Genomic DNA, 144,179 nt, shown 5'->3' on the forward strand with positions numbered 1-144,179 from the left:
TCAATTCCTATTAAAATATATGATTAAACTAAATATTTTATTATAAAAATAGAAGGATAAAAATTGTGAATTTGAAATTATAGTGAGATTAAAATTACAATTTAATATAATATTTATTTTTCTTAATCCATGTCCTTTGTCAATTATGTATATGATAAATTAAGTATTGAAATTAAATTTTATAATTTACAATTGTCAAAGAAGGTGAACACACACAATATAAATCTTTTTATTTTAATATAATTTATTTAATACCCAAAATCAGGATTTGATCCCAGGATAACTTGATTAAAAAATATAAATTGGTATGATTTGTGTGAAGGTTGTTGGTACTTTATTATTTGTTTAAACTGCTTGAAAAATATGAAATGTGATTTTCGAGTACTTAAGATAAGTGTTCATATTATTCATCGTGTAACTTTTTATTTTTATATAACTCCTACTTGTCTTAGGTAGAGGAGTTAATTATGGCTTGTTCCCTACTCGTTTTTTATTTTATTTAAATTTCTTGGTCAGATTCCTTTTAGAGGTTGACATGTTGGTCAAGATCAGCGTGCATGATGGCGTGATCTTTCAAATAAATGATTAAGTGGGCACTATTAGCATATGTTCATGTTAATACAAGTGGTCAACCTAGCTTTTTATACTATCGAGTCTCAATCTACTGTGTGTGGAATATAAAGACAAGGGATCCAGGGATTCACAATTATTGGAGTTTTGGACGTAGGTTTTTGAGTCTTTATTTGTTTTTTTTTTTATTGGGTAAAACATGTTACATATACCCCTATTATGTTGAAAATCGGAATATTACATTAATAATAAAGATTTATAGGCACATTATTTTTTATTTAAAGGAAACATAATATTTTCTATTTATGCATAATTAATATAATTAACTTATATAAACACATATATAATGTATATTTTAACATGTGATTTTCACTCATTATTTATATATATATAAACAAAATACATGCGTTGTAAATGTTAATTTTCAATGTGAAGTAAAAGCTTAAAATTTATAAGTCAAGTACATCAACAATGGTGCCAATATACTTTTCTATACTGCAAATAAGTCAAGATTCAAATTGCCAGTACATAAGAAATATTTAATTTGGTAATTAGATTTACTGACAGGAGTATATAATAGAACAAACCCATTGCAAAAGAAATAAATAGAATCATATAAACTGGTTTCCTCATTTTTCCATTTTGAGTTTGTTTTTCTTTTTCAAAAAGAAATCCAATGTGCATAAAACTGCATAATAGACAAATTAACCTTGTCCATCTTTTAACTTTCTAATAACCAGGCATGACCAATGCACTGACAAGACAAGGTCTAATTAAATCCATCTGCACAATAACTAACCCATTATTCATGACAAGAGGGAGAAATCCAACCCAAGAAATCTAAATTAACATATTACAAAAAACATAAAGTGCATGAACCTATTTTGGGCCGACCCGTGCTAACTACTTTAATGCCTATAGAGACATATCAAAGCCTCATTATTCATCTTATATATTTGCTTACTTGAGTCTTACAGTGTCTATACAGGTCTTTGTTGATTTTGTTGCTGGCTAGAGATTGCTGAACAACCTCGCCTGTCCACTCCATTTGTAGCTAGGTACCAAAATTCTTCCACAAAAAGTCATCTATTTATGTTTACAGGTCATTCAAGAGACTTCACAAAAAAAAAGAAAATGGAAAGCAACAAAACCTTAAGTCTTCCTTATAAACAGTAACTCACCCACAAATGCTACTTGAGAACTAGCTACCATATCCACCAACACTAAAATAACAAAATTTCACTTTTACTTTTCATCAAACAAACGGTTTAAGGTTTGCTTGAATAAAAGTTACATTCAACGTAATTGACTTTCATTTTGATGAGACAAAATACTTGCTTTTTTTTTTTTTAATTTAGTAGTTAGAATGACGTTTTTCCGTTTGATAATCTTCGAACTGCAATTCAAACACACTAAGACACTTAGTGCATGTTTATATCATTACTGGGTTAGCCCTCACCTATATTTTCGAAAGCATCCCCTATCATTAACGTCCTTAAAAGGTCTTTTTAACCGTTCTTAAAAAGCCTTTTTGTAGTAGTGGATCTTCTTACTTATGAGTAGAAAGGGCATGGGAATTCCTGCAATTACAACAGCGATACAAACTAAACTTATGCACATGCGCTAGTACGAAGGCCTTCAAAATGAAACCGATGTTATATAATATAATTGGCTCAAATATAAGTTAAAAAATTAAAACAATGTTGTGGCTAATTAACGAAAATCGTGGATGAATATTTCGTAATAACCCGCATTTTCCTATTTACATACTTCTCAAAATGTCATTGAAACTGGTGATATAATTTTTTGGTTAGTGAAACCGGCTCTATATAGGATAACTTTAACTCACCTTATAACATTTTTAATGGTCATGTTTACATGAATTATTTAATTTTAAACAAAGTTCCTTAAGTTTTTTTTTCTACTGAAGCATATGACATAGAGTTGTTTATATAAACACTGTTGTTTAACAAAATTATATCATAAACAATATATTTTCAAGTATCAAAGATTCATAAAATTAATTTAAGCACTTACATTAACAATCTTAACATTAAAGTGAATTTTTGTTTAAACCACTTCAATATATATAAAATTGTAAGACCCATAAAATTATGATAAATAACTCATAAACAATTATGTATTAAAGATGCTCTTAATCATTCATTTTAATTAAACAATTTATATTGAAAATGATCATATTTGTGTAGTTACACAAAACTATCCAAGTCCATGTTATAAAATTGCCTAATTAAGAAGAGAAATGTTAATTACTTGTATAATATATTTGTGTAGTTTATACAAAAGATGGAAAAACCGAAATAAATAAATAAATAGATTTGATAAAATGAGCAATGTGATGGAGAAGAATAAATAAAAAAAAAAGATCATATTGTAAAATAATTTTCACTAGTAGGCAGAAATAGTTAAATGAAATAAAAAAAAAATCTTGGGAGGGGAATTATAGAATAATGCCAGAAGCGGGGTTACAAGTTGCGAAGATCTGAAAGGTGCTTTAATCATAGCAAGAAAACGTTGACAAGTTCCTTTCAAGGCAAAAAAGGGGAACAGGGAACACAGAGTTTTTAACCCTTTATCTTTTTCCCATGCATTTGTGTTGTATATTTTTACCTCCAGTGGTTAACAACATGAAGAACAGAAATACCCATACGGCAGGGTAACCCCACAAGTACTTCTTGATAACTACGTTTCATCACTTTACTAGCTTGCACACCGGTTGGTCAATAACCATAATACAAACCCCTTTTATCCAAGATAAGTTGCTATATATAATAGTGCTAGTTTTTTTTTTTTTTTGTTAAGTTTGTGTCCAAGTTTTGTGATATTCAATTGGTGCGAGAGATAATAAAGCTAGCTAGAGATATGGAAGCTAGACAAATTGGAGGAAATGGACCAGGGAGAAAGGGGGTTGAGGGAAGTGATCATGTAGAGATCAAAGAAAATGAAGAGGTTCTAAAGAAGATTATTGCAACTCATCCTTTGTATGAAGTTTTGATTCAATCCCACATCAGCTGCTTGAAGGTAATTAATTTCCCATTTTCTTTTCTTCTACCTTTTGCTATTTTTTCCCCACTTAAAACCATATATTAAAGATTAAGTAGTGTGGAATTATTCTGGTCAACAATTAATAGAAAAGGACACATGCCATTAAAACTCACTTTTAAATAAACATATATAGTAACCTAGCTAATAACCACTATAGGAATACCTACATGGCTACATTTTTCTCTAAAATAATTTATACAAAATACTTATGTGATAAATATGATTTAAAATTGGCTATAAAATTTCGGTGATGTAAGAGCTAGCGCAGTTTAAAACCTCAATAGTAAACATGACAATCGTGGAGTAGAATAGCTCATAGTTCAGAAAAATGCAATTTCTTACTTTGGTCTAGCTGTAAATTGTATGACTTTTGCAAGGAAAAAGTTTTTCCAATTTAAAAGTGGACCAACAGCAACTTTTGTTAGCTCTTTTAATTTTTTGGAAAGTATTTTTCAAATGCATGAGCATATTAAAAAGATAAATATAAATAATTATTAATTATATATATAGTAAACAAGGCTAGACATTTTGCGTAAATGCATGCATATATAAGAATTTTGTTAGATTAATGTCAACTATGGGTCTAGACTCTAGCTAGAGTCAGTGCTAGATGGGTCAATATTTGACTGTGGGTGCATTTTACTCTATTACTCGATCAGGTGGGATTAATTGAAGCTGGAGAGTTTGATGCAACAAGTGATGCATGGAAGAAGCTGGTTAACTCGAAGTCCAAAGCAACTCCAAGTCCAAACACTTCAGAGTTAGATCACTTCATGGTATCACAATTAGTAAATTAATATACACACACGTGTGACTCTGATTTTTGAAAGTCTTCATATATATAAAACGATTTACAAAAGAAATGAACTTCACAGAAAGTTGTCAGGTTGATGAGGTAAACTTGTTGGTAAAATAATAAGAGTAGAAACTAAAAGGTATATATATTAAGACCAAATTTGTAATTAAACCATTTTCAATAACAATGATAAGTTAATGACTAGTGGCATAACAACCAGAATCTCCACAACCCATACAAAATTTTACGTGCCTTTAGATAACTAAATAGATATAAATATGTATAGATATAATTAGATATAGATATAGAGATGGTAAAGACATTTTTATTTGAAATTTACCACACTAGTTGTATAAAGGAGAAATAGGAAGAAAAAAGAGGTAAGCGCGAGGTTATAACGTTATATATACGTACGAGTGGTTTAATAGAAAAATTTATATATAGAGTAAAAAATAAATTATAAAAAATGTCCTAAAAATTCTGATTCAAAATTAAATAACATGAATTATTTTAAAATGAATCATAACCTTATTATATACATGTTTGAATGGATAGGAAGCGTATTGCATGGCACTGAGCAAGCTGCAGGAAGCGATAGAGGAACCAACAAAAGAAACCAATGCTTTCATCAGAGCTACGTATCTTCAACTAAAGGAGCTCAATGAACTGAATTGACCCAATAAGCAGTTCGAATCTTGATGATGCTTTTGTCCCCTTAGTGCATCATCTTGGTCCTTTCTTTCTACTACTACTAAGTACAATTTGCTTATTATCTCTCATTTTGATGAGAAACTAACTCAAGCCAATCGCTTTCAATTCTGGCTAGACTCAGAATCACAAGTTTTTAATTACCTCGGGTACGTATAAACTTAGCTACTTTAATTAATAACTCGTTTTCTACTACATCTATAGCTACTGTATTTATATTATATTGGTGTTGACAATTATATGGTGTACATTAGAGTGGTGTTATATTTACAGGAAACGACTATGAATGAGACTAATTAATGCTTTTATCATGCATGAAATGAAATTATCTCAAAAGTAAGATAATGGCATGGAAAGAATATTAAGCATAAATAATACAGTTTATCTATCTTTCATTGAAATTCAACTTTTCATTATGAATCAATTATCTCCAAATTAAAGATGAAATGGTTAAGTAAAGATACATAAACAATTTTGTGTTACAATATGAATACTGTCCGACAGTTTTTGGCATATTCATCTTTATGTAATTTACGAATGCAACTCATGATAATGAAGCTCTACTTCTCTTACAGGATTCACACTGGTTAATTAATATACTTTTCCAATACAATTAATATTCAACTCAAGCCATTCGTAACACGGTTTTCGTAAAAGATCAATTCACTCTATATATCATTTTTTTGCATGTTCAAATTTGATTAATTCCTGCTGTTGTTTTCCAGGGATGTGCTCTTTTCAGTAGTGCCCCATTGAATGCAGGAACCATTTTGAACAATGGCCCTTAAATTGTTTTATATGCATTTTACTCTATCTAATTTCACGGGGGAGACTCTGATTACGTACCATCAATTGTGAAGTACCTTAATTAATCTCTTCAATTTTCATTAGCAAGGCACGAAGCTCTTCATGAATTTGTGGGTTATAATCGTCAACAGAGACAAATGAGTATATCAGTTTTTTTTTTCTTTCTATTTCACTTCAATCCAGCAGCTATAAACCCCGAAGCCTTTGCAGGCCATGATCACACTCTTTGCTTATCTCTACATCAATGCTTCTCACTCACAAATCAAACCTCTCTGGCTCACAATCGAGAAATTTTCCCCTTTAAATTTTGGGTTAAACATATTTTTAGTCTATTTAAATATAGAAAAGTTCGTTTTTAGTATATTTATACCAAATTGTTGCTTTTTAGTTTCTCATTTTATAAATGTAACAATTTATTCCACTTACTGACTCTATCAACTAGAGTTAAGGTAATTTAATTTTTGGCAATCAAAGAGCACCACAAAATGTATGTAATATTACAAAAATATAAATTATACGTACAGTACTTTTGTAACACTATAAATATACTTCTTGTGTTACAAAACTGAAATCGTTTATAACACAATTTCAATGTTAATTTTTGGAAATTTCTATTTACACCTCCCATGTTTACCAATATATGCTCTTTTTAAAATTATTTAAATGTACCCTCGACTAGAAATTAGGAGTTAGAAATTATTTGAGTGATATTCTACATTCAGAAGGTAAAAGTCAACGAGAGTTTAAAAACTACATTAAACATTGCATTTCTAAATCTAAAAGGTCAAAATCAACGAGATTTTAAATTTTCAAGTTATTTCAAATCACACATTGAACATTGTTTTTTTTTTTTTACAGTTTTCAAACCTTGTTTTTTGAGTGTCTAGTAAGCATATTGCTAGTGTCATATATATTATCTCTAATGAAATCCGTAGAACCTAATGTCTTTAGAAATTTGACGATAAATTAAGTATTTTACTAAATTTTATTAAACATATTTTAAAAGTATGAGAAGTTGATTTGAACAATTAAAAGCAGAAATACTAAAATAAACACCAGGACCAACAACACAATTAAGCATATATATATGATATTTTAAGTATTTTATAGGAAATTCCTTATAACATCATGTTGGCCTACATTAAGTAAATTTGACCCAAACAAGAATAACATTGAACCTATATTATTATTTTAATATTTAATAAAATAATATTGTACTGCAGTAAATACATTTTTTATTGAATATTATTAGTAATTAATTAAACTATTAATTGGACTGACCAAGCAGTTCTATTGCTTTTGGTTGACCATAATATGTCAAACATCAAAGATAAAAAAACTAAACATATATTAGCATAGTTAGTCAATTAAAATTAAAGTTTGGATAAAAAATTGAGAGGGGTAAGTTTTTTCTAATTTATAAATTTAATGATGACTTTTATGAATATGACTCCATGTGACATTTCTCATTTTATTGTAGGATTCTTCCTATTTGTAGGTAATTTTTGGCACGCATAAAACCTCCGGAAGTTGTCGCAGGATTTGAAAAATGAATTGATTCAGATTTTGAACTTGTTCTTTCCCTGATTTCTCTCATTTGAGACATGAAATCCTATGAGGAAGTAATAATCAATTTTATTTTATTATAAATATACTTTAAATATTAGGTTGAGGTGAACTAGTTGTGTTGAAATAATACTTCTTTTTTCCTTTCTTTTCTTAGTTTCTATATAAAAAAGATTCCCTGGAATAAAATTTGATACTTGTTATGCATTCTTGCCAATTCTAAACGAGTAAATTGTTGATACAACAAAGTTCAAATACATCAAATGTACAATTAATAAAGACACAATATTTATATTGTATTTAAAAGAAACATTTTTAACCAACAAGTCATTTCTTCGTTTTATAAAAGAAAAAAGTAATTAAAAAGAAAATTTTCCCTAAAAATGATAAACTAAATTTCTTAACAAAGATTAATTATTAATAAAATTAATAAATATTTCAGATTAATTTCATGACTTAAAAAAAAAAGAAGAAACAACTTCAAACTACACATTTTATCTCTCCATGAATACAAGTATAAATAGAGAAAATAAAACATCTAATGTTGGTTACTACTTTGAAACCGCATTTTCTACTCTAGCCATCATTATTTTTTTTGGGTCATATTTTAAGTGCATTTATTGCAGCAGTACAAAAAATATTGCTCAGGCATTACTGTTATTTAGTGCAACCATCTTTATTTTATTAGTTTTGTAAAAAGAAAATCTTTATTTTATTAATATAAATATATGAAGAAGATAGTTGTATTTTTTTTTCTTTATTTGAAAATGTGATGTATTTTTCTTTTTTTTATAGAAAAGTGCATGAGGAGGCTGAAAAAATCTAAATTAAAAAATACTTGAAAAAAACACCTGGGAAGTGAACATGGTGGTTATGCTTATCTTGCATGCGTTATTCTAATCAGTGAAAAACTTGGCAAAATGGTCATGAACTAGACATAAACATGTGTTCTGAAATAAATCAGGATACATCGGTTTGGGCTTTCACTTTTTCATCTCTTTGCTTATTTTTCCTAATCAAAACAAGTATAAATTGTAAAGTTTTCCTTTACACAATATATTTCGTTTAAACATTTTTTTTACTGTGGTACGTATCACTTCAACGATACCTACCCCTTTTCATAATCGTCCTACACCACAAATCTCTTTAAAAACCAAATGTTTACCCAAAATATATTTTTGTTTCAACAACTCAATTAATGAAACTAATCACAATTCACAGAACCTCTTGAAACCCTCGAAGCCATACACATCATTTCAATTTTCTGTGTCGCATTAATTGATCTCGAGCACAACAACCTTCTTCCACAATTCGGTTCTAGCTAGGTCTTGCAAATGCGCAAAGATCATTTACATTTCATAATTTGAGATTAATATCACAAATCCCAAATTATTTACTCTAAAATATTGTTAATTCCCAGTCAAAAAAATACTTGTAAATCCAAAATACTAGTATTTGTCAACTTAAATAATTAATTAATGAGTTTCCAAAAACAATTTTTACAATCAACAAGCGTGGACGTGGTGCACGGAAAACGCATTACGTGGGACCGCACCGTATAAATACCCCTCCAACCTCGTTTTTTCTTCCTTCCCTCAACTCCCGTAACCGTTCAAGCACACTTCCCACACACTCTCTCTTCATTCAATCATAACAACAACAACGATTTTCAATTTTCTCTCTGCGTTTCTTCGTTAACCGAACTCCAATGGCATCCAGATCGAGAAAATCGAAGCGCAAGCTCGAGCCGGAGCCACATCCGCTCGTCATCACCAAGAAGCTCCGGCAGAAGCTCCCTCGCCGGCGCCGTCAAAACATCTCGCCAGTGCTCCTCGTCGGCATCTCCGCCCAGAATCCTCGTTTCTCCGTCGATTCCAGCTCCGTCTCCGACTTCGCCGTAGGCGAAGCCTCGTGCAACTCCAGCAGAGCCTCCGTCGCCGGCAAGGGAAACATAAACTCGAGAAACGAATTCTCGACCGATTCAACGAGAAATCGGAGATTCGAGAAGCGGAACGAGAACGAAGTTGAGGTGTCGGAGTCTTCGTGCGTTGACTCTGCTTCGTTCGCGAGCGAACGTAACAGAAGCTTGATTCTGAAGTTTAAAAGAGAAGATAAGAATCTAAACGAAAACGACGACGTTTCGGAAGCGTGCACGAAATCTGAGATTACTACTGTTCTGAAGTTCAAAAGCGGAAGCGAGACTAAGAATGCAAAAGAAGACGACGACGTTTGGTGCGCGAAGTCAGAGATTACTTGTAGCGAGGAACAGTTCAATTCAAACTCAAAGTCCTCCGGTAACGGTAACGGAAACATAAAAGTCTCTTCGGATTCAAACGCAAACGACTTCGTGTCGTTTAGTTCCGGTGTTCGCGCGTCGTCGTTTCATGAGGAAGCGAACAGAAACAAGGAAAACACTAAAAACAGAGCATCGGAATCTGAATACTCTGAAGTTTCTAGAAGCCTCCACGTGGAAGAGAATTGCGCTGATTTAATAGCGCAATCGATGACGAAGGAGGATTCGGATGTATACGACGTCGTTGCGGATCTCGCTTGCTCTGAGGATCTGCGTTTCTCGTACTGCAACGACGACGACGACGACAACGAATCGGAGTACTGTTCGAGTCAGGGAACCGTGTTATCCGAATTTCATTCCGAGCTTTTCGGCGAATGCTCGCAGAATGAGCTTTCGGATTACTGTCCGTCGTCGCTGTTCGTGGATTCCGGAAGCCAGTTTTCGGAAGGATCCGTCGGAGAAACTCCTTCGCCGACGCATTTGTTGTTCCTTCAGTACAGCAAGGAGTTCGCAGAGCTAGTTTCTGCTCCTCCGTTGAAGAACGCTTCAAACGTTGAAGATGTTGTCAATGTAGGTTTTGCTTGCTTCGATTTCAGAATTCGAAGTTATTATATTTATATTATTATTACTTGTTCTGTTAGAAATTATTATCTGTTTAGCCTAGCTCTTATTATATGATAGTTTGTAATTATTAAATGTTAGTGTAATTTATTGTATGTGGATTTAAGTTTGTGAGATTTGAAGATTTGGATGACGAAGACAGCTACCAGATGCTGAGGAAGAGGGAGAGGAGGCAAGGCTATGTGTTGAATTATGGTGATGGATATTTCTCTACCACTGAATTCGGAGACACCGTGATTGAGCAACGTGCGCAAATGGTTCACTGGATCATTGAGGTAGGTTTGTCTAAAACAAAATCCAACTCATTATATTATTATATATGCTGTTACTCTTGTCGTTTGATTAATTTCACTTTTATATAGTTTTTGAGTAAATAAGTACGCCTTAAAAAAAAGAGTAAATAAGTACAGTATATGTTATGAATTGTACTAAAATTTAGTTACAATTTATCATATATAATTTATTTCTTCATGATTTTTGATTGATTAATGACCGAGTATAAAAATTAAACAAGTTGATTAAGGAGAGCTCGTGCTTTGATTATTAGTTAGTTGTTATTTTTATTTATTTATTGGTGTATAGATAGTCGCTCTTTATTGAGTCAGGTTTTGGATGGTGAGTGAGTGAGCGAGAGAGAACAACACGTTTGAAGAGTGAGTGAGAATCAAACTTGATTCGGTTAAAAAGGTAAACACTTTGTACAACAAGTTGTTGGGAGTAATATTGAATGGCGTCCAATTGTCTCGTGACACGTCAGAGTCATTTGGAAGACGAAAGCCTCTACGCTAGTATCGCGGCGGACTTGAGTAAATCCCTGTATCGTCATGCTTTTTGATGATGCAATCATGCAACGCACTTTTCTCGTATTCGTGCTCGTGCATGTGGGTAGTTACTTCACAAGGGATGATACATTTTGCTTTTCACTTAGAACCCAAAACATTGAGGAGCATTGGAGTAGGGAAAAATTATTTCCTTCTAGTTAGTCGTCCCCCAAAAATTACTTACATTCAATTTTTGCGAGTCTAGCTAATGTTACACAAGTATAGATGCTACTGCGGTACATACACATACACTCACACACACACACACACACACATATATATATATATATATATATATATATATATATATATATATATATATATATATATATATATATATATATATTACACCAGTTTCACCATTATTTTAACATTTCATATATAGGTAGGATGCATTCGACATTTTGTATTGGAATGGCAAGGACTAAAGGAGCTTGACAGAAGATTTAATTGAATGGCAGGCCACGGCCTAAAAAAATAAAATAAACGCTACTTCTAATGAATATGCAATTGTTATGTTTCTACAAAATAGGAGTATTTCTTTTTTAAAATTTTAATAAAATTATTTCATAAATTAAACAAATGAATATAATATTATTTATATTTTTTATTATTTGAGCATTGTACATAGTGCGAAAATATTTCGGAGCATCAATCAACAACTCATGCCGTTTCTCTTATTAATTATTAATTTATTATTATTATTAATGTGTTTTTTATTTGAAGAAATTATTAATGTGGTTATTTTATTGTTGTTATCATCTTTCATGATCGAATAACCATAAGAACATTCTTTCCTTTTGATGAAGGGAATCCATTTTCTTTTTCCACCTGTTTCAGACAGCGACACTAATCATGAATATGTCATTTTTTATTTTTTGTCCATATAAAGCTTATGTATTTTGCTAACATACCGTCACCTACCAATTTACATTAAAAAAACTATTGTATGCATGCGAACCTATTTAGATTTGGATAACAATGTTTTTAGATTCAGGTATTGAGTCTGTCATTTCTAATTGCTGCATTTGTGGACTTTGAATTGCCAGTTGAATATTTTTTAAAATGCTTTATGTTTGAAACTTAATTGGCAGCAATCTTGTCGAAGACAGCTTCGGCAAGAGACTCTGTTTCTTGGAGTCAACCTACTTGATCGTTTCCTAAGCAAAGGATACTTCAAAGCCAAAAGAAACCTTCTAATTGTTGGAATAGCTTGCCTCACGTTAGCGACCAGGATCGAAGAAAATCAGCAATACAACAGGTTCATCATTTAATCTTTACATTTCTTCCCCATCCTCCAAGTTATCTTGGGCAAAAATGTCGTTTTCAATCATCCCTCTCTTTACTTGTATTTGGTTGATCGATTGTGAAGTGATTGTTAGTGACGGTCTTGAATTAAGGAAAATGGAAATAGATTATGATTTAATTTTTCTAGAGTTTGAGTTTATATATCCTCATTAATCATGCATTGTGCCTTAATTAAAAGAATAACAAATTTTCCCTAATGGTTCAAACATTATCCAATTTTCACATAAATTTTATTTTCTTACACATGAACTTTCTTGAAGTTTAGGTAAAAAAAAAAAACCATAAAGTTTGTAAGTTTTAATATCCCATGTGTAAAGTTAGCCAAAGCTGCTTGTAAAAATTTTTACTTTCTTCGTTTACATATTCTTGATTTTCGTACAACTAGGGAAAGTGAAAATTAACAGAACTTATAATTTTTTCTTCCAATTAAACTCATGAAAGCCATATTCAATGAATAATTGAACTCTTTTGTGGGTACTACGTACAGAGTGGGGCAAAAAAATTTCTACATAGGAAGCAATGTGTACAGTAGAAGCGAGGTGGTAGCTATGGAATGGGTGGTGCAGGAGGTGCTCAAGTTTCAGTGCTTTCTGCCTACCATCTACAATTTCTTGTGGTATAACTTTTTATTCTTTCAGCACGAATATGACCTGAAATTCTGCAAAAATTAAAGGTTAGCTAATAATCGTTGTTCAAGGTCTCCATTCATCATTAAAAAAAAAATCTGTTTCTTACTGGGAAACAACTTGAATTTTAAAATGAACGGTTGAAGCAAAGACTTGCTATCATTTCTCTAATAAGGGATTTCTTTTTGCCTTAAAAACTCTGCATAATTTATAAAATTAAAACAAACTTTTGTAATTGTGACTTCACATAGCCTCAATAAGAAAACTCATAAGCCTTTTTGTTTATGAATTCAGCTAAATAACACTCCACTCTATAATTTTTCAGGTATTACCTAAAAGCAGCTAATGCTGATGCAGTCGTTGAGAAGAGGGTCAAGTATCTGGCAGTGCTGGCACTGTCAGGTCATGAGCAACTGTGCTACTGGCCTTCAACAGTTGCTGCAGCACTTGTAATCCTGGCTTGTCTTGAATTCAATCAAATTTCATCCCACAAAGTCATAGGGGTAATTACATTATTGCGATATAGAACTAACTCTTTATTTGAATCTTAAGTTAACAGAGTCAGGGAGGTTAATCAAATGACACGATTTGGCAAGAACAGATTTGCTTCATAGATATCAGTTTAATTTGGTCATTCCTTGATATTTTAATAAATCATTGTTATTTTAGTACACAAAATCAATCAAAATGGAATACAATAGTATTTTTATGGTCTAGATTGGCACTGGAGTTTCAAAAAGATTGGCACTGAATGCAGAGTTGTGCGTGCATTCCTTTTTCCTGAATGCTCAATGTTTCTATTTTATATCTTTATTTTCTTTAGATTGGATTATCCTGTAATGTCCATATTAGATTGTGAATAGAATGCCGTATAGATAATTAATCTTGTGATTTTGCAGATTCACGTTAGATCAAAAGATGAGAATTTGTACGAATGCATAGAGGTATGCTAGTCCTATATATTTATTGTAATTTGTCAGTGTACATTTTTTTGAGGTTTAAACTAACAAAAAGAATAGAGAAAAAAACTGAAATACCATAATGAAAAAGCGCCTCACACTACAAGTATTATGAAATTAATCAAATCATTTCATTTATTTTGCTGAGAAAAACCCCACACCACGATTAGGATCGATGAAATATATCATTTTCGTTAATTATCATTCAATTTCTCCTATTATCAGTATTGTTCATGTATTTAACATGAAACTTATATTCACTTCAACAGAGCCTGGAGTGGGTGTTACGCTTTCCTGGATAGCATACTAGTTGGCGTGGAGGCATTAGTTATACAATTCAGTTTGGTGACGATGGTTCCTAACCATCAGAAGACAGAATGGCTTTCTTATGCCTGGTTGATTCTTCATTAATACAGAATAAATTCCATTTGTTTCCCTACCTGAGAGGAAGGGAATTCTATTTTTTTTTTCCTATGTAACTATATTGATTTTTCAGTATATCGATATAGAAGAAAAACATATACACATTTTTTCAGAAGCCGTGAGAACCTTACAACAGACAGGAAACTCAGCTGTTAACTGTTAATGACCTACAAAGATATTACAGGGTTATACAAAAGTTATCTAGCATTATACTATGTAATTCTTTCTTTTGTCTTTTGTTGCCTCCATGCAACCTCTATCATATTTGGTCACTAGGAATTTTAATTACATAACATTAAAGCACTTTTGTTAAAAATGTCTAGATTTTCTATTAAAGTTATTTCTAAAGATATGCTTAGGAATTAGTTAAGAGAGAAATATGTTTGCCCGTGCAGGTTTATAACTTTTAACCACATTAATACAGAAAGTGGATGACTTTAGGTTAATTAGAGAATGACAATTATATATTTCACTGCACGCAAAAAGCATTTCAGGTTAATATCTGTTGCAGTTCGAGTTGTTACCATATCAAGATCCAAGAGACATGCATTTGTTAAAACTACTATGAAACAATTGTGATTTGTAAAACTTAAACAAATAGCACCAATGTATAGGCCTTGTATGTTTAAAACAGATGTGAAAATCATGAAGATCACCATCATCACCCCTTGAAAAAAAAAATGGGGAAAAAATTAGGGCTTGTTTGATTCTCTTCTCAATTTTTTGATTTAAAAACTGTTTTTTAAACAATTTCACCCTTCTTAGCAAATCAATTTCTCATTCCAAAATCTATGTAAGTTTTGAAATTTTTTCCAAAACTAAAAACAAGAAAACAGACAGCTGGGAGGTGTTTTCTCATCCTCTTTTAAATGCTCTAAATCTAATGTTCAAGGGATAAACTTTCAGAAAACAGAAATGTGCTCAGGAGACAAACACATTCAAATGTTCTAAAGATAAATGTTTCTGAAAACAGTAAACCAACAAGACACTAGTCTGAAACAACTGCATCAAGGATCATTAAAGCGAATTTCATTGCATCAAGAACATAGACTAAGCTGTCACCCGGTAGCTAAGAACTCAAGAATTCGCAAATGGAAAATCATCCAAGCCATTCAACACAGCAGGCAAATATAGATGTGAAAAAGCAAAGCTATATATTTATTCAATATTTTCATTGGAAAGGAAAACAAAAACAATGAACATGAACTTATCTGTCACGCTCTCCATGACATAATGTTCTGCAATATTAAATTATATTGATTGTCCTGTTTGTATTAAAATCCCTCCGTAAACGTATGACCTACAGGGAGAATTGAATGAAGAAAAAACTCAAAAAATAACAAATAACAAATAATTTTTTGAAATGAATGTTGACCATATTTAGGCACCACATCTGTCAGACAAACCTTTACATCACTATAACAATCAAGAAGACTTATCAATGTACAGCAAACTTGCAGGAACTGAAATCTGACAATAACTATGTTAACTAAATAAATCCAACTGTGTACGTGGGAATAAGGGATTCTGAATTAACTTGAGTTATAAAATTGTTGCCAGCTTTCTGTCATCATCTGAATTAACAGGAACTACTGCAGGGCCAATGTCTGAAGCCTCCTCTAAGTGCGTCTTTGCAAATTCATCAACAGTCCCTTTCCTTTCACCATAAATGATCTCGTTCCTTTCCACCACAGCCTGTTCAACCTTTTCCTTGGTCATCGTGCTGACATCCTCGGCTGCCTTTGCTATAGCAGTAAAGGCACTAGAAAACCATGAAGCTCCACTTTTTACGTAAGGATTGCTCATGATGGCAGATCCAGCACTACTTGCCTTTTGCTCTGCAGCAGCCATAGCAGACTTTGTCATTTCAGAAAGCTGATACCTTTCATCCATCTCTCTCACCTTTCCATTGAAAACAGCTGTTCCAAAACTTAGTTTATCACTTAAACCTATTTTACGATCAATGGAAGCAACTGTGGACGAAGCATTTGAGGTTAATTGATGATGTTCATCAAAGGCTTTTGCCTTGTTGATAGCATCCTTTCCTAAAATGAAACCCTTAGCAAGCATGGTGCTCATTACATCTTCAGCCTTCTTAACTGCATCAGGGCTTTGGTTTGTCTATTGAGAAGACCATTGTAAAATGCATATTAGAAGCTTCATAGATGCTTACAATTTAACAGTAAAAAAATTAAAATTTCCAAACTAGTTGGGAGGGAAGAATTTGTATTTTAGTCGCAGAGTTGCATAGATTTTGTATCTAGATCTAACTGAAGATCTAAGTCTCCTCTAGATCAGTGCAGCAGCAAAGTCTACAGTATATTTGACTTTAGCTCCAAATATAGCCATTTAAACTAAGTTATCAATCTAATGTCATAAGAAAATGTTTTAGTAGGGCATGGTTAGATCTGCAAAGATACAAGTGGTTAATTTGATTTTGCAGCATCATTTTAATACCAGAACTGTTTTTATTGCTGCAAGATAAATCATCAGCAGAACAAAAAAAAAAATCTAAAATTCTAGTTTACCCACACAACGATATTAAGCAGCATATAAAGTTGTCTGCAATATTGAAGCCAAAAATTTCAAACCCCCAAATTTAGGAGTCTATCAAGAATATCAACTTAATGAGACATATATAAAACATTAGTATTGACACAGATATTTGGGATACAACGCACCAACATTTTCAGCAAAAGTGTTCTTATCTCACATTTCACTACATATAAATGTACTAGTGGCAGCATGCGGTGCATGATGACCTCAGTTGCATGCCATAAAATAACACAAAATTAACAATTAAGTACTTACTGGACTTGAGGGAAGTGCTTCAGGGGGCAGCTGATACTTCTCCACAGGTGTGATGGTGACATATAGATCACCTATCTTGGAACCCTATATATAAAATTGAAGATTAAGCACATGATTTTTAAAACAAAATCATCTAAAAGTATCAATTTCTTTTTATGATGTTTTTATCAGTTTCAGGGATAGAATGGAAAGGATTAATAAGATACATTGGTGCAACCCATCTCATTATTATGAAATGTGATGTAACATTTTCAAAACTAAAAATTATTTGCATAAAAACATACCGTTAAGAGAACTGCCGTGTCTGCTCCCTGTGTATCCTTGAATGTAACATAAGCAACCTGAGTGTGACCACTTTCCCTGTAGAATTAAAAACAAAGATTAGGCAGACATCTAGTGTAAATGTTTAAACTTTAAACAATAACAATCATAAGAAATGAATAAAGCATTACAAGTGCTCTGACCTTTGCATCTCAATATATCGAATATCACCTGAGAATGAAAAGAATTCTTCAATGTCCTTCTTGAAAGTAACCAATGATATGTTGCTAACCTTAACTGTTTTTATCTGTAAGAAATCACAACGGAGTGAATGTGGAAATTTCTCCATGATGGGATTTGTCACTAATAAAATACCAACAAAGGACAGTGGGAAACAGATAAATTGGTTTGAAGGATTAACTAAATTAACCAAGATTGTAATAAACCAGAAAAGAAAAACAATTTTCCAAACAAAACAAAACTGAAATAGTTTTATATTCAAGTCATTTTAGGTCCCCAATTGTATGAGCTTGGAATTAGAATTTGAATCTCTATTATTGTGAGGGTGTATCCTAATTAAATGCTTTTGGAATTTTTTCAAGGCACTAAATGCTTCGACTTCTCATTAATTAATTTCTTTTTTCATTCCTTAACTACATCTATCAAGAGTTTTTAAATGTTGTTATTATTTCTGACACAGGTTTTACTGCTAAGGTGGCCAAATTCATATTGCTGTGACCAGGAATTCACCCTGGAAACATCATATTGATTGCTGGATCATGTATTCTACAATCCACAATCACAATGCTAACCAATGTTACTATGTAAAAATTTCTTCCTCACGTCTGACACATGAATAGTCCAATTTGGTGCAGCTGTGGATTGGGGAATAGCTTCAGCTCTTTGATCCGTATGTTCCACCATGGCCTGCACACAAGTTAATTTAAGGTATTTCTATGATGATATTTTGTATTTGTGTACAGTAGGGAGTGGAAGAAGCAATGACATGTACAAAAGGACAAAATGTAAACCCAGCTAGACAAACAGAAAAAATGATCCCTTTTATCAATTTGCTTCAAAAGAATTAAGAATATCCAATGATAAAATAGATGGTCATATTTTAATCACGAAAGCAACAATGGAATTAAGTGAAAGAAAGAACAACAAGATACAAAAGCCTAATGACTAATAAGTAGTACCCTCACAGCTCAGAAGGCAAGACACATGAACAAAGAGTCAATAAGCCAAGAGGAAAGGTTATACCAACAGACAGCATCAATGTGATAGTGTCGACTTCAAAAGAAGCAATTCAAATGGCATGAAGATTAGTCATGATAAATTCAAGCAATGAAACTTCATGACTTGACAACAACAACAACCATTCTTAGGCATGGAAGTGCATCTAACGTAAACTCTTATCATCGTAGAAAATAAGAATTATAAATCTGAGACATACAATCATACATGAATAGTCAAAATTAAAAGATAAATACAGGCCTTTTTGTAAGACCACTAACTTAATTTTGACCATCCATGTATAGTTGTATAGTCCAAATTTACAATTCTTATTTCTCACGCTAACCAAGATCGAGTTTTCACCCGGTACACTCTCCTTGGGCATTGGCCAAATAACAAACCATCCCCAAAACAATTTCCATTAGATCCAAAAGGGTCATTGGCAAACATTGCAGATCCAAAATTCCAAAGTAGTACTTCTTATATATATATTCATAACTACAACATCTAAACCACTAAAGGTTGCATATCACTTAATATAAATAAATATCAATCAAAGTAATAGTAATATAGTATAGTCCCCACTTCCCATTAAAGATATAAAAGGAAATGTGAGCATCAAGGCACAAAAACAACACAACGAGGCATTCATAAACAAAGAAGAAGAGAAGAAACCCAGATAGGATCTGAAACGAAAAGTGGATCTGAGGAAAAGGGTTTTGAGACTCACCGACATTTCGGATGGTACAATGTTTTTTTGTCAGAAGGAGGCAGCGTTCCAAAGAGGCGATTTTTTATTTTGATTTGAACGAAACGGATCAGAAGAATTATTGTTGAGGGAGGTCGTTCGTTGGTTAGGGTGTAATGAGTCATCATGTGACTGTTATTTGGCTGTCATTGTACATGTGATGATGTGAGTGGCTCTTGCGTAATTTTGCAACCGACGCCAGACTAAACTGGCTTATGCTTTCTATCAACATTGCAACCATCATTTTCTAATTTTTTTTAATAATTAATTTTCTTTTAGTAAATTAGTTTATTTTAAAATAAAGTAATACTTTCAATTATAATTTTATATTTAAACTAGAAATTAAATCACTGATCTTAATTAAGAGATCTAAGTGTCAAATTACAAAACACACCATAATTAAAAAAAAGATCACCTAATTTATTTGTCACATGCAAGAGATAACAAAACAAAGAGAGCCTTAAATATAAGAGGCTTCATTTCATAACATGACAACACATCAACTTTTTATCATTAGTCTCCTCTTCACCAAGGAAGAAAATAGTGGGCTTGTTCAGATTAGTGATCTCAACAGTCCCTTCCAACATCTTGGCCACCTTCCCTATAGTGGGTCTCAACTCAGGTCTATCTTGAAGACACCACATTGCAGTCTTCACCATCCTATTAACCGTCTCAAAATGTGCCCTACTATCATAAGCATCCCTAATCTGCCCATCCAAAATCTCCTCAACAGGCCCAACCAGGGAAGTACCACTCCTCACTCCTAACCACAGAGCCTTGTATCTCAAAGTTCCTAATCCCATTCACAAGCTCCAAAAGCACCATGCCAAAACTATACACATCAGCTTTTGAGGTAATTGGGTCTATAGTGATCCATTCAAGTGCCATGTACCTTGGTGTGCCCCTCCTCCTTGACATGGTCACTATGTCCTCTTTTTTCCTCAACTTATCAAGGCCAAGATCTGATATCTTGGGACAAAAATCATCACCTAGTAGAATGTTCTCAGGCTTTATGTCTCAATGCAAAACCCACTCCAAACACTCCTCGTGCTCCAATCCAATACAGGCCTTTGTTGTTCTAGTGGTGTGTTTGAATTTGGACTACTTGATTGGTTAATGGCTTTCAAGTGCAACCAGATGCCCATGTCGAACCCTTGTAAGTAAAGCAATTTAGGACTCAAACTCAGTTAGCCCCTTCTCACCCATCTTCCTAGATTCCATCCTTTTTACAACAGTTTTTGTTCCATCATGCAATTCTCCCTTGTATACAATGCCAAAACTACCTCTCCCCAGTATGTTTCCCTTATTGAAATTGTTTGTAACTTCCCTCAAAACTTGAATTGAAATCACCATATTACCAGCTTCTACATGTTGAACACTATTAGTTGAACTAAATACACCAGTTCCTCCAGCACCACCACCATCACTATCAACACCAGTACTTGCACCCGAACCTGCAGCTGCAACACTTATCTTTAAAGCATTTCCATCTTCGGAATTACAAGGATGTACCACTATTGCTCTTTGTTGGCTCGCTTATGTTTTCAACGCTACATAGCAAACACCACAACTGAAACTCCCCTATCCATAATCGAAAGCCACTACCAGTGTCAATTGGACAGAAATTATCAAGTTGATGTATTGATGGTCTTCTCGTACTCCTTGAGTTGCGGCGTCAAAGGCCCCATAAAAACCCAGATTTGAGGCACGAGATGCATATTTCTCTCCCTGTAAGTGCCATGAATATGCAACGTTGCCGGATCTAAAGCGGAGACTCAGATATGAGGATTAAGACTCTTTCATTTTTTTTTTTATCAGGGACTAAAAAAGTTGAGTGACAAAATACATGGTTAATCTTCTTTTTTTTTGTTTTTGGATTTCTTGTTAGCCTAAATAGTCATTTTTATTTTTGAATAGGTAAATTGTTGACAAATATGTCTATCTGATCGCTTAAATTTCATCCATTACTATTAATAAAATCGATTACGTGATACAGAGGAGGAGGAACAAATTTATTATGAAATTTATCTATAACGTGATTATGGTGAATAAATTAGACAAATTACTATTATTGAACCTACATATCAATAATTTTTTGTTGAACAAAAATATCAATAAATTACTATTATTGAATCAAAATGTCAATCAATTTCTATTGTATCAAAATATTAGTAATTTTTAATTAGACGTAAATGTCAGTAATTTTTTGTTGAATTCAAATATCATTATTTTTCTATTAGACTAATTTATTAGACCCCAATTGTTTATTAGTAAAACAAGTATACTAACGTGATTATATAAACCGTTCAAAAAATTAACACAAAATTGAAATATGATAAGATATTAAATATTAAATAAGAGACTTTTTCTAATAAAATTCCAATTAACGGCATCAAACACTTTTCTTTGGGTATTTCATATTATTGTAAATTTTGAAATAAATTAAATAATATAGACACAAATATTAAAACTACATATTTACAAAAAAAAAACCCTCTTTTTTTAATGAAAGTGTAACAGATGAAATCAATTCATAAAATAATTGTATATTAAATTCGTCTTTAAATTTTACAATTTTTAACTATCATCTTAATTTACTTGAAATAAATGAATATGTTTACATTCTAAATGATAATAAACATAAATTTGTTAAAACTATTTTGTTTTTTTTTCTATTTTTTTAGGCAATTTTTTTATGCACAAGTATATCTTATTTCTTAAAAAATAACCTTATAATTATGTTTTAAATATAATCACAATTAAGACTTTTCATTTATTTTCAAGTTTGTTTAGTGTATATCATATCACTTCCACAAATTCAAATGGAATGAGTCACACCTTTTGAGTTACCAATAAAAAATGATAAATAGTCATTTTTGTTCTTAAATGTGTAAATGGTTAAAAAATTCATCCTTGGAAGATTAAAATTCAAAATTTGGGAAAAATTTATTCTAAAATGATATTTTACCCTTAATTGAAAGGAAATTTAGGGTCTAACAAATTAGTGTAATAAAAACATATAAATATTTAGATCCAACAAAAAATCACTGACATTTAATCTAATAAAAAATTACTGACATTTTAATACAATTAAAAATTACTAACACTTTGGTCCAATAATGATAATTTATTGATATTTTTTTTTCAATGGAAACGTAATGACATTTTCATCTAAAAAAATTATTAACATTTTCGTCCAACAAACAATTATTGACATTTAGGTTCACTAATGATAATTTATTGACATTTTCATCCAATCTATTTAGTATAATCACGTTGACAATCAATTTTGTAACAAATTTATTTCTTTGTGTCACGTAAATTATTTGATTAACAATCATGAACGGAAGTTAATGATCGAATAAATTTATCGTATTTTTTATACGTTTAGTGACTAAATTTTAAATTTTAATCTTTCAGAAATAAATTTATTAACAATTTACACATTGAAAAACAAAAATAAGTATTTATCCATTTTACTTTAACACAAATTACACTCTTTAGGTTTTATTTTTGGGGTAAATTTGTCAGCCAATTTGTTCTCTTCTCTTTCTTATTTATTTGTCGCACAGTGCACTTTTTAGGTTTTAGTTTTGGGAATAATGTTGCGAGCAAGAGGAAGAAGAGCTTCCCTTCATTGGTTCCATCTTCTTGTTCGACACTTGGGTTCTTTTTCCAATCCAACAGACTTTCGTTCTTCTTCAACCTTCACAAACAGAGCCCAATTCCTCGATTCCATGAGAAGCCTCAAAAGTGAAGAGTCTGCTCTGAGTTTCTTCCACAAAATGGTTGCCATGAACCCTCTCCCTCCCGACAAGGATTTCGCCACACTGTTCGGAGTCATTGTGAAGATGAAACATTACGCAACCGCAATTTCCCTGATCAAACACACGTATTCATTAGGGGTGAAACCCGATGTGCACACTCTGACCATTGTCATCAATTGTTTGTGCCATCTGAAGCACACGGTGTTTGGGTTCTCTGTATTAGGAGCCATGTTTAAAATTGGTGTGGAGCCCACAGTGGTGACTTTTGCCACACTGATTAATGGGCTGTGTGCGGAAGGCAATGTGGGTGCAGCAGCGAGGTTTGCCGATAGTTTGGAAGACATGGGCTATGAATCTAACAGTTACACCCATGGCACCATAATTAATGGATTGTGTAAGGTCGGTGACACGGCTGGTGCAATCTCGTATCTTGAGAAGATCGAGGGAAGAAATCGCGGTTTCGATCTTCTTATAGCTTACAGCACAATCATGGACAGCCTTTGCAAGGATGGGATGCTATGCCTGGCTTTGAATTTCTTCTCGGGAATGACCTGTAAAGGTATTCAACCTGATCTCGTCGCTTATAATTCATTGATTCATGGCCTTTGCAGCTTTGGTAGATGGAATGAGGCTGCAGCTCTTTTCGGTAACATGATGACAAAGGGAATCGTACCAAATGTGCAAACTTTTAATGTTTTAGTTGACAATTTCTGCAAAGAGGGGAAGATTTCAAGGGCAAAAACTATAATGTGTTTCATGGTCCATGTGGGTGTGGAACCTGATGTTGTCACGTATAATTCAGTTATTAGTGGTCATTGTTTGCTAAGTCAAATGAATGATGCCGTGAAAGTATTTGAGTTGATGATTCACAAGGGCCTCTTGCCAAATGTTGTAACTTATAGTTCATTAATCCATGGATGGTGTAAAACTAGAAACATAAATAAGGCTATCTTTGTGTTGGATGAGATGGTTAATAATGGACTAAATCTGGATGTTGTCACTTGGAGCACTCTTATTGGGGGCTTTTGCAAAGCAGGGAGACCAGAAGCTGCCATAGAATTGTTTTGTACAATGCACGAGCATCACCAACTTCCCAATCTCCAAACATGTGCCATTATTTTGGATGGACTATTCAAGTGTCAATTTCATTCTGAGGCAATATCATTGTTTAGGAAGATGGAGAAGATGAATTTGGAACTTAATATCGTAACATACAACATTGTTCTGGATGGAATGTGTAGTTTTGGAAAATTCAATGATGCACGAGAACTCTTTTCGTGTTTGCCAAGTAAAGGCATACAAATTGATGTTGTTGCTTATACCACAATGATTAAAGGTCTATGTAAAGAAGGACTATTGGATGATGCTGAAGACTTATTGATGAAAATGGAAGAGAATGGCTGTCCCCCAAATGAGTTCACTTATAATGTCTTAGTCCGAGGATTGCTGCAAAGATATGATATTTCAAGATCAACAAAATACCTTATGCTAATGAAAGGCAAAGGTTTATCAGCAGATGCTACTACAACAGAATTGCTTATCAGCTACTTCTCTGCTAATAAAGAAAATAGTGCATTACAAGTGTTTTTGCAGAAGTTTGTTTGAGTATTTAATAGTGGTTGAAATACCAACATTTTCGTTAGGGCCAACTGGTTCTGAAATAGGTGCATGGAAAAGAAACAATCATATACATCTGATGACTCATGCATGTTAATTAACATGCTGCTTAACTATGGTCCCTTTCTGAAAGTGATTTAGAGCTGCGTCAGGGTCTTTAGCCAACCATCGGTGCCAATGAAGCTAGTACTTGCCATCTTACTAACGGTTGATGAATCCAAATTCTTTAACCAACTTACTCGCTTGGAAGTGTCAGAACCAGGTCCAGAATTCCCATACTCAGCGAATGTTATGTGATCCCTGTAAAAATTAATTAATGGATTAGTTATTATAGATGAAAACCCAAAGCAAGCAAAATAAACGAAATAATTAATTAATCAAATAAATGAAACACAAAAGGTTGTACAATGAGAATAATTTTTATTTTAAAAATATGAGAAATAAAATTAGAATCATATACCAAAAAGGTTTATCCTAGTTGATTTGGACATGATGATCTTTGATTTTTTAGAATAAAAAAAATATAATTGTACATGGATGTTGATTAAATTAAAAGATGGTTATAACTACACGCTTTCAAAAAATATATGTATTTTGTTTTTTCAATTTTGATGATTTAAATTAAAGCATTTCAATTATTTTTTTTAAAACAATCAACCACACTTCTCATCACACGACTCTATTTTTAAGTCATGAATTGAACCATGGTTCTTAGTTAAGAAATACAAATGTTGAATCACAATTTTTGATAAATTATACATTTTTTCAAATCTAGATTGCTTTTACAATTCAAGTATTTCAAGTGACATATTGTAGCAAGGCTTTTCGAAAAATTGTTTACGGCCTAAATTAGGGTTGCAACATGATAGTTTTTGTGGCTTTTTCAATCAAAATTGTGACCATTAGTGAATGTGGCCAGAATTTAAAACCTTAATTATAGGTTAGGTTCTATGGATCTAGCTAGCATTACTCTAAATTGATCATGCATATATAAGTGACGTGTGTTTGTTTATGTGGAGAAAATGGAGTCTAGAAGAAGGAGGATCTTACTCTTGGCCAGCGAAGCCCCATGGCTGCCAACCTAATGGTTGTATAATGTTGGACATTTTAGTATTATAGAAAATAACTCTAGCATAACCTCTCCATGGTCTTCCCAAGTAAGTTGTACCATTTCCAATGATATTGCATTGCTTAAAAACAAACCCATTTGAATCGTTTGGATCTGTTCTCCCTTGTGCGGTGATAAAACCAATAATGCCAGGACCAAGATTAGCATCAATAGCGGATATGGTACAGTCCTGAAAAAATAAATTATATAATCAAAATTATCTTTCCATTTATTATATTCAAAACAATTGTTCCACACTTTAATATTCACATTATATTGTTGTGCATTGTGGATTGGGATGCATCCTTTTATATCCAATATCTTAATATATCCACCAAAAAATAAAAATCATTGTTACCACCTCATATAAAGATTGGGCAGTGCCGAAGATAAAATCCACAGCACCTTGAATTGTACAAGACTTGAAGTAATGTCTTCCTTGTTCATCCCACAGAGTGTCTTGCAAACCAAAGAAGCCAACGTCATAGAAGTATGCACTATCTTATTGATTATTAATTAGCTACAGCTATTAGATTAGGATTTGCCATGTATTCTCAGCAAAATAGAGAACACATTAACAAGGGTTTTTAAAACTTTAGACGAAAGAACTTTTCATCATTTACATTTAACAGGATCAATCAGGATCTTCTTTGCAACAAATGGCATAAATTCATAGGTAGCAACGAGTTAGCATAAATAAATAACATAAAACTATTCATTACAGTTCAGTTCATGGAAAAATGAATGGGAGAGAAGAATATGAATGACCAAAGTATAAAGAAAAACGTTTTCATTAATGTTTTGAAATATATATAAAAAAAAAACTTCAAAAGAATGAAATAAATAAATAAAGCAATTTGTTTTCTCACCCTAAAGCTAATGGACTTGACGACAACATTGTCAGCCATGGTTGTGAACGTAGGACTCTCTGCACTTGAATCATGGTCATCCCACTCAACAAAAGTGTTCTTTTGTCCCTCGCCTTCTAGTACGATGAAAGGCTTGTCAAAACTGATCTTCACCTTTTCCCTTTCAACATGTAACACATATTATTCGTATTATTTGAGGATACAAATTAATATTGGAATCGAATTGGTAGACATTACATTACATTTCATAACGTAATTTCAGTCATTCAAGAGAATTTTTTTAATATTATATATGCACATACATAACAAATCGAACATGTATTGAAATATCATCGGTCACCAAACATGAGTCAAATCCTAAATTGCAGCTAATTAAACTATTTCATATCCTAGTCAAATTTTAATTATTTCCGTTAAATCTCGGACAATTTTAAAAGCTTGCAATTAAAAATAAAAAATAAGAAAATAAGATGTATACTGATAGCGTAAAGTTTTGTTTGAATATCAAACATAATTTTCTTAAAGCAAAACTATTTATTAATAGAGAGAATCAAACATAATTTCAAAATTGTTATAAATGGTTGAAAATACTAATGTAAAATCTTTTAAATTTGGTAATGACATTATCAAAATATGACATGTTGTATATATGTAACAAATATTAATTATAAATTAAATCCTGAATTTGATTGAACATAATGGAGGAAATTGCTTATTAATTTTTACCTGTAGGTGCCTGCCTTCACATAGATATAAACCCAATTCTTGTTGTCAGAAGAAATTGAATCAATAGCAGATTGTATCGTAGAGAAGTCTCCATTCCCCGATAAGTCCACAATAATTGTCCCGGAAGAAGAATGGGATGTTTTGTTTGCAATTTGTTTATTGTTTCTTTGTTCGTGATGATGATGGTGATGATGATTGTGATTAGCATGCACTAACACTATTTTAACACTCGTCAAAAAAAAGAAAAATGTCAAAAGATACCAACCAAGATACATGGTGATCGCGAGAGAAAACACAAGTTTTTTGAGAGCTGAGAAGTTCAACTCTTGTGTCAATGTAGATTTGTATTTGAAGAGGCAAATTATTTATGGAGTTAATAAGAAGAAAGGAAAGTGAAAGGTTTAGGGAAAGATTTCCACTCACCCAAAAATAAATATTATACTCATATTAAAAGAAATATTTTTTTTGTCTATGATATGGGGTCGTATAAGGAATTTTCTTCAATTAATGCTTTGCTTTTCTAGTCAGAGGAATCATAGTTTGAAGATCAAGAGAATCATTTATTATAAATAAAAATATGATTTAGTTTCTATGTACATCAAATTTTTGTATTGACTTTGGTATTTTTTAATTCTTCTCATTGAAGCTTCTTAATGCTATGAAACAGCTTCCTTTTTTTAAATATATTTTCCTTTTACTGCTTCTCAATTAGTTATTCTTAATTAATGACAAAAATTAGTTATTTTTAATTAATAAAGTAGAGCCCAGGTCTATTTTTTTTTATTACTAAGAATAAGAATTAAACACTAAGAAGATTTTACAACACTCACATTTTATTCAATTAATTGAGTTAGATATTTAGTATATCTTAATTTAAATAGTTTTCTTATCATGATTTCATTTTTCAAATCTTATTATATGTTACTTTCATGTTTCTAATTATCTATACTTTTTAATGATTTTAATATTCTTTCTTAAGTATATTTTTAATTTATATTTTCAAATTTTTTTCACTGTCATCAAATAATAAATACTAATTTTTATTTATTTAAAATATCAAGAGTATCATCGAATTAAGTCTCAATGTACAGAAGTCAATACAAAACTTTGATGAACACCGTTGAGACTTCTTTATGTTATGCAACGGCTTCCTTTTTTGTAAATATTTTTTTCCTTTTACGACTTTTCAATCAGTTACTTTTAAATAATGATAAAAAAATCCACCAATAAATTATTTTTTAAATTACTTTGTTACATAAAGTATGCAATATACACACAGAATTTGTGGAATAAGATCTGGATTAAATCACAAAATACATCATTAGAAAAAGACTAAAGTTTAAGTGTGAGTAAATTTTGGACTGGTGATTAAATTCATAGTCAATTCAAGAAATCAAAGCTTGCGAGAATATTTCAGAATGTCACTAAAAGCTAAGATTATAATTATGGTGGTTATTCCAAAAAAATATTAATATCAATTATTTTATTGAGTTGTTCTTAAATACTAAATTATTTAGCAATTGCAGCAAAAGGAAATGAGACTAGTTAATTAATTGCAGCAATTGAAGCATCATACCTTTCACCTACTTAATGGTCCAAAAAATGCACTCAAACTTCTGCAATTTCTAATGCCAAGAGTTGCAATTTATCTATCAAAGTTGTTCACACTTGATCGAGTTGAAAGTGAGGAGAAATTAACAAAGGATTTTCAAATATCACCTTCTAGAGATGGAGCTTCCAATCCACACTTGTTAGTTCAAAAATACTAGTAAGACTATATTTCGATCAGCTAATACTTTTTTCTATTATCAGCAAATAATAGAGAATATATATTAAGCCTTAGCACAAAGAGTGACCAAGATTAGGAAAGAAATTATACTACAAATAGAACTCGTAAACATAATCCCCCTTCTCTATCAGTGCATGAACTAAATCTAAGCACATATCAGTGCATATGCCTATAACAAAATTCACTAAAAATATATTTACGAGTTATACACACATCATATAAATACACGGCAACCATAGTGTATATATCTATCATAAGCATCATATTTCGGCTAATATTTACATATATAACACGTAACTAAATTATTTAATATATAAAAAGAGTTAATAATATATCATACGAAGATTCATCGTCAAAACCACATGATGGTAGTAAACTACTTGATCATGCAGTTGTTCCTCATACAGTTGAAGCTGCTGATGCTTTTTTATTATTATTTGTTTATTAAATTTTTGGGCCTGCAATTCCTTTTTCAGATCGATATCAGCCTTAGAACTGTTGGTTTTGAAGCCAACCTTCAGTGTCAATGAACTTGAGGCTTGCCATGTTCTCAATTGTTTTCAAATCCAACTTCTTGGTCCAACTCACTCGCTTAGAAGGGTCAGAACCTGGCCCAAAATTTCCATACTCTGCAAATGTTATGCGACCCCTGCAAATTTTGATACCCATATATGAAATTTATGTCTGTGAGAGAGATTCGAATCACTTCCTGAAATTCATGATCTCTCTCTCCTAGTTCCTTCAACCACTTAAATAATCTTATAACTCTTTTCAGAAAATTCATAGTATTTTTTAGTGTCACAAAATTTACAATAACTTACATATCACTTTTAATTAATTGAACTAGATCTCCATAATAAATGGAGTAACATGATTATAATTTATTAAGAATTACATTAATACTTCCAAATTTAAGTATTAAACTTATTAAAATAAGAGAAAATCACTTTAATAAATTTGGTAAAAACTCATTATTAAGTGGTTTGTTTGGATAAACTTTTCCTAAGAACTCTTAGAAGGGGAAAATAAAAAAATAAATCACGAAATTAAAATTAAATTTTTCATATGTTAATATGTAAAAGCTCTTTCATTTTTTTTAAGAAAACTATATCAGAAAACTTCTTCATATCATCTAAAAAAGAAATTCATTTTTTTTCTTCTAGAAGTCGTAACTCTTACATTACTTTATATTGAACATAAATTCCGTTATACCCATATGTATACAATTGAGGTAGGAAAGAGAGAATTGAACTTACTCATATCCAGCAAAATCCGATGAAGTCCAACCACTAGGTTGTACAACGTTGGTCATGGTGGTGTTGTAGAACAAAACCCTGGCATAACTTCTCCAAGGCCTCCCCAAGTAACTCGACCCACTTCCGAACACATGGCAGTCTTTGAAAACAAACCCATTTGCATCTTGTGAATTTTCTCTGCCTTGTGCTGTAATAAAACCCGAGAGGCCCGGAGCTAGGGCCCCACCAATAACAGATATGGAACACCTCTGCCAAAAAAGTTTACTATATAAACAAATGATAGTTATGAATTATGAGAATAGCGTGTGAAATGTTTATTTGAAACAAGTGAGTGAAAGTATTCCATTTTAAGTTGGATATTCTAATTTATTCTTACGATACATGATTTCACCTTTGTTTAACAACCACGATACTCCTCATCTTTCCATGGATGGTTGTTTTTGTTCGCCATATTTAAACATAATAATCATCACCGAGAAGAAGATAAACAATGCCACTAATTAATTATTATTACCTCAAATAAAGATTGGGCAGCACCAAAGATAAAATCAACAGCACCTTGCATGGTACAAAGCATGTAGTAATGTCTTCCTGCAACATCCCATAAAGTGTCTTGTACACCAAAGAAACCAACTCTGAAAAAATAAGCCTTGTCGCCACTTACCATCGCAGCCACAGCAGGCACATTCTCGTGTTTATTATTTATTGGATTGTTGTATGAGTTCTGTTCCACATACACAAATTCAAATGTAAGAAAAATACTATATCTCAATACCTCTATCCCATCTCATTATTTTGGTTGATGTAAAGGCTCACATATCTAAAGACAAATGTGTGCTATAAAGGAAAAACATAAACTCTATGTACAAGAGTCATGTGCATATACGAAAACTACCAAATTTAATTAATTACCACTTGTTACAGAGCAATAGGTATGAAAGTCTAAACAATAAGTATTAGATTTTTTGCCAAGGATTCTAAAGCTTCTTAATCCAAATTGTTCATAATCAGTTGGAGACCAATTCTTTGTAAAAAGCAAAATAACATTTTACACTTAAAAATATTCTAAGATAGTAATGAGTTCGTTAGAAATCAGCATCGGGTTTCGAACAAACTCCCGCCCCCAAACACTTAAGACCAAAACTGACCTTGGTCAAATAAATTGTAGTTTTTTGTCCAATTTTCAGTTCAGTTGCCATGATGGGAAAAACAAGGACCAAGGACACATAAATTCGTGGTAGGACATACCATTCATTAAAAATATTGTTGATAATTAGATTTGTTATCTTACATAAGATAAAAAAAATTATATAATTGATTTTTTTAGTAAATAAATGTTTTTAGTATATAATTTTATAATTAAAATTTATAACAAATAATTATTTTGAATATATAAATTTTATTTATTTCGTGTGGGCGGACGGATGGATGCCTGGGTGGGTGTGAGTGGGTGAATATTAAAATATTTAATTGAGAGGGTAAAAAAAGTGAGTGTTACTAATTTATAAAATAAGAGTATATTTGAAAGAAAAAGGATTATATACCATCTCCTTTTTATATTTTGTTTTTCTCAAGGAAGGAGTTTCAATTCAGAGCAACATTGACGGATCAAAAAAAAATTCAGAGCAATATTGTTTTATTGACTGAGGTGAAATAAGCAAATTTCAATCCTTGAATGATAGATGGATGACTATTATTTGAATTAACTTAAATATCACATAATTTAATATATAGACGATTCGGTTCCTAATATTTGTTTATCTATCAAATATCACATGATGAATTAAACAAATTCGTTGCCAAATATTTGCTTATCATGACTTAAATCAGGAAAAATATTCACAAATAATAAATAAATAAATTAAAAGGAAAAGGATTTGAAAGTAAGAATAAGAACCTCACTGAAAAAAAAAATAAGCAAATTCGATTAAGAAAAAAGAGGCAACAATACATATTAATTTGTCCATTGATGGCATACAGAAAGTTAAGGTTTTAAATGAAACAGTAGCTAGCTAGGTTTAACATTCTTACCCTAAAGCTCATGCATTTGACAACAAGATTGTCAGCCATGGCTGCAAACGTAGGGCTCTGAGAAATATCATTGTGATCATCCCACTCAACTAAAGTTCTCCTCTTTCCCTCCCCTTTTAGTATGATGAAAGGCTTATCGTAAGGAATCTTCACTTTTTCTCTGAAACAAACAAAATAACAACATTTATTTTTTCAGTCCATTGAGATTCAAGGAATTAATGTCACAATCAATTCAATTAAATTATTACATTATAATCATATATACCTCAACTACACTACAAAAGAAACGCATTTACCAATGCAAAACAATGATAGACATATATTTTAAAATCGTTTCCATTAGTATAGTTTTATTTTATATAACTTTCAAAATAATTATTACAAAACTCAATAATTTCTAATTGCATGACAATTTATATAGTTAGATAGCACTTTAGAATATTCTAATTCAATTCAAAATATGATGCATTATACCAACGATATATAACAAACCAAAACAATATGCATCAATTTCCCAATGCCTTAGGATATATGTCATCGTTTTTTGTTAATGGAGGAGAAGAATTTAGTTTTACCTGTATGTACCTGCCTTCACCTTGATAGAAACCCAATACCTGTTATTAGAAGGCACTGAATCAATGGCAGATTGTATGGTAGAGAAGTTTCCATGCCCTGATTGATCCACCACTATTGACCAGTAAGGTAAATGTTTATTTCCAACATTTCTATAAAACTGAGCATTAGCTACCTCTGCTCTCAATCCCACCAAGAGAAAGAGACACACAAAGCAACACCAATGAAGAGACATGATGATGGATCAAAAAGATAAAAAACAAGCAATTGATGGAATGCTGAGAAGATTAAGAAGTAAAAGTAAGAGCCCTCACACAAGAGGAGACAAGGTCCAACCTTGTTTGCAATAATCAATTGAAATCTACAAAAAATAATGTCTGTATTTAAAGACCATAAAAATTCTCTGTTCTGTGGATGGTAAGTTAAGAAAGTCAAAGGCCGGGAGGGTAATGCAATTACAAGGCTATTCAATCATGGGGATCTTATTTAATTCTTATAAATAAATAATAATACACATTTTGTGAATTTTAGGAATAATGTAAACATGTTTATTTCGATGTTATGAAATTTTACATTAATTGATTCACTTGCCTCTTTGGTTCCCCCATTGTGTGATCATATTTTATGTCAATGATATGTTGCTAATTAACCGAAATTAGGGCCGGCAAAAAGCAACTAATTAAAAGGTGATGTACATGTCCGAGTGTGGGAGAATCAATGTGATGTTAGGTAGTATTCATATATTTGATTCCCAACTTTGAGAGACATCAAAATATGCTTTTGGTGTGCCCCGTTTATTATCTAAAATAAAATAAAGGCTTTGAAATTAGAATGAAATTTTGACTTCAAATTTCATATGAAAAACATAGAGTTTTTTAAAGATTAAATAGCATCAGGCACTTGCATTTGGACCAGAAATGGTATAACTGAATATTGACTTTACTTTCTCTTTCTCTGTTTTCTTATTTTATGCTGTTACAAGAACGAATGCCAATGGATTTTGCGAACGAACTTTCTTGTATAAGTTTGTTTTGGTCGTCTTGTTCTTAAAATGGTTGTTTCATTTCCACCTTCTAACAAAGATGACAAAATAGAAAAAACCAGTCTTTCATTTCAGGAATTTTCAATTTTATTTTATTTTCTTTCTCAGTGTAAGTTTATTTTGTCAGTTCACAGTTGTGATTTTAATATAAATTAATGAGACAAACTATTTGACATTCAGAAAAAATTACATAAGTAGAAAGTAAATATCAAGTTATGCACAGAAGAAAAAAATTGGTACACGCACCAAAATGAATGAAATAAAATGAAAAGATTATGTTATACTTTTTTTCCCTATATAACACAAGAATATAACACTTCTTAACTTACTTAATTTCTTAAAGGACAATCAGAATTCAAACCATAGATTACTTAATTAAGGGCACAAACTATTGTCCAACCGTTGTTAATATACTTTTTAACCTACCAATGTCTATTTATTATATTTTTATAAATCACCAAACGAATATATTTCAATGCTATATTTTCTCTCATTTGAAATTCAATTTTCGTACTACTCACTAATACCTTGATAATTGTTTTGGTCAGGAACTCACCAAAACATGAATATTGAATACCTTCATAATTTGATTCGTAAGGAAGAAACGATCTTCATGTAATTTGGAAAATTAGGCAGATTTTTGGTTACATATTCTACATTTGACTTTGGCACCATCGCCCTCAATCAGGTGCATCTGGACCAGAATGTCTCCAATGGCTCAAATTGTTTGCCCAAAACGCACTAAAACATCCCAAAGAGAGGAGAAGCCTTAAATTAAACTCAAATTGATAATAACATGTTGCCACGTAACAACTGGAGTCGTTTTCCTAAAAGAAACTATTAACATCAAGCTTGCCTAAATGAACCTACCTCGCTGTTTCGTGCATATTCGTATTAGATAATGTGAATAAAACAACAATTGAATGTGCACTAAATTATAATTCAGTAGAGATAAAGAAAAAAAAGGACGTATTGGATCTCTTAAAATGTATTAGCCTAAACTAGTAGTTAATTCTATTAAGTTTGTGATTTTCTTAAACTTCCAAGTGTGTATATTGGATTGGTGGTGAGTTGAAGACCACAATTTTCAGAGACAACAAATAGTTGTTTTTTTCGGTAAGCTTACCATATTATGCATTCATCGTGATTTTTTACCACCAAACCAGACACCTTAAAAAGTAATGTTTACAAACATGTTAGATTACGAGGCTAAGTGAGCACTAATGTAAACCTATATAAAATCATTTCAGCTACATAAAATGTGTAACTATATGCAGATGAATGATTACTCATTTCATAACGGGGGAAGACGATTCTATCTGTCAGTAAGTACTGCCTTTTTCCATGCACCAAAGATATCCTACACTACACATAAACATGCATTTTTTAACATAGTGACCAAATCTATTACAATACAAGATCCCTTTACATAAAAAGCTATTGCTATAAAAATTAAAAACCTTCTCTGATGGGGAAGTAACGAGATGGGGAAAAACATTGAATTTACATAATTTCACTCATCCCTTACCCAGAATCTGTACACAATTGGGGGGTGTGGCGTGGTATACATTTTACTCTAATAATGCCAAACTGCAGCCGATTAGTAATAGTAATGATCCCTCAACGAACTCAACTCAAATATGTTGCAAAAACAAGTGTTACTCTATGCAAGAAAGCAAAAGTAACAAGTTACATGTGACATGAAAGTGCTAGCAGTGATCAAACTAAAATGTGTTGTCTCCAAATCCAATCATCTAGTTGGTTGCCAAGTAAGGAAGCACATTTGTCATGAATCTGACATGGTTTTTGATTTGAAAAACTTTGCAACTTCCTGATACAGATTCTCTTCCTCAAATGGCTTTGAGACATATCCATCCATGCCACATTTCATGCACTTGTCGTATGTAGCATGGATCACATCAGCTGTCATGGCCAGTATAGGCACATGCCACTCATTCCCATTATTCATCTCCTCATTTGCCTTGCTCTCCATCATCCGAATTCGGCTGGTTGCTTCAAATCTGCAAAATGTGTAGCCTCTATTTAGATGGTTTCCCCAAGTCCATGCAAGCATATCCCAATTTTCCTCACATGAACTAGCACCCTTTCTTCTCCTTAGCATTGAGGATTATTAACAAGTGTGCAAACCAACAACGAAAAACATTAATATAATATGTAGCAAACTTTTATGAATACATATGGATTAAAAGTATAAAATTCCATGTATTCAAACTTTCACATCTTGCCAGCTTGGTTCATCTTTTATGGTTGGAACTTCAGGAGAAGAACCATATAGAATGCTCTAAGATCAGTATCTTATTTTGCAAACCCACTTTTTCCTTCTACTCCATCCTTTTTTCATTGTAAATTAATTAAGGCATCTAATCTAAATTCTTAACAACCAAGATTAATTAAGAAGACAAAACTGTGTAGTACAAAAGGACAATTTATATTTGAGCTTATGTTAACATAATAGTCAATAATAGCCTCAATCCTAAGTTATATATGATGCTTCTTGACAAATAATAGTGTAGATAAGACTTGGTGGAGGCTATGTCCCAGGCTAATATTAACTGAGTGCAACTTCCTAGACACTACAATTAACTGGTGGACACTAATTGCATTTATCATGTGATACATGAATCTACAATTTCCTAAGTACATTAAGTATAAATATTTCAAACAAATAAAGCAGGAAAAGAACAAATAGTAATCAATATAAATATGCATACCCGTCCATTTCTGGCATTTGAATGTCCATGAAGCAAGCATCAAAATTGTGAGGCAATTGAAGCATTTCAAGTGCGGCTTTGCCACTTTCAGCACACTTCACATCAGCACCAAACTTTTTTAGTGCACCTGCTGCAACTCTCCGGTTTACCCCATTGTCATCGACCACCAAAATTTTCTTTCCATAGAGAAGGCTATGTAGAAAACCATTAGGCATGTCTTTCCCTAGCTGCCTCCTCTTCCCCATCCCCAAAACTTGCTGAAGACAAGCAGCCACCATACTAGCTCTCAGAGGCTTCATGATCACAGTATCAGTAAAACCTGTGGCCTTAGCTTTATCAAATTCGGCACTAATAATATTGGTTGCCAGAAGGATCATTTTAGGCATCTTAAACATACGACCATTCTGTTTCCATATATTGAAAATGCCATCCTCTCCAGATATCCATGTGTCCTTCTCAACCATGATAATATCGGGCTGGAACATTCTGCCACATCCAAGTATTTTCACTCAGTGAATAAACTGAACCAAGCAACTTAAACAAAAAATAAATAACTTAATAGCATATGTTCTTCCAATGTCATCCACTTATTTAAAACAAACCGCTTAGCATTTGATGTCTGAATAGACATGAAAATAATGAAACATATTATCTTCCATTTTCTTTTCTTTTCTTCCTCCCCCATGGAAAAAAAAATATAGTCAAAAGCAGTTTCCAAAATATAACTTAAAAGAATGATGCAAGCCTTAAAAAGGAAAAACTAGAACAACTAAAATATCAAAATCAACATTAAGCTCTGTAAAGTCACCCAAGAAATATGCCATGAATGGATTTCAAATTGAAGATAACTGAAACATAACCAAAATACATTTGAAACCTTGCCAGGATTGAAAAATAGCCATATCAAAACTTAGCAATTGAGACATGACTATGCCATTATGCCTTTTTATATATCGAACAAAAACCCTAAAATCTAGTAGTGGGGCAATAGCAAGGGATATACACCCTGATAAAACTGCAGAATATGTTTTCCAATAAACTTGCAAAATCAGTTTAAAGGGTTTTTTTTTATTAAAACCACAAGCATATGTTGCAACAATAGCAAAATGATGATACCACTTTGTTTATTATCACTTTCAGTTTCTTCATAATTAACACCAATTTTGTCCACAGGAAAAAAAATCAAAATAGAGAGGGAAAAATAGAACTTACCCTGATGTCAAAGAACCAGTTTTACCACATAAAGCAACAGCCTTACTGATGCTATTTGCAACTTTAACTAGTATCCCTAGTCTCTTCAAATGGTATCTAGTCACGGAAGCTCTAACAGGCTTCCCATCAACCACAATGACTTTCATCCCTCTAAAATTTGAAGGCAGATCTTCCAAATTTTCCTTCTTGTCAGTAACTGAACTTTTCTTAAATGCTCCACAAACTGCAGTAAAAGAAAAGGTGCTCCCAACCTGGGGTCGACTTATGAAGTTTATCTGACCACCCATTAGCTCAACCAGACATTTACTGATACTCAAGCCAATTCCAGTACCCCCATAATTTCGTGAGGTCGAGCTGTCAGCCTGCACAAATGGCATGAATATCCTATCCTGAGCTGAGAAAGGAATTCCAATTCCAGTGTCCTCCACGCATACCCTCAATGTGACTTGCTCGGAAGATTCACAAGCAGCCATTGTTTCTCTAGAAGAATCAAGGCCATATTCTTTGTCAGCTATTAGATGCTTAAAATTATCCCAACTGTTCCGTTCATCAGCTGCTTCACATCCACTTAAGGTTTTGAAATGATAATCACCAGATATATAGAAAACTTCATCTGATTCTCCATTTAGAAAAGTCTCGTGTTTTCCATTCATCATGGACTTTCGGTTGTCCGCTAGATGGACTTTAACAAATATATGCCCTTGTTCAGTAAACTTCAAGATGTGCAAATTAATTAGTAATGTTATCAACAAGGCAACAAGTACCTTGTGAATAAATTTAACGTATACAAGGGAAAGAATAAATATGAAGGATACAAGCATCAATATCAATTTTTTCTTCCACAACTGCCCACTGTGGGGGAAAGAAGAAAACAAAAGGCTAAATCTAAAAGTGAAGATAAGAAGATTGAAACAGTTAGAATGGCATTTCCAAATGCAAATAACATCTGACAGATGTGAAAATTCCACTTACTTTAACAGAGTTGCCAACAAGATTTGTTATTATTTGTCTGAATCTCCCAGGATCTCCCATGACAATATCTGGAACTTTGTCAGAAACAAACACAGCCAGCTTTACTTCCACAATTGACAATATGAGTTCAGGTTGAGGTTCAGTATGAGCATCAGGAACATGAACATCGAGTGGCATAAGACACCAAAAGGGTGAAAAAGAGATGAAAGAACAGTATAAGTTCATCAATTAAAAAAATAGAATGGTAAACTTGGACGAAGCAAAACAATGCGATGGCATTTGTAGTAAGTTAATAAAAAATGAAGCATACCTCTAAACCTTTGTGTCTAGATTTCTCAGAAAAAAGAGAAAGGACATCATCAATTATGGACCGAAGATCAAATGGAACAGCCTCCAGCTCTAACTTGCCAGCTTCAATTTTAGCACGGTCCAGCACCTCATTTATTAATGTTATCAGTGCCTTGCCGCATGCTTGAGCAGTCTGAGCATAATCTCGTTGGGTTGAACTCAATTCGGTATCCAGAAGCAGAGCAAGCATTCCTACAGTAATTTCCAGTTAAATGATATCAACATCAATGGAAATGTTCAAGTTATGGGAGTGTATGCCACATTTTTGTTAATGAGATAGAGAGGCAGACTGTTGAAGTTACCTAAAATACCATTCATGGGTGTTCTAATTTCATGAGAGACCGTAGCTAGAAACTGAAAATAAAAACAAAATTTAGCTAATTGTGATCAGCAAGTAATCCTGGAAATAATGAACTGTGATAACAACATGCCAGGAAAATTACCTGGGACTTGGCAACATCAGCTGCTTCTGCTCGGACTTTCAATTCCTGCATTTCATGGAAATCATCTTCGACTTTAACAATATGATTTCCAGCACTGTATAAAATGTAACCCACTAAAAAAAGTATCACAAAGAATAGGAATGCCGTGGTAAGAGCTATCCAATTTGTCGGTGCCTTCTGATGGTACCTATTCAAAATTTGATGATAACCATCATCAGTTGACAAGTGAAAACATTAAAGCTCCTTAAGGAAAAAGTACAGCAGCCAGAAGCACCTACCTACATATCATCTGATGTTTCCTGTATGGATCTCCAAAATCAAGCTTGCTTTCATGGGCAAGAGACATATCGCCTTCTTGATATTGGTTGCCATACATGATTAGGGGATTAGTATAGTTTGTAACATCATATACATTCACCAAAATTGCTTGGTTACCATCAAGTTGCCCAAGTAAATTCTTTACAAGGGACTCAACATCAAAGGATCCTCCAACATATCTGATGTCAATTAGAAATTTATTCAATACATTAGGACACTAAGAAGCTTACAGTAAACATAAAGCCACAAGATTGAACCAAGGTTAAGAGGCTTGTCGATGTAAGCAACTACAAAACTAAAAGTTAAAACTATATTTTAGACAAGATAGGATGCAAACCACACAACACAAGCAATTTTAAAGAAGAGGAATTATTGGTAAACTAGGTATAATAAACATTCAATTCGTTAACTATGTTCAATGTTAAATAAAAAGTTCATTAATAAACATTACCAGTTAAATGGTTGAGCCATTTGCATAGACCACAGTTGTCCAGAAACTCACTGATAGTGACCAGGGGAAATGGCAATGTCACCTAAGGTGGTATTGATGCAAATAAAACTGGTAGCACAAAGTGGAGGGGTATTGTGATACTGATACCATTAAAATGTGGTGGTCACACATTTAATAATTAGCAAGAGTTGTGATCTAATGGAAAAAGAAGCAGCAGCGGCTTTCAATAATTAGTAGAAAAAATGTGATATTTGACACACAAAGTGTTGTCATTATTATTTAGGGTATGAAAATAACAGACATGGATAACAACTAAAAACTATACACTACATGTCATACAACACAAAGAATCGCCATGTATATCCCAGAAGAAAACTTGAAAAACAAAGTAGAAGTGAAACTAAAACCGACCCTGCAGTTGCTTCAATGCGTTCTTCCACTGTTGGCTTCTGGGGGAGCTTAGATTTGTACACGGGGAATGTTAAAACCACACCAAGATGGTGAGAACCCAACAGCCTGAAAGGGCTAGTCAGAACCGCTTTCCCAGTGGCTCTAGCCCTTAAAATGTTTTCTCGATCCTCCTAAACATGCAAAGGCAAAAATTTAAGTGAAAATTTAACAATATATAAATAGAACAATGTTCTGCAGTGTTGTAATCTACCTCCCCAGACATCATATCAATAGACTCAAGATATGAGACAGTTTGTTGCGCGAAGATCACCGGCGCATACTCATCTCTAACCAGTGAAGACTTTCTTTCCATTGTCTTTATGACCCATCCATGTTCTTTCTCAAATCTCTCCCTCTCAGAGTTAACAACTCTTTGTGCATAGGCCACACCACTCAGCAATGGCCTTTCAAAGGCCGTCCTGGCTGTATACTCAGCAAAGGTTTCCTATTTTATTATGAACAATGACTAATAGTCAAGATACATGCAAATGGATGGAGATATTTAGTTATTTACACAATTTGAACAATAAGTAAAAGTGTGAAAAATCCCAAATAGCATTTCATTTCTTTCAAATCAAAACATAAATTATCATGCTTAGCTTAGCTTGTGTCAAATCAAGATTAGGGTGGAAGATCAAGCACTAACCTGGTCAATGGCAGAAGGGTAACTGTAGTAATGGAAGGTTGAAACAAGGATGGCAAGGGCATGGACATGGTTAACACTAACACTAAACTGGTCTTGCAACATTCTTGCCCTTTGATCACAGAGGCTACCCAAAACCTCTTTCCTTCTGACTTTAGTGTCATCATCCATTTTGCTATAGATGCACCAACTGATCAAAGCCATTAGCAGGATCCACAGCAGCAGAAACTTTGGAAGCCAAGCTCTATGAGCTTGAATGAAAGTGTACTTTCTCTTAGACCCCATTTGATCATGCAACCTCAAAGCCACAGGATGGTGGTTCTGCATCTTCAAGCTAAGACCCATCAGCAAGCAAATTCACACTCTCCCTAGTTTCCCTGGGCTGCTAAGTTCCCTTGCTCACCTTCTTCCCCCTTCATATCTATATTTAGAGAAGCCACGATGAGAGAAATTTATAGTTAGTGCTCACATAGTAGAGTTAACTTTCACTAAAGTTATGACAAAATTGCAGACACTTTTTTCTCTGATGGTGCTAGAAAAGAAAAAGGGTCACAGAACAAAACTCCATGTAAAAGCATCATCATAGCATTGTTTTGCGTGATTCAAAACATCAGAAAGGGCAGGCACAAACACTAAGCATGATGAAGGATTGACCAATTCCCTCTCTTTCTCTCTCCTAACAAGCAAAACCCACTTCAACAAAAATCCCAAGACAAAAAGAAATCATAGAGAGAGAGAAAGAGAGACAAGAAACCCAGAATTATAACAAAAAGAATGAAACTTTCCAAGCTCAACACACAAGCATGGGTCTCAAAAGATGGGAAAACAGCTCAAATTCCAAAGAGCCACATCCCTCACCACACCCCTCCAATACCTGGCCTGGTTTCACACTTTTGAGTACTGAGGATCACATTAAAAAATATAAGAGAACTCTAACCAATAATCATGCTATGTAGGCGTGAAATTAGTTCACACACCCTCTTGCATATAATATTCCAAACCAGAGACACTGACCCCAAAACACAAACACACACAACCCAATGAAAGAGAGAGAGTCATAGTATTAAATGAACGAGGTCTTTTTGTAGAAAGAAAGAAACAATAATGTTTATGTTTGTTTACCTGTAACAGGAAAGAAAGGGTGGATGCACAATGAACCAGAGGAACCAAGTTTTGTTTGGTCCAAATCTGTGTCACTCACTCTACACTACACACTGCTGCTTATTATTTTATATACTTTTTTATGCTACTTTTCTCTGTTGTCACTTTTTTTATTTAACAGATAAGAAAAAAAAATCGAATTTTTAGGATTTCCCTTGATACTGTCTTGTCTCCCATGAGCTTCACAATAATAAAGAAAAACACAAAAATAATTATCAATTAGTTAAATAATACATTAGTCTATTACTCTATACACCAGTAGTACTAGCCCTTCTTTTTCTCACCCTCTCTCTTGCAACTCTCATTTCTCTTTTCTGTTTATGGCACTAACACTAATGCATTTCACACCAACAGTATCTCCCCTTCCTCAGTTCTCATTGCTGAGATAAGAAGCTGAAAATAGCAACACCATGTTCCAAGGATGGTGGAAAAAAGCAACCTTTGTTGACCAGTGAGTGATGAACCAACAAAAAACTGAACCAAACACAAAAAACATTGTTTTTTTTTGTTATTTATTTTTTTCTATATTACTCACTTCACTACTACTCTAAACTGCAATTTTTTTCTGTGTGGTCCATTCTATAAGTGGTTTTCTGATTCTGAAAATGAATCATTCTTTTTCTCACCTGGGTCTCTTTCTCTCACTTTTTTTTTTCTCTTTACCTTTTTGTGTGTCCAATTTTGAGGGATTGGAAAAACACAGAAAAGAGTGAGAAAGAGAGTAAAATGGAAAAAAGAAAAAACTGGGAAATGCCATTCACAAATCTCTGTGATAATGACATGGCGGCCAGGCACGGATTTTATTCCCATGTGGATTACCGGAAATGCCCTTCTCTGTCTTGTAGATTCCGTAAATGCCCTTGGAAGATAATTGCGAATTATCAGGTGTCAACGTTGATTAATAATGTTTTGAGTGAAACCAACGTATCCTTTTTTATTATTATTATTATTATTATTATTATTATTATTATAGCGGGCTAAAAAGCCTAAAAGGAGATTATAGATAAATAAATATTAGGGTGGTAATTCCATTACATCAAAATTTAACAAATGACCTACAAAAGCAGGTGAATGCTCAAAACTCATGAACTTTATATCACAGTCAAAATTGGGTAAGGCATCAGAATGAACAAGTATGAGCAATCATGGTATTACTTCTTTGCATTAAACAACGAACACTGAGTTCAATAATCTCTATTCCAATTGCCTTGAAACTCTCAGTTAAATTTAGTTTTAAATTATAAATACTAACCGGTATCTAACGTCATCAATGTCACGTGTGTCCTGAGTACGGTTAAGCAAGTTAAAGTAGATAAGTTTTTATTAAAATGAAAAAATTATGTTATTCATAATATTTTTTGTGCTACTTATGATTTTTATAATAAATATTTTCTGTTTAGTTTTTTAATTGATATTCTATCATTGATTAGTAAGATACTTTTTAATTGATAAATTTAGTCTTTTAACTTTTAAAATATGTAAATTTAATTTATCTTTTAACTTCGTGGTAGTAAAAAAATGTCAATAACTATTTAGTTCAAGCTTAAAGATGGACTAAATTTAAATATTTTAAAAAAGTTAGAGAACTAAATTCAATTTGAAAGTGTAAGAAATAAAATTAAATTTTACCGAAGTTTAAGAAAAAAAACAGATTTTAATGTAAGGTATTTATAATAATTTTATTAATAATTAATTTCTATAAGAAAATCTGATTAATTCACTTATAATAAAATTTATCTTTTTGTATGTTTTTTTCCATCTACAAAATTTAAATTGAGACATTATTTAAAAAATCGAATTCAATTTAACTCAAACAATACCATGTTGATCAAACATATTTTAAACCACATGTTTAATAGACAAGTTTATATGTCAATCATACCAAATCATATTGATCATTGATTAATTAGTTAAACAATAAATAAATAGTTTATCTAATTACACTCTAATTTAATAAAATGAATGATAAATTTATTATCTTTTCATCATGATTACTTTAAAAATTACGTCCATAATTAATTCTAACTGGTTTACACTAACCATAAAAAAAGTAAGCAAGTCTTTGCATCTACCGTCACTTTGAAATAAATTAATCTTCCTTTCTTTGATGGCATTTGGATTATGGATGCTTTTGGTTTTGTAATGTACCAAAAAACAAATATGGATTATGGACGCTTTTGAAAATGTGTTGCCTTAAAGTGAAGAGTAAAGTGTACATCAGCCACTTTGACATTCTTTTATACTCCTATCATGAGTTTCATCTCATACAGTCATATTATGCATTATTAGCTTTTAAATGTTTATAACATTAGTAATTATATTAATTATCATGATTGTAACAAAAGCATATTAATTATCATGATAAAGTGATTTTTATTGAAATATTATTATTATGTTATAATATAATTATGAATTAACGAATGAATAAACAAATAATACATGAACGGAAAATTAAGACTCTTTAATATTATTATTTAATTTTAAATCATGATATACAATAAATTTATTAAATTTTATAATAATTATTTTAAAAATCATGTAATAGATAATTTCTAATTAACTAATGAGGTCAAAAAAATTTAAATTGTCAATACACATTAATTAAACTTTTAATTCATATATAAGTATGGTAATAAGAAATAAGAACAATATTTTCTACTAATAAATAAGAATTTTATTAAAATTAATAATTAATATTTTTAATATTCGGAGGTGTTTATAGGACATTATTGTGTACTGATGATAAATAAGACTTTTATTAAAAGTCAATTTTGTGTGTAGACTTTTATTTTTTATTCTTCAACACACGTGTTATTAAATCACTCGTTAAAGCACCTTATCTATATTTTATATGTCCGGCATTTTTTTAATTAAAGAAATCTAATTTAGTTGGTTGGACAAAATTATGAATTAATATAAAAAATTATATATATATTTTTTATTCCTATGGAAAAAAATCAAATTTTTAAATTCAATATTAATATTTAATAAATTTGTATATGTGATGTTGTATAATATATTTTTAAAAAATCGTGTCCTAATAATGATCATGGTAATGAGAAAATGCGAGCTTTCGAAGTCCCAATATAAACATAAAATCATATTGAAAAGGATCAAAATTCAAATAATTGAGTTCATGATCTAGAGCTCCCTTTGCTTTTCTGAGTGATCGAGTCAAGCCATAGCAACATATCTCCTAAGCCAACAAAAAGCAAGATATACCCACCTTTTTTAATATAATATTAAGTGGACTGAAGACCTAGGATTCTTCACTTTTCTAATTATTTAAAAATGTTTAATAGCAAAGGCCAATTTGATAGATAGCTGCACTACGAATAAGATTCGAGAGTCTTATGTATAGAATGGACTTTTAGAGAAGTAATTATGTTTACATCAGTGATTTTTACATCTAAAAATGATTTCTTAGCTATAAATTAAAGGATTTAATGATTATGTATTATCAATATAAAAAATTACTTTGCAAATTAATTATAAATTATTAAGATTATTTGATAAAAGTTAATAAATTTATTATATATAATAATTTATGATAAGATGATAATATAAAATTATTTTAAACCATGTATGAATTATTTTTTCTAAATTGACAGATATATATATTTGTCACTCACAGTGAATAATTAAACAATAATAAATAAAGGTGCTTCCTTAGTATGTGATTGACAATATTTCTTGCTTGAAAACAGGAAGAGGATGATCTTGAGTTATTACTTTTTTTTTCCAGCCTCGACTATTTATTATATTTTTAACTTAATAGGTATCTAGTATTATATTTGTAAGACGAATCAATTATCATCGATAGGATTCAGATTGTCTACAGTTGTTTTTCAAATCCTGTTATCCGTTAAAACACCTATTTTATTTATAAAAATATAAATACACAATACAGAAAGTTACAGTTGATGGATGATAGTTGAATATTCGACTACAAAGAATTAGCTTCCCGTCAAATACTCAAATATTAATGTACATAAAAAGTTTGAAGAAACTATGACTTTTGTGTCTGAACTGAAATTAAGAAAATTCTAGATAAGACATTGAAAGTGCAATGGGTTAGAAAGAGAACATATTAGCATTTATAATTAATCTTAACTTTAAAATATAATTTATTAACATACTTTTTTTATAAAATAAATAAGAGTATATTAGCAAATTTTCTTAAGCATTTGTAGCAAGTTATAAGAAGCAGGTATCGTGCCTTTTTTGTTAATCATGTTATTTAATGTAAAATATTCATTAATTTGACTAATAATTAAGTTTTGTTGAATAGTCTATATGATCATTTTCAATAGAACTTTTTTATTCAAAAGGCTCAAGTTGGATCTCTTATTTAAGAAGATGAAATCTAATTTCAGTTATCCAAAGATTTTTTTTGGAAAAAAAAATTAAATTATATTAAACCCAAAATGATACAATAATAAACGGGGTATACCCCGCAGTTAAAGAAAATCAAAAGTCTCCATAATACAAGAAGACCTATATGAAGATGTTAAAACAAATGCAACAGGTACGTTTGTCTAAACATAAGAAACTTAAACTTGCTAATAACCTCTATTACAGAAAATTGATAATCTTAAAAAATCAGCTTGTTTCTAGACAGCCAAATGCAGTAGACTGTAATTGCTATAGCCAGACAACGTAGTTTTCCTTTAACACCTGATGTGGATCTGCCCCTAATTAAAAAGTCAGTAATACGTTGTAAAGAAGTGAAACGCCTGCGGAAAGGAGCCAAATCACGAATGTGAGCTCAAACTTGGAGAGATTTCCTGCAAGAAAAGAACAAATGAGCATTTGACTCAGGCTCATTTGAACATAAAGGGCAGAGGGAACCCTTGTTCAAAAAAGCAACTTTGTCAAGAGTAAGCAGCCGATTCCTTTTAGCAAGTCACAAAATGAAAGACATCGTAGGGGGATTGCTGGGTTCCATATAACAGAACACCAACTAATAGTAGGCTTGACACCTCTAATGTATTCATAGACTTTGCCAACAAGCAATTGTTCATTGGTGCTCCAAGATTGAATCCTCTTTTTGGCCTCTTCCGTACTTAGCTCTTTAGAGATAATAAAGTCCCTTATTTGAATGATTTTCTTTATCAAAATTGAATCTGATGAAGAAGTATTGTAATTCCACATATCGCTCCCTCTGAAATAGTAATGGTGAACCCACCGAACCCATAGAGAATCTTTCTTACAATGAAAGTCCCACAGGATACGGGAAAGAAGCGCAAGGTTCCAGTCCTTGAGATTAAAAAGGCCTAAACCCCCTTCTTTTTTCGGAGAACAAACTCCTGACCAAGCAACCAAGGGCTTGTTTTTACCAATCAGTTATCCAAAGATTTGTTGGGATAAGAAGGTGTAACTAAACATAATACATATGTGAAACTTATTTTTATTGCAAGAAAAAGAGGAGCGTATTGTTCATCTTTAGTAGCTCAAGAAACTGTAGACTATAGTAAACTTGCATGTCATAGGTAAGGTTAAGGATTGTTCAGTTGTTTTTTCCTTTGTTTTCTTCTTATCCTTTACTGCACTTTATCATTACTTTAGTTAGCACTTCAAATATTTTACTGTTTAGGTTGTCAATTTTTATGGGTCAAATCCTTGCTATAGCAAAAGGTAGAAAAAGAATGCACTTGCAAATTGCAACGGGTAGTCAAGGCAGTATCAATGCCTTTGAGTGAAAAGGCAATGGGTCCCGGCTCAAAATTGACAAGTTTTGAGACAAATGTATGAATCTTGACTGAAAAAGGAAAGCATCTTGGGACGACAAAACCGGATTGTTTCTGCATGACTAACACCAACATATATTTTTTTTTATCTTTAAGAATTAAATTTAGGTCATAAGAGATTTTATAATAAGATGAATATTAGTAACACTCTCAACAATTCATGTACTATTCAAACAATCAAACCAGATCTTCTTATTATAAGAATTAGACTTTTTAAGGACTATGATATGTAGCACTTAAAGTGCGTGTATTTCAACATTTGTGGTGGCCTTGGTCATGTGTAGACTAGTGGTTAAAATAGCACATCTTAGAAAGCAAGCAAGTGTGTTTCTTTGTCCATGCCTAAGTAGCCTCCTTCACATGGGGCAGGTGTCTCTTTTGTGTGAGGATGTTCCCTCCCTAAAATTGGTGTGGTCCCCTGAACTTCTTGTTATTGAGCCACGTAAGCCTTTCAAGTCTACTAAATTGAATGAATGGCTAAATTATCATACTTATTATGACCCTTTTTTCTTAATGCCAAAATGTTTTTTTCTCATACGTAATTAGGAGATATATCCATGAAAAAATTTATACTTTAAATACTGTTTTGAGTTAATTACCAAATTTAAATGTAATTCTATTCTAAGATTAAATATATTGTTTAAATATTGATTAGAGTCACCAAATTATATAATTATTTTTTAAAATCAAATCATATTATATATATATATATATATATATATATATATATATATATATATATATATATATAATGAGCTCATTTTATTTTTTATTTATTCATCTTAGTTAAATATTAATCTGTTTAGAAATGCGAAAGGCGACGAATCAGTACTTGATGAAATAGGCGTGGATCTTTCAACTTCTACTTTCTACTAGGTGTAAAAAAATAATTTAATGGTTCCTCCAAGGAATCAACAGTGTGTTTTTTGAGGCATAGAATGAGACGGCCACTGTACCACCTGGTGGGATAAAACTTAGTTATTACTTTTACAATCATAATTGCTTTGTTTTTGTTTCCATGCATATTTACATTTATTTTCTTTTACAATTACATTTTTTTTATAATTCTTGCAGACATCTTTGATTAGATGGTCCCTGACTTAATTCTAACTTTTTAATTGTTTCTTATGCATAGGCAGTTAAATTACCATGAGCGAGGAAATTACCAAGACGATAGCATTAGAAGTTGTGCATGAAAGGTTATTGGACCATGTACATCAGGTAGTTGTTGAATCCAATGATTCTTCTAATATATAACTAAAACTTGTAAGAAATATATTTTTTGGCTAATAGTGTTACAATATTTTATATATTGACAAGCATATTTATCAATTTAGAAAATTCCATATGATGTTCAGCATCGATTGATTGACCGGAAAGAGTTACGAGATGATTCTCTTATGATTGAACAACACTTCATCACTAGCAAATTAAGTCAATGCAAGATTCTTGTGGGGAAGAATGGCTCAAAAATTGGATAACTTGTATTTTTAGCCTTTCCTTTATGTAGATAACCAGATTTTGTTATTGCTATTTTCTCAGTTTCTCCTGTTTTGAATATAATATGACAAGATTGGAATGCTGTGGTTTAAATTCAATCAAAGCATATGAGAAAAACTGGGGGTATCTCCATCTTCTTATGTGTTGTTATATATTTTGAGATTTAGTTGTCTGCTTTCTATCTGCTGAAGTTTTGAGTATTTAGATTAGATAGGTTCATCATGATTCTCTTCCAATAGAATCAATAAGCTTCTTATGCATGAAAATTTCCATTTTCTGTAGATTGTTCCTTTTCATCTTAGGACAGACCTCCTATTTTATTTCAGTTTATTGTTTGAATCTCCACCTGCATGCCCTTATCCATCTCGTGTGAGGCAGTGTATGCTTTGGATTCATTCTTCCTTTCCTGCTTCCTTCAGATGAATAGTTTATTTGGGTTTCATTATGATGAGGTTGCAAACTTTTGTGTTTATTGATGTTTCTTTAATACAGGAGAATAGGAATTGAAGCCAATGAAGAGCTAAGGTCCATTTTCAAAAAGCAAGTGCATCTAATTCTCCGAGTCAGGCATAAAAAATGAATCAGGCAAATAGATTTGATGTTGAAGTATACCTTCTTTGCCACACCATGTTATGCTGTATGTGAAATGCCAAAGCTGTGGCGTGTATTACCCTTACACTTGAAGTCTGCAAAGTAACAAAACCATGCTAGATGTCATGGTGATCATGGAGAAAATCATGGGTACAGTGACACAGGTTGAGTTCATTGGTAATCACACAAACAAACTTTTGTGCCATTTACCATTTGGTAGCCCTTGTTTAAAGAGTTGGACTCGTGAAGTTTATTGTGTGCATGAACTTCAGAAGGAAATTTCCATATTTTGTTTTTGTTTACTCAAATATAATTTGTTTTTTTTACATGTTTTTATCAAAATGGATAATTAGCACATGTGGTCTTTAGTTGTATGATTCTTACTTTGGGTGCTCTTAAAATTACCCATGGCCCCTCCCCACATGGTGAGATAAGAGACTTTGTTATTGTATAATCTTATGTACAGCAATTTTGATGATCAAACTTTGGTAAATTCCCATCTCTTAGGTAATCTAACATCCTGTCGTTGGTAAGTTATATGTGAAATTGGAAATTGGTTTCTCCTCTTCAACTTACTTGGAACTCTAACGAAGGATTATTTAAGAGAGAAGTTTGTTTTATTTTTTATTTTTTATTTTTTTTGTATTGGGTTGGGTATGGGAGCAATTAAATATATTTTGATCTATCGGCTCTAATCTTGTACACTACTTTTTTTTTTTAAATAAAAAAAACTTTTTAAAAAATAATCTTAATTGCTTTACTTTTATTACTCTTATAATAAAAATAATATTCATGTATAAATCTCTAACATATATGTATATACACACATATTACTTAAGTTATTTAGAATTAGTCTATTTTAATTTAGTCATCTAATTATATATTTGCTGATAAAAAAATAAAAATCTAATTATATATTTTTTTGACACACAATTATATTTTAAAAAAGTTATCTGTGTTTATATTTTAGTTTTTTTTATTAAAAAAATAAACATGATGAATTATATTCAATTCAATGCATAAAATAAAAATATATCGTTTAAGTTCGCTGATTATCGTGGTCGATTCTATTTTAGCACAAAATCATAGTTTTGAGTCTAGCTGAAAATAAGCTCAATTTGAGTCCTTATCATAAGAGAGAACAATATTTAAATGTACAGGCTTACAAATATTGCAACATATAATAATATCATGCAACAAAAAAATCTTAAACTGGAGGATTGATGCTATTCTCGTTATTTTGCAATACTTTCTACAAGAAGATAAACAAAAAGAGAGATAGGATTCATCCACAGAATCCATATTTTGCTTGACAGATTTCACTAGGAAACTGGGCAATATCTGCCAGCTATCACGGACCTAAGATTCAGAAATAATTTTTTTTGTGGAACTTTCCTTGATTTCAACAAAATTTTCATCTACCTTATTTTTATCTGCCATGCCTACCTCAGATAAAGAGTTATGCTCTCTGAACACATTTGAATTGGCATCATTGGCTTCCCTGATATATAGGTTTGGCCTTTAGTAAAGCTATGTTTCATGTGAAAAGTATAGTTGGTTCTGTAAAATAGAGGAAATCTAGGAACAGCAGGGGGAAGCACAGGCTCCACACGCATGCTTAACCAACTTCTGTATCATACATGCTTGTGAAGGAAACTGAATTTAAATGATGAGACATGGACAACATTCCTGGATTGAGGGGGGTTTGCTTTATCAGAAGCAAGGAAAACCTTCTCAAGTTCTGATGCAGAATTTTCTTGTTGAGGTTCAACGTCACTCTGCTTCATCATCCTGAGAATCTGTATCAATTTATGGAAGGTACCTCATTTATTGATGTCAAAGGTGAACTTTCGCATGTTTCATCTTCAGCATAAACCCTGTTTAAGAAGACACTGGGGTCTGTGTTATAATGCCAAAGTGGAACTGAGGATGGTATTTGCCGAGTACACAAGCTAACATTTGGAGATAAGCTTACTCCAGGCAAGAAGAGTGAAGTATAAAACAATAGGAGCCTATGTTCAAATCTGGCACTTTCACCTACAATATCAGATTCTTAGTAGTAAGATAGCAGGCATTATTTGAGTTCTCCATTCACCCCAATAGTTAGTAGCCTCATTCATTTTCCTCCATAGTCCATAAACATGGAACTTTGAGTATTCAGGGATTGTAGGCAAAGTTTATGGAATTGAATAGTTGCATGGTCTAAACAAAACATTTGAATTGTGAAACTTCCATATTGCATTTACAAGTTAAAAATTCATGATTCAAATTAAAAATCAATTGTGGATTACCTATCCCCCGTACCAAGACCAATTTTTCTCCGGAAAAGGGAAAGGGCCCTCACCTAACCTCTTGCCACTAGCCATCCACCTCAATGGCACTATATCCTGGCACCTTTTTGATTCCTAGATCTTTCATCTTACTTCTCACCTTTCTCACATCTTCCCATCTGTCAGCAGAAGCATAAATGCTAGCAAGAAGTGTATGAAGACTTGAATCGCTGGATTTAACTTTTGCTAGGGCTGTAGCAAGCCTTTCACCCATATCAATATTGCCATAAGTTCGGCAGGCGCTTAGCAAAGCTCCATAAAGTGGAACTATTATTTCGTTGTTTTGATCTGGTAACTTCTTCACCAACTCCTCTGCCTCTTGTAAAAGTCCGGCTCGACCAAGAAGGTCAATGAAACACCCGTAGTGCTCTAAATTTGGCTCAATGTGATATATACTTGACATGGAATGAAATAACTTGCGGCCCTCTTCGACCAATCCTGCATGACCACAAGCACTTAAAACAGCAACAAAAGTAATATCATCAGGTTTTAATCCACATGTTTGCATTGCTTCAAACAACTCAAGTGCTTCACTTGTTTTACCATTCATGGCCAGCCCACAAATAATTGAAGTCCATGAGGTCGTGTCCATATCCTTCAATCCATTAAAAATTTCCAAAGATTTTTCTATGCAACCACATTTAGCATACATTTCAATAAGGGCAGTACTAACCACAGCATCCATCTTAATTCTGTTTTCATCTATGTAATTATGAATCCACTTGCCCTGCTCCAGAGCTCCCAATTGAGCACAACCTGTAAGGAGAGTAACCACAATGAACTTATCTGGTTCCACACCTCTGATCTGCATCTCCCCAAATAATGCGATTGCATCTTCAAAATGATTAAACTGCACATACCCATTAATCATAGCTGTCCAAAGAACAACATCCCTACTTGGACTCCTCTCAAACAAATACCGAGCTTGATCCAACTGACCACAGATCACATACCCAGTTACCATACTGGTCCAACAATTCACATTCTTCACGATCATTGCATCGAAAATCTCCCTGGCCACGCTCACACACCCACACTTACAATACATGTCCAACAAAGCATTCCCCATTATAGGAGTAAGGTCCAGTTCATTTGCAATGTAATCATGGATTTCCTTGCCAAGCTCCAAATTTCTCAATACCGCACAAGCCGACAGAGTGCTCACAACCGTGGCTTCATTGGGCTTCTCATTGCTCTCCATCTGCATCCGCCGGTAAACATCAACAGCCTCCTCAAACCTCTTGCATCTGACATAACCCGAAATCATGATGTTCCAAGAAACCGCATCCCTCTCAGGCATTTCCTCAAACACCTGTGTGAACCCCTCAACCAGGCCCAACTCAGCATACATATCCATCAAGGAGTTACACACATAAGGGTCAAACTCAAGGCCAGTCTTAACCACAAAAGCATGAATCTTTTCCCCTTCCCTAACCTCCCCAATGCAACCAATACCCTTCAAAACATAAGGGTAGGTGTAGTTATCGGGCCACACCCCACGTTCCCTCAGCTGCTGAAAAAGAGAAATGGCACTCCTTAAACTACCCCTTTTCACAAAGGCCTTGATCATGAGGTTGTAGATAAACAAGGAGGGGTGATGAATGTGGTTGAAGATTCTGTTTGCATAGTTAAAATCCCCTAGGGATGAGTCCATGGAAAAGGCCATGAGCTTGTTGAGGATGTCTCTGTCTTGTTGAAGGCCAAAACAGAATATGTGGGCCTGAATTTGCTTCAATTGGGACATGGATTTGCAGCTTTTGAGAAGAGAAATGTATGTTCCCTTCAGTAGTTTTGAACACTGCATTGTGTTGGTAATTTCTGATTTGAAGTTACATATATTTATATGGAGATGTTTGAAAGGTGGCGCGTGTAGATTTTGGTGTACGGTGGCTGCAATTTCATTTCCTCCTTTTTCACGCTATTGATCCGTAAACTGTCATGGCTTCATTTAAAATTGAACTGCGTATAATTAATTAATTAAACTACAACACAAACACCTTGTTACCTAGGTTTAAACTTTGTAAAAGATTGTACATGAATGAATTGCTCACCCAACTGTACTGGACCAATCTGTCTACATCCATAACAAAAGCCTGACTTTAAATAACTTTAAACATTTTATCTATTTATTTTGAATTTTACTACTAACAACTAAGAAGGTGGAATCATAATACGAGACAACAACTTAGCAGAATCATATCAAATACTTTGATCGATAAAAAAAGCTTTAACAATTTATTTTTTCCCAACAAACAATTAATTTTATATATAATTGGATAATGAAAATGACAATTCAGGTACTATTTTGTATGTTTAGAAACATAGACGATTACTTGTGAACCTCATAAAACTAAAATGATCAAAAAGCAAGCAAACATTATCCCATAATTCCTCTATGTTTTAAATCATAGATAAGGAAGTGATGACAAGCAAAAGCACATGTTCTTTTACTACTTATTACATGTATCATAGTTCATTGCCATAATTATTAAATTGCACTTGAATCTCTTCCATTATCATTTCACGGTTGATCATGTTTGAAGAGAGCGGAAACATCAACATTGTTGAAAGCATCATTTGAACAACCGACACCAAATTCATCTAGGTAGATCTCATTGATGTCATTTGGGTCAAGTATTTCTAAATTTGTGTCAGGATCGATGGAAAAGTATGACTCAAAAGGATGAACTGATGGTGATAGTGGAGTCATCTCGAAAGTGGGCATATGGTTAGGCTCAAGCCCAAGACTAGGCCCATTGTTTTCAGTGTGAGGAATGAGCTCCCTATGGCTGGTGTCAATGGAAAAGTATGGCTTAGAAGAATGAACTGGCGGTGGTACTGGAGAGTGAAGTATCTCCAAAGTGGGCATAGGGTTAGGCCTAGGCTCATTGTTTTCAATGTGAGGAATGGGCTCCTTATGGCTAGTGAAGAGATCACTTCCTTCAATGTTACGATAGCGTTGGACAAAAGCAGTGAGAGGCTCAACATAGTCATTAAAGCCCAATTTCTTCATGGCCCATAATAGGTCCTCTGCATTCATAATCTTTCTATACTCACTTTGGCATTGCTCCTTGGCTTTTCTCGTTACAAAGTTTATGTACTTTGTAGCACCTTGTTGAATCATATCCATGGCATCATATGAAATTTTTGCATTATTTGGAAGAATCTGACCTGTGATTTTTGTCACATTTGTAATTGGCATCTTACTCTTATCTCGCAGAACCAAACTAGGAATTGGACCACCATTGTTTGAGTTGATTGGTGGTTGAATTGTTGTGTTTGCATAGGTGTCTGTTTGTTGAAAAGGGATAATTGAACCTGAACAAACCAAAGTAAGAGTTTCATTATTCAATACATTAAGAATTTATATAGAGAAGTATAACAATTTTGTATCAAACAAATGGGAAAAAAATTGTATCAAATAGTGGGAAAAAGGATTTGTCTTTTCGTTTTCTTCTTCTTCTTTTGTTTATGACTTACTTTTTTCGTTGATTAAGGGTATCTTAGTCTATAGGCAGAGACTAATCTCAAGGTAATTTATTTAAGGAGTTAACATCTTCCAATATATGTTTTACATACACATAGAATTTGTTGGAGATTACATATTGACCAGTGATATAATGAAAATAAAGTATACAAGTGAAGGATAATTCTTATATCTTAAAATAACTTTTGGGATCAAATTACGCCAAACCTAAATTCTAAAATGGTATCAAAACCCATCTTAGTGATTATTGTTGGACCTATCAAGACACCCATTATTGGAGAGTACACATGGGGTTGTAGGTTCTAACATCAATGAAATCATTGTATACGAAAAAAATATGTACAAATCAAAAGGGACATAAGTATAATAGTAAATATACATATATGACAACATGTAATAATATAATATGAAACATTCTACATGAGTCAAATATGACACTCATCCTATCACCCACCCTTTTCAAATAGTAAAAATTTGAAAAATAAAAAACTTTTTCTCTTACCCCTTTCTCGTTACCGTCCTCATCACCCTCTTCTTCCTCTTTATGTTCTTTTATTGACACTTCCCTTTATCACTCGCCCTATCCTTCTCCCCTTTGTGTTGATCCTTCCCATCATATTCTCCCTCTTTCACCTTTTCCTTTGTCATTGTCCACCTTTTGATTCATTTTCCCCTCATTTACCCTCTCTCATGATTAATCGACCAATCTTACTACTCCACCTCCCTCACTCGTAAAAAGATTCCGTCTTTCTTGAAAACAACCATCAAGCACGTTAGGCAATTTGTGTTGTGAAGGGATTTGAAAAGGGTGAGGCGACCAATGGAGAAAAGGGGGACATATAAGCTTGTCTTATAATGATTTGTGTGAAGATCAAGAATGTTGGTGAGGGGTGTTCAAGTTGGATTATCTCATTCTCTGATGGGTAAGGGGGATAATCTAGATGTCGATAAGGTAGATGAACAATAGCCACGAGATCTGGATAGAGAGGCGAAGCCAAAGGGTTCAAGAATGACAGAGGATGACACATTTTTAGGGTTTATTTTTTGTTGTCATTCATTTTTTGCCCTTGCATATTGCTACACAAAATATCAATGTGTATCAAATAGGCCACTAGTATGTAACTTATTTTTTATTTTCTCTTTTTATAAAATTGAACCAAATACATTTTTTAAGAAATAAAGAACCTTATGTTTTTATAAAATAAAAAAAATGACTTTTAAAAATAATTTCTCCTTTTGGCCAAATTGAACTTTTAGTCCCTCATGTATCGAATTGTGCCATTTGACCCCCTTAGATTTCAATTAGGTCCCCTAGGTATCCCAAATATGCAATTTTAGTTCTTATGTTCTAAGCCAATTGAGTCCTTAGGTATTGCAATTATGCAAATTTAAGCCCTTTCATATAATAGACCAACATGATTTTTGTTAATATATATGAAATAACATATACCTAAGGATTAAACTTGCACAATTGTGATACCTAGGAGACCCAATTGGCTTAATTAGAACTCGGGGGAGGGACTAAAATCACACATTTGCAATATTTGGAGGATCCAATTGGCATAATTGGAACTTGAGAAACCAAAACTGCACAATTACGATACACGAGGTTACGAGAATGGCGATTAAGCATTTTCTTTTCTCCTTCTCCAATCTTTATCTTTCAAACTTGCACAATTGTGATACCTAGGAGACCCAATTGGCTTAATTAGAACTCAGGGGAGGGACTAAAATCACTCATTTATAATATTTGGAGGATCCAATTGACACAATTGAAACCCGAGAGACTAAAACTATACAATTATGATACATGAAGTTACCAAAATGACGATTAAACATTTTCTTTTCTCCCTCTCTAATCTTTATCTTTCAAACTAAAAAAGTTAAGCTAAACACCTTAATAAACATTATTGCTAATATACACCTACTTATTTTTTACAGTTTTTTTTAACAAGTTATAATTTTTGGTGTATTTTACACAATTAAAGTTGTAACCTACATGCTTCTTTCAAAAAACAAGTAGAAGTACAATAACAAATACGTGTCTGTGATGTTTGTATATCAAAGTTATGCATATCAACGATAGAAAGCAAACTCAAAAAGAAATTAAGAAAAAGAATCCTAGTTGAGAATGACAGAAACTAATTAACATATAGTTATCAATCATGTAAGTTTGCAAAGATATATTTATACAAAAAAAACTCATATCTATGGGTGTATATATATTTTTTTGTGAGTGCTTACCCAAAGTTGATTTTGTAGGTTGACCATGACGGAAGAAGGAATCTCCATTCTCCATAGCCTTCGAAAACATAATTAGATTTTCTCAACTTTCGAATGTACAATAACCAAGTCTCATGGTTGAATTTATAATATTTGGAGACAGGCAAAGCCCAACTTTATAGTACCGAGATACAGAGAAGTCGGTTATCTTAAGAGACACTTATCTTAAGAGACACCATGTAGGTTTTGGTGATTAAAGAAACACATTTAATACTAAGTGAATTTAATTTTTATGCATTGTTAGTGTACAAAAATTTATACTATCAATTAATCATAAATCATGATGATTATACTATTTTTAAATTGTAAAAATTAATAAATTTATCTTACATGATAATTTTTTATTGAATGATACTGCAAAATTTCTTTATACTATTAGTGTATAGATTATTTTCTCATACTAAATTTACTTTTTCCTCTAATATTATTTTGATTAAATTTATTATTAAAGTAAACAACAAAATAATTTTTTTATTTGCTTGCTTTTTAAAGCTTTTATCATTATTAAATACAATTTATTGAGATATACTGTAATTATGTCACTTATAAATTAAATATTGTCATTAACTTATTTTTTGAACAAAGTAAACAATTAATGCCTAATAAAATTTCTAGATTGATATTGTTGAAGCAAAGATTAACTAATCAAGAATTATTTTTATCAAAGATCAAATTCATGTAGTAACCAAATGATTTCAATCTTAACTTCATCACATTAATCATTTGTTCTCAATCACTTGTTATTCTTAAATTTAATTTTATGTCAAATATATATATATATATATATATATATATATATAAGTATTTAATATTTATTTTAAAAAATTGACTCATTTAAAGTGTGAGAGTTCATTTTTGAAAGAAACAATAATGCAAGATTTTAACTATTGATAGAAAAGAAAGTAAATTAATAATTTTATGATTTATTATATATAATTATATTTTATTCTTATAAAATGAATGATAATTAAGGATAATGAATAACTCTCTTAAAATGTTTTTTTTAATAACTTCATCCTCTTTTATCCGTTATTGTTCTATTATGCTTCAAAATAACGATTTATTCATTTTTTTCTCAGATCATAGAATTTTTTTTCCCCCATTATCGGATAGAATGGTGAAATGCGCGTGGCTTGATTGCGTTTTGATTTTTATGGTTAGATTATATCTGTTTTTCTTTTTTGAAAGAACAAACTAATCAGCGAAGGAAACTCACTTTTATTTTATTTGTTTTACTTTTGGTAAATCTAATAAATTGGTATACTATTTGTATCTATTTTATATTATAAATTAATATTCATAATTAAGTTTTAAACAATTTCCTTATAATAATAATAATAATAAATGTAATTAATATAATTATTTACGTTTTTTTTAATAGTTTTGTCCCTTTTAACGAAGAAGAAGAAAAGAAAAGGTCAAAAAAAGTAAAAGAAGAATGGATTTGAAAAACAAATTGAAAAAAAAAATGAAATATACGATAAGGTGTTTGACTAACTGGATTTGACTTTTAAAAATATTTTCCTTATAATAATATTGATTAATTAATCAATCAATGTGATTAATATAATTAATTGAGTTTGATTGAAAAATTAAATTCCATTTAATTTAAAGAGATTTGAATTTGACTGGTTTTTGGTTTTCGTCTTATTTTTATTTTTCTTTGCAGAAAATATTAAATAAATAATAATATATATAATAAATATAGTATAAGATACTTTAAGATAATAAATATTTTCTTTATAAGTCAACAAACAATTAATAGTAATATAACTATTCAAATACGTACTATTAAAAGTAAATTTACATGACTAATTAATAACTATAATTATGTACCTTTAATCAAATACTTAATAAAAATGATCTTCAATCAAATAAATTTTCCACAAATAAATATAAGGCATGTGATAATTTAATAAATATATAAAAAGAAATAAATATATATGTATATATAACTTTGGTTTGGATTGGATTAGATTGAGTTTTAATATAAAATAAAAAATTAGACCCAGATCAATAATTGTCTTTTGGTTGTTTTAAACTTTGATTCATTTATTTTTGTTTTATTTGATTTTTGATCAATTTTGATGGGTTCATGAACACACCTACTCATGGAAAAACCTTAGAAAGAGAGTGATATTTTTCAAAATTATTAAATGGAAGTAAAATTTAAATTAATGGATAAGTCGTAAATTATCATACTGAATTAAAAATCATAAATTATATTACGACTTTTTTTCTCATTCAAATCATAAAAATTTATGATTCCATTTTTTCTAACAAAACTTTAAAGACGTATGAGAGTTTTTTTTTCCATTGAAGTTGTAAAATATTTTATGACTTTAATTATTTATTTATTTTAGTACGACTTTAAAGTTGTGGGAGTATTATTTTTTAATAGTTGTAAATTATTTACCACTTCAAAGTCATGGGAGTATTGTTTTTTAAAAGTTGTAAATTATTTACAACTCCAAAGTTGTAAATATTTTTTATTTTAATTATTTAACGACTTAATGTATGTTTTATTTTTTAGCTTTATTTAATATTTTTTATATTTTTTATTTAATATATTTTCTATATTTAATATTTTTATATATTTTTTTACTAATATTAAGGATTATTATTTGTTTTATAAATTAAAAAATAATACAAAAGACTTAAATTTAAATAAAAATATCAAAATGTACTTTATTTAAAAAAATATTAAAATGTTTTGTTACTAATATTAAAAAATAATATTAACTTATAATTTATCAAATAATATTATTTTTTTAAAAAATAATTAATTTTTGTAGTTATCATTAAGTAAATTAATAATTTTGTATGGCAGTATTAATTAATTTTTATTTTATAAATTATTTTAATATTAACAACAAAAAATAATTTAGTAATAAAAGTAGTTGTTAAAGTAAAAATAGAATAATACATTGATATAAAATGAATAACATAAATTAAACACAAGTATAAAACTAAATAGTAGAAATAATATTAGCCATCCACTTGCTTGTATATATAATTACTACAATCTTGTTTTTTAGTTTTACAATTATTTAGAAACAATACTAGCCGACAACTTACTTGTATGAAAATTTTAACATTTTCATTTAAATTTAAATCTTTTGTATTATTTTTAAATTTACAAAATGAATTATAATCCTTAAAATTAGTAAAAGTATTAAAATTATTAAATATAAAAATATGTTAAATAAAAAATATAAAACATTAAATGAAACCATATAAAAATATATAGAAAATATTAAATAAAGTTAAAAAAGAAAACATACATTCATTAAATAATTAAAATAAAAAACTATTTACGATTCTGAAGTTGTAAATAATTTATGACTTTAAAAAACTAAAAAATAGAAAAAATACTCCTACAACTTTAAAGTTGTATTAAAAAAAATAAAAAATTAATGTCATAAAATATTTTACGACTTTAATAAAAAATAATAACTCTCCTACGACTTCAAAGTCGTGTTAAAAAAAAATTAAAGTCATAAATTTTTTTATGACTTCAATAAAAATAAAAAAAGGAAGAAAAAAGTTGTATCACAGTTTACAACTTTCAATCCAGAAGTTTCAATAGGATTTACCCCTTTCTGGGTATTAATATAAATTTTACTCATATTTGATAATTTTGAAAAAAAAAAAATTATCCCATCTCTGTTGTTTTGCCCCTGCTTGCAGTGGAAGTTTTTCAGACATAAATTCTACAATCAAAAGTAAAACTACTAGAAGGAGAGATATTAGAAGCATGATGGGGATAACTTGAGCCAACGGAGAGATATTAGAAGCATGATGATGGGGATAACTTGAGCCAACACATGTTTAAGGATCATCACTGCAAATTAGAATGTGATGAGAGACGTGTCTCCCAATCCAAAAACATATACCATTCAGTTAAGACATGCATCATGCTTGAACAACACCGATTCTGAAGCTGTGAGTTCCTAATGATCCTTGATAACATCCAAGTCACAACTAGAAACTCTAGCAACTCAAGGAAGACAATTGTCCTAGTCAAATAACCAATAACCAAGAAGAAAGTAGGTCGTAGCACATTGCACTACAACACCATTGCATCTCCAGAAGACATATTGCAGAAACAATTTCTAGAAAACTTTCCATGATTCAAAATTCAAAATCATGAGGAAACCCAGACAACAACGTAGCTAGTACTCAACGGATCCTTCAACGAACACATTGTGCAATCTTTTTAACAATGAAACAAGAGTATAGATGAAGACACAACAAGTCATAAGAGTTGTATGACAGAGGTTGAATTGGTGCAAAACGACTGGCTACAAGAACATGGACAACACATGGAACAATTCGAAAGTTGAATTCAACCTCCAACAACTAACTCCTGATCAAGCCTATAAATTGATCAAATTCCAAGGAGCAACTCCCAAGGAAGGGTTGCCAAAGAAGAGGGTAAAACAAACCCCCTATTAGAAGGAACCTGGTTAGCCAAAACACTTTAGGTGGAATCAGTAGAACCAAATATGAAAGAGTATGTGTCCTATAACACTTAGGGGGCTGGTGCTTATGAAGTTTTCTGAGAACACAACAAGTAGTTGTGTGGGTCCTATAGCAGGTGCTACCGAGGTGAAATCTGAGAAGATTTTTTGAAAACATTTAATTACTGAAAAACGAAATCCTTTTCGGTTTTAGATTGATTGGTGAATTCTATCACGCACTTCTAGTTCTAGACAGCAGGATCATGATGATCCCCCAAGCTCACATTATATATTTTTTTTACCAATTTTATAACAGTATCCAGAATTTTTAAAATATGTTATATATATGGTCCCTGAAAGTTAGCACTTAACCCTAGAGACTGATCCATATGTAGCACTGAACCTGTCACAAAATCGGAGAGAAAAACATAAAGGGGAACACTTATAGTTGCCTGAAACCTGAGCCACACTTATGTTACACACTGATTTGAAAAATGTTTATTGATCCATTCATCGTTCCCACCAATATTTTTAGTTCATCTTTTGTTGCATTCGTCAGTCACCACTCACCAGCAGCATCATTTAGTACCACTGGGAATGACTAATTTCTTTTAGCAACAACAAAATGTTCTCTAATCGGTAATAAAAGAACATGTGACTATGTGAGGATAAATAAACCAAAGATAATTTTAAAAAATTAAATAAGATACGGCCATTGTTCTCGTTAATTTATACTTATAACACAAATATTGATGTTGCATTTTTTTTCTTATACATAAATTGCATGTATTTTTTTATTGAAAATAATTATGTTAATTTGAATCGGATAAAATCACCATAAATATTTAAGTTAAAATCTTGAACCCGAGACATATGATCAATTTGATCAATCTGGATGACGCCAACTAACCTCGATGGTTGTATAGGTTTCAGACATAATTTTATTATATCCTGATCGTTAAATTATATCTGACGGTTGCGAATCATCGGGACCATGATGGACCAAAATTTACCAAGTCCATATCTTGGACAGAGGCAACATTCACGTATGAGCATTGTCAATTATGAAACGCTTTTCTTTAAGTCTACAATAAGAGAGTTGCAGCGCAACTTTTGTCCAAAACGCAATCCAATAATAGCATCCAAAATATCCACAAGTTTAGTCACAATATCTTGCTTTTATTGACACGGAGTAAATATTCATTTTATACTACCATAAAAGGTGACTTTCGATTATATAAAGAACTTTAATCAAAATATTTAATTAATATAACTAGTGTTTTGAAAGCTAAAACATATACATTTATTTTATTATACATTTTAAACAAATTAAATTGATTTTTTTTCATAAATATTTTTCTTTGAAAATAATCCTATTCAAGACCTAAACCTTGTTAACAACTTACATATGCTTTTGGTTTCTATAAAAACAAGTGTCTCTATCTAAGATGTTAAATTCAGTTGATTGATTGTGTGAATAGTTATAAATCTTTTAGTATTGAAATTCTGCTCCTCCCATTAAAACAGAATAAAACAAGTCTCTATGCAAAAAATTAAAGAAAAAGTTAAAAAAAGGTAGCTCTTGTTGCTCTCCTTCCACAATTTCTGCCACCTTTTATATAAAGAGAAATAACCCCACAACTGTATATGTTTTTACTGTGCAAACCAAATTTGTACTTTAATTTATATATACACGGGATATCAAAACGACAAAACCTAAAAGTTGTTCACTGTGCAACAAGCCAACAATTTGTGTAACTCCTGTTGAGGGGAACACTCATATAGTCATATTGCATGTCTATCTTTTATTGTAGAGGCCAAATTGGTACTCCAAAAATATACATGCACCACATCAACACTACCTAAGGATGCTATTTATTACACTGTCAATAAAATTGGTTTTCCAAAATATACACAATAATAGAGTAATAGCTAAAATATTTTTAAATATAATATAAAAATATATTTATTACATATTTTTATAGACAAATATTAATTTTTTGCTAATGGCTCACAACCAAATCAGCCTTATAATTAATTCTTACATTATTATTTTGTGTTAGTTTAAACAATACTCACATCAAATATCCATGTCTAAGTAGAAATTAGTGCAATAGTAACTTCTGATGTTTGCATTTTTTACGCAGGTCCTCAGTTTGTAATTAGCGCAGAACCAAATGCCCACCATATATTAGGAAAAACTTTCAATTATTGATCCCTTTACCGGTCAGCATGATCCGATCATTCTTTTCTATTAGTAAATGTTAATTATAAATTATTAGTATTTTATTGATAGAAGAGTTAAACTCACGGTCTTTTTTTATTCTTCCTTTTCTTAATTTCTATCATTAAGTTAAATTTATAACTCCTAGTTAGTATCCAACCGGTTGTTTAACTAGTTCTTGTGTTTAACGGTAACTAGAAAATTACTCTCGTATGTGTAAGAGGTGCCGTCACAAGAAAACAGGAAAAAATAGTAACTGTTTGTGTCCATCACCGAGATGTACTTAATTTGCTTCTATATACACTGTTGTTGTGTTTTGAAGAACATAAAAGTGTGGTACTAGCTAGCTTAATTATAGCTTATTGGTGCAAAATTTTTTTTGAAAGGAAACAATTGTAGAACATGACAAATTGGAAAGGATAGGAGAAGTTATGGGGACCATATACAGACTAACAAAGCTCTTGTCCTCATTCCACAAATTTCAATTCCCCTCCCGGTGGGTCTTAAGCGACAACTTTTGTCACCTTTGATAAGAAGAGAAATAACCCCCCACCTAAAGGATTTTTTTCACTGTACAAGTCAAATTTGTACTTTATATTAGATGTTGGATATGATAATTATACATCTCATTATTTTCCAATTCACTTTCACTTTTCCAATTCTCTCTCTATCTTTTTTTTTTATTATATCACATGTTACATCAATCATTTTTTCCCTCTATCTCTTTCCTCCTTCCACCCTATTTCCATATGTACACAAGATAACAAAATCACAAAACCTAAAAGTTGTTTATTGTGCAACGATTTGTGTCACTCATGTGGAGGATAACACTCATGTCTATCTTTTATTGTGCATTTGTGAACACCAAATCAGTATTTCATAAGTACACAAATCATCACTTAAAGCTGCTATTTATAGTGTTAATCAAATTGGCCTTTAAATATACGTACCATATATTGAGTTGAGTTTACTAATACATACACACATATATATAGACACACACGTCTATTTCAATTTAGTTTTTAAATTGGTGCTTATTCTATATTATGAAGGACCATTTGGATATATTAAATTTTTTAAAGAACCAAATTGATGTCCTAAATATTTTTAGAAGATCAATTTAAAAATATTTCTATCATAAAAGTTGAAAAAAAGATATATCACTACGTCTAAAGGAGTGACAAGAAATGTCTTTAACAGCCTATTTGATTTTATGTTAGTTTAAATAATACTCACCTTAAAGGTAGAAGCTAGTCCATATAGTTTTTTTTCCAACAGTTTTTGTACATGTCTCTAACTTTTATCGCAGAATCAAACATCCATTATATCAGCGTATTTGAAAAATCATTTGTGAATGACAAACATAGGTTGAGTAACAAATTACAAAGATGTTACTTTTGTTCCAAACGTAATTTTGGAGACTGAGTCGGATTTTCAAACAAGCACTATATTGTTTAACCAGTTCTTATGTTAAATTGGACCTAAAAAATTGCACTTGTAAGTTTGAGAGGTATCATCATAGGGGGAAAAACAAAAATTATTTGCTCACAAAGATATACCTTGCTTCTATGCAAGATTATTGTGTTTTTAAAGAACTAAAAAGAAGTACTAGCTTATAGCTTATTGGCGCAAACACAATTTTAAAAAGAAATAAAAAAGCTTGGGAAATCAGAAAGGGTGGAAGGAGTTATGGGGGTCCATATGATATATCTGAGTACGACAAAGGGGGCTAGGTTAATGATAGGCATGGAGAAAGATCTTCCAATTATATAAACAACAGAAAATTTATTAATAACCCAAAGGAGTTGAAAATGTGGTGTTATTATTATTGAATGTTCCTTTTTCTTAGTAGAAGCCGCAGAAGCACTATAATATGATATATGGCCATGTCTTGCTGTGTTGGTTGGTTGTGTGGGGCTTCACACAAAACACCCCATTAATTTTCCTTGTCTTTCTGTTTGTCGTTATTTTTTATCCCCACAGACACTCCCTGATTATTAATTAAGTGCTAAAAAGCACAGGGAAAATGGAACTACCTATAGAAACTTCAAAATTGGACAAAAGAAGTGGTGCTGGTGTTTGTAGTTTGTACATGTTATCTGACACTTCTCTGACTTCTCTTTCGTCATTCCCCATTTCTCTTTCCTCAGCTTTCCCATTATTTATTTTCCCATCTCTCTCTCTCTGTAATCTTATCTCCTTTTAGCTTGTCTCTCATCACCACTTCATAGTGGTGAATTTTTTTTATGTAAGTACTAATAATAGTATATTAGTATAATACTACCCCCTCTTGTGTGTTGTTCCTATTCTTCAAAGTCCAAAGTCGCTTCTCACTGCTGATTCTTTCCCTTTTTTATAGTACAGTACTAGGTAAGTGCCTCTTTCTTTCCACTCATCTTTTATCTCACCTAAAGAACTTGCATTTCGTTTCACACTTTTCTTCTATAATTCGTACATGCATTTTTGAAGCTTTGTTGCTGCTTTTATTTTTGGGGTCTGTTTTTGCTTCTCTTGTGTTGTGGAGTTTAGTGGAGGCTCACTCTACCTTGTCCAAGTAAAAACTTTTGGTTGATGATTTGAGGAATTTGTGTTTGCTTCTATTTTGTTTTTTAATTATGGAAGCGGTTCTTGTAGTGACAAGATGCATTATGGTTGGTATTTTAGTGTAAAAATTAGATCTAAGGGGGAAAATATTAATGGGAGTTCTTTAATTTGATGTACTAGCATCATGTCTTTCCTTTTTATTTGCTTTACTAATTTTAGATGTGCTCTTGGTTCTAGCTGCTCTTCAAGTTTGTTTTCCTAGTCTGAACCATAAACTTAGTATTGGGGGAGGGGGGCGGGGGGGGTGGATGTTTATCTTCTTTCCTTTGAAGTTGTGCAATTTTTCAATTACCTGTTTGATATGAATGATTTGAACAAGCCTTGGGTGGTTGGTCCGTTGCAAGAGATTTTTTTGTGAGACAGTATGTCAAATGAACAGATGAGTAATGTAGGAATCTGTTAGTTAGCATATTCAGATAACTTTGGGAAATGTTTTCTGTTTTCACTTTTAATTGTAAGCCGTTTTAGTAATTTTGTTGTTTTCAACTGTGTTCTATATAATCTTTAAAAACATAAAACCAAATGAAAACAAGAATTGAAAGGAAAAACCGAAAATGGAAACAGAAAACATTTTCTCAAGCCAAGCAAGTCCTAAGTTTCTCAAACTTATGGTTATGGTTCTCTGAGTGTTATATTAAAACCCATCTGATTTTAAGATGAATAATTGTAAACTTGTAATTTTTTATTTCCTTAAAAGGTTACAAAAGTTTGAGGAATTATTTTGCCAGTAAATAAAGGTTGTAAGGCTGTACATCTGGGAGAATAATCTTCCTTGAGATTCATGGTTTGTGAAGGACAACTCCCCAATTTGTGATTGATGTCTAGGAGGTCCCAACAACAAATTAAAGAATCTAATGCTGTATATTCAAACTATTTAGTATGCATGAGAGGCTCTTTATGTGTTTTCTTTGGTATTATGAAAATATGAAGTGTAATTTCTATGTTGTTCAATGCAATGTAATGTTTGTAGTTGTCTATTTGTTACTAACTAGCCTGTGGGATTGTCATATAACATTCTCAAAGTGTAATTCAACCCCAATAGATAGGCCATGTTCTAGTCACCTACAAAAAAAGAAGAAAAGATAACATGATGTTGACCAGTGATGAAATTGAGACATGATGATTATTTAGGTCTTGTTATAAGCTACATATTCTCTAGTGCTTTTGGTAAATTTTACTCCATGTTATTGTTGAAAAGTGAATCCAAATTTGTTAAATGAACTTCTGTGCCAAAACCTTAACTTTGTAACTTTGATGCCTTGGAATGGTGTTGGAAACCTGGATTTTAGTTTTCTTTCTTCATTCTTTCTTTTTCTTGGTTTTGTGGATATTTTTGTTTAAATAATTTTGCATACACAAACTCTTCCACCAAACTGTGAAAACTAGTGATATGACTGCATATGAATATGATGCAAAAAAGTTTGAGAAGGAACACTTGAACATAGACACAGTCTCATTAACAGTTTGAGAAAAGAGATTGTCAGTAGCATTACTCTGTGATTTTGGTGGATACTATTTTCTGTTTCTTTGAGTGATTCTTATTTTGGGGTAAAATTGGAGTGGTCTATTTTCATTTGTTGTAAAAGTAGCAAATTAATACCCTTCAACAGCCCTAAAATGGAGTATGTGGAATGAAAGTTTAGCTCGAGCAACCTAGCAGTGGCTGGATTGAGTAGTTAAGCAAAAATAAATATGATTTGTGTGTAAGCTTAAAGGTACCTTTTTAAACCACTACAAAATTTTGGATAAACAAAAGTGTATTTTTCATAAAGTTGTCAAAAGAAAAAGAATTGCAGAGTTTGGTCTTTAAAATCCAAGCACTTTTATTTTTGACATGGCCTTTGCTATTTCTTCTATCAACAAGCATTTGATGAGGACATAATGGAAGGTAGGTGCTTGTTTGGAATAATTAACTTTCTGAATGCAAAATAAGTTGGTCCAAACATTTTTACAGGGCTTATATAAGTTTGTTTCCAATGGCACTGTTGATAGGATAAAGATTGAGTTTTTGTTAGTTGTTACCAGGTTAGTCATAAATGAAAAAATTGCTGACAATTTGTTTGGTCATCTCTGTCATTTGTAGTTTCTTACCCTAAGTAATTAGTAGCCACAGTAATATATAAATACAGTTTCCAGAATTTAATTTTGACTTGCGCCATGAATCCAGAGTTTAGGTTATGAATAGTATTATCTTGTTGATCACTGTAGACAACACTCCACATTTACTATCTATCACTCATTGAAGTCATTAATGTTGAAGTTTTATTTAAAGTCATTAGCCACTGTTTGTCAATGTCTTTTCAATTTTGAAAACTTAAAAGAGCTCTTCATAGTAATTGTATAAGAATGATAAAAAAAAATATGCTTCATATGATAGAATAAGAAACTACGTAGGGAATGATCGCGATCGCGACTCGATAGCACCTCAGCTTTGTTTCCTCTTCTTTTTTGTTCTTCTTTCTCTCTTTCTTCTTCTTCTTCTCTCAATTATCTCTATTCCCTCAAGTGTTGAACCTTCCAACCCCTTAAACCCCCCCCCCCCCAATCATGCTATTTATAGAGAAAAAGCCATTTTGGGGTGGTTGAAGCCCGCTTAGCCACGAAGCCATTTCATGGTCCAAGCGAGCCAGATGCTAGCCTGGGCGAGCTGGGGTCTACGAAAATCCATAAAAAGACCTTTTTGCCCCTTTCTATGGTATCCTTTTGATTCTTGATCAAAACACTGAGTGATCCCTTGCTTCGTGTTGTAACAGGTGTCGAACATCGTAGTTCGACTAGCGAGAATCACAATATCAGTGAATGATAGTCCCCAGACGAAATTAGGGTCTGACAGGTATTCCATAACAAACTGGACGAAGATGGTAAGGTTTTGAGAAACAAGGCAAGATTAGTTGGTAAAGGTTACTCACAACAAGAAGGTATAGACTACACAAAAACCTTTCACCTATTGCACGTTTAGAAGCAATACACATCTTACTTTCATTTGTGGCCTATAGTAATATGAAGTTGTATTAAATGGATGTAAAAAGCACAATTATAAATGACTTATTCAAAGCAGTAGTTTATGTTGAACAACCTCCTGGATTTTAAAGTGAAAGCCTTTCTCAACATGTTTTTAAACTCAACAAAACATTATGTGGACTTAAATAAGCTCCTAGAGCTTGTATGAAAAACTAAGTTAATTTCTTTTAGAAAATAGTTTTGAATGAGGAAAGGTTAACGCAACTCTCTTTTGTAAGAATTATGAGTCTCAATTTATATTAGTACTAGTGTATGTGGATGATGTCATCTTTGGTCCCACTAATGAAATACTTTGTGAAGATTTCGCTAAGTTAATGCAAACTAAGTTCGAAATGAGCATGATGGGAGAGCTCAAGTTCTTTCTAGGATTGCAAATAAAGCAAACACCACAAGGTATTTATATTCATCAGACCAAGTATGTAGAAGAACTATTAAAGAAGTTCAACATGAGTGATGCAAAAGAGATGAAGACTCCTAAGCATCCCACTACACATCTTGGACTGGACAAGGAATCAACAAAGGTGAACGAGACCCAGTATAGAGCAATGATTGGCTCACTGTTCTATCTTATTGCGTCTAGGCTTGATATATTGTTCAGCGTTTGCTTATGTGATAGATACCAAAAGAAACCAAGGGAAGATCATTTAACTGTAGTTAAACGTATATTCAGATATGTAATTAGGACTCCTAACCTTGGTCTTTTGTTCAAAAGAAGAGAAATTCTAGGCTCATAAGATATTGCGATGCAGACTATGTTGGTGATAAAGTCGAAAGAAAAAGTACAAGTGGAAGTTGTCACTTAATAGCAGGCAAATTAGTCACATGGATATGTCAGAAGTAGGGATCAACTGCATTATCCACTACTGAAGTAGAACAAATGTCAGCATCAAGTTGTTGCACCCAACTTCTGTGGATAAAGAACCAGCTTGAAGACTATAATGTCTATGACAGTAAAATTCCTATCTAGTGTGATAATGAGCTGCTATAAGTCTTTTGAAAAACCCAACATTGCATTCCAGAGCAAAGCATATAGAAATTAAACATCATTTTATAAGAGATCATGTTCAAAATGGTACAATGGATTTATAGTTTGTACCCACTAATAAACAACTTGCTGATATTTTTACAAAACCATTAACTGAAGAAAGGTTGATTATGTTAAGGAGTCATCTTGGAATGGTTAATGATGGATTTAAAAAATCCATATGTTGTTCATCAGTGCATCTAAGGATATGTTGTCCACTGGCCATTACCACACACTCACAATGTTCAGGACGATATGTCATTTTTTTACAATGTAGCATTTTCCTTCGTGAAAAGTTGTAACACTTCATGTTGAATCAATTTTGAGAAGCGGGCCTACTGATTGTTTTTGAAAAAGCCAAAAAGCATATTATAAAAACACACTTATGTTGAAACTCTTGGGATTACACTCTCCTTTCAAACACTTCAACTTCTCTCTAAGTTTTTCAAGCCCTAGCTTACTTCTCTCTTAAATGGCCTCTGTCGCAACCTACCCTTCTGCGGGGGTGCGAAAAGGGCCTCTCGGATGGGCCAAAGGTGCATCTTCCATTGAAGGAAAACGCGTGGAGTCGCCACGAACGTTTATTCGAGGAAAAAGTCGGAAAAACCAAAATGGAAAAGGTTAAAGGTCTGCGTATTTTGAAAATGAGGGTTCGGGAGTTGTTTACGCATGGGAAGGTATTAGCACCCCACGCGCCATCACAAGGGACGACAGCCTTCAATCAAGTATGCAAACATGACTTCAAAATTATATATTTTCCCTTTATATGTTTTTTATGTATTTTCCCTTTTTATATTTTTTTATGTATTTGGGGTCGACAAGGGGTATTGCCCTTGCTCCTACGTATCCTCGGGTGCAATGAGGAAATCATACGTATGTAGTTCTTTAAGAATTGAATGTTGGTTAAGGCGTTGGACCTTGAAACGATCTTTTGATTTTTGAAAAGATAGAATCTTTAAGGCGCTAGACCTTTGAACGATCTCTTGATTTTTTTAAAGGAGGAGAGAACCGTTAAGGCGTTGGACCTTTGAACGATCTCTTGATTTTTGAAAAGAGGAGAAAGAGTCATTTAGGCGTTGGACCTTGAAACAATCTTCTCAAGTTTGAAAGGAGAGAATCGTTAAGGCATTGGACCTTTAAATGATCTCTTGATTTTTTTTTTATGAAACGAAGAAGGTTATGAGTTGGTTTTATTTGGTTTTGGCTCATTAATCTTCAATCCTTTTTTAGAGATAACTTGCGGCGCTAATGACAGGTTAAAACTTATTTTACATTGATGAAAAGAGTTTATGACACAAACGATCGGTCGAAACTTATTTAAACAGTGATTAAGTGAGATTACAACGCAAACGATCGGTCAAATTTTATTTTAATGGTGACTAAACGAGATTATGGTATGAACGGTCGGTCAAAACTCGCTTTAAACAAAGAAAAAGATCACCGATGCTCGAAGAAGGAGATGAAGATGCACAAAGAATAAAGGGGACCCCTAAGGGTCCATAAATCAAATTCAAAACCTTAAAGCAAGCACTAACCAGATGAAGAATGAAGAACGAATGATGAACGAACAAAGAATGAACGAAGAATGAACTACGAACGGTGTAGGAATCGGTTGCAGTCGCAATTCGGTAGCGCTGTAGCTTCTTTTTCTCTTTTTTCTTCTTCCTTTCTCTTCTTTCTTCTTCTTTCTGGACCTTCGGACCATAGGGAACTCAAGGACCCTTTACTTCAGCCTTCCCACGCTTATTTATAGCAAAACAAGACACTTGGAATGAAGGTAGGTCACCCAGGCGAGCTGATAACTTCAAAATGAAGCAACCCTGCTCGCCCAGGCGAGCTAGTTACTTTGTTATGAAGTTATCTAGGTGGTTCATGGGCTGAAAAATGCCCCAAAGTGACACTTTTGCCCTCCTTTTGAGTATTTTGCACATTTGCTTCTGAAACGTCGAAAAATATTATGGAATACGCGACAATTGGTGTTAAGTAGCTCAATTCGGTAGGCAAGAATCCAAATGTTTGCAAATGATCATCCCCGGACAAAATTAGGGTATGACAGTCTCTACAAACACCTCCATCACTAAAGCCATCCCAACCATGGAAATGACCACCACACATACTGATAATGAACCTTCCATTCACATAGAGCACTTTTTTTTATATTCAAGAACTCAAAAGTGGATCTAAAGTTGAATGAAACCTTGTTGTTTTGTGGTGCAAGAAATTTTTTTAATGAACCCCAAACCATCTACCCAGAGCTGATAAAGGATCTTCTGGCGACATGTTGAGTTCATCAACAAGAAGACCCTACGAGGTTTTGGTAGTGAAGGTCATACTGTCAAGTCACACCATTGCTAAGGTAACAGAGTGTTTATGCTAGGGCAGTACATACCAAGAAGGTTAAGAGAAGAACTACAACTTCCATGTCACTATAGCTCTCTACCGTGACAATTTTGACAAGGTTGATGATCAGAAGACCATCGCTTACAACTTGATGTTTGAAAAGGTGAAATGTTGGGCCAGCATTCTGAGCAAAAGTGTACTTCACAAAGCTAGCTCCAAGATGACCTTCTCTGGCCTCCACAAGTTTGTGTTGTTTCACTTGATGGAGAACCTGGCATTTGACCTTCTAGACATAATATATATCAACATTCTAAGGAATCTCAAGGGCTTAGAGGGTCTGGATGACATCTACTATGCAACCTTCATCAACAAGCTTCTATAGGATCAAGGAGTCTATCATGTGTTCAACAAGATGGACGAGGAATCCAAGCATACCTTAATAGTTAAAGGTTCAGTAGTCACTAAACAACAAAATTTTAGCAAAACTAACCTGAAGGCTATGAAGGTGGCCTTGGAAAAAACCTTGAAGGAGACTCTAGAAGTTGACGTGGAAGCCATCGACAAGTGAAAACAAAAGAGATTGGCCAAATCTATTACTAATAAAGACCTTCGCCTGGACAACATTAGCATTACAAGGAAAATCAAGAAGATAATGGTTGAAAAATAGAAGAAGAAAGCCAGGAAACAATCCCAAAAGGAAGAAGAAAAAGAGATGTTGGCTAGGGAGCACTTGACCAAAAGAAGGCATGAGCTTGCCATGTCTGCTCTGGCTCATCCACTCATATTAAATGCAATCACAAAGGTTGAAAGACTTGAGTGAGACTGATGATGATGATGATGAAGGACCGGTACGGGTGGCCCTCTAAAAGTGGAAAGTTGTTGCTCCTGACTCACCTGCTCCTAATAAAGCAAAGAAGGTTCAACCTGTAGCTGAACCAGGAGCATCCGTTCTTCCCTCAACCATTCCATAGCGGGTCAAGACAAGGGCTACCAAGGCCAACCCAAAGATCGGTGACAAAGAATAGGCAGTTTCCTTCACTAGAAACAAGAGAGACCCAGGATAAACTGAGTTTGCATTCCTCTCTTCCCTATCTTGGTTAGTTTATCTTGCATATTTTATTTATCTTGCACACTTGAAGTATTCTATTGATATAATTTTCATCTTCATCTTCAATATTCTTATCATATAGATTTAAAAAGGGATTTAAAACTATAAATTTTTTAACTTAATTCACCCCCTCTTAAGTTATTGAGGCCACTTGTCCAACACTTGGGTGTTTTAGATTCAAGAGAGTCTAAGGGTATGCCAAAAGTGACCTTAAGAATATTGTCATAGCTAGGAGTAACATGGCATAATACTTGTGGTAATCAAGCTTTGATTAGTATAACCCTTTACTTGTTTGTAAAGGAGAATTGGACGTAGCTCTTTTTGAGTGAATCAGTAGAAACCTAAGTGTTTCTACTTCTTTCATAAGCTATTTTATTGGTATTCTCTTGTGCTAGTTTTGATACACATCATCACACAAAATTGCACTTGAAAAATCTTTGTGAAAACTTTGTTTTATCAGGCATTGGTTGTTTTTCACTCACTGAATGATACTTTCAATAACTTGGTTTTATCATATCTTTATGTGAAAACTTTCTTTTTGCGAAAAAACATTATATTTATGTAATTCACTATTGAACCCCTCCATCTAGTGTGATATTTGTTATTTCAGTAAGCATTAGAGTTTGGCCTCACTGGTTGAGTATTTAATAATACAGAGGAAAATATCCAATCAAAGAAAGAAAGGGAATAAGGATATGCCACCAACAAACCATCATTATACAAAGGAGTCAGGTATGACTACAGGAAGGAAATCATGATTGCACACTTCAAGTCCATACACATTGATGTGTGGGGGCATTGTAGAAATGGAAACTATATGCCATATGATGTTAGGAAAAAATGAGATCACTAGAAGCCCATAAAAGGAAGAGAAAAAATAGATTTTTGCTCAACTTCAAAGCTCAAAATGTTCTATAGTGTACTCTATCTAAAGAGGAATATACCAAGGTTCACAACTTCAAAAGTTCAAAGCAAATGTGGGACACACTGGCCATAATGTATGAAGGGTCGTCATAGGTAAAAAGGAACTAGTTGAGTCTCATTATGCGTAAGTATGGAGTTATTTACTATGGAAGAAGGTGAAGACATACAATGCATGTTTGGACGCTTCAAAACCATATTAAATGAACTAAGATCTTCAGGTATAACCTTTATCAATTATGATCATATTGACAAAATTTTGAGAAGTTTGTCAACAAAATGGAGACCACATGTTACAATGTTGAGATCTTTGAAGAATCTTGACAACATGTCCCTTGAAGAACTTTTTGGAACCTTAAAGATCATCATCTTGGTCATTGTCCAAAGCACTAAGTGTAAGAAGCTTGTCCAAGGAACCCTCATCTTGGTCATTGTCCAAAGCACTGAGTGTGGACAAATTTTCTTATCAAGAATTTGATGAGGATGAGGAACTGGCCTTCATCTTAAGAAAGATTTGAAAGATGTGGAAGAACAAGAGTGGGTTAAGACCGAACTCCTCCAAAAAGGTGTTCAAAGAGAATAAAAACAAGGAAAAGAGCTTCATAATATGATATGAGTGTAAGAAGCTTGTACACTTCAAATCAAAATGCCTAAAACTAGAGAAGTCCAAGGACAAGTACAAGCATTACAAGTCCAAAAGTCTCATGAGCAGTTGGGAGGACATGGACAACACCCCCTTTAATGAAAAAGTAGAAGGGGAAGCCAACCTATGTCTGATGGATGATACAACTTCTGAAGAGTCAGAATCAGAACAAGAGAAGGTAGATCTTGATGACCCTAAATCATTAAGACAAACCTATCATAAACTACTTTCAAACTCATCTATCATTTCAAAAGCTTACAAAAAGAATTTAAGAAACTATCCAAAGATCATACTGAACTAAAAGAAGTCCGTCAATGATAAGATCTCAATTCTTTGATAGAAACTACTCAAAACAATGAAGCTTATGAAACCTTGCAAAATAAGCTTTGTCTAAAAAATGAAAAAGTCTCCACATAATGAGATATTCTAATGAAGGACTTTAACATTTTCGAAGGTAAAATTGAATTTCTTCAAAAAAAGAGTTAAAAGAACTCAATGAACTTCAAGATCACCTTACTAAATAGAGGCATGATCTTTAGAAAGAATGTGCACCAGCATACAAAGATTATGAGGACTTGAAAAAGAGTAAAAAGGACCTTTAGATAGAGTGTGAAAAAGACAAAAAGTTTATGAAATTATTAAATGACAAGCTTTTAAAGAATAAGGTCTTAAAGGATCAACCTCAAGATGTTGTAAAACTTAATAAGGATATTGATACCTTAAAGACAACTTGTTAAGATATAGCGGATGTCCTACAAACAAATCTAGTCATGGGTATGAAGGAGGCATATATGTTCATGATGAGGATGTAGTTGTTTGTAATTTATGTGGTAAAGTATGACATATGATGTCCAAGTGCAAGGATCTACCTAAGAAGGGTGCATCCAATGCATTCAGAATTAACAAGAGAGGACCCAAAAAGATTTGGATACCTAAGGACAAGATTATTTTGATGCAAATGTCCTTGACAATAGGAAAGACACATCTATCATGGTACCCGAACAGTAGCAGCTCACAACACATGACATATGTTTCAATGCCTGACCCCTATGTATGGTGGAATTGTAACTTTTAGAGGGAATAAACAAGGGATGATAATAGGAATAGGTAAGATAGGTATACCTCTATATCCACCTATTGATAATGTTTTATTTGTTTAAGGGTTAAAACATAATTTATTGACCCCAACGTTCAGATTTACTTGTAACCGATTACACTATTTGAAAATCATTTTGGAACGTTGCAAAGCATTGAAAACAGTTTGAAAACCATCCTGGTCACTGGTAATCGATTAATACCAAATGGTAATCGATTACCATAGAGTAAAAACTCTGGTAACTTAGAAGATTTCAGAAAATCCTTTTTGAAACAAAAAGTGTGCTATTTGATGTTTTTTGAAAAAATACTTTTTACTACCTATTTTGACTTGGCTTGATGCTTCTTGACTTCTTCATTTGATTCTTGAATCTTTGAGTGGAATCTTGAATGCTTGATTCTTTAATCTTGAAACAACTCTTTGAGCTTTGGCATCATCAAAACATCTTGGTGAATCATCATGGTAACTTTGCTTCCACAGTTTAGAGGAAGAACAAATCATTACAGGAAATGACAAGGGCCATGCTTAATGATAATTCTACTTCTAAGTACTTTTGGGTTGAAGCAGTGAATACTGCTTATTATTTACAAAACAAAATTTTAATAAGACCCATTCTTAAAGATACTCCCTATGAATTGTAGAAAGCATGGAAACCCAACATATCAAATTTTCATCCCTTTGGATGTCAATGTTTTATCCTAAACACAAAGGACAAGTTGGAAAAGTTTGACTCTAAGAGTGAAGGTGGAATATTGCTTGGATACTATGAAACTTCTAGGGTATAACGTCCTTCGTTACAAAAACAAATTGTAATAAAAACATCTTTAAAGCATAAATAATTTATTTAAAAAAAAAACTACAATGGTCTGAAATACCTCAAATGTTATAAATAAGATTGAATTCTTACAAGGTACGATATTCTCAAATATGGGCATCTAACAAACACCGGAAATATAACAAAATTAATGAAAAGGAAACAAAGTGAAATTCTGATACTGGGGACAGATGTCGTACAGGATGTCACGACATCACGCTTCAGAACATGCAGATTATATTTGACAGTGTGTACAGTTTAAACAAGAAGATAACACAAGAGAATTGTTAACCCAGTTCGGTGCAACCTCACCTACATCTGGGGGCTACCAAGCCAGGGAGGAAATCCACTAAAATAGTGTTAGTTCAAGGTCTAACAGCCACTGTTTACAACCTTCTCACCTAACCACTACCCGTGCGATCTCTACCTAAGAGCTACTCTTAGATATGAGAAACCCCGCTCACTCCCTCTCAATCACACTCCCGTGTTTACAGACAAATCAAAGACACACCAGAGATTGCTCTCTGAACAATAGAGATCAACTCTACACACTAGAGATCAACTCTACACACAAGAGATCAACTCTACACACTCAGGTCCAACACTTGATGTTAGGGTACCATCAAGGTGGCTCACAAAACACTCAAGTCCCAAAACTCACAAAATAACTCTTCAATCCCGGACTTGGTGCAGAACTCGTGCAGCCTCCATGATTATATAGCAATGTGCGTTTCTGGGCTGCAACTGCTTGTGCTGGATGAGATCTATCATTTTCCTGAAAATCTGCACTTAAAGATCTAAAAGATACAGTTTGATCTTTTAGTTTTTATCTTTAATCTTTAATCCCTGAACGAACTCTTCTACTTTGAAATTCGAACTTTAATTATCTTTTAATTCGTTCCTAAAGATAGATCATCTAATCTCTTGCTAACTGCACAATAATCTGTTAAAGATATAACAGATTTATGTGTCCAGTATTTTCGGGCAAGATGTCAGGACATCGTATCCGACATCGTGGATCCTGCAGCTTCAATGCTTCATTTGACATTTTATCTTGACTTATGCATTGTGCAGCAACTCCAGTATTTTCGGGCAGGATGTCAGGACATTGTATCCGACATCGTGGATCCTGCAACTTCAATTCTTCATTTGACATTTTATCTTGCCTTGTGCATTGTGCAGCCCGATCTTATTCCTTGACATAACGTTGGACATCATGTGCAGCAACTCCAGCTTTCCTTCATTGTCTAAGTGCTTATGTTTTAACAAAATCTTAGCCAATCTTTTAAAACTCCGTAGAGCTAAGCACTAACAATCTCCCCCTTTGGCAAATTTTGTCTAAAACATACTTAGACACTTCCTGAGCAGGTACGAGCAGTTATGCAAGTGGGATCAGCAACTTTCATTATCAGAGTAATCAAGCACAGCGGAATTGGTAAGTTGCAAATCGTTTCCAGGATGTCAAGACATCTCACGTGACATCAGCTTTCTGCTTCTGCTCCCCCTGTCTTCATGCTTACTGCAGCATCTTCTATCAGCTACTAGTCTTTTCCAGGAGTCATCCTCAGCAGCAGCAGTCTCCCCCTCAAGATCATATTCATACAACTCCCCCTCAAAATCATGAATCATGCATACATCGTTTCCTACTGCCATACATCGTATCAATCATGCATAATAGCAAGCATAATACTATTACTCCCCCTTTTTAGACAGAATTTGACAAAAGTAGAATGCATGAACTTAAGGTGCAAATATTACAGACCAATAGTAATCAATTGTTCAAAGGGACATGCCCCTATAGCTAGTAAAAAGCAAAAAATATAAAGGTCTGATGATCATGGGGTGGCTTCAGAATCATCATCTGATTCAGTATCTTCTGCTGCATCTTCCTCTTCCTCAGCAGCTTCTTCTTCTTCCTCGGCTGCTTCTACCTCTTCCTCAGCTGCTTCTTCTTCCTCGGCTGCTTCACCATCATCAATGCCACTTTCTGAGAGCCTTTTGATCAGCCGTTCTAGCTCCATCTTCTTCTCTGTGGTGGCTTTGATGGTTGCTTCCAGCACCTTGCATGTGTCCTTGAGTTCAGCAATCAAGGCATCCTTGGACACAGCACCTGAAGCAGCAGCTTTCCCTGATGTCGAGACAATGTCTGGGACATGTGTCCCCTCAAACAGTTTGTAGTGCAGGGATAGAGGAGATTCTCTCTTCATCACAGAGTCAGTGTAGTTTAAAATGTTTGGATGTTGACTCAACATAATGCCACACAATACAGTTGGGAAGGCAATGGGTAATTTGACAGCAAAGGATTCTGAATGCTTAACAGTTTGATCAAATATATAGTTTCCAAAATTAAATTTGGACTTGGTTCCAACAGCATACAGAAATTTACCCAAACCTGTGGCAACAGTGGAAGTATGATTGGTGGGTACCCAGTTTGCAGCTCCAATCCTGTGCAGGATTGCATATTTCACACTTAGCTTCCCTGCAGACAGCTTCCCTTTCTTTGGCCAATGCTGGACTTGTTTGGCAGTGATTTCCTTGGCAATTTGATGCTCAGAGACAGTAATATCCACCACTCCATCTGTTGGTCTGTCCAGGTATTTGTTGATCACAGCAGGGGAGAATCTAACACATTTTCCTCTGACAAATACTTTTTGATACTCATCACTCTTTCTGTTTGTTATGTCAGAGGGAATGTTGACAATAAATTCCCTGACTAGACTTTCATAGCAATCTCCCAACTTGGTGACAGTTTTCATCAGTCCTGCTGCCTTGATGAGGTCCATGGTCTCCTTGCAATCCAAGGCATCTCTTCCCAGTTCTCTTTCAACCGCAAGTCTGCGTTGATACACATATTTCCACTTTTCAACATTGCCAATGGAGTGGAAAGAGATGTTGTCCAATGGTGCATCAGGAACATTTCCAGGCACCTTTCTCCCAGATTTCTTGGCCCTCTTTGATGTCGAGACATCTAGTTCGACATCATCATCAGAATCGGATGAGGAAATTTCTTTCCTCTTCTTGGAGGGGATTGCAACCTTGCTCCTTCTGGATGTGGTAGGAGTGATTGGAGTGCTCTTCTTCTGGGCCATAGTTTTGATTCGTCCAGACCTCTTGATGGGGGTTTTTCCCTTTCTGCTTTGTAGTCTTTCTGCAATGCCAGGTGCCAACTTGTTGGCAATGGGTTCCTCATCAGATTCTACCTCTTCAAGGTCAATGAGGTCACCTGGAGCAGGTTCTGGTGCCCTTGGTGCAGGTTCTGGTGCCCTTGGTGCAGGTTCTTCTTCTGTTGATTCCTCTTCACTGGGTGAAGGGAGGGCTTCAGCATTTGGAGCGGAAGATGTTGGAACATCTTTATCAACATCAGGAACAGCAACATCTGGGGTGGAAGATGTTGGAACATCTTTCTCAGCATCAGGAACAGAGGCGTCTTTCAAAATGCTACTCACAATACTGCGGATCTTCTTATCCATCTCCGGGTCTACTTCCCTAGGACTTGTTGCAATGCTAGGGTTTTCAGAAATCTTCACTCCCTGTTGTCGTTTGGGAACCAGTTTTTCAGGAACAGGGGCTTGACCAGGAATCATCTGTATGGGCTGGATATTGAATTCAGGTCGTTCCTGGTGCGGAGATGATGGTACAGAGGGTGAACCAGAAGCTGAAGTTTCTTTTGGTGAGGTAGCCATGGAGAAGCAGAGCGTTTGGAATGATTTCGTAAATCTCAGAGAGCTGTTAGGGAATGCTGAAAACGAGATTACCACGAAAATATAAGTTTGAATGAGGAATGTAGAGGGGCGTGTGAAGCAACGGTCGAATTTGCTTTGGTTTAGTAGTGAACGTGCTATTAATGTTAAGTGAGACGTTTGAGCACGTTCAGATAGCAGTAGCTGCTATAATTCCTCTAGCAGACAAATGCCCAGCTTGCCCCTCAGTTTTTCAAACTGATTTGCATCCAATGCCTTTGTGAAAATATCTGCTATTTGTTCCTCAGTGTCAACATGCTCCAGTGTGATAACTTTATCATCAACAAGCTCTCTGATATAGTGATGTCTAATGTCAATGTGCTTGGTTCTGCTGTGTTGCACAGGATTTTTAGAAATATTAATAGCACTCAAGTTGTCACAGTATAATGTCATGACATCTTGTTCGACATTGTACTCCTTCAGCATCTGCTTCATCCAAACTAGTTGTGAACAGCTGCTTCCTGCTGCAATATACTCTGCTTCTGCAGTGGATAGGGACACACAGTTCTGCTTCTTGCTGAACCATGAAATAAGATTGTTGCCCAGATAGAAGCATCCACCAGAAGTGCTTTTTCTGTCATCTGCACTTCCAGCCCAATCAGCATCACAATACCCAACCAGCATTGAATCTGAACAATGACAGTACATAATCCCATAGTCACTGGTGCCATTTACATATTTCGGAATTCTCTTTACTTGATTCAAGTGACTTATCTTGGGATTGGCTTGATATCTTGCACAAACACCTACTGCATAGGTGATGTCGGGTCTGCTAGCTGTTAAATATAGTAAGCTCCCAATCATGCTTCTGTACAGACTTTGATCAACACTGGTGCCAGCTTCATCTTTTGACAGCTTCAAGTGAGTAGGTGCAGGTGTTCTTTTATGGCTGGCATTCTCCATCCCAAACTTCTTGACAATGTTCTTTGCATACTTGCTTTGTGAGAGGAATATGGAGTCTTCCATCTGCTTCACTTGAAGTCCCAGAAAATAAGTCAGCTCTCCAACAAGACTCATCTCAAATTCAGATTGCATCTGTTGAACAAAATGTCGAAGCATCTCATTCGACATCCCTCCAAACACAATGTCATCAACATATATCTGTGCTATCATCAAGTTTTCAGCATCTTGCTTGACAAAGAGAGTCTTGTCAATTCCTCCCTTCCTATACCCTTGCTGAGTAAGGAACTCTGTTAGCCTTTCATACCAAGCTCTTGGAGCTTGCTTCAATCCATAGAGAGCCTTCTTGAGCCTGTATACATGATCTGGATGAGCTGGATCTACAAATCCCTTTGGTTGCTCCACATAGGCTTCTTCATTCAGGTATCCATTCAGAAATGCGCTCTTCACATCCATTTGGTACAGCTTGAATTTGAGGATGCAAGCTACACCAAGTAACAATCTGATGGACTCAAGTCTAGCAACTGGGGCGAATGTTTCATCAAAGTCTACACCTTCAATCTGAGTGTAGCCTTGAGCAACAAGTCTGGCCTTGTTTCTGGTTATAACACCTTCTTCATCGGTTTTGTTCTTGAAGATCCACTTGGTGCCAATCACATTAGTTCCCTCGGGTCTCGGAACTAGCTCCCAGACTTCATTCCTTTTGAATTGCTCCAATTCTTCTTGCATAGCATTGATCCAGAACTCATCAGCCAGTGCCTCTTTCACATTCTTGGGCTCAATTTTGGAGACAAAACATGAGTTGGAGACAATCTCAATCTCCCTTGATCTTGTAGTGACCCCTCTGTTGGGATCTCCTATAATCAGCTCCTTGGGGTGCATCTTCTGGATTCTAATGGAGGGTTTCTTGTCAGGTTGGTTGATGTCTGGTTCATCTGTAGCAGGATCAGAGTTTTCTGCATTTTCTGCACTTTTAGCTGCATCTGCTACATTGTCTCCCGATGTTCTGACATCTTCTTCGACATCCTTCTTTCTTGCTGGAGTTAGATCATCAACAACCACATTGATGGATTCCATCACTGTTCTGGTTCTTGAATTGAATACTCTATATGCTCTGCTGTTTGTAGAGTATCCCAGGAATATTCCTGCATCACTCTTGGGATCCATCTTTCTCCTTTGCTCTCTATCTGCCAAAATGTAACATGGACTTCCAAAGATGTGGAAGTGCTTGACAGTTGGCTTCCTCCCTTTCCAGATTTCATACAGTGTGGTTGGAGTCCCTCTTCTCAGTGTGACTCTGTTGTGGATATAGCATGCTGTGTTCATGGCTTCAGCCCAGAGATTATAGGGAAGTTCTTTGGCATGAAGCATGACCCTAGCAGCCTCTTGCAAAGTCCTGTTTTTCCTCTCAACTATGCCATTCTGTTGTGGTGTAATGGCTGCAGAGAACTCATGAGTGATGCCTTCAGATGTGCAGAATTCAGTAAACCTGCTGTTTTCAAACTCTCTGCCATGGTCACTCCTGATTCTCTTGATGACACAGTCCTTTTCTCTTTGAAGTCTTAGACTCAACTCCTTGAATACTTCAAAGGTGTCTGATTTCTCTCTGATAAAGTTGACCCAGGTAAATCTGGAGAAATCATCCACAACAACATAGGCATACCTCTTTCCTCCAAGGCTTTCAACTTGCATAGGCCCCATCAAGTCCATGTGAAGTAGTTCCAGCACCCTGGAAGTGGTCTGATGTTGAAGCTTCTGGTGGGACATCTTGACTTGCTTTCCAATCTGACATTCACCACAGATTCTGCCTTCTTCTATTTTCAGATTGGGAATGCCTCTAACAGCACCTTTGTCAATGATTTTCTTCATGCCTCTTAAGTGCAGATGTCCAAATCTTTGATGCCATATTCTGACTTCATCTTCTTTGGAGGATAGACATGTGGAGGAGTAACTGGTTTCTTGAGGTGTCCATAGGTAACAGTTGTCCTTTGATCTGCTGCCCTTCATTAGAACTTCACTCTTCTCATTTGTCACCAAGCATTCTGACTTTGTGAAGTTTACATTGAATCCTTCATCACACAGCTGACTGATGCTGATCAAGTTTGCAGTCAGTCCCTTCACCAGCAGTACTTTGTTCAGACTAGGAAGTCCATCATGAACTAGCTTTCCCATTCCAATGATCTTTCCTTTAGAGCCATCTCCAAATGTCACATAGCTAGTGGAGCAGGGCTCAATGTTCACCAGGAATTCTTTAACTCCTGTCATGTGTCTGGAACAGCCGCTATCTAGGTACCAATCTTCCTTAGCTGAAGCTCTAAGTGAAGTATGAACAACAAGACTGACAATCTTGTGTTTCGGAACCCACATCATCTTCTTTCTGCTGTTGCTACTTTGAGTTCCATGATGTGGATGGCCATGTAGATGATAGCAAAAGGGCTTTATGTGACCATACTTGCCACAGTAGTGACACCTCCACTTCTTTCTTTTGCTCCTTTTCTGCTGCGTTCCATGATGTCGAGACCGATGTTGTGACATCGTGGCTCCAGTGCTGTTTTTGGCAGGAACAAATTCTGTCATGGTTGTTCTGCCAGCAGACTTAGGATTAAATCCAAGTCCCCTCTGGTTTCCAACATTCTTTCCAAGCTGCAGCACCTCATCAAGCGTATCTGAGCCTTTATTCAGCATCTTTATCGATTTTGTCATGTTTTCCAGTTTAGAGTTCAGAAAACCAACTTCTCCTTTAAGCTCAGAGATCTCCTCTTCATGTGCCTCCTTTTCAGCCTCCAGATCTGCAATGACCTTCTTCAGTTGTGCTTCTTGCTGAAGGATCTTCTCACTTTTGATGCATAGTTTTCTATAGGATATAGCAAGCTCATCAAAAGTGATTTCACTATCTGTATCACTTGAGTCTTCAGCAGATTCAAATCTCCCAGTGAGTGCATTTACATCTCTGTCAGAATCACTTTCTTGTTCACTCTCTGTATCATCAGACCGACATACAGAAAGTCCTTTCCTCTGCTTCTTGAGATGAGTGGGACATTCAACTATGATGTGTCCATAGCCTTCACACCCATGGCATTGAATTCCTTTGCTGTGACTGGGCTTTTCATCTGACCTTTTCTGGTTTTTACTACCTTTCCTGATGTCGAAAGGGATGTTCTGGACATGTGGTTTCTGCCTCCTGTCCATTCTGTTCAGCACTTTGTTGAACTGCTTTCCAAGGAGCACAACTGCATTAGCCAGTCCTTCATCAGTATCCAGGTCATACTCATCTTCTTCTCCTTCATCATTGGACACGAATGCCAAGTTCTTGCTCTTCTTTTCAGCCCTATCCGAGAGTCCTAGCTCAAAGGTTTGAAGGGAACCAATGAGTTCATCCACTCTCATGTTGCAAATGTCTTGGGCCTCCTCTATTGCAGTGACTTTCATGTCAAATCTCTTAGGCAAAGATCTGAGGATCTTTCTCACCAGCTTTTCGTCTGTCATTCTTTCTCCCAAGGCAGTGCAAGCATTGGCAATTTCAAGAATGTTCATGTGGAAGTCATGAATACACTCTTCCTCCTTCATCTTCAGATTTTCGAATTTTGTAGCCAATAGTTGCAATCTGGACATCTTCACTTTGGATGTTCCTTCATGAGTGGTTTTCAGGATCTCCCATGCATCCTTGGCCACTGTGCATGTGTTGATAAGTCTGAAGATATTCTTGTCAACTCCATTGAATAGAGCATTCAAAGCTTTGGAGTTTCCAAGTTCCAATTCGTCTTCTTCTTTTGTCCAGTCTTCTTCTGACTTCAATTCATCAGTGGGCTTTCCTTCTGTGTCCAGCATCTTGGGATGTTCCCAGCCTTTGATGACAGCTTTCCAGGTTCTGCTATCCAGTGATTTGAGGAAGGCCACCATCCTTGCTTTCCAGTATTCATAGTTGGTTCCATCCAGAATTGGTGGTCTGTTCACTGGTCCTCCTTCTTTCTCCATGTTCATCAGAATTTATCTCCCTAGATCTCACTCAGTGATTTCGAGTGCCTGCTCTGATACCAATTGAAATTCTGATACTGGGGACAGATGTCGTACAGGATGTCACGACATCACGCTTCAGAACATGCAGATTATATTTGACAGTGTGTACAGTTTAAACAAGAAGATAACACAAGAGAATTGTTAACCCAGTTCGGTGCAACCTCACCTACATCTGGGGGCTACCAAGCCAGGGAGGAAATCCACTAAAATAGTGTTAGTTCAAGGTCTAACAGCCACTGTTTACAACCTTCTCACCTAACCACTACCCGTGCGATCTCTACCTAAGAGCTACTCTTAGATATGAGAAACCCCGCTCACTCCCTCTCAATCACACTCCCGTGTTTACAGACAAATCAAAGACACACCAGAGATTGCTCTCTGAACAATAGAGATCAACTCTACACACTAGAGATCAACTCTACACACAAGAGATCAACTCTACACACTCAGGTCCAACACTTGATGTTAGGGTACCATCAAGGTGGCTCACAAAACACTCAAGTCCCAAAACTCACAAAATAACTCTTCAATCCCGGACTTGGTGCAGAACTCGTGCAGCCTCCATGATTATATAGCAATGTGCGTTTCTGGGCTGCAACTGCTTGTGCTGGATGAGATCTATCATTTTCCTGAAAATCTGCACTTAAAGATCTAAAAGATACAGTTTGATCTTTTAGTTTTTATCTTTAATCTTTAATCCCTGAACGAACTCTTCTACTTTGAAATTCGAACTTTAATTATCTTTTAATTCGTTCCTAAAGATAGATCATCTAATCTCTTGCTAACTGCACAATAATCTGTTAAAGATATAACAGATTTATGTGTCCAGTATTTTCGGGCAAGATGTCAGGACATCGTATCCGACATCGTGGATCCTGCAGCTTCAATGCTTCATTTGACATTTTATCTTGACTTATGCATTGTGCAGCAACTCCAGTATTTTCGGGCAGGATGTCAGGACATTGTATCCGACATCGTGGATCCTGCAACTTCAATTCTTCATTTGACATTTTATCTTGCCTTGTGCATTGTGCAGCCCGATCTTATTCCTTGACATAACGTTGGACATCATGTGCAGCAACTCCAGCTTTCCTTCATTGTCTAAGTGCTTATGTTTTAACAAAATCTTAGCCAATCTTTTAAAACTCCGTAGAGCTAAGCACTAACACAAAGTCTTCAAGTCTCCTATGTTTCAACAACTTCTTCCTCATACTCTGAAAATAACACTTCTAATGAGATATAATCCCAGTGAATAAAAGAAGTTCATCAATAGTGTTGTTCTCAGCCGGCGTGGTAACTAGAAAAACTCAACCATGGTGCCCACAATGAATTTATTATAAAATATCATAAATATATACACCAATAAAGTCAAACTAATTCAACCACAACTTATTCACATAACATTCTCAATAAAGAAAATATATCAATAAGTGAGATTAACACCTGGAGCATTCAAATCAATATCACATACACAATGAGCTCATATTCATGCAATGACATCCCACTACCTTCCTCATCCCAAATGAAGGTATCTAATATCTCATCCCAGGTGGGGATATATTTAGTAAATAGATACCTCGTCCAAAATGTGGATATTTTCAATAATTTGATATTCCATCTAGGATGGTAATATCTCTCATCCTATTGTTGGAATAGAATGTACACCATCATTCCTACCAGGAATGTAATGATCAACTCTCACAATAATAAAATAGAAATGTCATCCCTAAAGACAATCCATTTGATATATTCAAATGTCAATATAATAATAATAATAATAACAATAATAAACACAAATTGTAAGTAATTTAGCCCCAAAGTTTGCTCGTAGAAGTAGAGTTTCCTTCCATTTATTGGACTCCTTGTTTGTGCACACCTTGAACCTTGCATTGAAAAATATATCTTCAATCAAGAACACTGAAAGAAACAATGTTGTTTAACAACAATGTTGTTGGATCACACAAATTATAGAAGATGGTTATATTAAAATTTTTATCATGGGGCACTCTATGAGGTTATCAATATTCAACAACTTCAACTCATTAAAGTTGCTTTCTGGTTTTCATACCAGATTTGCTTCTACTACAGTAATGCTTAAGAGGTTTAGAAGTTTGAAAAAAGGATTCCAAGAGATGGTTATTAGTTGATGCAATACTACCTTACAAGGGCATTGGATAGAAGACTCCAAGAAGATTGACCCAGAGATGCAAGAGAAGGCCCAAGGATTCTCATGAGCCTTAGGGTAGATTTTGGGCCCATGGACTAAGTATGGGCCCGCTTATCTTTATATATATTAGATTAAGATTTCATTATTTTTTGGCCTTGTATTTAGGACTCCACAATATAGGTAAGGTACCCTAGAAATGTAGGATTTTTCAGCCCTTGTAATTTAGGGCACCTAGACTAGTTTTTGTATTAGGGGTAGTTTTGTAATTTCACATACATTAAGTGAATATTTGATGTGTGGTTGGAAATAAATTTAATTGAATTGGGAGAAGCCCAATCCAATTAAATTTTAGAGGGGAAGGTGAGCATTTGCTTGCTACACCCCATTGTCACAACATATAGTCACACTTTGTGCATGCCCTTCATGCTTTACATGCCTCATGACACCTAAGCACAATTAGTGGAGAATCTTGGAATTGATCTTAGATTAGTGGGCTGAACCATAACTGAAATTCACTAATCATAATTAGTGAAATTTTGGCTCCAAAATTTGGCTCTACAAATTCAATTTCAAATTCAAGTGAAATTTGAATTGAAATTCAAATTTCCCTCCAATTTTGTTTGACACTTAGGCTATAAATAGAGGTCATGTGTGTGCATTTTTTGAACTTTGATCATTTGAAAATTAAACTTCAGATTTCAAAGCTCTTTTAGAGCACAAAATTTCGTGCTCTTCTCTTTCTCTCCCTTCATTCATCTCCTTCCTCCAAGCTCTTATCCATTACCTTCTATGGTGGTAAGCTTCTTCTAGACTCATCTTCTCCTTGAAGTGGCGTCTCCTATCTCTCTTCCTTCTCCATTCTGCTGTCATTCATCTTCCAAGAAGCAAAGGAATCCATTGATGAAGAAGATCCTAGGCCTACAAGCTCCACATGGAGCTTACATCATTAGTGATCATTGGTCTTTTTACAACAAGGATGATGCCGACAAGGCTTTATTTGTGAAAGGAACTTTGTTGAGTGATATTTGGTGGGATAATGTTGATTACACACTTTCTTTCACTGCTCCTATCTATCATGTTCTTAGAAAAATATATACAAATGTGGCTTCTCTTCACTTGGTATATGAATTGTGGGATTCAATGATTGAGAACATGAGAAAGGCCATATATTGACATGAAAGAAAGACATAAATTGAAGAATCAATCTTTTATGAGGTAGTGCACTCAATATTAATAGATCATTAGACTAAGAGTTGTAGCCTCTTCATTGTCTAGCTCATTCTTTAAATCCAAGGTAATACATTATACTCTTAAATGTTATTTATTAATTTCCAAAGTCCATTTTTTTACATCTATAGTTGGTTAGAGTAATTTATGATTATATTTCTTAATATTGTAGATATTATAGTCATGAATGGCTAAGTGAAGATTCACATAGACTTCCTCCACATTAAGATGTGGAACTTACTCTAGAAAGGAAGAAATGCTTTAAAAGGTAATTTGTTGATGTGGATGGATGTAAGGAGACACGTGAATGTGGAGTTTGCAAATTTTTCTAATGGAAGAGAAGGCTTTTATGATGTTTACTCTTTAAGGGATAGAGGTATATTGGATGCAAAATATTGGTGGCTAGTTCATGATGCTCATGCACCAATACTTCAAAAGATTGCCCTTAAGCTACTTGGGCAAACATGTTCATCTTCATGATGTGAAAAGAATTGAAGCACATACTCTTTCATACATTATTTTAAAAGAAATAAGATGACACCCCAAAGAGCAAAGGATCTAGTATTTATTCATAATAATCTTCGCCTCCTTTCAAGAAATTCCCCACAATACAAACAAGGAGAAACTAAAATGTGGGACATTGCAGGAGATGAATTTGTTTGACTTGATGACAATGGAATTCTTGAGGTTGCTTAGTTATATATTGATGAACCAGAGTTAGAATTTGTGTCTTTCAATGATGCTGAACAAGAAGGAAGGGGAATGGCTTAGATCTTTCTTTACAATGATGGTTTCTCATAGTATTTCTTTTTTTGTGATACTTATTATCAAATTATAAAGCTTAAGTTGTTTTAAGATGAATATATAAATCTTAATTATCAATTTTTTTGTCATGTTGATTATTTTATATGTGTGTGTGTCGTGTTCGCCTGTCCTATGTTTTTTAATTTTGTTGTGTCTTTGTGTCTATGTTTGAGTCCGTGCTTCTTATGTCTAGAGGAATTTTAAGATGGCAACAATGAAGATGATTCAATACTACAAGCATGTGTTCCACCAACTTTTCTCACCCAAACCAAACTTTCCCAATCCTAACCATGTGGTTCCAATCGCCATTTATGCTATCATCGAGTTATTCACGAAAGGATCATCACATTTGTGTTGTTCTTCTTTGACTCGATTTGCTTGCACTACTTTGCTCTAACTATTGTTATGGCTTTTTTGGATTTCTAATTTGAGAGGGCTTTGCTTTGCCTAATTTGGATTTATTTTGATTTGCATCCCCAATCATTTGATAACGATATTATTTCTCTGATTTTGACCTTTTAGACGAAATCTGAAATATTTGAATTCTATGTGCACTAAGATTTTTGCAATGAAATAAACTCAGAGATGGGAACTATGCATTCGACAAGAGGTTGGTATTGGTGGCGAGAGACAACAAATTGCATGAGGCAAGGGACAACTTTTTCTTAAACCATTTTTATAAGACAAGGAGAATAAGGTGTTAATGATTATGATCATGCTTTAGATTTTGGCTAATTTTAGTCGTCTTATACGACTAACTTTTGTATAAACATTTTCCCAAACTTGTATAGTTTCCCCAATTTATAGTTATTTTGTAGGGATTTGTAAATAAATCTTGTTTTCTTGTTATAGTTGTCTCTAGAATACTTTCCATTGGATTTAATGATGAAATATGTTCAATTTCAGGTTAAATGAGGCTAAATCTTGAAGTGCTAAAAGTGGTAGTTGCACTTAGCTCACCATTTGGGCTCAGCGTGCATCCATCACTAAGCGCAGCTTCAGCGCGCTTAGCACGATAGAAGAATCTGGCAGAGCATCAATATCAAGGTCGCGCGCTAAGCGCCAGATCAGTGTGTTAAGTGCATCTGTTATCTTCAGCCAGGCTCAGCGCATGATTGGCGCTAAGCTCAAATCCACTTACTCACGCTAAGCGCGAGGGTGGCGCTAAGCGCAAAGTCATAGATTCATAGCCTATTTAAAGCTTGTCTTGTGCAGAATTAGGGTACAAAGGGCACAAAATTTTCTTACAACAATTCCAGAGCACACCATAATGCCTATTTCGAAAAAAGAGCTCTAGAGGCAGTAAGAGGAGCAACTTTTGCAGAGAGACCTAGGTTTTGTAATTAGACAGAGATTAGTGAGTTGCAGAGTGATTGTGAGATGCTGAGAAGAGGAGGAGGGATCCCCCTTCTTGTGTAAGGAACAATTATTCTCTACTCTTAATCTCATTTGTGTTAGGATTTTTCTATATGGCTGGCGAAACACTCTTGTTGGGAATTTCTAAGGAACAACTGATGTAATTACTTTAATATCTAATTGATTGTGTTTCCTGTGTTCAATGCTTCTTTCAATGCTTAATTTTTGCATGCTCTTGGTCTGATCACCCATTTGTATGTCTAGTTAGGTGACTTTAGCATTGGGAAATGTACTGTTGCCTTAGAACTTGATAGAAGCAGGATTGAAACTTAGTCCAACAAGAGGGATCTGAGGATTAAGTTTTAGTTTTCTTAATATGCTGTGATGGTAATGCTGTTTAGTCTAAGTCTAGTCCAACAAGAGGGATCTGAGGATGAAGCTTAGGTTAAATTAGTTTAAAATTTCGTAAGCTGAGTAAGCTGAGCCTAGTCCAACAAGAGGGATTTGAGGACGAAGTTTAGTTTAAATTAGTCGAAACCTACAAGGGTCGCTTAAGTTAAGCCTAGTCCAACAAGAGGGATCTGAGGACAAAGCTTGAGTTAAGCTAGCCTAATGAGGGATCATGGTTTAGTACTTTAGGCTACAGCATAGAACAAAAAAGCATGATTGATTAGAGAAATATCCTTATATGCATCAGCTTGTTTGTTAGAAAGACCCAACACTTTTACCTACTGCTGTCAATCTTACTTACTTGCGTTTTTACTGTTTTTAGCCTAGACTTAGTTTAATTCTATTCTAAACCATCAATTATCAATATTTTTTTCAACAATGCCTTATTTCTGAATTTAATCCTGTCTAATACTAGTTCCCTGAGTTCGATACTCGGATTCATCCATTTTAATTTTAAATACTTGATGATCCGATGCGCTTTCCGGCGAATCGGATTTCCCTTAAACATATTTGTATAAAGAAAAATTGGACCAAAAAGTAACTGCAGGGAAAATCAAACAACTAACTTGCCTTCCGTTGTGTTTCGGGAAACCAGGCCTTTTATCAAAGATTAGGTTACTTACAATCAAAGGTGCTTTGGCTTGTTGATATTATCTGTTGTTTGCTATTATTTTGCCTATTGTTTGATCTATGAGGTCATTGAGTTAGGGATCTAAAATTGGTTGTGTTGTGAGAATGATTTCTTTTTGTTTGGTTATGTGTTAAGAGGTGTGTTTGGAGGCAGGGGGTTTGCCAGCGAAAATGGTGGAGATGGCAGAGGGAGTGGTAGTAGTGGAATGCTTGACGAAGAAGAAGGATAGTTTGGAAGGCAACAATCAATAATAAGGGCCTGTTATAAAAAAAATAATTAAAAACCATCAATACTGACAAATTAGTCTATCATGAATTTGCTAACAAATTAGTTTATTACACCAATCAACCTCATGACAACTAATTTACACACATGGACTGCCACATAGGTTAGTCATATGCCACGTACACAAACACGTTGATGCATGAGAGTTAACGACAAAACTAATTTGTCATTCTTTTTCATTTTCAATGACTAAATTTAAATTTTCTATCATTTAAGGATTAAGGAATCACCGATTGACAATTTCAAGAACCAAAATAAGTATTTAGCTAATGATTAACAAGAACCAACAAATATATACATACTTCAACAAGGGTCTTTTACACAAGGCAATATTGTGTTCTACATCACGATAATGAATACAGAAAATATCGGGTAGCCATTGTAAGCAATGCTTAGCAATATTATTAAATACCATCATGCTTGATGAAATCAATAGAATCTTATACTATAGGTACATGTGGTTATGAAGTACTCTTGCTCATCTAATCTTCAAAAAAGCAGGGTAAATATGCTTTGTTTCTGGTGGTTTCAACTAGTAGTAGTACTGTGGTTGAGCCAATTAATGCCAAATTGTTGGCATAATTAATATGTGTGCTGATTGGAAGTGCGGGTGATGAGACAGCTAGAAGAAGAGACGAATCCTGATGATGCTGCATTTGGTTGGAATGGCCTTGGGACAATGCTGCCATTGCTGCAAAGTTGCCAAGCCAAGTTGGAAATTTTTTGCAAAGGAACATTTTTTATTCTGTCCACCATGACCTTCTCCTGACAGTAATACATGATTTAACATTAGAAAAAAAATGTTTACAATGATATCTCTTCGATTATTGTAAAATTGACTTTAGTTTGGCAGCATCCTAAGATTGGCAAGTTTTATACGTGAATGAAATAACATGAATTTTTGTTTGTTAAAAAAAAAGACTATCATGTTTTATGCATTACAAACCTTGAATATTCTTCAACATTATATATATATATATATATATAAAAGAGTTAGGAATTGAAATGTCACAACAGGAAGTTTTGCTAAATAACTTTTTTTAGAAGTAACAGAAAAAAATAAATTTTTTAAGAATATAAATAAAATAGTTTAATAATTACGTAATGTGATATTATCTTTCATAATTAAGTACACCAAATTTGAAAAAAAATATATATAATATGACAAATAGCCTAGTTCACCAAATTATGTGCATCAAATTCAAATGTCTCAACATGTAATTTTTATAGTTAATATTTTTTTAATTTGAAAAATATAATATGCATTAATCAAATGTGATAAAAAAAATTATTGAAATAATCCCTTAAATAAATCTTAGTATCTTGACTTTTCACCCATGAATAACACCAAGACAATCAAATGTGTCAAATACTTGATTTACTTAGTTTTGCTCTTTCAATGTAACAACTCAAATAATGAAATATCAACTAATTTTAAATATCAACTAATTTTTATAATGTCATCTAATAACATTTACCATAAGTGAATTGATTTTTTAATTAGTTAGTAGTTACTTTAAAAGTCATTTCAATCATAAGAATTTCTAATGGTTTACGGTTTAAGTTTTTCAGTGATAATACATAAAAAAAAATAAAGTCTTTAATTAGCAAAACATTTTATATACTTAATTAAAATGTTCAAATTCAACAATTGAATTTGAAATTCAATACTACAAAAGATTAAACAACATATTATATAAATAAGACTTGCTCCTATACAAGAAAAAATTCACCCATAAAAAAATATTGCAACTACAAGGAAAGTAAAGAGTAGTACCATTGGTCCTCTTTCCTCGGGTATCTTACAAGTCATACATCCAAAGGAATACCCTCCACTATAGTCATTATTCTTCAATCTTTTAGAAGACGGAGAAATTCCTAGGCTCAAATCAAGATTATGGCAAGTGCCTGCTTCAATTGTAACAGGAAGTATACTTATATAATAATTATTAACGAGTCAGCGTTCTCAATCACACATGATAATAAAGATAAGAAACAAAGAAACAAAAGAAATTGAGCGATCAAAATGTACACATCATCTGTTCATACCTGTCATGTTGGAATTCACAATTATTTCTCCCTTATAGGAACAGGGCTTAAAACTTGCCTCCGCTTTTCCATCATCACAATTGATGGATGGCTTAGGATAACATCTGCACCATGGAAATATAAAATGAAAATCTCTGTTGGATTTAACTCCTTATATCATACTCTAAAATATATTAACTATATGGTAGGAAAATAAATTAATTATCCCGATAAGGACATTGGAGCTTTCCCTGTTGGATAAGCCTGCCAGTGGCACACAAATCCATGAAAACTTATCATGGTAGGATAAAAAAAGGTGATTGTATTGTTAATTTTTAAGTAACAACTTTTACTCAAAACACAGGAAGCAAAAAAGAAAAAAAAAGTGTTATAAATGAATGATGTGATTGAGTATGTAGCAGGTAAATGCCTAATTAATATATGTAAATAGTATTATTAAGACAAGTATGTATAAATTGTAAAACTTTTATGGGCAATGCCTAATTAAACAAAATGGCAAAATAATTATTTAAATAAGAAGGCAGCACTAGTGATGTATGCAAATTTCTTTCGATATTTACACCAAAGAAGCAATTTTTGCATGAATACAATGTGTATAGGCACAATGAATAACAAATGCAATATATACTAAACTAAAAAGAACAACAAAGTCCTCTTGCTAAAGTTGTTTCAATGTTATCTTGAGCATTTTATTGATTGTACCTATAAGCACACACCACTTTCCTCTTCTCTTGCAAGAATTACTCACATCTCACATTAAACATTGCATATAAGATATGATTATAATTTGAATAAGGCATAATGCTTGAAATAACAGTTCTCACGTCATGCCAACAAATGGTCCCATTCGTGGTTCTCCTTGAGCATCTTTGCGAAGGGCTAATGCACCTCTGTATGTTGAACTTCTCCTAGAGATTCCATTTATTTGTCGACGAAGTAAGAGCACAAACTCTTCCTTACTCAAATTTCTCATCTACATCCCAATTAAATCATGAATTAAATTTTCACACAAAATTTCTAATAAAAATGAGGGCCAACAATATTTTTGTTCAATACCTGCTTCAAATCCTCCTCATAATCACTCAAACTAAAGTTTATATCAGCATCTACTCCACGAAACTTTATAGCAGCCCTATCATATGCTCTGTGCAGAGAACAATATCAAGTTTGTGAACAAATGTTACATATAAAATCAGAAAGAAAAAAAAAGTTGCACACAATGTAGCTTCAGTCAAAGGTATTGTCCTCACCTTGCAGCAGCTTGAGCAGTGTCAAATCCACCTAAAGTAAAATAAAAATTATGATAATTAAGCCAATCAAATGCACATATACATAAAACAGAAAAAAATATCACAAAAAATAGCTTCCAATCAATAGTTGAATCAAAACAACACCAATCAATTAAATCATTTATCCACTTACCCAAATAAACCTGCTTCCCACAATCCCTGCATCCAATAAAAGCAAAAACTCAATGATGTGAACCCAGACTAGACCACCAAACAACTAATTATGATAACAAGGAAAACGATTAAGATTACTGCATTCATGGTTTTAAGTTGCAACTGCACAGTAGTTAGCATAATTATAGGCAAAAAGTGGCGGCTGCAACTATGGTCTATATGTGGTTTCAATAGACCCCAAATCCATAACATTAACAATTGCAAAGGTTTTGCAGAAGAGTAATGATCAAAAAACCCCTCATTATTTCAAACATTCCACCAACATCTTTTTTTTTTTCTTCTTTCTTTCTTATCACATCATAAATCCTATCATCTCTTTATGATTCAGTTTAGTTATTTTATCTTTTAAAAAATTTAATTTAATCATTTATCTTATTTTTTGTTTAGTTTAATCATTTATCTTTTTTTATTCAGTTTTATCATTCGATCCACTAGTTAACCATTTAAGTATGAACTTTTTTTAGTTAAAAATAAAGTGGAGGGAAAGAAGAGAAAACTGAATAAAAAGGTTCATTTTTAAATTATGAACCACCTCAATTTTGAATGTCTCTAGGACCAAAATGAATAGAAAAATTAAAATAAATGAGTAAACTGAATAAAAAATAAGGTAAAGGATAAATAGGTCATTTAACCTATTTTTATTCTCTTTCTAGGTATTTTATAAGAGTTTGGGTATCCATTAAACTCTTTTTCCTTTTGCAAAACCATATGCAACCACAATTCTCGCCGCAATATCAAGGTTTCTAGGGTCTCTAAGACCACTTTACTACCACAACTACAATAATATCAACTACATTTGTCTGTAATTTTCTACAATATCAAGGATCATCACAACAATCTAAAACCTTGGTAATTACAGACCATAATTTAAAACCTTAACCAAATCCATTAATAGGAACATATAACATCTTGGAGTAGAAATTCAACATCATAAACCATACCATATATGTGATTTCCATCAACTAGTCTGCAATTTTCTACCATATTAAGGATTGTGTCAAAATCATAACTGTGACATCAATTTAAAATCTTGGTAATTACATACCACAATTTAAAACCTTAACCACATCTATTATTTGAAACATATATGGAAACTGACATCTTGGACAGGAGATTCAAAATCATAAACCATACCAAATATGTGACTCCCATCTACCAGTCCTGCGGTAGAAGGTGACACCCCGGTACTGCGAGCTGCGAGACCTTGGTCCTCTCCTATTTTTCCTCACAGGAGGTACCTTCTGCTGTAAGGTTCTGAGTCCATTTTGTCCATCAGGCTCTGGTAAGGACAAGTTCAAGCATTCAGTCTTCCCCCACAGCCCCAATTTGAAATCAGGCACTCTAACTCCTTTATCAACAGCAGCAGTCACAGGGAAAAGTGTCCTTGCCACTATCTCTGCCTCTTGTGGTGCCATGTTTTGCTCCTTATTGACCCTTTCAGTGGCTGCATCAAACTCTGACTCATCCCTCTCTTTCTTGAGTATGTCAAAAATCAAGGGAGAGGAATTGTTTGAGGAATCTTCCTCTACAGGGTTCCACACAGAGGAGCTGGAGGTCCTGGAATCTGAGATTTCAGGTGGGAAACTTTGCAGCACCAATCCCTTTTGATCACAGCTTGAGTCAGCATCAGCATCACAGTGGTTGATGTCAACATTGAGATCAAACATAGCCATGTCTTGGAAAGGTTCTCTCCTTTAATCAGCTTCTGATTCTGGTCTTTAAAGCATACCCTCTTTTAAGAGTCTCATGTACTTCTGCAGTGATATCAAAGTACAATGAAACTCAAACTAGTTGAGAGAGAGAGAGAGAAATACCCTTTAAAGGTTGAGCATATATAGCAGAAGAAGATAGAAGAAGAATGAGCTGGTGAAGGTAAAAGAGTATCTGTCAGAAGAACAAATAGGACTGAAATTAAGGTAGAGGAAGATCAGGGAGAAAATAAAACAGTGGAGAAAGATAAGAAAGAACGGGAACTTGTTCCAGAATCAGAGGGAATAAGGCACAAACAAGTACCTGGCTGAGACTGACTCAGAGATGTGATTGGCCTCAAAAGCAAAGATATTAAGAACAATAATAAAGATAAGTAGATAAGATTGCAGGGAAGGCTAACGGCTTATGAGGAGGGGAGAAAAAAAATTATTTTTGCTATATGTCCCAGAAATGTATTAATTAAATTATCTTAAACGATTAACAACATGGAGATTTTATTTGATGAGCTATATAAAAAAAAATGGGCAATTTTGATGTTATGTGGTTCTAAAAATAACAAAATGAATGAATAAAACAAAATTAATCAAATGTTGTTAGCTATAATATAGTATAGCTGTCCTCAGTAATGGAAAGTGACTACAGAAATTGACGTAAGAGGTTCTTTATTAGGTGCTTTAAATATCGATACATTATTTTAAATACTTTATCATCGAATAAGTAAATGAAAATGTAAATTATTATCATATTTCTCTTTATAAAAGATTAAAATATTTACAAAAAGAATTATTTAAGCAACTGTTAATATTTTGTAGCAGTCTAATTTAAATTTGGTGTTTAATCCAATGACATTTGGTGCTTAATAGACTGGTTTAGTAATAAAAATATTTTAAAATATGATATACAATTGACAACAGATGCCCAATATCGGAAGAGAAATATTTGGTAACACATGCATATAGTTTCCTGTCGCATTCACATTCAATAAACTAAACTATCAAATATATATTATATAGTCTAAACCACATCTCAATAAATCACATTTAAAATATATAAAATTATTCAATTTTCATCCAATAATTCGATGAGTATTTGAATGTGCAAATTTGTACCTCAAATCCATTTCCATGAGACGCAGGATGTGGCAGACGAAGAAAGAAATCACGTGTTTCATTTTTGTGGTATGTGGTTGAAGGGCCTTTTCACATAAACCAAAAGCCAATCATGCACATTGGACCACATGCTCAAATTCAATGCAAAACCCTCTTTTGATTTCCTCCATAAGTCATTACCCCAGATATAACTCCTCTGAATCACATATTCGCCCAAGATATATGGTATCTAATCATAGGGCAGCTGGCAATACCAGTAACAAAATAGGTAGAGTGAGCTATCACCATAGTTAATTGGTTCTATCCCATATCGCAGTCTTGGGTACTGTTACGGGCACCCGTTTGCATATACTTTCATATTATTAGTATAACGCTCTAACCAATTAAGTTAATAGATCAATTATATTATAAAATAAATAATATTGTTATATATAACATTAAATTTTTTAATATATATTTAATGAGTATTTAAATTTAAATAATAAATTTTGTGACAATTAATTTTGATATAAGTCATATGAATTATTTAATCCATATATTTTTTATAAATAAAAAATATTTATTATTAAAAAATTTAATATATTAACAAATTAAAAAAACATGTTTTTGAAAAAATATAAAAAAAATACTTACAGATTACGTGATTTGTATGAGTCATACGAATTAACTTATACAAATTACGTAATTCGTAACGAATTATGTACATATTACATAATCCATGAGTCATACGAATTACGTAATCCTTATGAGTTAATTCGTATGATTTATACGGATCACGTAATCCGTATGAGTTCGTAAGTATTTTTTTTAATTTTTTTCAAAAATGTGTTTTTTTTATTTTTTTTCAAAAATGTGTTTTTTTCTAATTTATTAATATATTAAATTTTTTAATAGTAAATATTTTTTATTTATAAAAAATATATGGATTAAATAATTCGTATGGGTTATATTAAAATTAATTGTCACAAAATTTATTATTTAAATTTACATGTGCATTAAATATACATTAGAAATTTTAGCGTTATGTATAGCAATATTATTTATTTTATAACATAATTGGCTTATTAGATCAGTTGGTTAGAGCTTAAAAGTCACAGGTTTAATTCTTGCTTGGGCCATTAATTTTAAATTAATTTGTAACACATATTTTTGAAAAAAAATAAAAAAAACTTTCGGATTTGACTTATACGGATTAACTAATTCATAAGTCTCATACGGATCAACTGATCCGTGGGCCTCATACGGATCAATTAATCTATAAGAGATTTACGGATCAACTGATTCGTATCCTTTTACAAAAGGACAAAATGGAAAAATTGTGAAATTCCCTGGATACGCATAGTAGTGCCCTCATAACGCTCTTGTTGTTTCATGGACTTTCACTAGTTAATTTAAATAGAAAAATGTAAACTTCATTCATTGAAAATTGAACCCATGACATGTGCATCTTTAGTATCACAACTTACCAATTCACCAATTTCATTCTTCATCAAATATATAACATATAATATACATATATTTAAACATGACGTTAGTTATACCAGTGCATGTAATTTTTATTGATCTAGTAGTTCTATCAATGACCCGTCAATTCAATAACTTAATCGAAACGATGACTGACCAGGCTTTCAAAACATGGATTCTTAGTTCATATTTTCTCTTCATAACAAAACACTTAATAATTCACTCCTTATATAGGAAAAAAAATAAAGAGCTAAATGAGTGTTTATTTTTCAAGTGGACTTTGGTGATAAAGATGTAACATAAATCTCACTTTTAAGTCTATTCTTTTTTTAATGGGGGACTTTTAAGATAGAGGCAAAACAAAAAACAAATTATAAATGCTTATAGCCATCATTGTGTACAAGGTTCATCTGTAAAGACACTTTATGAATTTAAACTAAAATCAAATGATATATTTACTTTGAGAGCTACAACTCTTGATATCCAATTTTTTTTCTCCACATAAACATTTAATAAATAACTCTTTATATAGGAAAAAAAGGTTGGGAGGGCATTTTTTTTTCGATGTGGGACTTTGGAGATGGAGGTGTAGCATAATCTTTCTTTTACTTGACTTCATTTTTAATGTGAGACTTTGTAGATAGAAATGAAACAACAAATAATTTTCTTTGTTATGTCCAACTAATAAATTTGGAAATGGATATAAAGGAAAGAAGTATGTTCATGATGAAGAAACCATAGTCTCTTACTTTTGTGGAAAGGTTGGGCACATGACATCCAAATGTAGTCATCTACCAAAGACTAGATCGTCAATGGTTTCAAAACTAACCAAAAAGGACCCAAAAAAATTTGGGTACCTAAAGAGAAAATAATTCCTATTGCAAATACATTCAACCACAACAAAAACACATCGATCATGATACTTGGACAATTGTTGCTCATGTCACATGACAGGAGAAAAGTGTATGTTCCAATGCTTGACTCTCATGCATGGTGGAACAGTCACTTTCAAAGGAAATCAGAAGGGGAAGATAGCAGGGGTAGGAAAGATAAGTATTGATCCCTATCCTCACATTGATAATGTATTGTTTGTTAAAGGGCTTAAACAAAATCTAATTAGCATAAGTCAATTATGTGACAGTGGACTTGATGTTTCTATTGTGTCCAAGGTTCTTGGAAAAGAGGTTATGTTGTCCATGGACACCATCGCACAAGTCACTGGGTGCATTAAGGAAGGAAGCATGTACCAGGAAGACTGGGAGGAGACCTATAAGAGCGACACCCCAAAAGCTCCTTTTTCTATTCCTCTGTGGTGCCTCACTATTGTCTCTCTCTTGTTCTCTCTTTTCTCTCCTTATGATTTGGTCATCACACACTTCTTTGAGGGGTAGAGGTTTAAGAATAATTTTCTGGTCATGGTGCTAGAAAGAAATCTTGTTGGTGAAGCCATCATGCACTGCTTTGGTGTCCTCTTCAATGTTGGCCCTCACTAGTGTCATCTCCATCTCCTTGTCCTCAACAATCAAACTTTCCTGGGATAACCTTGGAGTTTCTGTCGCATGGTTCTACTATAGCTAGTTGGAACATACCTCTTTCGCATAACCCTTCTCATCTCAGTCCATGTATCTATCTCCCGCCCTTCTTCTCTCTTCATCTCTTTTTGATTTTTCTTCCACCAAACAAGGGCATAGTCTGAGAATGTAGTTGTTGCTAACTTCACCTTCTACTCTTCAGGATAATCATTGTAGGAGAATGAATGTTGAATCTTCATCTCCCAGTCAAGGTAGGCGTCTGGGTCACTCCTGCCTTTAAAAGCATTGAGTTTTACTCCCTCAATTCTGTCTTGCCCCTCTATTCGGATTGATCCATCATTGACCCTTCTGTTGCCACCATAAGGTCTCCCAACATTTGGATTCATTTGGTGCTCTAGTCCTTCTATTCGCTTGTAGAGCTCTTCATTTTTACGGTTCAACAAACGTTGTATTTGTGTAGTCATCGTGTCCAGTAATAAGCACTGAGATCCGTCCAGTTGATGATATACACCACCATTATCACCAACTCCTGCCATGATTAAGGAACAAAATTTTTTGCAATAATTTTAAAAAAAAAAGATTCAGGACCTCACCACACTCTACTCACGTGTTTCTCTCTTTAATGGTAGTTCACTCGTGTTTGATGCTCTCAATATAGGCTTTTGTGTGATGTTTTCACTCTTGCCTTTTACCACTCACTCCCTTTAAGTTCCTGGATGAATCAAATTAGACACACAAGGTATATAAAAAGGAAAGACAGTTTAATTATCACAGACTGTGTAGCAGATTTAATTTGGATAACAAATCAGATTTGATTTTGGTTAACAGAGTAGACTTGATTTGGATTTAGATTTGATTTGGATAACATATTAGACTTGATTTGGATAGCAGATTGGATTTGATTTGGATAACAAATTTTGATTTGGATAATAGATCAGATTTGGATAACAAATAGAATAAACAAGAAAGATAACAAATAAGATAATAGATAAGATAATAGATAGAATAAAAAAGATTTGAATAACAAACTTGCCAAACAAAAAAAATGCCTCTAACTACCTCAATTTCGTGTTTAAATATCAAACACCCACTTTTTTTTTCTTTTCTTCTCTTTTTTTTTTCAAAATTTCTGCAACTTTCTTTTTTAACTTGAACCAGAACTCAAACAAATTTTTTTTTACTCAAAGTCTGAAAGAAACAAGAAGAACAAAAATGTGACAAGAACAAGAACAAGAATGAAACAAAGACACAAACAAGAACACAACAAGACGCAAACAAGAAAATAAATAACAAAACAAGGACAAAAAACCAGAACACAACAAGACCCAAACAAGAACGAAACAAGACGCAAACAAGAATTCAAATAACAGAACAAGGACAAGACAAATTACAAAGAAAAAAAATAGGATAAGATAGAACCTGTATCAAGAGCCGAAGCTCTGATACCAGATGATGTGATCCTGCCTAGGAGCGGATCGCTTGATACAGGCTATGGAGATTTGGATGACGCCACTTCCGGTGAAGGAAGATAAGTCAGGGTAGACGCCACTTCCGGTGAAGGAAGATAAGTCAGGGTAGACGCCACAAGGATTACCTTGATAAGTCTAAGATTGGTTCAACAAGGAACCCAGAGAAAAACTCTCACCAAATTTTATGAAAATGCCAAAAGTCCCTTTTATTGAAAACAAAAACCAATACTTATAGTGTATCTGAACAAAAAGATAAAAATAGACATGGGCCTTCAAAACAGTTTGGGCAAAAAAAAAATTATAAAAAAAAATTAGAACATATTTATTATGGGCCTTCAAATTAATCTGGGCCTTCAGCAAAAATTAATAGTCTTGATAGTGTCTCTGCCTCTGAGCTTTCATCCTTCTCCACTTGGGCCTTCATACTTCTCCACTTGGGGGCTTGGTCCTTCTCCACTTGGGCCTTTAGCCAGTATTTGGCCAGTTTCAGGATTCTCATCATAATGTCATACAGTACCTAACACACATGAGACACTAAGGGGAACTCAAACTAACTAGGAGAATGATTTAGAAATCAAGATTACCTTAGAAAAGCTACGAAATGGAGGATTGGGGGAACTTTCTCCACCAAATCCTTGAGAAGGATTTTGAGGATTCCGCTCCGATTAAAGTGCTCCTCTTGGTGCGGGGGTTTAACGGCACACAACGACGGCTTGCGAAGGCCACCAGTGGTCATGGGTGGTGGAGAAGAAGCTTGGGGGCATTGGGGAGGGTTTTGGGGGAAGGGAGGAGGAAGAAAGGGTGTTTTCCGCTGCTGGTTCGTAATTTGAAGCCTGGAACACTCGCCTGGGCGAGTGTGGCTTGCCTGGGCGAGCTTGTCCACAACTTAAATTTTCTGCTTCGGAAAATAATTCATATATCACGCTCCGGATGTTATTTTACAAATCCCAACGGTTAGACTGTGGATAATTGTCTTGGAAACCTGTAGAAAATTTTTGAAGATGATCCAACGGTTAACGAATCCAAGATGACAATTTTACTGAGATAGGTTTCGGCAAAAATTTGAAATCTTACAATTTCAACTTAGCTCAACAACACTCAATATCCACATCAAGAAATTCACACATTTTGACAGCATGGACTATTAACAGCATGGACTAACGTGACAAACAGAATGTAAAGTCGATGATCATTTTGACATTTTTTAAATCTCAGGGACCAAATTGACAGTGCTTCCAAAAGTGAGGGACTAATTTGATACTTTACTCCATAATATAAAATTTTGTTTACAGGAAACAAAATTATTTCATTTCATTAAGAATAATATTGTAAACGAAACTGAGAACACAATCATAATCATAGATGTAAGCATGAAATTTTGATACTCTGGCTAGTTTATGAGGCACAAGATTAGCTTGCCTACTTACTAAACTCACCCTTGAATTATTTATAAACGAAAGATATTGCTTACGTAAAGGATAATGGGAAAATCCGAGAGACTTGTCCTTTCAGATGTTAGGTGATCTTGAAGATTGCTGAAATCAAAATTTGGTTAATTACCTTTTTATATGCAGAACGGGAAAAAATCAAAATCAAAAGATAATAAGATGATTTCAATTGTAATTAATTAATTATATTGCAAAAAAATCTAAAGAAATAAAAAATTTAAGATTTCGAAGAACATATATATGTAGCAACGAATCTCATGTACAATTAAATCTTTACGTGTAAAATCATAATGTGAGTAAAGATCTTATTGGACGTTCGTAATGTGATAAAAGATTTTATTGTACATGAAAATCGTGAGGCTCCGCTTGCATCCTCAGTTAAGTCGAGTGGCAGATTGATGGAAGGCGAGTTATTCAAATGGGTAAATGTGGGTTTCTGGGCGTGGAAGGCTTTGGAGAATGCAAGAGGTTGGGAGCTCAGTGCATGGGAGAGAAAAGAATAAGCCTTTTGTTTACTTTTGTTTTCCCAGATTTATAAGTGGAGATGTTGCGTTGTTCATGTGCGATGAATCTAGAAACATGGATTCTTGTTGGACCCTCTCCACTTCGATTGTTTCTTTTCTCTCTCTATCAGTAGTAGTATTTGCACTATACAAAACACTCAAACATTTGGGGGTTGAGAAGGTATAGTTTTGTTCTTTTAACTAATGGAGTTGGTTTGTGAAGAAGAAAGTTGAGGCAAGAAGAAATTTAAGGCACGTTAGTGTGAGAGGGAAGTTGAGTAGGTTTTAACATTTGAGAAGGTTCTTCTCTCTCTTCGTATTTGGGGTGTACAACCCTCACGAGAGAGAAATGGTGGTACGCATGCAGTCTGAAGCTTCACAGTAATTAGCTTCCTAAGTTGTAATTTTTGAACTAATCAACATACAATTGTACTCAATAAAAAGTCAGGTTTATTTTATTTGCTTCCTTTTTCAGCCGGGTGCATGTTTCGACAGAATTATTTTTACGACCCGCACCCACCCAACATTATCCGCACAGAACAGATTTTTTTTTTCTTTTATTTAACCAGATACCCGAAGTTACCCGCCCATTTTGCCTCTTTTAATTCAAATTTGTCCGTTTTCAAGGGGTGTCATTTCTTGCTCACCCTTACTTAAATTTGAGTTTGAACCTAATTTAATTTCAAAAACTATATTATAGGATAAGAATTATCACCAACTTATAATATTCAAATAACATTTTTAATCAATTTGGAACTTAAGCTTTCCTAATAAGCACCGGTACTTCCTATAGGTATGTAACCTTATTTCTCTATTTTAAAAATTATTTCCACCTTATTTTCCCTCCTACAAACACCACCTTATTTCTATCCACCTTTCCCCCTAATTTCTCACCTACCGAACAAGGGCTTTATTTTCTAATACAATCATACTTTCAAAAACTAATTTTTGAAATATATTAAAAAATATGGATTGTTCAAGTAAGAGGGGGTAAAAACGCAACTGCCAAGAGGAAATTGACTTTGATCTAATCCCATGGAGCACCAAACAAAATAAGTACGAAGAGCCCATTTTAATTTTGTGAAAAACTGAGTATATTTGGAGATCTATGTGGATCCTTAAAAAAGTTTGGACATTCCAATGCACCAAATGTAAAAGGACTGAATAATAAAATTTAGGGTGAGCTGAAATCAATGAATTTCAAAACACACTAACTTTCAACCTAGTGGTATGCCACAATCACAAGTGCACATTATCTTAACTTCAAATACCTAGTTTCGAGTCCATTGCACATCAATTTTCATGACAGGCATTCACAGGCAACTGTAATTGTTAAAATCATCTAAACGGGTCTCTGAACACCACATAACATAATCTTACTTTTTTCATTGAATTTATGGAATTTTTTTGGAAAAGTCCTAGACGCAACTGAAATTATAGGGAGGATAGAGGATACACTAGATCCATTAGCACAAACTTTCAGCAAACTAAAAAGGAAGAGAAATCTGAAAAACCATTTTACACTTAACTATAACAAGTACATATTAGGTTCAACTTATTTCACAGAAAAAAAATTACTCAATTGTGCTAGCTTCTAGAGAAAGCTTTTGAAAAATAAGCCATCACTTCATCAAAAATAATCTCAACCAAACATTTGCTAGGTACTTGGATTCTCTCACATTCCTATTGCACAGTTACCACTCATCAATGTATTAGAATATCTTATATATGAAAATTTAGACAAGCATAAGCTAACGATTAACATACTATTATTGCGCTTAAAAACTAACACAATGACACATATAACCAATATGACTAGCATCAACTACTATCCCTCTGAAGGTTAACTATAATTGCCGAATGACTATTGATTTTGATACAGAACCAGTGTTCAGACTAGAGAATTCGAAAGATCTTGATATAGAACCAGTGTTCAGACTAGAGAATTCAAAATGATCCGGATGGAGAATGATGGCAACTACAAAAGAGGGTCAGTTGACAAGGCTATACAGAAAACTAGAAAATGAATTACAAAACTACCAGAACTACAACTAAAGGAATCCTACAACCAAAAATATCTCTTAACAGAAAAATGGATGACCAGATGAATTAACATTCTGGTTACCTACCTACTTCAGCAGCCACTAGGTAAAATTTTGCTTCAGCAATTCATTCAGCCAAACTTAGCCGCCACATCATCGTCAACACTCCCTGGAATGAGAATTACAAATATCATTTATTGTTATATAGAATATTGCCAATTTCAAGTAAATGTACAGTTTGTATCAAACCAAACACAAGAATGGTGCAAATAAATAAAACACATTTTTTCCCTTTATAGTTTAACTTTAAAGTAATCCCAACTCTTAGCAGTCACAATTGTATCATTTACCATTAACCATGCTAGCAGCTAAACAAAGGGACAACACAATTCAAACTCCTTTCTCTACCAAAGAAACCAGTTTATTTACTCATCAAAATTTCCAAGAATGCCTGCTCCCAAACAAAACAAACTCATAGGATGCACTGGCATCAAGAAAGTCAAATAGTAATGAACAAATTTTCCAAGCACATAATAGACCCTTGTTCTTTTCGAAAGTTTTTTCTTCAGTGGTCTCAGATTGTCACAAGACAATCATTTCTTTCCTTAAATGATTCAAGGTGGGTAAAATCTTGTGAGCTTAATTTATATGCACTGTCAATGTAAATTTTTTTACAAACATCCAATAGGATTTCAATTGGACAATATGGCAATATAGTAAACTTCAATTGGCTTCCTGCATAAAAGTTTTACACTGACAAATGCATGTAAATTAAATTCAAATCCTGATCCTCTTCCTGATTGTGTTCTATTTTGATAGTCTGCAGGCTTTTTTCTTTATAAGTTTCTATTTTCCCTAAATATCTTTGTCCAATTAAGGTTATGGAATAATTCAATCAACCATCAAATCATAACTATAGTTGAATAACTAAGATGATTGATAAAGGCTCCTCTAAGTCTAAAGTGGGTCTGTCTTTTAAAATAAGCAAGGATGCATCCAGCTATATATTAAGATCAGAAGCAACTTAGATCTAAGTATGGGTGGATTCACCATTACTCTCTCAATTTACAAACAAACTCACTTAAAGTAGACTTTTACATGATAACTGGATCCCCAAGCATATTTTTTTCTTGAAGCTAGTGCATACCCCATCACAAAAGCATAAAATAACTATAGCCGAAAAGTGAACCTATACAAGCGAACCAATCAACATATAGTGCATGAAATAGCAATTAAAGTTACTTACCAATTATATTAACCTCAAAATTGGAGAGATCAAGATGCATCTCCTGGTCCTGTGTTGTGGCAACAGATGAAGCTTTGAACAATGCACTAGGAGTATAATTAAGCTGGTAATTTACAAGTATTGGGCCAAATATGTTGAACTTTTGAGCACTACTACAAGCAACCTCTGCATCAACACACTTTTTAAAAACCACTCTTGCTCGGCTGCTTACTGTATCAACTTCTGTCTCTGCTTCCTTTAGAGGTCCAAAACGCCTAAACATTTTATTAAGGTTTGTTTCTGAGGGAACAGAACCCAACTCAGCAAAGTTCATAACAAGTTCAGCAGGGGCATTCTCATCTATATAACCAGGAGGTTTTGCAGGAGCCTCAATGTGATTGTTGTTAGAATACTGTTTCCTGGAATATGGCCTACGACTAACTTGAACAGGCTTCCCTGGCTCAGTAGGAACAAGTTGATGGTCTTTTTTCCGGTTTCTCCGTGCTGGTTGTGGTGGTTGACACGGTTGCGCTGGTTGTGCTTCACTACCATTGTCAATGACCCTGTCTGTCCAATATGTGTCACTCATATCCTCAAATTCAAATGTTTCGGGCAATCCAGCCGTGAGCGGTTTCTTCCTTTTAGTACCAACTTTTTCTTTACAAAATATATCTTTTACAGAATCATCAGCCACAACTATCGAATTCCTGAAATCATAGAAGAAGCTTACAATAGGATTCAGGAAGCTGTAATCTCCAAGGGGTTCTTGAGCCACCAAACGAAGTGAAGATAGCAAATCGTCCAGAGATGAATACTCTGTTGGGGCAACCATATTTGACCTCTGAGCCTCCTCAAAAGAAAAATCAGGTCCATTCCCAGAAAAACCATCAGCGCTTCCATCGGTCTTCTGAGACCGATCACCAGAACTCTTCACCATAGAGGGTGAACCAGTAAGTTTACTAGCAACCCTACGAATACGGTCCCCAATTAAAAATGACGACTTTGTGGTATTAGAAACTTTTGCGACCGAAATTGTTTTTCTTCCATCTGGCTTCCCAAAGTCATCAGCATAGTGATCTACAGTCCTCTTTTTCTTGGAACGGCCAGGTGAAACCAGATTATCAGTTACCTTCTCATCAGACCAATAATCACCATCAGGAGAGTCTAGAGTCCCACCCATTAGTTCTGACAAGCTTCTTTCCTTCTTTTCATGCATAATATCCTTCAGATTATGTTTCCGTTTACGACGAGAGCTGCTTTGGTTTTTTAAATTTGCAGAACCAGCTGGACCATCATTCTTGCTTACAGGAGCGGCATGATTATTCTCATCATGATGAACTAAGGAGTCCATGTCATCGTCAAAGCCTCCACAATATTGTAATTCTGGCAAGCAAGAGTAACCTTTAAAGCGATGGAATGCAAGCAGTTGAGCCTTAGCAATCCCAAGCTCCAAACGATCAAACCCACCAGTTGGCAATGCAGATAGTGTTTTCAAGTATTCTACAAGATTACTAGGTGAAAAGGAGTTGGCATTTAGAGATTCATCCGCCCCATGTCTGACACTTAATTCTGGTCGAATCCCAGTGTTTTCTACATTCTGGAATTTAATTGAGTCATAGGTATCTTTAGGTATACAAGAACATGCCAGCCCATATTCTGCTCGTCTTGTGACTTCATCCACAGCACAATCTACAGCATTCTGAAATGATTCTGAAGTGCTCTGCTTTTCAATAGAGGAGAAATGTGTCCTAAAAGGTTTTAGCTGGGATTCTTCATTCCATGCAAATGTTCTATCCCCAAAATATGCTACCAAATGACAGTCTTTTTTATAATGCTTCATTGCCTTCTCAGATGAATCTGAGGGATCAAATATCTGTCCAGGCCACCATGGGTGGCTTCTCACCTTTCCCCAAACCATATCAGACACAGAAAACTCACCTTCCTTTTCTATTGGTAGCAAATATCTTGCATGATGAAATGATTCCGAACTCATTGACTTCATTAATGATGTACGTCTCGTGACTCTTCCCTCTAGTTTTCTCTGTTCAGCTTTAATAAACTCTTCAACTTCCTGACCTCCATTTGAACCAAGCTGCTCAGAAATGCCAGTATGTACTTCAACATTTTGCCTAATATTAGACTCATCATGGACTTCTTCCTGTCCAGCATCCATCAGTGCAAGGTTATCCTGGTCAGCAATTTGAGTGTCTTCTCCTACAATCACAAAATTACATTAGCATCTCAAAAGATATTTTTTATTTACGGTTACAATTTCATTTTCGACCACTGATCAAGCAGGAAAATAAGCAGTTATGAGATCAACAGAGATCTTACCTTCAATATCTGAAGTGTGGTTTGTTGTTTTAGTACTTTCTGCTTCTGGTTGACCTTCGGCTTCTACTTCTACCCCCTTACGCAAATCACATTTTTCAGCATCAAAAACATTCTTGTTTAATTCCTCTTCTATTGTTGAATCCTTATCAACTCCCTGCCCTGTATCTGAACTAACCTGTACATTCTCTCCTCCTAACGGGAATCCTACAGCATTATTCACCTTGTGATCTGTGGTCTCAGCATCCGGTGCATTTGTGCACTCAACCCCAACATCTGCCACCATAAGATCTTCAACATTGCTAACCTCAATCCACACTTCTTTATGAGCTCTATTATCCAAAAGAGACTCCCCCTGAAAAGATGCGGCACCAACTTCACCACTACCAACTACTGCTTCATCTCTATCTTCCCTCCCCAACACCACACTATCCAATTTCATTGCCACATTCTCGCTCCTACCTTCTTCAGATTCCACACCATGAGAGTCCCCACAACCTACTCCTCCAGACCTGAAATCCTTACCCAAATCTTCCCCGCACTCAACTGATCCACCACCACCCACTTCACCACTCAACTCAGCACCATTCTCATGAGTGCAAACACCGTCTATGTACACATCAGACCCCAAAACCTCCACCATTACATCCTTCCCATTACATGTACCACCCTCCCCAACCAAGTCTTCAGTGAATGAACCCTCCATCAGAACCTCACCCCCACAATCCACAGACCCCTCTAGGGTTTCAATCCTCACTTTCTCCTCGTGAGTCACTGTGGTTTCTGATGCTCCACACAAACCCTTCTCTTGTTCCTCCATGGATATTGTATCTAACAAAATTTAAAACTTCCAAACATTCAATAACACAAAAAATATAACCGCTCTTTTCACCCCAAGAATTTGGCAAAATGTAAATGACCCAGCTGAAAAAAAAAACTGCACAGATTTCTCCACTGCGAGTGCAAAGATAGAAAGGGTGCAAAAAAAATACAATTTGGCAACCCAGAAGAGAAAATAACATAAAATTCAAACTTTGATACCTATAAAAAAGAAACGAACAACAAAAAAGAAAAGAGTGAGTACCAGGGTTAGATCTTGTGTTTGTTGTAGTGAAAAGTATGCTCAGGGTTTCGCGTAGGTTTTAGAGAGAGAGATAGAAAATGTGTGCTTAGAGAGAGAAAGTAAAGTCACGATTCTTAAATCCGGGTATAATTCATCCTTGTCCTTTTCGCTTTTCAACTAGCGGCTTCATTAAGATTACATGTGGTGTAGGAGGTGTCCGTCACCACCAATAGAAAGAGCATGGGTTTTGGGCGTTTAAATTCTTTTTGCTACGTGGCAATCGATTATTGGACCACGGATGGTGGTAAAATGTGGAACTATCTTATCAAGTCAGTGAATTAGCAAGTGAAAATCTGGAATTCGACATTTCAATTTATAGTGTTATACAAGGAATGTCGTTTGAAATTAAAATTATTACTACATTATTATAATGACTATCATAAGATTGTTCAAGATAATTCGAAAAAGGGAAACATAATGTCATCTATGATCTATGGCTCAAGGGAGTGGAAGAGTAAAATTTTAATCCTTTGGAAAGGTTATGGATTAAAATAAAAAATAAAATAAAAAGAATTTACAAAAAAATTAAAAATGAAAAAAAAAACAATATAAAAGAATATACCGTAAGTATACTTTCAATATAAGTCTTATAAAATAACTTGTTAATTATGAAACCTGATTGCCAGTGGAGTAGAGAGAAATGTAAATTATTTCTCTTTAAGTATGGAATTTAAATGAAAAAAAAATTGTGATGAGATTATGAGGTCATATTTTCATTATTAGTATGGAATTTAAATGAAAAAAAATGTTCCTCTATGTTTATTTTTAAAAAATAAAAATAGTTAAAAAAAACATGTAGTGATAACAATTTTTTAGAAAAAGTGTCATCAAGTATATCGAAGATTTACCAAAGAAATAAAGAAATGCGTACACTAAAGGGAATAATTATTTTTGTTAATAGTTATAGATAACAAAAAACATAAATCAAACATGGTGGTATAGGTGACCCTCTTGCTTATAATTAATTTGAAAAGGCAATTACATAGTAAATATAATAAAGTGCAATACTATTAGAAGAATTGCAATAATTACTTTCATAGAAAATTCCAAAAAAAAAAATAATGTGATTCAAAGATTGAAATATGAAATTCTTTCACAAAGTATCTGATGGCGGCAGAAAACAATATAGATTCAAAAGTCTTTCCTAAAGGTTGGTGACACATGGTGTAATGCTAGATCATACAAAGAAATCAAGTACTTCTTTAACTTTTATTTTTCTTTGATATCATCTTTTAATATTCAACACATGGCTTGTTAAGAGTTTAAGAAAGAAGTTAAGGAGACAATCATTAGTGATGGACCTAGAAATTTTAAATAGTAATGGTAGTAAGAAGAATGATCACATTGATTTGAGAGGAATTTTTACTTTTAATTTCTATTTCTAAATTTGAAAATTTGAAAATAATTCATGTTTATTTAAAATAAAATTGTTTTATTTTAATTTTTTTAAGAGATGAAAATAATTTTGTCTTACTCATACAATTTTCTACTTGGAGGATCACATCAAACCTTTTAAAAGTTCATCGAAAACAAAGAAAATGTCCACATTCCAAGTTTACAATAACTTGTGGTAGGTTATGAACTCTCACAAAGTAACACATTAATATTGGTGCTTCAACAAATAGAGGTTAACAAATCACTTGAAGAGTTACTTCAATTCAGAATTCTCCTTAGAGGTATCAAAAAGGAATTAGAATGTATCAAAAAAGGGTTGTTTATTTATTCAATTGGGCTAAAAAGTTGACCATTGTTGGCAAATTAACCATAGTAGAACTAGAGCCCATTAGGAACGATTTCAACATTGAAATGCCACATAAGAAACACAAATATAAGCACAACATGGTTACATACGCAAGTGTAGGTTGATTTAAAAGGAAAAACTACATAAATATCCTGAGGTCAACCTAATGATGAGGGTTTCAAATAGTTTTCATTAGGATCTAAGTTCAAACTTCATTGTCATTATTGTGTTAAAAAAAAGGCAACTAAGGGGTTAAGGAATACAAAGGAAGAAAAGGCATGCCTTTATTTAGAGGTGTTCATAAACCAATCTAATACAATGAAAATTGAAAAAAATCGATCAAAAAATTGAAAACTTAACGGATTTTGAAAAATTAATTTTTTATTGAATTATATCGAATTTAATTTTCAAAATTGACCAATCCAAACCGAATTTATTCATAATTGGATAATATCAATCATGTTTATATTTTTATTTCTTATATATTTGTAAAATTTATCATTAACTTATGTCTATTTATAAAAATAGATTTAATAAAAGATCATTTTTTACTAACTATTTGAGTTAAGATGCATAAATATATTTCTATAATGACATGTAAATAAAATATTTGATATTTTAAACAAATTTTTATTATATCTATTATATATCTTACCATTTATTTAATATTTTATCAGAAAAATAAAAGCATAATTAAAACCAAAAATCGATCCAATCCAAAGTGCATCAAATTGGATCAAATTGGATCAAATCAAAGTTTTGAACACAACTGACTGGATGATAAATTAAAAATAAAAACCCAAGTGATTGGATCGAATGATTTTTCTTCAAAATTGATCAAATCTGTGAACACCCCTTCCTTCATTGTAAAAATCATAATAACAATGAATGAAACATTGGAAAAATTGTCCACAATTTCAAAGGGAGAAGACAAATTCACATTCCAAACTACCTTTTCAACAAACTCAATTCTAAAATTCATACATTTTCCTTCATAGTACAAAAGACATACCTTTTCAATGTTCGATGAAAGCGATCAGCAACGTCTAAGTCTGACAGTGATTGAGAACAACCAAGTTTGAAAGTGATTGAGAATGTTGAGACCAAGGATTGGAGGCGCGATTAGGGATTGGAAGTGATTGAAACCAATTGAGATGCTGAGAAAGACCAAGTTAATTTGTATCAAGTGAGGGAGGTGTGATTACAGATTAATGAGGTGCAACCAAGAATTCTTCATTGCTCAGTGAAGGTGCGACCGAGGCTAGGTCAAATGAATGGTTTCTTCAATGGAGGCGCGATTAAGGAGCAGACTCTACTAGGTCAAATGAGACCCACGGATTGTAAGTTGAGGTTTTATAATTTTATTTTGAGTTAATTACATCATCCCCCTGCATTTGGACTTATTACACTCAATATCCCATTGTTTTATAAATATTACTTTTAACCCCTTATCTAAAATGATGTCTAACTTCCGTTAAATTTTTACAACAAAAAAATCAAATAAAATATAGCTTTGTCATAACCCGTAATTGCCCCTCTCTTCTCCCCCAAACACCACCAAAATGACATGTTCTTTCTCCTTATCCTCATTTAGATCTCTAACAACAAAACCTAGATCTGAGAACATAAAATTGGTTTTTGACGATGAAGGGAGCAAAGAAGGAGGAGAAGAGGGAGGACGACAACTATTTTGTTGCATGTCACGATTCCAATGGCGTATGATTTCGACGTCACAACGCCATTGGTTGGGGGGCCCTTGCACTATTTGCCTTGGACACTTTGTCAAAAGCTTTCAAGCCGCTGTCGTCGTCACTCCGTTGAAACCTCCCAAGCCACCATTGCTAATTATTATACATTCTTTTGATTTCAATTTAGTGAATATATACATGAACTAAATTAGGTTAAATCTCAATTTGTGTTTTTGTTCAATAGCAATTACTCTTGATTACTACTTTTGTGTTGTATAATTACTACGATTTCAATTGTGGTGATCTTCAACAATTAAAAATTGATTTGCACAATTCGATAATTCATGTTTCAATTGATATCACAAATCTATGTTTTTCTTTTCAGTTCTTTTATGCTGAGACATAAAGAAAAAAGACATTTAGAAGATTCTTGTTGTAACCTTTTTCTTTTAATTCTATTATGTGAATTGTTTAAATGTCAATCAAATTGTGGGCCAATTCAATTGTTATCCTTGCAATATTTCTTTTTTTTTTAATAAAAAAGATAATTGATATGGATTTGTTTGAGATTCATAATATTTATAGTGTTCTTGAGGTTCTAGAAATAACCTTTTTGTTGTGTGTCATACCCTAATTTCATTCGGGGAGGATCATTTGCAAACATTTGGATTCTTGCTAGCCGAATTGAGCTTTTTAACACCAGTTGTCACGCAATCTGTAAGGCTTTTTGACGTTTCGAAAAAGAATACGGAAAATACCTAAAAGGGAGGGCAAAATGGCCATTTGGTGACTTTTTCAGGCCCCTGGCTCACCCAGGCTAGCCTCTGGCTCGCCTGGCCACCAAAAAGCTTAGGGCTGAAGTAACCAGCTCGCCTGGGAGAGCAATGTTACTTTTGGAGGAAGCAACCAACTCGCTTGAGCGAGCTGTTGTGCAACCTCCATCCCTTATTTACTATAAATAGGCGTGAGGGGGTTGAGGTAAAGGGTTCAGCTTCTTACATTAAGAGCATTTTAGTGAAATTAGTGAAAAGAAGGAGAAAGAAGAAGAAAAAATGAGGCTGAGGCGCTTTCGAATCGCTTCTGTGACCAATTCCTACATCGTTCATCGTCCGTTCTTCACCATTTTTGTTCGTTCTTCGTTCATCAACCAGTTAGTTTTTATTTTGAAGCTTTGAATTCAATCTATGCACCCTTAGGGGTCCCTCTTGTTTCTTTTCATATCTTCATCTCATTCTTTTACCATCAGTGATCTCATTTCTTTGTGTAAAGCGATTTCAACCGATCGTTTGAGCTGGAATCTCACTTAATCACTGTAAAATAAAATTTCAACTCATCATTTGTATTGTAATCTCACTTAATCATTGTAAAATACACAATCGATCGTTTGTGCCCTAACCTCGATTTATCAATGTAAAATAAAGATTCAATCGGTCATTTACTTTGCAAGTCATCTTTTAATGAGTTTGAAAGTAAATAAGTGAAACCAAAGTTAAAATCAACACATAAACAAGCTTTTATCCATAAAAATCGCTTGAATCCATTCAAGTTCCAACGCCTTAACTGTCTCTTTTACTTTTATTGGTTAAAATGAACCTTTCAAAAGTTTAAAATCAACCCCACGCGTAACTTTCTTGCTCTTTAAGAACTACGTAGGTCTAATTTTCTCACCACACTTGAGGATACGTAGGAGCAAGAGCCATGCTCTTGTCAACCCCAAAAGATAAAAAAAACATAAAAAAGGGAAAAATAAATAATATTGAAGTCATGGTTTTGCACATTTGATTAAAGGTTGTCGTCCTTTGTGACGAATGCGTGGGGTGCTAATACCTTCCCTGCATGTAAACAACTTTCGAACCCTTATTCTTAACCTTTGTTGACCCTTTTTTGGTTTTTCTAACATTTTCTTCTAATAAACATTGATGGTGACTCTGCGCGTTTTTCTTTCTTGGAAGACACACCCTTGAGTCTCGCTCGCCCTCCCGTCGAATGGTAGGTTGCGACATTGTGTAAAGGTCATTTTTTTCTTCTTCACAAGAACTAGTGCAATATTTTAAAAAGAGGGAGATGGGACCATTTTTGGTAAAAAAAAATAGTTTATTAAAACTCATGTGCCAATCACAAGACTTTCTCTGTTAATGTTCCTAACATCAAGGGGGCCAAGTGTAATGCACTGCCAAAAAGTAAGGGTTTTTTTGTAGAGCCACGAAATAGAGGGGTGTCACAACCTACCCTACGACGGGAGTGCGGGCGAAAAGCTAAAGGTGCATCTTCTAAAAAAGAAAATGCGTGGGAGTCGCCACCAACCTTTATTCGAGGAAAATGTTAGAAAAACCAAGGAGAGGTCTGCAAATTTTGAAAATCAGGGTTCGGGAGTTGTTTATGCATAGGGAAGGTATTAGCACCCCATGTGCTCCTTACATCATGAAGCATAGCCAACAAAACATATTATCCAAAATACATCATGAAGCATAGCCAACAAAACATATTATCCAATGAAACAAAAACCCCCCACACTTATTCCCAAAACAATTCCAAAGCTCCAAAATTCCTTAAGAATATGTAGTGAGCTTCAAAACAAGGAAAGAGAAACAAGGCTCAAAAGGGCTATCAAAGGAATTAATTCAAGGTAAGTCCATTTGGCTAGAAGCTTATAAGAACAAAATTGCCTCAATCATTTCCAAATATGCATGTGAATTAGGAAGCATCAACAGGAATCAAGCCAAGGCTATTATGCAAGCAATCAATGGGGCAAAACACACCAAATGATTATGATGATGGATGGCTCAAATTCTCACAAAGGTAAACTCATCACATTCAAATTGAACTTTCAAAACTATCATGACATGTAGAGGAAAATCAAGGATTTCAAATCACAAAATGTCAAGAAACTTTTATTTTCAAAACAATTACCCATTTCTTGAACATATCCTATAATTCAAAGAAAAACATGCAAAGTCGTACACGCACACAGAATTGACCCAAAATATTAAACTAGAAACCCAACGAAACTAACAACATTAACAAATTAACACAACTAACAAATTAACAAAACCGACAAAACTAGCAAAACCAAAGAACACTCCCCCCTATACTTAAACAACACACTGTCCTCAATGTAGCACAATTAAAAGATTAAAAACAATTAAACCATCAAATAGAATCGAACAAGTGTAATAAAAGCAAAGAAGGAGATAGGAAAAGAAGAACTCCCTAAGTTATGGTGGAGGAAGAGTAGGGTGGAGTAAGGAAGTCTCTTCCACCACTACATCCACTAAAGAAGGGTTTGTGAGTGTCATACCCTAATTTCGTCCAGGGACTATTGCTTGATGACATACAACCTTTAATTGACCGCTTCAAAGTACTTGGCACCCTTTGTTGCACAATATCTGAAGTCCCGAGACGTGCCAGAAATAAAAAGGAAGCGTTGTTACGCAATCCGTGAAATTCCGTAACGTGACAGAAATCAAAAGGAAGTATTGTTACACAATCCGTGAGTTTTCGTAACTTTTTCGAAAGCTAAAAAAGAGTAATTTCATGATCCGTAAGGTTCCGTAACCTACGGAAAGAAAATAAGTATCGTTACGAAATTCGTAAAGTTTCGTAACGTTACGAAAAAAGAATCACAAAAAAAAGTAAAGGGGGTGTATTTAGTAAAAAAGGGGGTGCAAATAGAAACCAGACCCACTTGGGCCTTCCAGATTCTTCCTCCAGAAGGCGGTTGCTTCTGGAGGAAGCAACCTGGCTCGCCTGGGCAAGCTGAGCTCGCTTGGGCGAGCTGGGTGACAAGCTTCTCCCCTATTTTGCTATAAATAGGGGGAGGAGTGAAGAAGAAAAGGGTTCAGCCTTCTTGGCACTTCGTATTCACTTGAAATTGATGAGGAAAATTGTTTCCATGAAAAAAATCCAGGCTGAGGCGCTTCCTTAACATTTTCGTAACGTTTCCGTGGGTAATTACGCGAAGATTTTCAACCGTTCTTTGTCATTCATCGTTCGTTCTTCATTGTTCTTCGATCTTCAACCGGTAAGTACCCCAAATCGAGCTTTTCAATTCGTTCTATGTACCCGTGGTGGTCCCCATTTGTTTCGTGTACTTTTATTCTCGTTTCATTTACTTTCCGTACCCTCTTTTGACGTGCTTCAGTCATTTATTTAAGTCATTTCTCGCTTAATCAAAAAATAAAATAAATTTCCACCGATCATTTGATTTGTAATATCCGTTAATTTCTATTAAAATGAAATCCGACCGTTCGGTCGTGCCGTAACCACGTTGGAAATAAAAAAAGAGGTAAAAATAATAATATAATAATAAAAAAATACCTTTTAGTAAAATAAAGCAGAAAAATCAATTAGACGTTTCTCTTTGGGATTTCTCTTTCTTAATTGAATTGACTAATAACTAAAGTGAAACTAAGGCTAAAATCAACCCGCAAAGTTAAGCTCATCCACAAAAAAAAAATCACTAAAAAAGATTTGAAAGTTCAATATCTCAGTTTTCCTTACCAAGTAAATGGATCATTTTTAACAAGTAAATGGATCATTCTTAAGGTCCAACGCCTTAAAATGATCACCTTCCAAGTAAAAAAGAATCGCTTGATTCACCCTTAAAAGAACTACGTAGGTCTGATTTCCTCTTCGATGGAGGGTACGTAGGAGCAAAAGCCCTGCTTTTGTCGACCACCCCACCCGTGAGCCTCGCCTCGCCCACCCGCAAAAGGGCATGTTGCGACAGTTGGCGACTCCACTGGGGACTATTTTTGTGAGTTAGGCCTATTTTAGGAAATTGTGGAATTGTGAAACTTTGTGTGTGCATTTTTGAACTGTGTAAATATAATAAATGCTGTCTTTTCCACATTTTTACACCGCATTCTAAGCACCCACGGGTTTGAGTAAAAAAGGGGCCCTATACCCGGGTCCATGGGAATTTAAGGAGTGGAGGTGAATCTATGGTCATGCTAGGTCTCCGACTTGCTTGATAATAGTGAAACCTTGTCTAGAGCTTTCTCTCTTTATAATGTGTTGTCGCTGGTATTCCATATCGCCACAATATTATTATCTTGAGTGATGATACCTCTAGAAAACAACCATGTGAGATATGGATCGTTGGGAGTAGTTATTAGAGACCCCTAGATATTATCCTATAGGTCCCTAAAATAGGGGCACGAAGCGAACACGCTGCGTGCCTTTTAAACACTGTCATGCATATAACCTAAATGTCATGTACGCCTTTGTTGTATGATTATTTGAAGATATTGCCATGCTGTGTAAATCCCCCTGTTGCGCTTTTGCGCATCTGCATCATGCCATCACACATGCGTTGTATGTGGGTCTCATCTTTTGTCGTGGGAAGTCGGAAGATCCATATCGTCTTCTTAACTGCACACATGGGGCACTGCGCCCCCAAATGCGCATGTAAGGAGAGATGATTTTCCGGGCTCTCGTGTCCGTAAATGCATTCATATCATGCATCGCACAAACATCTCTTCAGCATCATAATGAACATATTGTTCCTGCATTTGTCCGTTATCACATTCCAGCCTCACATTTTGCATGAATCATTGCATCATCATGCATATGCGTTCAACATACTTTTTGTTCTACATGTTTGTTCATACATGATCCTTGTGTTTTCTTCTACAAAACAAAAACAAAAAAAGGGAAGCATGAAAATTCATGATGCATTCTTAGTTGCATGTGTTAGGTACCATGAGCCAACCATGTTGGGATCATAAACCCATTTCTAAAATATAAAAAAAACACAAACAACAAAACAAAATGATTGAGAATGGTACCTAATGCGTGGTTAACTAAGAAAGGATGTCTCTTCGGGCATCTCAATCTCATAATTACATTTTCCATGCATAGCATGCGTATTCCCGAGTCTTTCATCCCTATGAAATGTTGTTGAAGTATTGGCGATCAAAATTGCCATTCCCTGGGTTATGGGGTTGAACCAAGCTCGTGCTTTTACGAAAAGGTTCATCGAGTCAAGTTGAAGTATGAAAGTAACCATCTTGCAAAAATTGGGGCAAAAGATGGATCGTGTTACATCATTGCTTCGTCTACTGCCAAACACGTTTAGGATTGTTGATATCCTTGTTACTTCCAGCTTCACCTTGACAAAGATGTCATGGACCATGTTGAAAATCTAAATTGATTCAACCCCATGTCCTGCGTAAAAATTAGCAATACTTCAACTATGCATCATTCGCATACGTCCATGCTTTTCATTGGTTGCATTGCTCATTACATTCTTTCCTTGAAAAATAAAATAAAATAAAATGAACTTAATCATTATTATAAAAAAAACATGCTTTACGGTGCCCTCATCGAACCTGTGCTAGAGCTAGAGTAATGGGTGAAATAGAGGAGGTACAAGAGAAGATGATGGCCGACATGGAGGCCATGAAAGAGCAAATGGCTACGATGATGGAGGCCATGATGATCATGAAGAAGATAATGGAAGTCAGTGCGGTTGCAGTTGCCGCTACCAGCACTGTTGCTAAGGTGAACCCGATGCCCCCATCTGGCCTTAACCAAATGAATCATCCAACCTCAGCTATGGTAGGCAAAGATTTGGGAAGTACGGGTGGCCTCCATGATGTGCAAATTCAAAACGAGCACGCCTTCCTGCCATATGGCTTGCCTCTCAACTATACGCCACCCAATGTGGCGTACACTCCCAATAAGAATGTCAATAACTCCACTCCTATACCCATTGAGAACCAACAACCCCAAACTGATCATGCACATGTCTCTTAAACTGTGGGGGAGACACATGAAATTCCCCACCACAATCTAGCCGACTTCGAGCCTTACCTCGGATATGCCACTGGAGGGCAAGCAGTTGGTGATATACCCCTACAAAACCCTTTGGAGGGCCCTCAGTATCATCCCCAGCTACACCTCTTGCATTCCATAACAAGTAAAAACCCTCATGTTATGGCTGAAATGGGAAAGTTGGATCATCTAGAGGAAAGGCTCAGGGCCATTGAAGGAGGTGAAGATTATGCCTTTGCTAACCTATAAGAGTTGTTCCTAGTACCCAATATCGTCACCCCTCCCAAGTTCAAGGTGCTGGACTTTGACAAGTACAAGGGGACTACTTGCCCCAAGAACCATCTAAAGATGTATTATCGGAAGATGGGGGCATATGCAAAAGATGAGGAATTGTTGATACATTCCTTCCAAGAAAGTCTTACTGTGGTAGCTGTTACCTAGTACACTAACTTGGAACCTTCCCGAGTCCATTCTTGGAAGGACCTAGTGGTTGCCTTCGTTAGGCAGTGTCAGTATAATGTCTTCGGATAGGATGCAACTACATAACATGTGCAAAAAGAGGGCACGGATCTTTCAAAAGAATACGCCCAAGGGTGGAGAGACCTGGCAGCTCAAGTGGCACCTCAATGACGGAGAAAAAAAATGATGACAATGATACTAGACACATTACTAGTATTCTACTATGAAAAGATGGTGGGCTACACACCTTCAAGCTTTGATGATATGGTCTTCACCGACGAAAGGATCAAAGTGGGTCTAAAAAAAGGAAAATCTGATCATCATGCTTTGATAAATGCCAAAAAAAAAACTAGGGCAAATGAAGAGGGTGAGAATGAGGGAGAAGCCCATGCTGTGACTGCCATTCCTATACAGCCAAGTGTCCCACCAACCCAACAGTGTCATTACTCAGCCAATAACAAACCTTCTCCTTACCCATCGCCCAATTATCCACAAAGGCAATCCCTAAATCAACCACAAAGTCTGTCTACCACACTTCCAATGACGAACACCACCTTTAGCACAAACCAAAAACACCAACCAAGAAATGAATTTTGCAGCGAGAAAGCCTGTAGAATTCACCCCAATTCCAATGTCCTATGCTGACTTGCTCCCATATCTACTTGATAATTCAATGGTAGCCATAACCCTAGCCAAGGTTCATCAACCTCCATTTCTCCGAGAATACGACTCGAACGCAACGTGTGCTTGTCACGGAGAAGCCCCAGGGCGTTCCATTGAGCATTGTAGGGCTCTGAAGCGTAAGGTGCAAGGTCTAACTGATGCGGGCTGGCTGAAATTTGAGAAGAATCGCGTGTAAATCCTGACATTGACAAGAGATGCCACACATGGGGAAATTTTGAAAGCTGTTGTTAGATGTCTCTAATGACTCATCAGGATTTTCAAGTTTGTACCATTATTGTAAACCACAGTTACAATGTTAAATGAAATGGATAAAGTTGATATCTTTGTCCCTCATCCTCTCACAAACGCATCTTTGCTTATTCAACTTTCTCCGGAATGTGGGTGCAAGCCATTGGTCTGTTTGCTCAAGCGACCTGTGCTCCTGAGTTTGGACTTCCAAGACCGTTCAATAAGAGATTACTCGTCTTGCACGTTGGTGGGGGTGCCGTAAAACAACGAGTAAAGTTCAAAACAAATAAGTTTCAAAATAAAAAAAAGGTTCAAAAAGAAAAAGAAAAAAAAAGCATTTGATTGACTGTGTTTCCAGAACGTTCATGTGACCTCATTTTATCATTCCAGAAAGTTTGTCTTTTAGAGAGAAGTGAGTTATCAAGAATAGGATGTGGGACAAATGGCCTCCGTTATCTTAAGAAGGGGGGGGGGGGGTTGAATTAAGATACAAAGACTATTCCCCAATTAAACTTTCACTCTCCTTTTGTTTTTTTGGATTAATAATGCACCCTTAACATGAATTACTCAAAAGACAATTCAAAATAAACTTCTTTAAAACAAAAGATATATAGCAATAAATAAAAGAAGTTTAAGGGGAGAGAGGAATGCAAACTTGATTTATACTGGTTCGGCCACTTCCCGTGCCTACGTCCAGTCCTCAAGCAACCCACTTGAGATTTTCCACTCTCTTTGTAAAACTCCTTTTACAAAGTCTGAACCACACAGGGACAACCCTTCCCTTGTGTTTAGGAATCCTCTACAACAAGAGACCCACAGTCTCTTAATCCCTTTTCAAAAATAAGAAGAAGAGAAGAAGAAATCTCTCTTAAAAGAGATGTATTGTACAATGAAGATCAATCAAAATTCCTTATTGAATATGCAAGTGGTTGACCAAGACATTTCAGTTAAGAAAAACTCTTAATCTTTCGAGAGGATAAAACTTTTTGGGCAATGAAAAATCTCTTTAAATTCGTGTTTCCAAGTCACCTTTGATGGCCATTCATAAAACATTTGAATAGAGGGGACTCTTGGAAATTATATTCTGAAAATCCCCTCTGGTAATCAATTACAAGACTTGTGTAATCGATTACAGGTTTTAAAAAATTTGAATTAAAACGTTCAATAAACTGCTGGTAATCAATTACCATCCATGTGTAATCAATTACACGTTATAAATTTTGAATTCAAATTTCTAGTGATTGTTATAAACATTTTCTGCTGCTGGTAATCGATTACCAAAGAGCAAATCTCAATTTGAAATGATAGAATTCTTTGGTCAAACCTTTTGTTTTTTCAATTTGGAAACTTCTTCCTAAAGATTCTAGAGATCAACTTGATCATATATCTTGATTTTCTTGGATTCTTGTCTTGAATAAAACTTAGAAGCACTTGATCCTTTAGCATCATCAAGACATCAAAACATCTTGCTTCTACATAGGAGTTATTTGACTTAATCCATCAACTGAAAAATCCTTCAACTATTTCTCGTCCTTGGAAAATTCTTTTTGCAAGAATCAACTGCTTCTTTCATTCTTCCTTACTACGGGGTTTTGAAAACAAGACAACAATTGGTACCTCTAAGCCCTACACTGGGGCAATAAAAGGCACCATGCATAAACCTCAAATGAACCTAGGGGCAGATTAGAAGTTCTCACCCAATAGGTTCCTTGCTACAAGGTCATGATGAAAGACAACGATTGTACCTCTAAGCCCTACACTGGGGCAATAAAAGGCACCATGCATAAACCTCAAACGAACCTAGGGGCAGATTAGAAGTTCTCACCCAATAAGTTCCTCGCTACAAGGTCATGACGAAAGACAATGATTGTACCTCAAAGCCTTACACTGGGGAAATGAAAGGCACCATGCAAAAACCTCAAGCGAACCTAGGGGCAGATTAGAAGTTCTCACCCAATAGGTTCCCAGCTACAAGGTCATGACGAAAGATAACAATTGGTACCTCAAAGCCTTACACTGGGGCAATGAGGGGCATCGTGCATGAGCCTCAAGTGAACATAGGGGCAGATCAAAAGTTCTCACCCGTCAATATTTTTAAACAAGAAAAAAGGGGGGGGGGGGGGGAGACAAACCCTGAAATTTCAATAGATTGATTAAACGTCAAACGGCTCCATTGCCGTCACTCCAAAATGGTCAAGTGACTAAATCAAACAAAACATACACTCTGAGAGAGTTCCCGGAGAGATTTGCAAAAGATAGGATAAGGTTGCATGAATTATCACCTTTTTCAAAAGGACAGTCAATCTGTGTTTTCCAAAAAAATTAAATCAAAATCAAAATCACAAAATAAGGAAAGAATGTCATGAACATTGTACAAAATTTCCATTGCATTGCATTGTTTCATATGAGGTCAACATTACCAAATTTCACGACAAAGGTTGCATGCATCTGCATCCCTAAAAATCATGTTAACTGCATAGATTTCCTACATCTCGTGTCCAATATTTTTGGATGACCGACCCTCTTGATGAGTCGATCTCTTGCTTTCTCATAAAGGTGGACCCTTGGGTACTAGTACCTATCACCTTTAGAGGACTATATGTCCTCGCTATCAGAGGACTGCACATCCTCATCTGTAGAGGGCTGCACGCCCTCGCCTTTAGAGGGCTACGCGTCCTCATTTTCAGTGTGCTCCATATCCACACCTTAAGAGAATATAAGGTCCTTTGCCCTTAGATGCTTCACCGAGACTTGTGCTCCCGGTTAAGGGGTCAGTAGTTTCCTTTTATCAGTTCCTAGGCCACCCCCTGATATTGGAGGGCGACCAACTGTGCGAGCACATCCAGAGAGGGAGGCTATCACGCATCTACTATGCATACCGGGGAAAGATTTCACCCGTGTCGCTGCAAAAAGACGAGTGCGGATCATGCGCACCAACATGACCACTCTTACATGGATATGGATGATGTTGCTATTTAGCAACATTCTGCCCAGCGACCACAATGCCAATCTCCCCCTGCAGATGTATTAGTTGGTCTGCGCCGTCATGACATAGGTAAGTATGCACATGGCTCAATTGATTTCTGATGTCATCTATTGTTTGCAAGGATCGCGCCCACAAGACGCCCAGTGGACCCGAAGAAGTCCAACAGGGCCCTGGGGTTTCCAGCTCTGGTTACGGGCCTCTGTCAGTCCTACAGGGTGCCTGTCCCCCCAGCAAAGTTATGCCATCGTGACATAGGTAAGTATACATATGGTTCAACTGATTTCTGATACCATATATTGTTTGCAGGAATCGCACCCACAAAGACACCCAGTGGACCCGGAGAAGTCCAACAGGGCCCTGGGGTTTCCAGCTCTGGTTACGGGCCTCTGTAGTCCTACAGGGTGCCCATTCCCCCCGGCAAGGTCACGTCATCATGACATAGGTAAGTATGCACATCGCTCAACTAATTTCTAATGTCATCTATTGTTTGTAGGGATCGCGCCCGCAAGACACCCAGTGGACCCGAAGAAGTCCAACAGGGTCTTGGAGTTGTCAAGCTCTAATTACAGGCCTCTGTCAGTTCTACGGAGTGCATGTCGCCCCCAGCAAGGTCATCAGGCCCCCTACTAATTGAGCTTTCATCAAGAAGTACTGCGTCCCCAGGCAGGCGCAGGGCGAAACACAACAGCAGCCTGGGGATGGCCGGCAATGGGCAACAGACGCACTGCCATCACCTCTAGAGTTCACCTCAGCTCATCCACAAAAAGGTTAGAGCGTTGCTTACGACCCATGGCCGACCAATAGGCGACCAAGTCCAAAGCCAAAGGTAAGCAAAGTACTAGGTCTGTGACCGACAAGCCATCACGCGTCCAGCTCAGGACGTTACTAGGAGGCAACCTAGTACCTTTTAAATCTCTGCTTGTTATTTGATCACTTTTGTTTCTCAAGTCATAGCAGGACACACCTAGTTGCTCATGATCCTAGGAATTTAAATAAAACAAGCACAAGCTTGGAAGGTAGTCATACCTCACAAAATATATATATATATATGTTTAGGTAGAAAGATACCTTGGATATGCATGTATGTAACAAAAATAAGTTGTTTTTCACTGACGTTGGTCGAGGTTTTTTCAGTCAGAATTTTTTTGTATGATGTCAACCAAAGCTATTTTTTGCCGATATCGGCTAAGATTTTTTTTATATGATGTTGGTTAGGGTTATTTTCTCACTGACGTCAGTCATAGGAAATTTTTGTTAACGTCAGCCAAGGATTTTTTTTGTCGTTGTCATCCAAGTTTTTTCAGTTCATGTTGACCAATGATTTTTTTTTCTAACATTGGCTAGATTTTTTCTACTGACATTGGTCATAACTAACTTTTGAGTAGACACCTGTTAGGGTTTTTCAGCCGACGTCAACTAGGTTTTTCCAACCAACATCAGTCAAAGCTACTTTTTAGCCAATATCGACTAGGGTTATTTGGCTGATGTCAACTAGATTTTCTTAGCCGACATTGGTTAGTATTCTTTTGCTGACATCGATTAGGGTTTTCTGGCTGACATCAACCAGAGCTATTTCTTAACCACATTAGCTAGGTTTTTTGGTTGATGTTGGCTAGGGTTTTTTCTGCCAACACCAGCTAGGCATTTTTTACCGACATCGGACATGACTATTTTTAGTTCTTATAGTCGACATCGGTCAAAGCTATTTTTAGCCAACATTAGCCAAGGCTATTTTATAGCCGATGTTGGGTAGGGTTTTTTTTCCGACATTGGTCAGGGCTATTTTTTAGCCAACTTCGACTAGAGATTTTTCGGCCAACGTTAACCAATGATGCTTTTCAGCCGACATCAGGTAAGTTCTATTGGTCGGCATCGACCAAGCTATTTTTTAGTTGATATTGGGTAGATTTTTTTTCAACACCTGCTAGGATTTTTTAGGCCGACGTTGGCTAAAAATAGCCTTGGTCAATGTCGTTCGAAAAGACCCTAGCCGGTGTCGGCCAAACAAACCCTAGCCGACGTCATTAAAAAAATCTAACCAACATCGGCTGAAAAATAGACTCAACCAACATTAGCCAAAAAATAGCCCCGACTGACGACAACTGACAAATATTCCTAGCATACTTTGACAAAAAGAAATTCTATTTGATGTCGACCAAAAAATAGCCTTGATTGATGTCGGTTTAAAAACATCACTAGTTGTGGTCAAACAAAACAACCCTAGTTAAAATTATCAATATTTTGTATTTATAAATTATTAAAAATTGAAAATATTTTTTAATTAATATTTCAAAATTAGATTGTGTTTATTTTCTATAAAGTTTAATATTAAAATTTCATCTATTTAAAATATAAAATTGAAATTTTGTATATGGAGGAAATTGAATTGCCCTATCCAAACAAAGAATTTAAAATGGAAGAAATTTGAATTTATTTATCCATACAAAGCATTTGAAAAATGAAGGAAATTAAAATCAAAGCAATTCAAATTCTAGACATTTCAAATTCCTTGAAATTTTGAAATTCCTGATCCAAACACAAGATAATATTATAATAAAATGACTGCCAGCCGTTGCAAAACTATTAAATTCCTTTTCACTATATGAACATTCATGTTTGGATTGGGGTAAAGCAATCATATCAGTTTAATAAGTCATAGTATTACATCATAAATGAAGATAAAGACATTATAGCATTGGCTAAAGGAGTTGATGTTAAAGAAGGCTGAATTTGATGTCTTCTGATTCTAGTTTTCTTGTTTTTTATTTGAGATAATTTAATGCTTCTGGTAGGCCCTATTAGTATTATCATGTTACAAGTAAATCCTAATATGACTGTGTTTTATAAACCCGTAATGAGTGATAAGAGGAATAATTGCTGATGATAAACCATCTATAAAAAATTAGGGAGAGAAAGAAGTCTAACTTGTGTATTTACCTCAAATTAACTACAATATCGAATATACAAATCCATGATCTCATGCTGTACTCTGATTAACAAAGTGAATAACTACACTTGCAGAAAGAATCAAGGATATTGGATGCACAAAATATTAGAAATGATTTCTACTCAAACATCATGGATTGGGGGGAAAACAACATTCTGGCTGTTTGCTTTTGACTCATACATGTACCCTTTGGAACTCCGAGAATAGCAATGTATTTAAGTTGTTTAAGGCCACTAACAACAAATTTCCTACTAGTGTTTCCTGGTCAGAGGATACCAATTACTTGGCAATAGGATATATGAACTCAGAACTTCAACTCTGGGATGCAGAAACTTCCAAACCAGTATGCATCTTTGTATTTATCTGGCTTCTTTAAGATCAGCAAGTAGTTAGTAATACAGGGTGTACATAATTCATTGTTTTTAAGTTTCAGATAAGGATCCTGCAAGGTCATGGACATAGGATAGCAAAGCCATGACAAATATATAATCAATCATGATGTAATTACTCTTTCCTTTTAATCATTTAGATGTATTGAGAGTATAGCAAGATACTGATGTTGAAATGAGATAATATAACATCTTGATGTTTCATGTTCTTGTAAGCAGTTAGAGCGACAAATAACGTGATTTCTTGGGTAAAAGCACACAAAGCAGAAGTTTGTGGTTTGAAATGGACAAGGGGCAACATATTGGCAAGTGGTGGAAATGAAAATCATGTTTATGTATGGGACTTGGCTAAAAGGAGTTCATCCAATTTTTTGCATTGTTTTAAGGACCATTGTGCCGCAGTCAAGGCCCTTTCCTGGTGCCCTTATGATTCAAGTGTACTTGCTTCTGGAGGTGGCACTGAAGATAGAAGTATCAAGTTATGGAATGTAAAAAAGGGAACCATCATTTGCAGCATAGACCCCAAAGCATTGGCAAGATAGTTATTTGCTTTCCTTGTTTCAGTAACTCCTTATCTGTTACATTAGTTTGTTAAGAATTAAGCATTGTCATTAGCCAAAAAGAACTAATCAACATATTTTCTTAATTGCTTAGTATTTAGTCCTTTGGACTGATGAATTAAGCAATTGTAATTAGCCAAAAATAATTAGTCATCATTTTTTTAATCGCTTAATATTTAGTCCTTTGGCGTCATGCATCAAATTTTTTTAGCTGAATGATAGATCACCTAATTATCTGCAGTAAGTAATCTAGTATTCTATGCAGGTTTGTGGATTAGAATGGAATAGACATCACAAGGAGCTTTTAAGTGGTCATGGATTTAGTACAAGTGCACATCACAACCAACTTTGTATGTGGACGCATCCATCCATGACTAAGGTGGGAGGCTTGGACTGTCACGCTTCCAGAGTCCTCCATCTATGTCAGGTATGCTGCAAGTCACAATTTAAACTCTAGCCACCAATTCCCATGGTCCAATGTGAATTTTTTAAGCTTGTAATGTATGGCATGCAATTAGCTATATGGCATTTGATGTTAGTGTTTGGATTTTTGTTTCTACACAATTAGTAATAGCAATGTAAGGCAAGCAAATAGCAATATCAATAACATTATGTTGATGGCTCCAAATTTGGTCAACATATAAACATGAATGAAACAATTTCAACTTTGACCAGGCAATTATTTCTTCCAAATGACACTAGATTCTTCTTATGTTTTGCAGAGTCCAGATGGGTTAACGGTGGTGTCAGTTGGGGCAGATAAAACTCTTCGCTTTTCGGATGTATTTGGGCCACCTGTCAATAATACTTCTGAGATCTCAAACCTTGATAACCTTCTGTCTCTCTAGGTGTCCCCAATAAGATGATGGAAACAAGACAATTTTGTTCACTCATGATTATATTCTTCTGTGTAAACAAGACAATTCTGTCACTCAAGATGTCCCCAATAAGATAATGTTCACATAGTCACATTGATCTTAATATAACAGTGATTTTTTTTATGTAACATTGTATAAGATTTACTCAGAGAAAGAGAAGTACATACTGTATTGGTGAAGAAAGATTCCTGTATTTGTTATATGGCAAAAGAATAGTGAAATAGTGAAACTGAAACAGTTCACTCAAACTAGCTTACCATATTGTTTGGTGGATGAGAAAGGAATATTGTACAAATATATAGGTAGGTGTTGATTAAGGTCTTGGATAAATTTCTTCTTAAGCACAAGAAAAAATAAAATAAGTTTTTCCTATAAATTAATTTATGCATAAGTTGAAATCAAGTTTTTGGAGGAGCTAAAAGAAAATATGCGGGACTGTTATACATAGTTGCTTGCATAGACACATTGCGTTTGTTAATTGTTACTATTCTTTTAGTAATGCTATCTTGTTTGACCTCCATATATAGCTACAAGGCGCCACCAACCTAAAGGACTTCTCAGGATAGTTAAAGCAATAAATTTTGTTTCACCCCAAATGAGATTTCACTCTAATCGAGAAAAAGTTGGAAGACGGACATTCAATGTTTACAAGAGAAAAAAAAATATAAACAACTAACAAATTCGTAGTGGTTTTCGTAAAAATAAAAGAAATTTTATGTAAGGCAAAGAATGTTCTATTATTTATTTAATTCATTTTGGTAACGAGTTTAGTTCCTCTACAGTATAATGATACAATTTTCTATATTTTTTTACCAAAATGATACAAATATTTGATAAAATAACAAAAGTATTTGCCTAAGTAACACTTAATCATAAAACGTACCACATGATGTATTCTTTATACACACCAATATACATTGTTTTTAAAAATCTGTTCAATATTGATGCAACACTACATATTTATATAAATTTATTTGGAATATATTCATGATGTAAACTTTATATTTATATATGCTTAAGATTTACTATGGGCAGTACAGGCAAAAAAAAAATTCAATAACTTAATAAAAAGTTATATTAAAAATTTTAATAAAAAATTTAAATATGTATTTTAAAAATTTATTTAATGTTTACTTTTTAATGTAAAGTTAATTTTTAAATTTGAATAATTGTGTTTAAAAACATTTTTTTCAATTATAAAATAATAAATGGTTTATTTTTTCTTAAAAAAATATCTAGTACACTAATTAATTATCTATAAGTGCTAAAAATATTTAAAACTCAAACTAATTATTAATTTTGAATATTTGTATTTAAAAATTATGTTTGCGAGTGGTTTTCCTTCCTTCTGCTCTAATATTGGATTTGAAATTTCTACAAGCCGACCGGCATGAAGGTTGCTTCTCTGTTTGCCGTAGCTCTTGGTTTTGATTTTTCTGTAATATTAATGGGAAACTAATTTATTGATAATTGTTTTATTTTAAGAACCACTTAAAAAGGATGATACTTAGAAGATGAAGTCGGTAGTTTATTCTTAATTTACTCTACTAAATCTGTATTTTGTCCTTGAAGTATAGACATGACATCATTAATTGAACATAGTATGAACTGTTTCAGTAAAGGACAATTACTAGTAGTACAGCATTAACAGGCTTCGGCAAATGCTCCTTTTTTGGCTAAAGGAGAAAGTGGTGGCAATGAAATACGACAGGCTTGAGAGGTATCTGCTATCAATGCTCAACTGAGTAAGATTTTTTTTTTTCCTTTCAGAAAGAAATACAAATTTTTTTCTGACAACCTCAAAGTCTAATTGGTTTTTGAAACACAATCTATAAAATCAGACTTTATGCCATCAATGCATGAATGAACTAAGAAACACTAAATTACAACATTTATCATAAAACAAAATTTGCAGCTTGAAGTGATTGAGCCTCTATACCACACCTAGCTAGTGCAAAGGATACATAATTTTAAACTACATCTATTTGCAAATAAAATTACTCATTCTGCATCCAAGTCAGCATCACCATCAGAATATATCTCAGGAATGGCTTCACTGCTTGTCCGTTTCTCTTCTTCCTCTCTTCTTTTCCTCTCAGCCTCTCTCTCTCTCTCCTTGATTAGAGCCTTGGCTTGCTCAAGTCTTGAGCTGACTGCATCCCAAGACACAAGCTTATCCATGAAAACTGATATATAATCACGGCGCTGGTTCTGAAAAGAAGCAAAGATAACAAAGCAGTCATAGATATATTTTATCTATTGAACAGAACTATCAAAGATAGTAGTCACTATATAATAATCTGAACTACATCTCACCTGAAAGTCAATGAAGTAAGCATGCTGTATAAAAGTGAAAGTAAAACATAATTACAAAGTCAGCCAATTTATTATCAATGAAATGAAATAATAGTTTTAACGGCCTCAAATCCACTAACACAAAGTAAACTTGATTAGTACCTCCCAAACATCAATGGTAAGGAGTGGCTGCAAGAAATAAAAATGAAACCTTGTCAGGCATTCTAACCATGATGCTTCAGCCTTACCCTAGCACTCATGTTTGAAAACATAAAATGAATAATGGATATTATAAGTAATCCTTTACTACTTACATGATAGTAGTTCCAAACAAGGGGGTTTACAGCATTGGGAGTCTTCACCACAACTAGCTTCTTGTCCTCATCAGATTGAAGAGGGTTCACAGCATTTTCCACGTCAAGTCTGCTTTCTTTATCTAAAATGGAAAGGGAAAAGGAAGGGTAAAAGCCACTTGCTAGGTTAGAAATACCAAGAAAAATAAAAAATGAATGCCAGAAAATTAGAGTATGGTCACAAGGGTATTTACTCACATGCAAGCCATGCCCATCCTGAACCAAACTGTGTTGAAGCAGCAGTCTTGAACTCATCAAGGAATTTTTCGAATGAACCAAAGTCTCTTTCAATCAGATTTAGAAGATCCCCAGATGGCCTTCCACCACCACCAGGTTTCATGGACTCCCAGAAGAAGTCATGGTTCCATGCCTGCAATAAGTTAAACAAGATTGCTAAGCAATGGTTTAGAAACCTCAATAAGAATTTATGATTACAAGCATGCATGCCTGCGCTGCATTGTTGAAAGCTGGAAGAATGTCACCCTTATTGTACGTAATAACTATAGTGTTCTCCAGTGAATTCCCATCTAGATCTGTTCCATCAATTTGCCTGTTCAGATTATCTACATAAGTCCTATGATGCTTCCCCCAATGGTATTCGAGTGTCTCCTGACTCATAATTGGCTCCAAAGCACTCTGAGAATTTTCACCATACAGTATAGGGAAAATATGCATTACCAGTCCAACATAAACATCCAAATCTCCACAAGTACAAGACATACAGTAGGTCATTACAAAAAAGTACATGAAACTCAGTAGCATTGTTTAATAATTAGTTCGGTGCAATTGATATGTTGCACAGAAAGAAATTAAATGGCTACTTGTACAGTACTAGTTGTGTAAAATAAAAATGGGGAAGTAATTACATTTAACACAGGTTCAGAAAAATCTTAGCGGTATAAACATAACCAAGAAACAGTAAGCACAAAGTAATTACATTTAACACAGGTTCAAAAAATTCATACTTTCCAAACTGATAACCTTTCACATGCAGTCTGTATATTGTATATACAAGAATGCTATCAACACTCTCTCTAATACTCTGTTGTTGACTGGAATTTATAGGAAATCACAAACTTTTGTGTCCCACTTCTCATTTATCGAGTCTTTCCTGATTTAGAAGTGAGACCCACTAAAATTTGTAATTTCTAATAAATTTCAGACAATGAAGTGTTAAAAAGAAAGTGTTAGAGTGAGTGTTGCATATGTAATTAATTATACAATCTACAGTACCAAAAACATGTTATTAAGTCCATGCTTGGATTAAAGTTTGCAAACTGAGTTTTCAAAAGCAACCCAAGTCTTACTTCTGTAAAACTTAGTCTTATTTCATAGCAATTGTACAGTCATAATACCTAAGGATATAAAATTCATACTTTCCTAATTTGCATTCAAAGAATGACATTTTGTTGAGCTGTAAACTTATAAGCATTGTGCACTTGCAATAAATCAAACCGATATGCCTGAGTTCTTCATTTCTAGAGTTATTAACTTTCTATATTGATGAAAGAATACATAACAAAAAATTTCTAATATAAATTTGAAAATGATAAAGCCAAGCCAAATCAAATTTTATGGCAATTGGCATTTTTCATTTGAAACATAGGTCCCATTAAAAATTAGCCAACTTAAAGGACAATTTGATAAGAAGAATGGGAGAACCACACCATCAAAGCTAGCACAATTAATTCTAACAGGTAATAATTGGAGTAATGGGCAAATTTTAGATCTTACCAAAGGATATGGTGGTGGCTTCAGCTCAAACTTTGCAGTGATTTTAGTACGTCCAGCTTTCCTTAGACATCTACTCTGCAGTATTGAACATATTTTCTTAAAATAAAAGGCCAAGAAAACAAGATTATCCTTACAATTTTTTTCTTTTAAAGACATGAAAGGGTGGGAGAGGAGTAACTTAAATAGGCAAATTTTTAAACAGGATATGCTTTTCCAGCCAGTAAAATAAAGTGAAATGTCCAATCTCATAAATACCATAAATCACAGACATTGTTAGTAACTTATAATCAGAAAATCTAGTAGTAATCCATAAAAAGGTTATATTGGCAGTAAAACTTGTGCAGAATTCTGCCATTTATTGAAGATTATTTTTTGTTTACCTTCTGAGGTTTACGTTGAACTATTGAGAAATAAACTGTCATTCTCAATCACTCATTCAACATATCATTTTTTAACATCTTTTCGATAACTCATTTTGCTAATAGGTCAGTTTCCACCTTATGATAGAAGCTGGGTCAGAATTATAGAGACAGTGGTCAAAATCTCCTGATTTCAGTACGATCGTAGAGCTTTGAGGGTCTGCACCTCCCAATGCCCAAAGGCCCTAACTCTTCTCAATTAACAGGATACCCCCTCTCTCAATCCTTCCTCCTATTTATGCTTATTATCCAGCCCCCTAATTACAATAAACTAACTGAATTTAACAATTAACTAACCAAGGTCCTCAACCAACAGGTACCTATCACATTACTTCCGATTTTGCATCCATAGGTTTGGAAGTTTTCCTTTTAGTTATAGACTCAATCTGGTTTCTAGATTTGAAGTGTTCCTCTCACAACATAACAACTATATGACAGAAAAGGATACTAGGCCAACAAGTGCTAACTGATTTGAGTTTCACATGAATAGATGTAGGCAAGGGATTGTAAACCACCATCAGTGCGTAAGAAACCAACATCTATTCTAGCATCACAAATTTCACATTGCCTATCTGGAGCCCAGAAATGAACACGTATTTTGAAGAGGGTTTGAAAACCCTTAAAATACATTCTGGAAGACAATAATAGACCAATGGTAATACCACTAGGTTAAAATTCCAATATCCTCTTTCAAATGTTGGAACCTTAACAGGTTTAAGTAAGTAATGAGAATGTCATTGTAAAGAAAATGCTCTTCCTACAGCATCCCACACTAATATATTTAAAATATCATTATCAAACCAACTGGGAATCTTTTAAGCATTTTGTTCATGACTAAGAAGCCCAAAACAACAACAAATATATTATTCCTAACCCTTTCTCTTGTGCTCAGAAATAAAGGGTTTCAAGTTTATACTTATTTATGAGACCTCAACCAAAGGGGCGCTCTATCTAATTAGGAAAAACTGTTATTAGAATTGAATTTCAAGATGGGTTCTGGTTCTTACAAACATACCACTGGTAAAAACAGCAACAGCAAAAGGCACATGACATTATATAACAAAAATTAATTAACTTTATTCTTCTTCTGTTTAAAAAAATATAAAAAAAAATAAAAAAAAATTCTTAAAATGTTAGAATTGTGTGCTGGGTATAATGGTTGGAAAGCAAACCTCTTTCTTCAAGAATTTGAAGGTACCAGAAGAGAACCCTGCTAACCAAATAAGAAACCCAAGTCAGAGAGGAAGAGGAGAGAGAGAAAAAGAGAAGAGAGAGGAGAGAGAGAGAGATACAGGTGGAACCATGAGGGTGGCGTGGAAGAAAACAGGAAGGTGATAGAGAAGTAGAAGGGGCAGTGGATTGCGATAACAAATTCATCTATTCTGCTCTGCTTCCGAGTGAGCTGTTTCAAAAGTTTTTTGGCTCTCCTAATCTACTCGGGCGTAACACTAGTACAGCACTACAGCATAAGACCAGGCAGTACTGCACTACTACATGTAATGACGGTACAATAGTGATATTCATTTCTACTTTGATTAAGAATAAATATTTATTTTGGTTCTCAAAAAGTGTATGATATTGATAAATTGATCTTAAAAAATAAAAAATTTAAATTTAATTTTTAAGTGTACAAATACTATAACAAATTAGTCATGGTATTAACTCATCTTTATTAACCTTTAACATACGTGTCTACATGACACCTGTAATGTTATGATAGTTTATGATTGACATTCATCGTTTATGTGATTGTTTTGTATTATTTATGTGATTGTTATGTAATACTTATGTGTTTTAAAAGTTGATTTTTCAATTTGATATCTAAAATTAATAATTTACTCTCATTAAACTTAACTATTTCCTAACATTTTCGTTCATAAATTTAATGACGTTTGGTCATTTTGGTCTATAAAATCACTTCCAATTTTTTAATTAATTCTTATATTACATGTATATTAACATAAACATTATCATATTTTTTCATTTTCATTCTTTATCCCTCATAATTTTTACCTTTCTTTTACCAATTTTACCATTTAAATTATATTATAAACAAGAAACCAATTTATGAGTGAATGCATAATAATAATTAGCCGCTAAATTAAAATGTATTGTATACTAAAAGATAAATAAATAAATATAATAATAATAATAATAACAACAACATCATAAAGCTCCCGTCCCCTATTTTTTTAAGAACCCACACCCCATCCCTCGAGCCCTCCCTCTTCATCCCCATTTGCATCATTTTCTTCTCCTATCCTTGCACTTTTTTCCTCTATTATTCCAAAATTCATTAAGTTTGTTACACTCTTGTAACACTCTCAAGCAAGTGAATGTGGTTGGAGTAAAAGGAAAAATACTCATCACTTTAAAATTCTCTACTTGAGCTCCTTGAGGTAAATCCATAACCCATTGAGATATATACATTTTTATGACACAAGTTAGTTATGAGTTGTATGAGAGGGATTGGAACAATTAAATAGTAGGATTATTGTGATTTCCTCAAAACTCTAGGCATGTTAAATTTGGGGAGTACCAACTTCTCATTCTTTTTATTTTAATGCCTAGATTTTGTGGAAAAAATGTTGGTTAATCCACCCAACAACAGTGGAAGACATTGTGTTCTCTTTGGTTGTGCGTAGCTAATCTACTTAGTGACACTTTTAAATTCTTTTAGGAAAAGCAAGTAAATTTCAAAATATACTCTTTTTGTGATCTTGATTTCTAGAAGTACTTAAGAATGAAGTAAAATATTTATTTTGCTTGATTGGAATTTATTCTTGAAGATTCTCAATAGTTTTGATAATGTATTTAAAAGGTGGAAATTGGTTTTCCCACTATGAGTTTGTGATTGGTTTCCTTTGCTAAAACAGAGATAATGTAGTTTATGAGTTGATTACTCATAATGTATATGTTTTCTGTTTGCTACAACGAAGAGATAATATAGCCTACGACTCAAATACTCATAATAGATATATATTTTTTCGTTTGTTGCAATGAAGAGAAAATACAACATATGTGTTGAATATCCATAGTTCCTATAAGATTTGTTCACTGCAGCGAAGAGAGAATTCAGCCTACGAGCTAAATGTCATAGTTTTATAATTATTGTTCGCCACAACAAAGAAATAATGCAATGTATGTGCACATAGTAGAATCAAATTTTTTATAAAGTTTGTTATTCTTGATTACGGTTTTAAATGTATTTCTAAAGGTTTCCAAGGGAGTAAATAATAGTTTTTAGAAGTGAGTTGTGTTTATTTTGCTTTTATTAAATATCATTTAAATTCTTTTTTAATGTAAAAACTTGTGCTAGGTTTGCTTTTTAGTTTTTCTTTTCTCTCTACTTTGTATTTTATGCTCTCACTAAGTCTTTGTGACTTACCCATTTCTTTTTTTTTTCCCTCTCAAATACATAGGTGCTTGAGTAGTTGACTTCTTGGGATTGATTGACTTACCTAGGAATTTTTTTCATCTTTTTGGTAGGCCTCCATTGCATAAGATGGAGAGTATATTTTGGTAACTCCAATATAATGCAGCCCTAAGAAGCATGGATTCGAATACAATGTCAGACACGACATGGACACAGACACAAGGACATGCCTATAATAAAATATATGGGACATGGGGACACGACGAACACCTGTGTGTGTACTGTGTGTGTGTGTAAAATATGATCAATATCAATATGAAAAATATTTAAATATGATCAAACATGACAATAAAATTGATATATTCATATGATAATAAATCTAAGAAAAAGTACTAAGACTAAGAGGCATCAAGTCTAACAAAAAGTTTAAATACTAGTCTACCAAAGCCCTTGGTCATCTGCATTGAAAAAGACAACTTCTAAAATTGGTTCATCAAGAGATAAATTGGCTATTTCAAGGATTCCATCATCACTAAGTGAAAACCTATCTCTTGCAATATCTCACATTCTATTTTCCTCTTCATTGTAGTTTGAGGAATTTCTTGAAATGGGAAAAGATTGATATGAACATATACAAGATCCCTCGCTCTTCTAGGTGTCATCTTATTTCTTTTCAAACTATGTATGAAATTATAGGTGCTCTAATTCCTTTCATAGCAAGAAGATGAAGATGGTTGCCCGAGTAGCTTAAGGGAAATCTTTGAAGTGTTGGTGCATGAGCATCGTGAACAAGCCACCAAGATTTTGCATCCAATTCACCTCTATCCCTTAAAGAGTCAACATCATGAAAGCCTTCTCTTCCACTAGAAAAATTTGCAAACTCCAAATTGACTTGTCTGCTTACATTCACATCATCAAAGTATCTTCTAAAGCATTTCTTCCTTTCATCACTAAGTTCCACATCTTGATAAGTGGGAACTCTTGATGGATCTTCACTTAACCATTCGTGACTATAATATCTAAAACATTAAAAATATATAAACACAAATTAATATAACCCACAAAGAAATGCATGTAAAAAAATATAATCAGAAATTAATTTAAGGATATAAAATATTACCTTGGGTTTAAAGAATGTGCTAGACAATGAAGAGGTATGCTACTCTTAGTCCAATGGTCCATTAACATTTTGTGCACTACATCATAAAAGGGTGATTCTTCATTTTTTGTCTTTCTTTCATGTTGGTATATGACTTGTCTCATATTTGCAAGCATTGAATCTCACATTTCATATACCAAGTTAAGACAAACCATGTCAGTATGACTTTCTAAGAACGTCATAAATAGGAACAATGAAAAAAAGTATGTAATCAACTTTGTCCCACCAAGTATCATCCAAAGAAGTTACTTTCATGTTTTTTGCCTTTCCAACATCACCATCCTTGTAAGTAGACCATTCAAAACTAATAATCATCTTTTGGAGTCCTTTCAAGCTTCTAAACCTCTAGAGCATCACAATAGTTAAAGCAAATCTTGTAGAAGCAACATAAAGCAACTTCAATGAGTTGAAGTTGTTGTACATTGATAATATCATAAAATGTCCCACGATAAAAAAAATTAATCAAATTAGCATTGTCTGCAATTTGTGTGATCCAAGAACATTGTTTATAAGTAACATTGTTTTTCTCAGCATCATTAGCTGCACAAATATTTTTCAATGCAAGGTTCAAGGTCATAATGAGTCCAATAGATGGCAAGAAACTCATTCTTTATGATCATACCTACTGCCTTACATATAGTTGCATTATCATTTATAATTTGTACCATATTTGATTACCCAACCTCCATAATTGCATCTTTGATGTGTTAAGCAATGAAGTTGATAAGAGGTCCTCTTTGAGAACATTGGTCCACTCTCAATGACAACCATGAAGTTGATAAGAGGTCCTCTTTGAGGATCACTCCACCCATCATTAACAATGATCACACCTTTCTGATTCCATGAATTTCTTATTGGCTGTAAGAGGTTCTCCACATGGCTTCTCTCTATTGTAAGTATGGTAGTTCTCAACTTATTGTAACCTGAAGGCTTATATCCACTGAGATTAGGAGTATTGGCAGCATAAGAAAATGCCTCCCTATAATAAGGATTCCTTGCTAAATGAAATGGTAGCCCTTAAGAGAAAAACATCCTTGCAATTCTGGTATCAATACCATCTCTGCCTTTCAAATTGACAACTTTTTCTAAAGGACTTGGGACTTTTGGAGGAGCACCATCTTGTGTTTGTTTTCC

The 144,179-nt window shown here is 34.0% G+C and overlaps 11 protein-coding genes and 1 long non-coding RNA gene across 28 annotated transcripts; 4 read left to right on the plus strand and 8 right to left on the minus strand.

Annotated features, from left to right (window-relative positions):
• The first annotated feature begins 2,912 nt into the window (after positions 1-2,912).
• LOC102669062 (homeobox protein knotted-1-like 12) lies at positions 2,913-5,434 on the plus strand. The gene is made up of 3 exons (XM_006574761.4): positions 2,913-3,612; positions 4,296-4,412; positions 4,988-5,434. Exons 1-3 carry the CDS (start codon positions 3,454-3,456, stop codon positions 5,105-5,107), a joined length of 396 nt encoding a protein of 131 aa, XP_006574824.1. The 5' UTR covers positions 2,913-3,453; the 3' UTR covers positions 5,108-5,434.
• Positions 5,435-9,111: 3,677 nt separating this feature from the next.
• Positions 9,112-14,760, plus strand: LOC100817658 (cyclin-SDS). Its single transcript, XM_003519955.5, has 7 exons — positions 9,112-10,376; positions 10,535-10,702; positions 12,343-12,509; positions 13,044-13,172; positions 13,508-13,685; positions 14,082-14,126; positions 14,411-14,760. Exons 1-7 carry the CDS (start codon positions 9,222-9,224, stop codon positions 14,441-14,443), a joined length of 1,875 nt encoding a protein of 624 aa, XP_003520003.1. The 5' UTR covers positions 9,112-9,221; the 3' UTR covers positions 14,444-14,760.
• A 1,011-nt stretch (positions 14,761-15,771) lies between these two features.
• Positions 15,772-19,850, minus strand: LOC100812665 (uncharacterized). 2 transcript variants are annotated; one of them, NM_001253939.2, is given in 6 exon segments: positions 15,772-16,685; positions 17,376-17,459; positions 17,660-17,735; positions 17,840-17,943; positions 18,480-18,563; positions 19,603-19,750. In NM_001253939.2, coding segments are annotated over 6 exon segments (933 nt in total). In that variant the 5' UTR covers positions 19,609-19,750; the 3' UTR covers positions 15,772-16,106.
• A 3,366-nt stretch (positions 19,851-23,216) lies between these two features.
• LOC100818185 (putative pentatricopeptide repeat-containing protein At1g12700, mitochondrial) lies at positions 23,217-25,136 on the plus strand. Its single transcript, XM_003519956.5, has one exon. It carries the CDS (start codon positions 23,223-23,225, stop codon positions 24,990-24,992), a length of 1,770 nt encoding a protein of 589 aa, XP_003520004.3. The 5' UTR covers positions 23,217-23,222; the 3' UTR covers positions 24,993-25,136.
• LOC100818719 (probable pectinesterase 29) lies at positions 24,925-28,614 on the minus strand. Of its 2 annotated transcripts, XM_041011636.1 has the most exons (5): positions 27,708-28,614; positions 26,982-27,141; positions 26,474-26,571; positions 26,055-26,302; positions 25,170-25,304 (listed from the first exon to the last, which is right to left on the minus strand). In XM_041011636.1, exons 1-4 carry the CDS (start codon positions 27,980-27,982, stop codon positions 26,086-26,088), a joined length of 750 nt encoding a protein of 249 aa, XP_040867570.1. In that variant the 5' UTR covers positions 27,983-28,614; the 3' UTR covers positions 25,170-25,304; positions 26,055-26,085. The 2 variants fall into 2 exon arrangements, with proteins under 2 accessions (XP_040867568.1, XP_040867570.1); XM_041011634.1 differs by lacking the exon at positions 26,474-26,571 and having other exon boundaries at positions 24,925-25,304; positions 27,708-28,605.
• A 521-nt stretch (positions 28,615-29,135) lies between these two features.
• LOC100819252 (probable pectinesterase 29) lies at positions 29,136-33,712 on the minus strand. Its single transcript, XM_003519958.4, has 5 exons — positions 33,359-33,712; positions 32,784-32,943; positions 31,267-31,476; positions 30,753-31,000; positions 29,136-30,145 (listed from the first exon to the last, which is right to left on the minus strand). Exons 1-5 carry the CDS (start codon positions 33,589-33,591, stop codon positions 29,986-29,988), a joined length of 1,011 nt encoding a protein of 336 aa, XP_003520006.1. The 5' UTR covers positions 33,592-33,712; the 3' UTR covers positions 29,136-29,985.
• A 2,042-nt stretch (positions 33,713-35,754) lies between these two features.
• On the minus strand, positions 35,755-43,827 carry LOC100813204 (histidine kinase 4). 7 transcript variants are annotated; one of them, XM_006574762.4, is made up of 12 exons: positions 43,090-43,827; positions 41,971-42,388; positions 41,536-41,769; positions 41,286-41,455; positions 40,384-40,602; positions 40,106-40,292; positions 39,965-40,016; positions 39,625-39,854; positions 39,315-39,413; positions 38,343-39,055; positions 37,131-37,616; positions 35,755-36,512 (listed from the first exon to the last, which is right to left on the minus strand). In XM_006574762.4, the coding sequence occupies exons 2-12, from the start codon at positions 42,310-42,312 to the stop codon at positions 36,185-36,187; spliced, it is 3,060 nt and encodes a 1,019-aa protein (XP_006574825.1). In that variant the 5' UTR covers positions 42,313-42,388; positions 43,090-43,827; the 3' UTR covers positions 35,755-36,184. The 7 variants fall into 7 exon arrangements, with proteins under 7 accessions (XP_006574825.1, XP_003518621.1, XP_040867582.1 ...); XM_003518573.5 differs by having other exon boundaries at positions 35,755-36,419; positions 43,090-43,825; XM_041011648.1 differs by lacking the exon at positions 43,090-43,827 and adding an exon at positions 42,905-43,073.
• Positions 43,828-52,087: 8,260 nt separating this feature from the next.
• On the minus strand, positions 52,088-55,305 carry LOC100819789 (pentatricopeptide repeat-containing protein At1g31430). Its single transcript, XM_003519959.5, has one exon. It carries the CDS (start codon positions 55,101-55,103, stop codon positions 53,328-53,330), a length of 1,776 nt encoding a protein of 591 aa, XP_003520007.1. The 5' UTR covers positions 55,104-55,305; the 3' UTR covers positions 52,088-53,327.
• A 12,479-nt stretch (positions 55,306-67,784) lies between these two features.
• LOC102670074 (uncharacterized) lies at positions 67,785-93,741 on the plus strand. Its single transcript, XR_001384228.3, has 2 exons — positions 67,785-68,126; positions 93,089-93,741. It is a non-coding gene; the product is annotated as an uncharacterized lncRNA (long non-coding RNA).
• Positions 93,742-95,177: 1,436 nt separating this feature from the next.
• LOC100776138 (AP2-like ethylene-responsive transcription factor TOE3) lies at positions 95,178-100,606 on the minus strand. Of its 6 annotated transcripts, none has more exons than XM_014765900.3 (9): positions 100,430-100,606; positions 99,551-100,300; positions 98,376-98,401; positions 98,204-98,234; positions 98,010-98,097; positions 97,778-97,926; positions 96,954-97,057; positions 96,682-96,812; positions 95,178-95,669 (listed from the first exon to the last, which is right to left on the minus strand). In XM_014765900.3, exons 2-9 carry the CDS (start codon positions 100,087-100,089, stop codon positions 95,487-95,489), a joined length of 1,251 nt encoding a protein of 416 aa, XP_014621386.1. In that variant the 5' UTR covers positions 100,090-100,300; positions 100,430-100,606; the 3' UTR covers positions 95,178-95,486. The 6 variants fall into 6 exon arrangements, with proteins under 6 accessions (XP_014621386.1, XP_014621391.1, XP_040867592.1 ...); XM_014765905.3 differs by having other exon boundaries at positions 99,551-100,170; positions 100,430-100,587; XM_041011658.1 differs by having other exon boundaries at positions 98,204-98,401; positions 99,551-100,170; positions 100,231-100,300; positions 100,430-100,587.
• Positions 100,607-109,477: 8,871 nt separating this feature from the next.
• LOC100813734 (uncharacterized) lies at positions 109,478-114,489 on the minus strand. The gene is made up of 4 exons (XM_003518574.5): positions 114,334-114,489; positions 113,253-114,080; positions 110,940-113,132; positions 109,478-109,862 (listed from the first exon to the last, which is right to left on the minus strand). The coding sequence occupies exons 2-4, from the start codon at positions 114,067-114,069 to the stop codon at positions 109,825-109,827; spliced, it is 3,048 nt and encodes a 1,015-aa protein (XP_003518622.2). The 5' UTR covers positions 114,070-114,080; positions 114,334-114,489; the 3' UTR covers positions 109,478-109,824.
• A 20,962-nt stretch (positions 114,490-135,451) lies between these two features.
• On the minus strand, positions 135,452-140,034 carry LOC100814802 (superoxide dismutase [Fe], chloroplastic). Of its 4 annotated transcripts, none has more exons than XM_003518576.5 (9): positions 139,803-140,034; positions 139,683-139,720; positions 138,092-138,166; positions 136,805-136,993; positions 136,556-136,727; positions 136,319-136,440; positions 136,167-136,193; positions 136,026-136,049; positions 135,452-135,920 (listed from the first exon to the last, which is right to left on the minus strand). In XM_003518576.5, the coding sequence occupies exons 1-9, from the start codon at positions 139,885-139,887 to the stop codon at positions 135,711-135,713; spliced, it is 942 nt and encodes a 313-aa protein (XP_003518624.1). In that variant the 5' UTR covers positions 139,888-140,034; the 3' UTR covers positions 135,452-135,710. The 4 variants fall into 4 exon arrangements, with proteins under 4 accessions (XP_003518624.1, XP_006574834.1, XP_006574831.1 ...); XM_006574771.4 differs by having other exon boundaries at positions 139,812-140,032; XM_006574768.4 differs by having other exon boundaries at positions 139,683-139,723; positions 139,803-140,032.
• Between the last annotated feature and the right edge of the window lie 4,145 nt (positions 140,035-144,179).

This window comes from Glycine max, chromosome 2 (genome assembly GCF_000004515.6).
Source record: "Glycine max cultivar Williams 82 chromosome 2, Glycine_max_v4.0, whole genome shotgun sequence".
Classification (NCBI taxonomy): domain Eukaryota; kingdom Viridiplantae; phylum Streptophyta; class Magnoliopsida; order Fabales; family Fabaceae; genus Glycine; species Glycine max.

Excerpts from the sequence above, each read along its gene's own strand:
- LOC102669062 (XM_006574761.4), top strand. The coding sequence starts at position 3,454 with ATGGAAGCTAGACAAATTGGAGGAAATGGACCAGGGAGAAAGGGGGTT. Across the intron at positions 3,613-4,295 it reads CCCACATCAGCTGCTTGAAG|GTGGGATTAATTGAAGCTGG; the intron begins GTAATTAATTTC and ends TTACTCGATCAG. Across the intron at positions 4,413-4,987 it reads CAGAGTTAGATCACTTCATG|GAAGCGTATTGCATGGCACT; the intron begins GTATCACAATTA and ends TTGAATGGATAG.
- LOC100817658 (XM_003519955.5), top strand. The coding sequence starts at position 9,222 with ATGGCATCCAGATCGAGAAAATCGAAGCGCAAGCTCGAGCCGGAGCCA. Across the intron at positions 12,510-13,043 it reads GAAAATCAGCAATACAACAG|AGTGGGGCAAAAAAATTTCT; the intron begins GTTCATCATTTA and ends TACTACGTACAG. Across the intron at positions 13,686-14,081 it reads CATCCCACAAAGTCATAGGG|ATTCACGTTAGATCAAAAGA; the intron begins GTAATTACATTA and ends GTGATTTTGCAG.
- LOC100812665 (XM_006574398.4), bottom strand. Across the intron at positions 17,736-17,839 it reads CGATATATTGAGATGCAAAG|GGAAAGTGGTCACACTCAGG; the intron begins GTCAGAGCACTT and ends TTAATTCTACAG. Across the intron at positions 17,460-17,659 it reads ACACGGCAGTTCTCTTAACG|GGTTCCAAGATAGGTGATCT; the intron begins GTATGTTTTTAT and ends TTTTATATATAG.
- LOC100818185 (XM_003519956.5), top strand. The coding sequence starts at position 23,223 with ATGTTGCGAGCAAGAGGAAGAAGAGCTTCCCTTCATTGGTTCCATCTT.
- LOC100818719 (XM_041011634.1), bottom strand. The coding sequence starts at position 27,982 with ATGTATCTTGGTTGGTATCTTTTGACATTTTTCTTTTTTTTGACGAGT. Across the intron at positions 27,142-27,707 it reads GTGAAGGCAGGCACCTACAG|GGAAAAGGTGAAGATCAGTT; the intron begins GTAAAAATTAAT and ends ACATGTTGAAAG. Across the intron at positions 26,303-26,981 it reads TCAAGTCCATTAGCTTTAGG|GACTGTACCATATCCGCTAT; the intron begins GTGAGAAAACAA and ends TTATTTTTTCAG.
- LOC100819252 (XM_003519958.4), bottom strand. The coding sequence starts at position 33,591 with ATGTCTCTTCATTGGTGTTGCTTTGTGTGTCTCTTTCTCTTGGTGGGA. Across the intron at positions 32,944-33,358 it reads GTGAAGGCAGGTACATACAG|AGAAAAAGTGAAGATTCCTT; the intron begins GTAAAACTAAAT and ends TGTTTGTTTCAG. Across the intron at positions 30,146-30,752 it reads TCGGATTTTGCTGGATATGA|GGGTCGCATAACATTTGCAG; the intron begins GTAAGTTCAATT and ends CAAAATTTGCAG.
- LOC100813204 (XM_006574762.4), bottom strand. The coding sequence starts at position 42,312 with ATGGGTCTTAGCTTGAAGATGCAGAACCACCATCCTGTGGCTTTGAGG. Across the intron at positions 41,770-41,970 it reads ACCCTTCTGCCATTGACCAG|GAAACCTTTGCTGAGTATAC; the intron begins GTTAGTGCTTGA and ends ATAATAAAATAG. Across the intron at positions 40,017-40,105 it reads CTGATGTTGCCAAGTCCCAG|TTTCTAGCTACGGTCTCTCA; the intron begins GTAATTTTCCTG and ends TTTTATTTTCAG.
- LOC100819789 (XM_003519959.5), bottom strand. The coding sequence starts at position 55,103 with ATGCAGTGTTCAAAACTACTGAAGGGAACATACATTTCTCTTCTCAAA.
- LOC100776138 (XM_041011660.1), bottom strand. The coding sequence starts at position 100,089 with ATGGCTATGTTTGATCTCAATGTTGACATCAACCACTGTGATGCTGAT. Across the intron at positions 98,098-98,203 it reads ACTGCTCAAGCTGCTGCAAG|AGCATATGATAGGGCTGCTA; the intron begins GTGAGGACAATA and ends TTCTCTGCACAG. Across the intron at positions 97,927-98,009 it reads ATGAGGAGGATTTGAAGCAG|ATGAGAAATTTGAGTAAGGA; the intron begins GTATTGAACAAA and ends ATTGGGATGTAG.
- LOC100813734 (XM_003518574.5), bottom strand. The coding sequence starts at position 114,069 with ATGGAGGAACAAGAGAAGGGTTTGTGTGGAGCATCAGAAACCACAGTG. Across the intron at positions 113,133-113,252 it reads CCACACTTCAGATATTGAAG|GAGAAGACACTCAAATTGCT; the intron begins GTAAGATCTCTG and ends TTGTGATTGTAG. Across the intron at positions 109,863-110,939 it reads TTTTGAGGTTAATATAATTG|GGAGTGTTGACGATGATGTG; the intron begins GTAAGTAACTTT and ends TTCTCATTCCAG.
- LOC100814802 (XM_006574768.4), bottom strand. The coding sequence starts at position 139,887 with ATGAATTTGTTATCGCAATCCACTGCCCCTTCTACTTCTCTATCACCT. Across the intron at positions 139,724-139,802 it reads CCACCCTCATGGTTCCACCT|CAGGGTTCTCTTCTGGTACC; the intron begins GTATCTCTCTCT and ends TTATTTGGTTAG. Across the intron at positions 136,728-136,804 it reads CTTTCAACAATGCAGCGCAG|GCATGGAACCATGACTTCTT; the intron begins GCATGCATGCTT and ends AACTTATTGCAG.